The sequence below is a fragment of the Lacerta agilis genome, chromosome 8 (assembly GCF_009819535.1).
Source record: "Lacerta agilis isolate rLacAgi1 chromosome 8, rLacAgi1.pri, whole genome shotgun sequence".
Classification (NCBI taxonomy): domain Eukaryota; kingdom Metazoa; phylum Chordata; class Lepidosauria; order Squamata; family Lacertidae; genus Lacerta; species Lacerta agilis.
This window is the reverse complement of record NC_046319.1, coordinates 74,072,012-74,203,037: the sequence shown is the minus strand read 5'-3', so window position 1 is coordinate 74,203,037 and position 131,026 is coordinate 74,072,012. Positions and strand designations below refer to the sequence as shown.

The following is a 131,026-nucleotide window of genomic DNA, read 5'->3' as shown; positions in this document are numbered from 1 at the left end:
GGCAGCAAGACAAATAGATCACTGTCCAATGGGAGGAGGGGCTTGCCACAGGTTCAGAAGGCCTGATATGGGGGAGGATAAACTTTAGGCACCCCTCATCTGTGAAAAGCTTGAGGAGGCCAGGGAGAGGGGTGGATTTCTTAATCCTAGAGGGATTCTAAGATATATTAGAAGGGAATCTTCTAACATATCCAGTCTTCTCCCTATCCAGAGCATCAGTAGGATGAATTAGCTGACATTTAGTTTTTGGGGTAGGAATCAAGAAGTGTCTGGGAAGGGACACTCAGCCATTGCCTGGACCCTTGGCTAGTGTGTAAACTGTATTTGTTTTACATTTACTTTCTTACCCATAATCCCTACCTTCCCCTAATCCTCTGCTCATTCTTCATTGCCATTCTTTAGCATGTAAATTCCTAGGGGACAGTGATAAATCTTATTTGCCTTTGTTTTTTTTGCTGATTTAGCACTGTACCAGACACATTAATAGTGCTAAATAATATAATAATAATAATAATAATAATAATAATAATAATAATATACTTCTTTGTAGAAATAAATACAGTAGCTGCATTAATCAATGAAGTGATTTGGTGGTCAGTGGGGTGGAAAGGAAGAGAATATTCTCTTAGAATCATAGATTTGTAGAGTTGGATGGGACCCCGAGGGTCATCTAGTCCAAACCCCTGTAATGCAGGAATCTCAGCTTAAGCTCCGTGACAGACAAACAGCTTATAAACCTGCAAGGAGGAGAGGCCTCCATTTTCTGAAGGAGTCCGTTTCCACCGTCAAACAGCTCTTGATGTCAGAAAGTTCTTCCTGGTGTTTAGTCAGAATCTCATTTCTTGTAACTTGAAGCCATTGGTTCGGGTCCTACCCTCCTCCGGAGCAGGGAAGGAAAACAAGCTTGCACCCTCTTCCATTGAGGCAGCCCTTGAGATATCTGAAGATGGCTATGATACCTCTTCTCATTCTCCTCTTTCCAGGCTAAAAGGACCCAAGTCCCTCAACTGCCACCAAACTGCTGGGGTTTCCATAACCTTGATCGTCTTGGTCTCCCTCCTCTGCACATGTTCTAGCTTGTCAATATCCTTCTTAAATTGTGTGACCCGGAACTGGACACAGTATTCCACTATACTTCTGTTGATGCTGCCTAGAATAGCATTCGCTTTTTTTGCTGCTGCATCCCTCTGTTGACTTATGTTAAACTTGTGGTCTACTAAGACCCCCTAGATCCTTCTCACCTGTACTACTGGTAAGCCAGGTGTCCCCCATCATATATCCTGCCAAAGTTAGAACCTTGGACTTGTCCCTACTGAGATTCATTTTGTTAGTTTTGGCCCAGTTCTCCAATCTCTTAAGGTTGTGTTTAATTCTGAATCTATCTTTCTAAGCCTAAGGTATTAGCAGCCCCCTCCCAGTTTGGTACATCTGCAGATTTGATGAGGCTGTCCTCAATTCCTTTGTCCAAGTTGTTTATAAAGAACTTGAACAACAACAAATCCAGGACAGAACACCGTGGCACCCACTTGTCACTTTTCTCCAGGATGACGAGGAACCATTAGTAGCATTCTTTGGGTTCAGGGTTAGTCAACCAGCTACAAATCATCTACTTTTACATCATCCAGCCCAACTGCTATTCTTTCAGCCTCAGATCCCCACCATCAGATATGGTGCCAGAATCTGGGGGACCATCAGCGCAGGGCTGCCAATGGGGGACCTCGACACACCCCCACCACACATCCACACACACACACACCACACACACACAGGAGAGAGATAGAGATGAGAGGAGAAGAGATGAGAGAGGAGAGAGAGAGAGAGATGTACTCCTCCCTCTTTTCACTGACACTGACATAATTCAATGGAAGAGGGAGCATTATTTTGGGTTACATTAAATTTCCAAGCAGCCACATCATGCGTAGAAACCAACTTCAGCTTCTGGCCAAAGTGGTACCACCACTTGCCCAGCACTGAAATGTCTGTCAGGGGCCGGACCAAGAGGGTGGTAAGTGGCAGGACCCCAAAGGTGGTCCATTGAGGGGTCTTTCTGAGCTTCTGAAGCCCATGGCCAATGCCTAACCTAGCTGAGCACTGGCTCCAGGCCTGCAATGAAATCCTAAGGAAATTGACCTCCCTTAAAGGATTACTTGTACATAAGTGCAGTACTTTGGATACTCAAAAAGTGCCGTGGGCAATGGTGCAGCTAAGTAGTTTTAGCCCCTAGACTTTAATTGCCCCCCCTTAATTGCCCCACATGTACAACTTCAGTTGTGAAACACAACCTTGACATTTCTCTTCTCCCTCAACCAGCCATTCCACACTTTTGACAACTGTCGCAACATTCCTGATGCTTTAGCAAACAAAACAAAAAGTTTGCCAACGCTGTTCAAAAGAAAGGAAAATGCTCTGACCATGTGCAGTTTTACATTTCACAGTCACTTAAATCCTAGCACCATCATGGCCACAGAAATGAAATGACGTTTCCTCCTGCTGTTCTAATGCCAATTTGAGAATAAGCACCCTTTTGTCGCAGGAAAGGACATATTTCCCCCCTAAACTTGGTTAATAAAATGAAGTTCCATAGCCAAACATATGCCTGGCTGGCCACTCACCCTGCAACTCTAATAGGTTTTCAAAAATAAAAAGAAAAGTTGTGTGCAGGAACCAACATCATCCTCTGTGGGTCCTGGCATGCTAATCAGCAGCCCAACTTCTGATGCTGGGCCTGTCTGTTCCTATCCCAGATGCTGCTGCTCTCTGGGTTGTCATTTGTGGGGCCCTGGACTTCGACTCCCAAAATCCACTCTTAGTTTAACCACTGGCTGTGGACATTATCTAGCCAACGTTAAGCTCTTTGAAATCCCATGAGTTTCAATGGGAAAAATGTAAGCATGCCAGTAAAATCATCAGGGTTTAAAATCATCATCATCTTCTTCTTCTTCTTCTTCTTCTTCTTCTTCTTCTTCTTCTTCTTCTTCTTCATTGTTGACAGGATCTTTTGGGTGCAGTGACCTCTGTTTCCATTTGCTCCCTTGCAGATTCCAGAATAAATCCATCACGTCCGCAGACTCTTGGCAACACTCATATGCCTTTGTCACGCCAACACAATATCTTTCCAATTCAATTTCATTGACATTTGCCGCTTGCTTTCTCATGCCTTCCCCTACTCCGGGCTCCTCTGCTCTGACCACAGTTCCCAAATCATTTCATCCTTGCCCATTCTTATTATTTATTATTTATTGTATACATTTCCAAACTGTCCTTCAATAGAATGTATCTGGGCAGTTCCCCATCGTTCCTCTTCTTCTCCCTCCCCCCCCCTGCCGCCCGCCGCCCCGTTCCCTTTCAATTCTCAAAAGAAAAGTTTGCCAAGAACTTCCCATCACAACCGCCTCTTCTGGAACCTGATTGGCTGTGAGCTGTAAATGGCTGGCATTCCATCTGTGGCCAAGCCCTACGACGCAGTCCTTGTTGATGGTGCTGAAATGGACAGCTCCATTCCTGCTTGAAGTAAGCAGACTGTTCCTTCTTTCGCTTCTCTCAGAGCACACGCACGCACACAACCACTTCCCCAGAATCCTGAGAACTGTAGTTCGTTAGAGGTGCCGAAAGCTGTTGGGAGACCCTTAACACACACACAGAGTTTCTAGGATTTGTGGGGAGGGGAGCCATGTCTGTTTAAAGGGGCACAAAAGTGCTTTAAATGTACCGTGTGGGTGTGCGGATGTGCCAGGCAAACCCCACATCTTCCACATATTCATGAGCATCGTGAGGACAGGAACCACAGACTAAGCCATGCCCACTTCTTCTGGTGACGTTGGATGCTCACTTCCTGTAGGGCGAGCTGGCAGGGGGAACATTTTCAGTCCAGGGGCCACATTGCCTCTCATGGGCAGTGCCAGGTTTACATATAAACTAAAGCTATAGCTTAGGGCCCCAATCTTTTGGGGGCGCCCAAAAAATAACTACAGGAAAAAACGACTGGATGTATATTTCCAAAATATAAGATAAAAAGCATATAAAATAAAACCTACATACAGCAACAGTGTTTGTGTTGTGTAGGCTCCTATGATGTAAGTAATGGGCCCCGCCTGCTACCCTGCTCCCTAAAATATCACTGGTTTGCTCATTTCTATATATAGGGTGCCTACATTCTGCATGGACTGGTTGCATGGCAACATGTGCAAATGAGATACCTATTACAAGTCCATAAATTACCATATAGCATATATTAAACACAAAAAACAGTGATAATTTGTTGTTGACAAAGGACAGCTGGACATATAAAGGGCCCTATTACCTCCAGTAGCTTAGGGCCTCATCAAGCCTAAATGCAGCTCTGCTCATGGGAAACCTTTTGGTGAGTCACATGCCAGTGGTGGGCGGGGCCAGAAGAGAAAGTGGGTGGAGCAAAAGGCATTTCTCTTTCCCTTGAACAGCGGGCTACATTCCAGCCAGGTAAAAGGCAGAGGTTACTACCCTTACACTCAGCTCTCCATCCTCCAAGACAGAGGCATAGTTCAAGGGCACAGTCCTGCACTTGGGAAGGGCATGTCTGGTGAGGGGCGTGGCTTAGGATGGGGCGGGGCCTGAGGATAATCTTGAAAGCCAGATAAAGGAGCTTGGTGTTGACTGCTCAGGCCTGAGATTCCCAACCCTCCACTGTAGGGAAATTGGAGCCCTTGTAGTACCAGAAATAGTCTTAAGGATGGTTTCACACAAGATGAAATTTCCTGCGGGAAAGATGTGTGAGCACCGACAGGACGCTAGACAGTATGGTGCAGTGGTTAGAGAGATGGATTAAGACTTGGAAGACCAGGGTTCCAATCCTCGCTGGGCAATGAAGTTCACTGGGCGAGGGCTGCTGGGACAGCTCCGCTGGTAAGAGACTCTTAATTTCAGGGTTGTGGGTTTGGGCCCCACGTTGCACTGCAGGGGTTGGACTAGATGGCCCTCATGAACCCTTCCAATCCTATGATTCTATGCTCTTGGGTACATCACCAATTCTCAGCCTAGCCTGCCTCACAGGGTTGTTGTGAGGATAATATGGAGGGGGGGGGAGCCAAGTACATCACCTTGAACTCGTTAGAGGAAAGGTGAGGGAGGCAGGAATCCAATAATAACTAAGCAGTTTGCTTTGTGGGAAGAAGGGACACTTGTCTGTTTCGTTGGGTTGACATGGGCAGGGTGGGCCACAGCTGGTGGCATCTTTCAACTCCATTTCCCAAACAGGTAGAAACACACGAGCAGCCATCCAAAAGGAAGCATAGACCACCAAGAAGTCAGTATGTATGTGTGGAACAGCTGGTAACACGTCAAACCTTTCAAAATCTTTGTTGTTGGGATCTGTCTGTCTCGGGAGACAACGGAGGAGTATGCCCCATAACCTTTACTTCCCGATAAATTGCAATTCAAGTATTCAAAAACGGACACCTCAGTGATATAAAGCCCTGTGTACTTGTCAGCCCAGGTGTGAGGAATTACATGTGCAATTTGCACAACTTCTCCACAGGGGAATGCCTTCTGAGTAGGAAATCTGTCTCCTGTGATTCAGACTCTGAAGGTCAGGGAAAGCAGTTGCTCTCGCGACATTTGGAAATGCCTGTGGAAGCGGGGGAAGGGAGAGCTGGTGTCCCATTGTAAGAAAGCACCTGTCTCCGATTTCTGGAAGGCAAGAAGGCAAAAGAGGAGCCCTGCAACCACTGTCCAGCTAGCTGAGCACCCTGCCTCCAACAGTGGACAGCACATGCAAGAAGTCTCCCAGCAGGCCATGAAAGCCATAGCTCCCTCCCACTATTTCCCCCAGCAAGTGGCATTTAGGCTGCCCTTTTGACCTGGGGGTACCATTGAGACATTGAGATTAATGCTGTCCATAGAAGAATGCCCACAGCATCTCTATCACTTCTCCCTGTTGTAGGACACAGCGCATGATTTGCAAGCCGAAGGCCACAGGTTCGGTCCTCCTCATCTCCTAGTAAGGCTTGCGAAAATACCCTGTCTGTGACACTCTGGAGAGCTGGTATGAGTCAGTGGCACACACTTTGCAGGTTCTGAGAGCCTTCGGCAGTGCTGATGCTGCAGCTGCAGGATTTTGCAATTATGAAAGCAGGTGGTTTCGGAGGGTGCAGGGTTGGAGGTGGGCATTTTGCCTACCAACCCCAACCCCAAGGAGAAGGAGTGGGGTTTTAATTCCTCATCAAGGGATGGAGAAGGTTCGCCGATGATGAAGTGGAATAACAGTAATTTTGAAAGAACAGGCCCAGACAGAAAACCTCTGTGTATGTCTATAAGTGTGATTACTATCCATGGAGGGTTCTCTGCCATCCCCACCTCCACCTCCCCCCTATCCATGCTGCTCTTGCCATGTGCACCCGGGTTTGTGGGTCTGGCTAGTTGTTCTGCATCCTGCCTCTCAGTCTGGGTGTTCCTCTTCCTTCACCTTGATTCGTCCTTCCTCCCTCCCTGCTGCGGTTGCAAAGCAGAAACCAGGTGGCCACGCGCGGAATCCCAGCCCCTCCTGCCTGGAGAGAGTCAGAAGGGGAAGGAAGGCCAAAAAGCTCTCAAAGGCACCGATTCCCTCCCCCTGAACCTCCCCAGCACCAATCCAACAGCCACCCGGAATTGCACATTTGCAAATTGCCAGCCAAAACCACATTCCCCCTGGGGTTTTGCTTTTCAGCTCTGGAAGCAGAATGGCTGGAGCTGCTGGTGGGAGGCAGCGGGATATTACTGTGCAGAGCCTGTGACCCTCCCTGGGTTCTGGCTGCATCTCTGGGAAGGCAGCGAAAACAATGGCAGGCCATGTTCCTCAGCAGCGTTGAACACCGGCAATTGGGCTGGAAATGGGACTGGGGTGGGGCAGGGCTGAGAGCCTGGACTGCTGGGTTTGATCGCCCTTTCTGCGTTGAAATTAGGGGGTTTGTCAAATTAGAGGAGATCTGGACCAGAACCTCTAGGTCAGGGGTCAGCGAACTTTTTCAGCAGGGGGCTGATCCACTGTCCCTCAGACTTTGTGGGGGCCCAGACTATATATTTTTTTGGGGGGGGATGAACAAATTCCTGTGCCCCACAAATAACCCATAGATGCATTTTAAATAAAAGGGTACAATCTACTCGCTGATTCCTGGACCGTTCGCAGGCCGGACTTAGAAGGCGATTGGGCCGGATCCAGCCCCCGGGCCTTAGTTTGCCTACCCATGCTTTAGGTTCTAAGCAAAGGTAGATCTCTCTCTCTCTCTCTCTCTCTCTCTCTCTCTCTCTCTCTCTCTGTGTGTGTGTGTGTGTGAGAGAGAGAGAGAGAGAGAGAGAGAGAGAGAAGTCTAAACTACTTTGCAGGGGTGTTGTGAACTGGGCTGCCATTGGGGTGGGCCTCTGGGGCACAGAACTGGGGTCCTGTTCAACTAAACAAGCAGGTGGGCCTGCCAAATGCAGAAGGGGTGGCTTATCACATGCAGAACCATCAAATTGTAGAGCTGGAAGGGACCCTAAGGATCATCTAGTCCAACCCCATGCAGTGCAGCTGTCCCATGTGGGAACTGAACCTGCAGCCTTGGCATTATCAGCACCATGCTTTAACCAACTGAGCTATAAATGAAGTAATTGACATTACTATTGGAAGGAGGCGGTCATAAAGCCATTAAGTCCAGCATCTAAAATCAATTGCTTTAAGGGTTGGTTGGTTGGGGGGGGGGGTTACAATCAAGCGGCATATACGGTAAATTTTACCAAAAAATAATGAATAAAATTACCTAACTCCACCACTCGCTCTGAAGATAACAAGGGGGGGAGACCTTGGGTTGTATTCAGCTACGTTCTACTCAGAGTGGGTGCATTACAATTAATAGACCCAACTTAGTCATGCTCATTTGTTTTGATGGGTCTACTCTGAGTAAAACCAGCAGCCCTGTGTGCCTGGGAGTATGGACGGTACTTCATTTTCAAGCCTATATATAAGTCAACCTCCCGCCCCAACTTTCTCCAGTTATTCACCTTTCACTACTGCACCCATTATTTTATTTCTCTGTCCTCCGGGAAACTCACGAGGGACAAACTTGACTCTTTCCTCCCCGCCTATTTTATCCCCTACAAAGTAGGGACTGAGAGACAGTGGACATTTCAAAGTCACTCAGCTGGCTTCACGGTTGAGAGGGGAATCTGGAACTGACTTTCCTGGGTTCTCATCCGACACCCTAACCCTGGGATGGGGGAACATGTGGCCTGCAGATGTTTGGCCCATCGAGTTCGCCATCCTGTTCTCACCGTGGCCAGCCAGCAAGCATGACCTGCTCTCTCATGTGGCTTCCAGCAACTGGTGTTCGGAAGCGTTGCTGACTCATGACAGTGAAGGCAGAGCATAGAGATCACAGCTAGAAGTCACCGAGAGCCTTATCCCTCAACAGGTTAACTTCTCTGGTGGCCAGCAGTGTCTCTTGGTTCTCCAGCAGAGATATTTCACATTCTACCTGCACTGCTACCTGAGCCTTTTAAAAGCCCAAACCCAATGGAAATAGCAGGGATTGAACCTGGGATCTGCTGGAACCCGTGTGCTCTGCCACTGAGCACTGGAGGGGGGAAGAATTTCTATCTGGTGGGGAGAGACTTTCTGCAACAATTTCCCCTTGCCAAGAAGATGACACAGGGCTCAGCCAAGGAAGGCTTTCTTTGTATTTGCTAATACCCCAGGGGAATCAGTAAGGAGAATTATAAATAGGTTCCAGAAACGCAGCCATAATTTTGTCTGTTGCAGCAAAAAACAACAACGCAGAGTCTTGGGGCGCCTTAACTGGACTAACGCATCTTATTATGGCACAAACTTGTTTGTGCACCTGATGATGAAGTGGATTCTAGTCCACGGAAGCTTATGCCACAATAAATTTGCTAAGTCTTTAAGGCGCCGCAGAACTCTTTGTTGTTATAAATAGTTTTGTGATCCTATTTCTTAGCAGCTGGGAGAGGTAGCGTGGGACTGGGCTAATGCAGCTGTGTTACAGCAGCAACTCGCTGCTGACGTGAGAGGTTTGGAGGCTGAACTCTAAAATCTACAGTCAAGAAATACTTTTGTTAGGAGCAACCAAAATGTCACAAAATAGCGAGCCAGTTTTGCATTTTCTAGAACTATTCATCCTAAGAACATAAGACCAGCCTGGTTGGATGAAGCCAATGGCCCAAATACCCTGGCATCCGATTCTAACCAGGGCCAAACAGATGGCTGTGCGTAACCCACAGGCAGGACTTGAGTGCACAAGTGCTCTCCTCACTTGTGAATGATCCCAGCAACTGGTTTTCAGACGCACGCTGCTTCCTACAGTGGAGATGAAACTTCAGTCTGCACCTTAAGCAAAGCAAGGAGCGGGGAATGCGGGGGAATGAAAAATTGGCTTGGTGCTGTGCGGCCGAAAGATATGCATCCAGACTCACTCTCAAGATGGAGACTGCAGACTTGATGGAACGAGTGTCTGCTTAGTGCTGCTGCAGATCTCAGGTTACTCCTAGATCTGTTGCGTTCTGGGAGAGAGAAAGAAAGAAAAATGCACTGACCGGCTCTCATTTTTCAAAATGTATAATCCAGCAGTTGCCCAAATCTGTCTCTACACAAGGTGTAGATCTAGTCCTTTGACTGGAGGAGGGAAGATACCTCACAAGCTCCTGTGGCCTCTCAGCCACCCTCCCCGGGGAGCATAGGATCGCTCCCTAAATAAATAGAATAACTATGGTGGCCTACCTTGCAGGCATGTTGTGTTTGAGAGAACCATGTGAATACCTTAAGGGTGTTGCCTGCTCTTTTTAAGACTGGATTTAAAGAGAGAATAAGAGATCAGTCATTTTGCGGTGATAATGAATTTGAAGAGCATGGTAGGCAATTCTGAACCCCCAATTTTGAACCCCCAAAACTTAATGATGTGTCATAATAATTATAATCGTCACCAATATATCTCAAGCATGGTTGAAAATATGATGAGGGTTCTTCTGTAGGTTGTGAGTCCCGATTAGGAAGGAAAGAGAAGCAGGGCAGTCTTCATATTAGAAAAGTTGGAGATTAATTTTAGGCAGGGGTGGGGGATCCTGCGGCCGTCCAGATGTGGTGGGACTCCAAGGGCTCAGCCATAATGTCATTTAATGTGGACAGCAAGCTTCCTGGACCTGCATTAATTCTCCACTGTCCCTATGATGTTCTCCCCCAAATCACTGGCTTTTCACCTACCACAATCCAGATTTTCTTATATCACACCTTTAAAGCACATGACCGCCCCCCCCCCCAAGAATCATGGGAGCTGTGGTTTGCTAAGAGTGATGGGAAGTGAGTGGAGCTCTGTGAGGGGGAAGCCACAACTCCCAGGGTTCTTTGAAGAAGAAGAAGAAGAAGAAGAGTTTGGATTTGATATCCCGCTTTTCACTACCCGAAGGAGTCTCAAAGCGGCTAACATTCTCCTTTCCCTTCCTCCCCCACAACAAACACTCTGTGAGGTGAGTGGGGCTGAGAGACTTCAGAGAAGCGTGACTAGCCCAAGGTCACCCAGCAGCTGCATGTGGAGGAGTGGAGACACGAACCCGGTTCCCCAGATTACGAGTCTACCTCTCTTAACCACTACACCACACTGGCTCTTTGGGGGAAGTCATGTGCTTTAAATTTATGGGGTGGATCTGAAAAGGAGAGGGTATGAGAAAATGAGGGAGGGGAAAGTGCGGAAAGGCAGTGATTTAGAGGGAAACGCCATATGGACAGCAGAATTATGCTAAATTCACCTACCAATTCACCTGCCATCCACAGCAAAGGAAAGTATGGATGAGCTTCAGCTCCCATAGCAAGAGCTGACGGGAGACATATCTTTGAGTTTAGGTAATGTCCCAGGTTACAACTGACCCTTCAATCACCACTTGAGGACCTTCTTCGTGTACCCCCTCCACGAGAGGTCAGCAGGGGGGCAACATGAGAGCGGCCCTTTTCTGCAGTGGCTCCCCACTTGTGGAATGCTCTCCCCAGGGAGGTTTGGCAGGCACCTGTAGGCGCCAGGCAAAAACATTCCTCTTCTCCCAGGCCTTTGGTTGATTAAACAATCTATGGCAGTGGTCCCCTATTGGTGGTCTGCAGACTCCAGGGTTTCTGTATAACCCACCTAGTGGGTCTGTGGCACCATTCACATAAAGAAAACTACCATAGAGATCAAAAATTTCAAAAGTAGGGGCTTGACTTTTGAAAAATAGGGGGTCCGCGGTACTTAGCTAATTGGGAACCACTGATCTATGGCTGTGTGTGTGTGTTATTGTTTTTGTTCGTTACTATGTTTGTATTTTTGTGTTTTTAAAATTGTAAAGTGCCGCATGATCCTCAGATGAAGGGCGCTTTAGAAATTTAATGAATGAATGAAGTCAGTAAAGATATATTGTGTAGTATTACAAACAGATGGGGGGGGTATGTAATCGTCAAAAACCAAAGTCCCCTTCATTGGAGGTTTTTAAGAAGAGGTTGGATGGCCATCTGTCATGGATGCTTTAGTTGAAATCCCTGCATTGCCTGGGGTTGGATTAAATGACCCTCAGGGGTCCCTTCCAACTCTACAATTCTATGATTCTACGTTTGGGTAGAGTCAAAAGTCATCTTTCTCTTTTCCTCAATGGCGACATGCGGTCTATATATATATATATATATATATATATATATAAAGCTAGTCATGTAGGTCAGTAAGAAAAATTCTAAAATCCACAGCTAGACAATGCCTTCTTATGACAGGGCTGGTCATTCAGTTGTACTTAAGAGCACAGAGCTTCCATCATCCTTGGCCTTCATTGGCTGGAGCTGATGGGAATTGGAATTCACAAACATTCTGAAGGTTGCAGCTTCCCCATCCCTGCTTTCATCAGGACCACACACGAAAAGTGAGCAAGCTTTCCAGTTCTTGAAAAGTCACTGGGAACAGCATCCCCCCCCCCAAATCTCCACCATCTGGGGGAAATTCACCAGATCCTTGTGCTGATGAGTTAACACACACTTTAATCATCCCTTTGTTTACATCATCAGGAGTAGTTAAGAAGCATAAGGAAGGTGGGCTTTAAAAGGGGGGGGGAATTAAAGTCTTTATAGAGAATGTTTTGAGGGTTTTTTATTTTCAAAACTTGCATTCAGCTGTGACACACACGCTTAGTTATATCAAAGGGGAGAAAACGAAGCAGATTAATGTACAGTTGCTAAGAACACAGAGAATTAATTGTGAGGTGGGGAACCTACTGTTTTTGCACCCTTTGTGTACCGCTGCGTGGGTTCCACCCTCCAAATACTAAGGAGCAACCAGTTTGTGCTGGGACGATGAGAATAAATACTAAAGTCTGGATACAGATGGGAAGAAGTAAAGGGGAATTCCAATCTCTATAACGGGTTACAAGGACAAAGGGATACGGGCTGACTTTTATTTCAAATTACAGAGTGAGATCTCACAAATGCCTCTCTGATCCCCAAATCACAGATGGCAAGCTGTGATCTCGGACATGCTCCCCAGCACCCAACCCTCTGAATTAATCACTGTTCTTGAATAGCCATCATTCCCAAATTCTGTACTGTACTTGCCATTATTTATATGGTTCAGAATTTCTCTTCCACCCATAAATATGGGAGAGAAAGAGAATGAGACTTCTTTCTTTCTTTCTTTCTTTCTTTCTTTCTTTCTTTCTTTCTTTCTTTTTCCTGCTCTCCGGGCTCTCTGGGGTGGTTAAAGGGATTCCAGCAGTAACGAATCCCATTAAATGGTTATGTGTTTTGCAAGCGCAATTGCATAAGATCAGGCCCAGGGCCCGTCTACTCCAGCAATCCTGCTCTCACAGTGGCCAAACCAGCAAACAGGGCCTGAGCACAGCAGTCCTCTTCCTCTCCCTTCCTGTAGTTTCTAGCAACTGGCATTCAGAAGCATCACTGTATACGACCGTGGAGGCAGAGAAGAGCCATCACATCTAGTAGCCACAAACAGGCTTATCCTCGAAGAATTTGCCAAATCCTCTTTTAAAGCCATCCAAGCTCCACTGACCAAGGTCCCATGTCCAGTTCCTCCAGTGTTATGTACTGAGCTGAATCCTACAACAATAGGATCCAGAATGCAACAGTCTGATTGGTCCGCAGGAGCCACCCAATCCAGCTCCAGGTGGAAGTGAATCAGCGACCTGATTGGCCTGCAAGAGCAGCCAATCAAGCTCCTGGAGGAGCCTGGAATTAGCCAACCATTGTGTAAATAATGTATATATAGCAGACGTTTTGGGGAAAGATCCATTCATTGCTACTATGAGCTGAATAAAGAGCATGAAATTCACACTTGACTCCGAGTACTGTATATTTCATCCAGCGTTTCCAGGTAGGGGTGGAAACAATGGCGGTCTGAAGCTCCGGAGAACCATTCCTGGGTGCAGATAATGGGCCAATGATCTGATTTGGCATAAGGCTCCTAGTTCCCAGTCCCTTATCTGAAAGTTCAAAACGCAGCTGAATGGCACAGGCAATCAGGGAACAGAAGCTGATATGTGGGCTGCCTAATGCCGGTGCCAGGCTATTTTGTGTGCCAGGCAAGGCTAACTACTTAGAGTCATAGAATCGCAGAGTTGGAAGGGACCCTGAGGGTCATCTGGTCCAACCCCCTGCAATGCAGGAATATGCAGCTGTCTTGTACGGGGATCGAACCTGCAACCTCGGCATTATCAGCACCACGCTGTAACCGACTGAGCTACCCTCCCCACAAAATTGCTAACTTTAGTTTTCTTGTAGGAAAAAAAATGAAAAGCACAGAACTTGTAATGGATAGATTTGTTTTAAATTGAAAAAATAAGTAATGCAACCATCTTTGATTATCTTTCTCAAGTGCAAAAGAAAACGTTTTAGCACGCAAATCATTTTGAGTAATCTTGTGAATTGTGGTGTTAAAATTTAAGTCTCTTAAATGTTTCAGTTTCAGGCACATCAAAATGTCACTTTGCATGCTTTTTCCTTTGCAAATTTTGTCACCGGTTCTTTCAGGTCAATCTCAGTAGCATCTGTCAAAACTTGTTGAAAACCCTCATCATACCTGCAGTTGGCTTGTAGCCGAATTCAAATCACTTTCCATATTTTGTAGTAGCTTGCTTGCAAAATGGACTACCATGTAACAAGGAATGCCACAAACCTGAGTTTACAAATTGCATTCGCAAGGGCCTTGGTTTCAATTTGGGAAGTTTTTCCAGATAAACCTTTTAGGCTTGTGTCATCAAAGACATATTTTAAAGCATCACATATGCTACCAAGATGATATCTCAGTGGTTTCAAAGCATTGATCGAATTCTCCCATCTTGTTTCACTCAATGGCTTAACAGTTATGGCTAAGTTTGAAAAATGGCTAGTTAGAATTTGCCAATGCTGAATCAATGCAGAGAAATAATTCTAGATCCGTTGAACTAAACTGAACAAGCCCGTTGCTTCCAGACCCAAACACACCCATTACATAACCTCCAACCTACCCTACATGTATGAATTACTTCAAAAACAATAACATTCTTCAAAGTGTAAGATACAAGCAAAATATTACCAGGAATTTATAAGATACAACAAAAACAAATCTGTATAAAACTGTCTCTCTCAAAGGTCAGTATTGCGCCTCTCTGAGGTGTAGACTCTAAACAGCTGCCCAATTGGCCTAATGATAGCACCAAACACTCTTTTTTTTAAAAAAAAATGTATTTATTGATAGTTATTCAAAGTTATACAAAAATACATACCCATTACAAAGTTATCTTTTTATATGGTAATATACCGAGATAAAACATCTGCTTAGTCTAAAAGAGAACAAAGTCAGGAGGAAGAAACACAAGGAAATGAGAAACACGGTTTTAACAATGAGTCCGTAAGTGACTGTGGAGGCCAGTTCTGGATCCACACGTCCTTCCACAGTGGGGACATTGGTTTCCGGGCGGGAGTTGATCACGGTGTGGATTTGCCAAGCGTGCCTTCCTCTTAGCGCGTTTCTCCCTTGCATCCTGAGTTCGAGTGTCTTCAAAGCCCATGACACCTTTGGCAAAGGCTGTTCTCCAACAGGAGCGCTCGCAGGCCAGTGTTTCCCAGTTGTCAGTGTTTATACTACATTTTTTTAGATGGCACTTAGAAATAAGGTGGTGCTGAGCACACCACAAATGCAGCTTTGGGACACCACAGATCACACACTCACACTTACAGGAGAGTGTCCTCTGTGAGATGCTCTGGCTGCTACCACTTCATTCAGGTCCAGGACTGCCAATCACCCTCGGCCCACGCCAATCAATTCCTGGTAAATGTAGAAATGATTAAGGGGCAACTGTTTTTATATGCAATGATGGCTGCAAGAGTACTATTGGCACAGAAATGGAAACAAGAAGAATGACCGACGAAGGAAGAATGTTAATGGACTACGCAGAATTGGACAAGATGACAGGAAGAATTCGAAACTGGCGGGACCAGAGGTTCTTAGAAGATTGGAAGAAATTTGAGAATTATTTGAAAAACAATTGTAAACAACAAATTACACTAGTAGGTTTACAAGAAGTTTTGTAAGGAGGACTATATGAAATATTACAGAAAAAATTAGGAAGATGATAATTGGTTATAAATTATTAAAAGAAATAGTGAAACTATGAAAATACAAGATTAAGATATGAAAATTGGAAATCTTTATAGACGTGGTTGATGGAAGTCCAAAAAATATTGTATAAGATATGAAGGAATGTTAAACGATGTTTGGAAAATATATGTTAAAAAAATGATACATTGAAATAACCAGGAGATAGCTGCCTTTGAGATCTCCTAAACTGGCACCGTGCCCAGTGCTTTGTTTGGGTGGAAGACGCTGTCAAGAGTACTGGTGCTACTTCATCTTTTTTTATATATATAAAACTCTGGATTCCTTAATCTGGAATAACTGTGATAGCATCATCACAAACAAGAATGCTGCTTTTTAAGGTTAGGGGCAATAGGGTTCCCCCCCCCTCCAGAGAATTCAATAAAGCACCCCAACTCACAGATATGAAAGAGGGGTCACAGCCTACCGTGCCAATATTTATCCCACTGCTGCCTCAAGTTAAACAGGTTGGGCAGGCTCAGGGATTGCCTTGAAACCTGCCAGACCTGTTTCACCAGAAGAGGCAAGGAGACAAAAGATGGACATGTGTACAGCAGGGAGAGAGAGCCATAGGCCAGGTGGCCACAGGTTGAGTTTCTGGCACCTCCAGTTAAAAGGATGGGGGAGCAGGTGACGTGGGAGACCTCTGCTTAGATCAAAGCAAGAGATGCAGAGATAAGGGGGGGGGGCAATGGTCTGGTGTAGTACCCAGCGGCATGGGAAGCTGTGCCTCCCTGCCTCAATGCTCTTAAAAGTGATTATCTGTCTCCGGCCTCTCCAAAGACACAGGCATCAAAAGGAGGGGCAGAAGGCAGACAGAACCCACCCTCCAACTGCTCCAGTCCAGTGAAGCTAGGCTGCATCAAATGGCCCCACACTTTGAGGTCGAAATGATGCCATCAACTGGGGTTCCCCCGACTAATCCCATCGCTGTGTAGCCATTGACAGCTGAAGGTCATTTGCTCTATATCTGGTTTCCACAGCGACCATTGATTGGCAGGCAGATTTTCAGGGCATCCAGGGTTATTATATGCAACAGACTGCGCTGGTGACAGATCAGGCTTTGGGGGGAAATTTCGCTCAGTGGGCAAGTCACGGAAAGGGAAATGCCAGAATAGGCCAAGCATCAAGATAGACTCTTAGGTTCATTTACTTTTTTGTTTCCCCAGCCTGAGGACTCCTGGGCTTGTCTGTTTTTTGGAGCATGTGATGTGGGACGGAGTGAATGGGCGCATACGCAATTCCACCACCACCACCACCCCGCCATACACCCCCTCCCCCGCCATCTCCCACCCCATTTTCTTCTGCCCTAGATAGAAGGGAGGCTGGGGGATGAGGGAGGAGGGAGGAGGGGAAAGATCCCAGAGATTGGCTGCATCACTAGCCTGAGGAAGTTAATTCATCTCTCCTAGCAACAGGGAGCATGTGGGGGGGAGGGGAGGGAAGCCCCTCTTCCGGTAGGAGGGGAGGGGGAGGAGGGGGAGGAGCTGCACGGGTGGAGAAGGGGACAGGTGGCTTGGGCATTTGGCTATTTCTGGAGGGAGACAGAGGCACCATAGCAACAACACACACACACACACACACACACACACAAATTTAATGCACAAAATCCACACATGCAACCTCATATCCAGCTTTCTCATAGGACTTGGGTTATCACCCCCACCTCTTAGAATCATAGAATTGGAAGGGACCCCCAACGGTCATCTAGTCCAACCCCCTGCAATGTAGAAATCTCAACTAAAGCATCCATGACAGATGGCCACCCAAACTCTGCTGAAAAACCTCAAAGGAAGAAGAGCCACACACCTTCCAAGGGAGTCCTTAGTTGCCGCTGACAAACAGCTCTTAATGTCAGGAAGTTCTTCCTGATATTTAGTCGGAATCTCCTTTCTTGTACCTTGCCATTGGTTCAGGTCCTGCCCTCCAGAGCAGGAGGGGGGGGGAAGCTGGCTCCATCCTCCATGTGACAGCCCTTGAGACATTTGATGATATCTTTTCTCAGTCTTCTCTTATCCAGGATAAACAGAACCACTTCCCTCAACTATTCCTCCTAAGGCCTTGATCATATTGGTCTCCCTCCCCTGCGCACGTTCCAGCTTGTCAATATCCTTCTTAAATTGTGATGCCCAGAAATGGACACGGTATTCCATTTGTGGTCTGATCATAGAGTGAATAGAGTGGTGCTATTACTTCCTTTGAAGCAGATTTTTTTTGATGCACCCTAGAATAGCATTAGCCCTTTTTGCTGCTGCGTCACACTGTGGACTCATGTCAAGCTTTGTGATCTACTAAGATCCTTCTCACACATACCTTGGACTCTAAGTACGCTTCTGCCCTTAATCCAAAAGAGTTCCTGCACACCCCCTTCCACCATGACCTCCCCCCCATTGTGCTCACCTTCATTCTACCAACCATCTCTTGCTGTTTGTTTTTTAAGCAAAAAGTGGATACTAATGCTTCTTGCTCCATAAACAGCTAAGCAAAAATATTTGCCATATTGGGCATATCAGGAAGAAAACATGGACCCTGGGGTCTAAGATTGCCAACTGCTATTAGTTTATTGGTATTCTAATACTCTGAAAGTTTTTAAATTGTTGTTTGAATTTTTCTTGTTGATAACTTTATTGCTTTTTATATTTTTTTAAAAAAAATTATCTGCGTTGAGGTGTGCGTGTGTTTTGGATTTTAAATTTTTATTTTGTGAAATCGAAATAAAATGAAATTAAAGTGACCCAAAGAGGAAAAACCAGACATGCTCTTGTGCCCTTGATGATATAGAAATCAGCTGGGGAAGCTCTCTCCACCCCCGCAGCACAGGAGAGGTCAAGCATCTTCTGATGATATAGAATCATAGAGTGGAAAGGGAACTCCTGAGGGTCATCTAGTCCAACCCCCTGCAATGCAGGAATCTCAACTAAAGCTTTCCTGACAGATGACTATCGAAGGAACAGGTGCAGTGGCTGGCTGGAGGAGTTGCCAAACCCATCTAAGCGATGGGGAGACGAGGAAAAGGGAAGTCTAATTCTTAGTGCAGACTCTGCCTCCTCCTGTAAGGACACACCATTAGATGGAGATAGACCCCTTTCCCTTTCCAACGGGGAAGCTCATAACTCCCGGGGCTCAAGGTGCGGAAGGGGAATGATTCCTAGTGGTTAGAGCACACAGAATTTCTCTCTCGCGCGCGAAGGAGCCTGGGCTCTTAGACCGAGACGCCCTTTCACCTTCCTCCCCGCCGTCTTTTCTCTGTCCTTCCCTACGCCTCTCTCTCTCTCCCCTCCCGGACAGCTGTCTCATCCGTTCCCGCACGTGTCCCGTCTTGTCCAGCCCTAACAGAGAGGAGGCTCGGGTTACATAAGCCTCATATCGGACGCCTCGCTTTTTCCGTCTCATGCCAAGACCTGGGTGGTGGTGGTGGTGTGGGGGGGGGGGGAGGTGGAGGTAGGCGCAGACAGACAGGCAGCTGGTATATGGGGAAGAGGCTGGGGGGGTGGCACACAGCTCCGACCCACCTCCTGCTGCATTGTAAGATATACCATTACATCCTCTGCAATTTTAAACCATGTATTCATTGGCATGGGGGGGGGGGAGGGGGACGGAGATCACAAGCTCGGGGTGTGGTTTGCTTTGCCGGGGAGGGAGGGGGAACGCATTTGCGGTGGCTGCTGTCATCCCCGCTCTCATTGCCCCCCCACCCCACCCCCACTGTCTCCGCCACTTAACCGCTGGGGCTCTTGGGTGGTGTGACTTGTGAATACTGATAGAGATTTTTTTGGGGGGACCCCCCCCCTAAACCCTAGGAATTAATAAGGAATCCACCTGCAGCTTGGTGAAAAAATATTACACGAGGGGGGGGGGAGATTGCGGCTTTTCTTACCCCTCTGGGGACTTTATCCGGGTCTACTACAGCCCAAGTTTCTAGTCCTCTTTGTCTTCCCCTCTCTTCCCCTCCCGAGTCAGGAACTCTGCATAGGGACATTCAAATCCTGTGATTCAGCTAAAAGTAGCATAAATGCTGACTCCGACAGATAGATAAATAGACCCGCCCCTTCTTAGCAGCTCCCAAGCGATCTCCTCCCTGGACCCTCCCTCAGGATCTAACAGTACGTCTCGCGCCCGAACCCATGATCTCCACGTGTCGGAGTGTCCTCCAATACCGTTAGCAGCACTCCCCCTTTCTCTCTCCCCCCCCCTCGCCCCATATCCGCCCCATCCTTCCGCAACTCCTCCCTTTGTGTGGGGCGAGGGAAGGGGATCCTGCCGCCTCGGTTCCCGCAGCAGAACCACTTTCCTTCTGCCCCCGTTTGGTTGCATGAGATGGAAACCCCGCGATGGAAGCGCAGGGAAAAGAGGGCGCGCAATTCGACTCGAGGTTGCCCCCGTGTGTTCGCCGTGAGGATTGCTTCGGTTCCTTCAAAGAGAGCAGTAGCGGTTTCGTTCTGGGGTCGTCTCCCCTCCCACGCCTCTGAGGAATTATTAAATGCAATGTCCGGGGAAGCGCTTCTCCTTCTCCTTCTGCGCACTAGTGCCACAGGTGTACCTAGGCTCCCTTGAACCTTTGACAAGGAGCTGTATCGGCGCCTCACCCCGCCCAATCCCTTGCACCATTGGCAAGCAGTGGCAAGGAGTTCCGTCGGGGCACCCAGAGAAGCCTGCACGCCTCGCCACCCGCCCAGGGGAAAAATGGCCCGGGAATGTGCTGAAGGGAAGATTGGGCTGCTAGCCACTCCGAGTCAGGGTGGAGAGATGTGATTCAGATCGGTTCTGGCCTGGGACTGGGAGAAAGGCTGGATATTAATTAGTTTTCATAATAATATTTTCCAGAGAGGGGTACAAAACAGCAAAGCACACACCCCACATCACAGAATGTCATTTAAAAATGTCTGAACATCTGTAAATATGGAGGATTTCCCCCAAAGTTAATATGAACAACAATTTCTAACCAGAAAGCACCACAAGACAAGCATTACATCAACATTTTAACATATGCCTTTTATAAGTCTCATTTGTGTATCTATTTGGATCAGGGCCGGCCCAACTACAAGACAAGGTAAGGTGGTCACCTCAGGCAGCAGGATTCGCAGGGGCAGCAGATCCCAACAGTGGTATAGCGTGAGTTGCCAAGGTCCAGGGCAACACAACTATTGCTCTCCCTAACCTGTGACAGCACCTGCATGGCAATTGCAGCCCACCCACCTTCTTGATTGGTCCCCACCAACCATTTCCCCCTTTCCACCTTCATTCAATTCAATGCAGATCACAGCCACCGGTGGAATATAAAATAAAAACAAATGATATAAACAGCCCAACAAAATATGTGCCTTTCATCCAATGGAATAAGTGAAGGCTTTGGGAGGGGAAAGAGAGCATGGAAGCACAATTGTGGGATGGGGTGGGTGGGATTTGCCTCTTGAGAGAGGCGCTGACTGAGGAGAAGAGAGTGTTATTTTTTTTCTTTTGAAATTTTGTGCCCCTGATAATTTTGTGCCCGGGGCAACTGCTCTTGTACCCACAATACATTGCACCACTGGATCCCACTGCAAAATTTTATTCCCCGCTTCCTCCTGATAAAGATTTCCCCTCACCCCTTCTTCCCTGGTGAGGGGGGTGGGCGGTGCAGGGATGCCATTTTGTGGTTCACTGCAGGTGCCAAAATGTCTTGGGCTAGCCCTGATTTGGACAAATGAACTGCTTCTATTAATATATAAGTCAGGACCGATGGATTTTAAAAATTGCTAATGTGAGCTCGTGCTTTTCCTTTCTTTTGGTTATATTTGCATTATGAAAACAGCACTGAAAAGAAAGTGGCCTTTTGAGATAGATCCTGAAATTCCTATAGCCATCAGAACATCTGAATGACAAACTCACAAGAGGGGGGAAATACCATGGCCAATGTTTATTAGTAATTAGGGAACCAACCTCGGACTTTTCGTGGGGGATAAAATGAATGATTCTGAGACACCTTGACTTATAAGAAATATTGTTCAACATAGTGCTATTTTTCTGGGGAAAGAGATGCTGGAACCCTAGGAACCAACTCCTAGGGGTCAAGGGGTCTCCCCCCATAAAAAATTTGAGAGGGCCAGCCCCCCCAAAAAAAGTTAATGGGCATTGCCATTCAAATGGTATGTGTGCACCGTGTCATGTGATTGATTATGCAGAACGGGGCTTACCTGCCCCCTTCCCCCCGGAAATTTTTATTCAAGTTGGCATCCCTGGATGAAACTCACCATGAACACTCATTCTCTTAGAATGGCCATGGCGCCCACCTGATACGGTAGGTGCCAGAACTGAGTTCTGGAGAGTTCCAGCTGGGGAAAAAGCCCTCGTTCAGCAGAAAGTGGAGATGATGGATGTCAGCATGTTTTAAATAATCCTTTTTTTAAAAATGTAACAGGCAGATGGAAAATTAGAAGTTTTCTTTTTGTATCTTTCTCTTTTCTCTGTTCTTATTGTCCCTTTCCTTCTACCCTCTTCCTTTGGAGTCCTACGTCCAGGGCCTTTCTTAAGGTCCAGAAATTGTATACTTAATGAAGGTGGTTGATGGGTGAGAGCAAGGGGAACATCTGTCTCACAGGGCGAGAGGCTGAGAAATGAAAAGAAAGATCTCAGGCGAGAGCTGGGGAGAGCTACTGTCCTCTGTGGATGTGTTAAGGCAGGGGCCAGCAAACCTTTTCAGCAGGGGGCCGGTCCACTGTCCCTCAGACCTTGTGGGGGGGGCGGACTATATTTTGAAGAATAAAATGAACAAATTCCTATGCCCCACAAATAACCCAGAGATGCATTTTAAATAAAAGGACACATTCTACTCATGTAAAAACACGCTGATTCCTGGACCATCCACGGGCCAGATTGAGAAGGCGATTGGGCCGGATCCAGCCCCCTGGGCCTTTGTTTGCCTACCATGTGTTAAGGGCTAAGAATTACTTTTAAGAGAGGACTCCATATTCTACTAGTTCGATTTGTATTTTTCTGCAGCCGGTATTATGGGGGGGGGGGCAGAATTGATAAAAAATCTCATTAAAAAAAGGTTTGAATGATGATGTTTGCATCAGTCTGCACACATATTAACATGATGGAGAATGCATGCCAGGAAAGGCTGGTCATATCATGAGGCAGAATGAGTCAGCACCTGCTGAGGAAGCACAGAGAGGACAAGGCCGTGTTGCCTGCATGCGGTCTAGCCTACTGGCTCCTGCGTACAATTTTTAGTCAAAACTAAAATTCAGTTGACAATCTGGCATGATTTAGTACACAGACCGGGATTCAGGGAAAGGCAGCACCTACATAAGCACCATACAGTAAAAGTGCATTTAAAACCAGCGCCAGCCCAGTCATTAGGCCGGGCAAGGCCGCTGCCTTAGGTGGCAGAAGCCTCCCGGCGATACCCTCCCTGCCTGCCCCACCACCTCCTCCGTTGGTGTCGAGGTGCCACCGCTATCAGTGTACATTTCAGGCAAAATCGCACGAGATCTCGCTGCGAAATCTCAGCCAAAATTGGTGCGAGCTTGCCTGAAATTGCTGCCGCTTGTCGTACAGCGGCAGAACAAGGGGTGGGTTGTGGTGGTAGGAGCAGGAAAGTGGCAGCAGGTGTGGTGGCAGCAGCGGTAGTGGCAGGGCCACATGCCCCATTTCGCCTCAAGCAGCGGAAAAGGACACACCACCCCTGTTTGAAGCACATTGTCATCGTCCCCCAAGAATTTGGGAACTGTAGATTAGCCTCTCTTCACACACAGGGCAACCCTTTCCAGCACGCACTACAGCTCTCGGGATCAAAGTCGCGTGCTCCAAATCTGCTTTAAATGCACGGTGTGTGGACACAGCCACCATCTTGCCCACCTACAGGCAGCAAAGGTTGTGTGCACTCCCCATCCCAGAGAATCCTGGGAATTGTAGCTCTGTGAAGAGCAAACAAGAACTCCCAGGATTCGCTGCGGGTAAACATGCAATGTGTACACAGCCAAAATATCTTGAGCCAGCCCTGATTGCAGACAGCACGGCTATCTGGGAACCTATGAACCAGATCCTCTCTTCAAGAGCAATGTTACCCAACTGCAGGCAATCCTGCCACTTATAAACCAACAGAGGGCAATAGGTTTGCCCAGAGTTTCACTCCTAAGGAGGCAAGGGGGATTTTATTTTTTAATGTACATTGATGTTCCTTCTGTGTTTTGTATTTTGTATGCAATGTGTCCCTGTGCGGAGCCTGCTTCTGGCGCGACACCTGAGCACTTGCTTTTCATATGGTTTACCTGTGAGACCGCCTGACCTCATACATATGTCCAAGCAACTGCTCCAGTCTGCAGAATTGGTTATAGGGGCCATAGATTCCTCAAACCGCTTCTGGTGCAATGGGACATAGTGATGAGTGCCAGAGCGCACGGAAACGGCGTTAACCTTCCCGCCGCAGCAGTACCTATTTATCTACTTGTGCTGGTGTGATTTCGAACTGCTAGGTTGGCAGGAACTGGGACAGAGCAACGGGAGCTCACCCCGAAGCGGGGATTCAAACTGCTGATCTTACAATCAGCAAGTTCAAGAGGCTCAGTGGTTTAGACCACAGTATCAAGCCACAACTAGATTAAAGAAGGGGATGCCACCTGGTGTTTAAAAGTGGGCACTGCGAGGCATTCCTCTAATGAAGGGTAAATACATGTCTGCTTGAGAAATTCCAGTGTGCAAAACATTACAGAAATGCAAGCAATGCTTTAACTTTTTTTTTTAGTTTCCCCTTTTCTCCCCCCTTCTTTCTCTTTGCTCCTGTTTCCTTTTAAGTTAGATTTTTTTAAAAATTATTTTATTCTGGTGTATTAGAAAATAGATACTTTGTATTAGGTATACATAGTCAAAACAAAATAAAATAAAAAATTCCTTCCAGTAGCACCTTAGAGACCAACTAAGTTTGTTCTTGGTATGAGCTTTCGTGTGCGTGCACACTTCTTCAGATACACAGGTATGCATGTTTGCATAGCTTTTGAGAAGTATTGATAAAAATTCAGAATGTTAAAATAAAAATGCATTTTCCTTAAAAATAAATAAAAGTCAGCTGCTGATGTACCACCACACTCAAGCATGCCTGAGAAGACAAAATGGACTATATGCAATTTGGAACAATCTAGATTATGGAGGCGGTTGGAGGACGGATGGCGGCTAATGGATTGTGGTTGAATCCTGACAAGACAGAAGCACTGTTCTTGGGGGACAGGGGGTGGGCTGGTGTGGAGGACTCCCTTGTCCTGAATGGGGTAACTGTGCCCTTGAAGGACCAGGTGTGCAGCCTGGGAGTCATTTTGGACTCACAGCTGTCCATGGAGGCGCAGGTTTATCAGCTCCATCCAGGGCAGCTGTTTATCAGCTCCAACTGGTACGCAGGCAGACTGTCTTGCCAGAGTGGTGCATGCTCTAGTTATCTCCCACTTGGACTGATATGCTGATGACACACAGCTCTACTTTTCCTTTACATCTGCAGGCAAGGCAGTGGATGCGGTGGACCATTGTCTTGCCTCGATAATGACTGGATTACAGCCAAACAACTGAAGCTCAATCCAGATAAGACTCAGGCACTGTTAGCGGGTGGTTCCCTAGACCGGATGGCGGGAAGGTTGCCTGCTCTTGATGGGGTTACACTTCCTCTGAAGGAGCAGGTTCGTAGCTTGGGGGTACCCCTGGATCCTTTGCTCTCGCTTGAGGCTCGCGTGGCCTCAGTGGCCCAGAGTGCCTTCCATCAGCCCAGCTGCACCCCTATCCGGACAGGGACCGCCTAACTACTGTTGTCTATGCTCTGGTAACCTCGAGGTTAGATTACTGCAATGTGTTATATGTAGGGCTGCCTCTGAAAGTTGGTTCGGAAATGCCAGCAGGTGCAGAATTCGGCGTCCAGGTTGCTCACTGGGGCAAGGCGGTTTGAGCATATGACACTGATCCTGGCTCTGGAAACTAAGCCTCGTAGTATATATTTTGCTCTAGGAGGCTTAGTTTGGTGAGAATCGAGCATACGCTTCCACAGTTAACGCTACAGATTTGTGGGGAGGCAGGGGTGCCTGAGAGAAAATGATTTTCCTAAGCTTTGCTGAGATGAAACCAAGCTGAGATCTAAAGCCAGGCTCTCCCAGCTCACAGCTCAAGCACTCCACAGCTCAAGCTTTCTTACTAGCCTATGTGAATCCACAAGCCACTTCAAGTTTACCTTTAAAAAGTGAGTTAAACCCTACATTTTGGGTACAAGGGAAGAAAACGAAGGCACCACCAAATATTGGCATTCTGCATACGTTTCCTTATGGGAAGAAATCATATATTTATTTACATTCTCTCCAATGTAAGACAGGAGATTGTCTTGTGTAGAAGCCTTTTAAAACTGCAGAACAACATGGTTAATGGCTGTGCCAATCAATAATAAGTGTCAATCCATAAAAATGTCCCTCTCCATTGTCAAGAGAAGAAAGAAATGGGAGCTGGCATGCTGACTAAAATCAATGGTTTGAAATGGAGGCTTTCGTCTTGTTGATTGAAATTACCTCAGACAGGATGTTTTGTTCAAAAGCCCTCCGAAATGCCGAGGTTTCCCTGTAATCAGATTTTGGACATTCTCCCATGAAAAACAATCCTCCACCACACAGATCATTTCATGGCAGACTGCATATGTGTTGCATTGAGCCCTGGCTAGCAGCGAGGTTTTAACAAGCCGCTACTATATCGTTCTGGACTTGCAGCAGTGAAGTCTCCAGACACCGACTAGCTGAGCCCAAGCGCTGGCACTGAATATCCACAAACACTCCAGCTGCTCAAAGAACATAGCTCTAAGAATGTTTCCAGGTTCTGTGGGAGAAGGAAAAGTATGCTTGGCAAGGGGAAAGATATGCGACAGAGTGGCCAGAGGAAAGATGCTGAGTAAGTCTGAAAATTAGGATTTTGAGTGAAGGATGCCTGGAGGAGGAGGAGGAAGTGAATTGGAAGGAGGGGCAGGGATGACAAGGAATCTGAGGCAAAGAGAAAATAACAGGAAGGGAATCTGTAGAAATATTCCTGTGCCAAAGGTTGTCGGAATACGTTTCACGGATCCGCCATGGATTCATATTTATTTGGTTATTTTATGAGTTTTTCGAGGTCTACTTTTAGTATAATTGCGCGTAAAAGCGAAAGTGAAAGCATGAATGAATAGTGTGGTTCACTTACGAGATTAATCCGCCTTTATTTTATAGTTCCGGTCATGTTCAAAGTTGTTAATGAGCGTTAAACTTGCTTCCCGCCTTTTTGGAGGGCAGCAACAGTGATTTTATTGGTTAAAGCATTAATGATGATGTCACGTTTGTTCCCTAATAAAAGGCAGAGGCACCCCGCTTAGGCAGGTAGTTCGTTCATGTTCAGTTTGGGTTTTAGTTTAAGTCAAGTTTAGTTTAAGGGATTAGGAGCGGGCTGGACGGGTTGGATGGGTTTTTCCTTAGTTAGAGTTAGGTCGCGGAAGATCATTCGGTTTTAGTTTTAGATAGGTTCTTTTAGGTTAACCTAGGGTTAGGCCCGCGGAAGATATTTCGGTTTTAGTTTATTTAGTTAGCCTCGCGGAAGATTGGGCGCGCAGGGACTTTAAGCTTAGGAGAACTTAGCTTAGGGGACGAGCCTATGCGGGTTCTGCCGAAGCCACTAAAGATACAACCGGTGTCTGTCTTCCTTTGGGGCTAAAGGGGGGAGTAGAGTAAAAAATTTTAATTTCTTTAAGCTGGTCCGCCTATTCAGAGTCAGGGTATATATTTTATTTCACGAGGCAACTTTTCACTAAGAAGGCAACTAGGAACTCACAAACTTTCGGAGTCGTCAATTGGCTTACTCAACATCCTTCAGACTGTGAGGCTTGGCCGGCGACCGTGCTCAAAAGCACGCGGAACGCTGGCCGCTTTCCCCGCAACTGGTACCTCGTGCATAACCAGTCCAAGGCCGTGCACGAGGAGCTCCAGCACCCAAACCCCGACAAGTGGTGCCCCTCTCTGAGGCGAAGCGTAGTTGAAAATCGCTTCCACGAAGACTCTGGTTAAAGGCAACATATCGGAAGTGGCTCGGAAACAGATGTTGAGAGGTGAGGTATAACGGCCCGGTTTATCCAGGATTTCGCTGCAGTAGCGCGAATCCACCGCTTGCCCAAAGTAGTGTAAATAGAAATTGCGCGCGTGTATTTTGCCCCAAGGGGTCCCCGGGTAGAGCGGCAAGGAGTTTAGTGTAAGCCTACGGGCAGGGTAAGGTCTTCCCTAAAGCCTACGGGTGGGAAGGGTTCTGGCAAAAGCCTACGGGTGCCAGGGTTTTCGGTCAAAGCCTACGGGTAGGGCCGGTGTCTCCCGAAAAAGCCTACGGGTGGGAGGGAAAGGTTTTCTGGCTAAAGCCTACGGGTGCCAGGTTTTTCGGTCAAAGCCTACGGGTAGGGCCGGTAGCCCCTAGTAGAAGCCCACGGGTGGGGGCGGAGGTTTTCTGGCTAAAGCCTACGGGTGCCAGGTTTTTCGGTTAAAGCCTACGGGTAGAACCGGTGTCCCCTAGTAGAAGCCTACGGGTGGGGGAGGAAAAGTTTTTGGAAAGTGTTAAAAATGGGCTCCTCACTCTCAACTGCTCAAGTTAAATTTTGCGAAGATTTATTGTACCTTTTGAAAAGAAATGGTCACCCTGTCTCTGAATCAGAAGTAGAGCTTTTAGTTAAAACTGTTGGGGAAGTTTGCCCTTGGGTCCCTAAGGAGGGAACGAAAGATTTAGCTTCATGGGAAAGGATCGGGTTAGAATTTATGGCCAACCCGAAAATCGGAATTCCTGTACAATTAGTATGGAGCAAAGTAAGAAACTGCTTTCAACAAATCGCTCCAAGAAATGTTTTGCTTAATGGAACAGTGAATTTGGGAAATACTGCTTTTAATAGTGCCCCTATGCTGCCGCTTGCGGTTGTGCCATTTTCGGCCCCCTCGCAGCAGCCAGTTCAGGCCCCGTTGTCGTACACGCACTCGCCCTTGTCCAATTTGTCATTGCCAGATTCATTGCCGCCTGTGCCGGTGCAGCAGACGCCGTCGGCCTTTCAAGCCCCGCCGCGGACTGCCCCACCGCCAGTCGCTCAGCAGTCATCGCAGGCCTTTTACCAGCCAGCGATCTCAAGTCAGCAGCAGCCGCGGACCTCGCTCCAAGCAACGGTCCCGCTTCCTCCATCGCAAGCCGCGCTTTTGCCAGCGATCCAGCAGCAGCAGCAGCAAGCAGCCTTTTTGCCAGCAAACCCTGCTGCCCTGCAGGCCGCGCTCAAGCCAGCAGCTCCAGTTTTGCAGCAAGCTGATTTCCAATCAACAGCAATCCAAGCTTCAATGCAAGCAGCACAACAGCAATTTACCAACCCTTCAGCACCTCCAATGCCAATGCAGATTCCAAGACAAGAGCAAAGCCAAACAATGACGATCCAGATGCCAGGACTTGCAGTACAGAGCCAACAACCTTATGCTCCAACTTCAAGTCAGCCATCTTGTCTTCATCCAACTTCAAGTCAGCCATCTTGTCTTCATCCAACTTCAAGTCAGCCATCTTGTCTTCATAGTCAGCCATCTTCAAGGCATCCAGATGTCAAAGACTCTTTAGCACCATCTAGTGGCTCATCATTTGGAAAGCATCAAGAAGATTTAAACTCACTGATGCCACCTACAGATCCAACAGCAATGCAACCCATCTGCAGAACCCAAGCTTTGGAAGCAGCTTTGGGACAAATAGACTTTAGTGCTGATCCAATGCACATCTTTCCAGTGATTCGTGCCAATGGAGGACAACCTGCAAGATATCAAGCTATTCCTTTTGAAACACTACGCGAACTACGAAAAGCCATACGCGAAAATGGACTTCAAGCTCCTTACACTAGAAGTTTACTTGAAGGACTGTCCACTAGTAGACTTCTGCCATCTGATTGGAAGTTGATTCTTCGCACCTTCCTGTCGCCTACAGATGCTCTTCTGTGCCTGCAAGAGTGGAAAGAAGTAGCAGCCAGACGTGCAACGCCACTCGCCACAGAAGATATGCTCACAGGATCAGGACATTACTCCAATCTCAATCAACAGCTAGCCATACCTGATGCTGCACTCGTCACCATAGCAGACATCGTAGTCAAAGCTTGGCGCAGATTACCCAATCGCACAGATGCTAGCTCAGTATCAGGGTTCGCTGCAGTTAGGCAAGGTCCAAAGGAGCCTTATGGGGACTTCGTGGATCGCCTGATTGTTGCAGTGGAACGCCAGATAGAAGATCGTCATGCCAGAAACATGCTGACAAAACAACTTGCCTTTGAAAATGCCAATGATGACTGCAAGAATGCCCTAACAGCTGTTGCAGCTCGTCCAGACGCCACATTGACTGAGATGCTACGCGTCTGCCAGAATGTTGGTACCCACTCCTACAAAGCACAACTCTTGGCAGCTGCGGTACAGATGCCACGTCAAGACAGCTGTACGCCAGTCAAGAAGTGCTATGGGTGTGGAGGCGATGGGCATTTCAGGTCGCAGTGCCCGGCAACACCAAGGCCTTCTGCCAAGCCGCCAGAGAGATGTCCCATCTGTCAGAAAGGATTTCATTGGGCGAATGATTGTCGTTTGAATCCACAAAATACATCACCTACCTCATCTCCAGTTCAGGGAAACGGTTCTGCGGGCCGCGCCCCGGCCCCGGTAAAACAATAGGGTGCAAGTTCAAGAACATCATGAAGGTTAACCATCCCAGAAAGGTGAACAACGCTACTCCTTATCCAGGTCATCAGGAAAAAAGAGTGATCCAGAGAGATATCTACTCTTCAGATGTCCAAAGAAAAAATGTGACCTCATCAAACATTCAGGTTCCAGAGGTTTCATCATCTGCCTTACCTATTCAAAGGGTTCCAGTAGAGAATACAGCATTCAGTTCACCTTCTGCTGACCGCCCTTCAGTTCCTGCTGATGTCACCCCCGCTTCACAGCAAGCAATCACAGTCAAGTCTCTGATCGCAGAATTGCCTTCAACGTTGAGAAGACATCCTACTGAGGTCAACCTTGCAGCACCTGAGCTTTACTCACCTTCGAGTCAAGGTCAATCTGTCATTGAAGGACATTTGCCCTTGATGAAACAGCAATATCCAGGTAACAACCCAGCTGATGATCACTTTCCATGTGGCCAAAGAATACAAGTGAGTGAACCAGCTCCCTCTTGTGGAAGTTTAAACATCACTCCAGTTAACAATGTCCACACCTTTGTGTCACCTCCAGCTTTTAAGCTCAGCCCGCCACAATCAAACAACTATCAGGAGCAACAACTTCGACTGCCTTGTGTCAAAGAAGAAGTTCCATCCTGTCACTTTGATACACGACTGACTGAATGCCAGCAGGTTCAACAGCATCAGCAACTCTTGCCAACGGAAGAACCTCAAGTTTGCCAACTCAATGCCAAGCAGCTTCAGAGTTGCCAACTTCAGCAGTGCAAAAAACCCGAAGCCAAAAAGATGTCTTCAGACACTGCCAACGAAGAACAAGAAGAATCTTCTGTCCCAGGTATACCACTCTTCTTAACAGAGGACTGTTACTTTTCAAATCCATGGTTTGCTCAGCAATTGCCAACATCCATTCGTGGTCCATTCCCAGACACCTCGATTTGCCTTATCCTGCCTAGGATGGATCGCCTCCCTGCCACAGTCACACTGACTGCAGGCCTAGTTCGAATCACAGATTCATCGCAGTTGCTGATTCCAGGATTTTCAACTGTTCCTTGTGTCCTAACAAAAGGCTTGGAAATTGCCAGACTCTATTTGCTTACTTCTACGCCTACAGCTCCTGTAGACTCTTTGCCTCCTCAGGCAGCAATGGCGCTAATCAAGATTACAGAAGAACGCCCTCATCTCGTCTTAGAAATGGGTGGACGAAAGATCAAGGGTCTTCTTGATACAGGCGCAGATGTCACAGTGATTGCCAGAAAGGATTGGCCTGACCAGTGGGCAACGACTGTCACCCAGGAAGTCTTCGGAGTCGGAGGTTTCGAACCCGCCCACCAGAGCGTGCATCCGATTACCTTCCAGTCAGACTCAGGCTCCATGGTGCAGCTCCGTCCACTCGTTATGGATGTGCCTATCACCCTTTGGGGTAGAGACTTATTGTCTAAAGCAAGAACTGTTGTCCATACACATTTTTGATGTGGGCCTTTGCATCAGCGCCAGTACATGCTCTTCCACTCACATGGAAGGAAGGACCCCCTGTATGGGTCGACCAATGGGCGCTGACGTCAGAAAAGCTCGCTGCAGCAGAGGCCCTAATCAAAGAGCTACTACACCAGGATCACATGCAACCCTTTACTCTCCATCAGTACCTCATGGATAAAGCTCCACAGTCATTGACCTTGGAACGCTCCCTTAATAGTCTTAAAACTGCCCTTTGCAATAAGCCTATTGCAAAGTTCCCCTGGAAAGTTTCACTGCTTGGTAAGGTGAATTCTCCTGTCTACAAGTTCTGTTCAGCAGCATCTTCAAGCGCTCTCACGCCGTTGAAACTCTCCTTTGTCTCAGTGATCCAATCGTCATCCATGGGATGCTCCTTGCTATGTTCCGTGCTGTCTTTTGCATGGGCATTCTGTTGGCTGGTTTTGAATGGTACTCACCGTGTCTACAGATTGCTGCCATCACTTCTTGCAGCATACCTGTTTCCAACCAAAACCGCAAACCCTTTTCACCTGCTTTCTGTTGCTCTCTACCTGATTGCAAATATGCTCCGCATCTCCCCAGGTATTCTTCTGGAGTATCTTTTCCTGCATCGACCAAGAACTCTACTACAGGCTCCTCAGGCAGTTCCTCCTTGTGCTCAGAAGTACTGTCTTCCGCAAGGAACTCTTCACCTGAAGATCAAGTCATGTAACCCTGCGTGGTACTTGCCAGCCTGCATCTTCAACGACAGCCCTTGTTGCTTAATCCTTCTCAGCGGAGGACTGTCCGTACTTCTGCGGAAAAAACTCCTACTTCCCACACCCTGTTTGTGTGTTCAACCCCATTCTTCACTCAAGAAACACGCTGGACAAACTTTGCGTGAAATTCGATACTCCCTTTTCATCGCAAGCCGTGATGTCTAACTCTGGTTGTTAGCTATTCGCTAACTTCTCAACTTCCTGTCAAATGCAGCAACTCTTCAAAAGTGCTCAACTAACAGCACCAGTTGAGTTCTGGGCAGTTTGCCTTACCCTCCTACTGCCTAGGCCTTTTGTTTGCCTCTGGGCAGCCCCTTGGTTCCTGGCTGCCTGGATTTGTTCCAGTTACTCCCATACCTGCATTCACTAGCAGATCACCCTGATTTGCTTGCTTAACCTCCTTTCTTCTACAGGTATCGTTGTTTCTTCAGAACTCGATGTTTCAGAACTTTCCTGAGCCCCATGAACTTTTCCTGAGTTCCAGGACTATTTCTTCTACATGGTCGTGTGTAGTCGGAGAAGAAGACGACCGGCAACTCATTCATCGTCTTCATCCTCCTCTCCAACACCATTTTGCAGTTCTAAACCTGTCTTGTACTTTATATTGTACTTGTAAAAATTGCATATTTGCCTTTGTATGCTTCTTGAAATATCCGCCTCGCATATTACATGTGTTTTCCATATAGCTTGGTAATTAATGATATGGATGCTTATATACATGAAAACTTTTCTGAAATGGTTTCCATTTAGAGCGTCACAAATTTTGATGATATGGAAATGTTTACGTAAGGTCAAAACATTGTCTTTGTGCAGTTCTAGTCATAGACATATTCCTGCATTTATGTTTTATTTCAGTAATCCTAAATCTCCTCGTTGTGCTTACAAAAGTTGTAGTTCAAAATGTGGTAACATTTATTTACCTTATTTGAAATATTTTCCTTGGTCAAAAAATTGGTCATTCTCGGATTTGTTCAAGATATATATGTCAAGTCTGGTGGCGTCCTACCCTTTTGGTACCCCTATTTTCTTTTAAAGAATCCCCCTCTATATGCTACCTTTTGGCAGTAAACCAGGTTCCCAGCTTTTCCCTTCACTCTGTTTCCTGCTGTTGATGGGAGACCCTTATGTAGCTGGTTTAAATCCCATCTCGTTTCGCTGGAAACCCTTGCGTAGATGGTTTAAATCCTCATCCTGGCTGGGACACCTTTATGTAGGTAGCTTAAATCCCCTCTTGTGGCGAAAAAACATTTGTACTTAGGTGGCTTAAATCCCCTCTCTGGAATCGGACCCTAGTTCCCCGTTACCTGTGGTCGCTGTGGTAAGTCCAGAATCTAAAGTTCCCTCGATTCTGTAGCCTCAGAGCCACAACCCTTTTCTGTTACCTTATCCATTTTTCTTCAGTTTTCCAAATAAAAAATTAAAAAAAATGGGGGAGGGGTCTGGGTAGGCTATGTAGCCCCAGCTCTAGTTATACTTTAATTTTGGGTCCCGGATCGGGACCTCTCTTATGTTTGGGCAGTCGTTATCCGTTATTTTTAATTTTGGACCTGTATCAGGTCCTCTCTTGTGTTCGGGGAGTAATTTGTTGTTTTACGCTGCACGCGAAAGTATACACGCTTATGAGGTGATTTGCTGTGTTACACTACATGTTGAAGTATTTATATATGCCTAGAAGGTTTACAGTGTATCGGATCGATCACTTTTTATGTTCGGCTAGTGGTTTGTTATTTTCATGACTTTATTGCTACATTATTGTACAAGTATTTTCTCCTATGAAAGGGGTGGATGTTGATGGTTTTGCTGGTATTTATATCACAGTTTTGATGTAGACTTTGGTATGGACACTGTCGACATTGTCGACGTTCGCCTTTTCGTGTCGAGGTCTATATCGAAACAAATGGTAATGTTTGTGTCTGATAAATGCTTATGATATCTTTAACCTTCTTTTTATATAACTAAATCAAAAATAATTTAATTTAAAACAAAAAAAGAAAGATGATATGTCGGAATACGTTTCACGGATCCGCCATGGATTCATATTTATTTGGTTATTTTATGAGTTTTTCGAGGTCTATTTTTGGTATAACTGCGCGTAAAAGCGAAAGTGAAAGCATGAATGAATAGTGTGGTTCACTTACGAGATTAATCCGCCTTTATTTTATAGTTCCGGTCATGTTCAAAGTTGTTAATGAGCGTTAAACTTGCTTCCCGCCTTTTTGGAGGGCAGCAACAGTGATTTTATTGGTTAAAGCATTAATGATGATGTCACGTTTGTTCCCTAATAAAAGGCAGAGGCACCCCGCTTAGGCAGGTAGTTCGTTCATGTTCAGTTTGGGTTTTAGTTTAAGTCAAGTTTAGTTTAAGGGATTAGGAGCGGGCTGGACGGGTTGGATGGGTTTTTCCTTAGTTAGAGTTAGGTCGCGGAAGATCATTCGGTTTTAGTTTTAGATAGGTTCTTTTAGGTTAACCTAGGGTTAGGCCCGCGGAAGATATTTCGGTTTTAGTTTATTTAGTTAGCCTCGCGGAAGATTGGGCGCGCAGGGACTTTAAGCTTAGGAGAACTTAGCTTAGGGGACGAGCCTATGCGGGTTCTGCCGAAGCCACTAAAGATACAACCGGTGTCTGTCTTCCTTTGGGGCTAAAGGGGGGAGTAGAGTAAAAAATTTTAATTTCTTTAAGCTGGTCCGCCTATTCAGAGTCAGGGTATATATTTTATTTCACGAGGCAACTTTTCACTAAGAAGGCAACTAGGAACTCACAAACTTTCGGAGTCGTCAATTGGCTTACTCAACATCCTTCAGACTGTGAGGCTTGGCCGGCGACCGTGCTCAAAAGCACGCGGAACGCTGGCCGCTTTCCCCGCAACTGGTACCTCGTGCATAACCAGTCCAAGGCCGTGCACGAGGAGCTCCAGCACCCAAACCCCGACAAAAGGTCGAGAGGCTTATGTCACAGGGTCAAGGGGGGAAACAGGAGTGTGAAGGAACTGGGCAAATGGGTTCAAGAACAAGTGCTGGTGAACAGAGTGCTGAAGAAAAGACTGTACCGGCTGGTTTGGCCAATGGTCAGGGATGATGGGAGTTGAAGTCCAAAATGTCTGGGAGTCACCATGCAGGGAAATGCTGGTATATTTTATGTTGGGCATGTTCTCCAGCCGCCACCTTTGCACACAGAAGCTTTAAAACCACCACTATATTTGAATCTTTTTTGCCTTCATCAGAAAAAAACAAAACACCATCAATTTATCTCAATACACTTTGTATGAGAACTTTCATGTTGTTGTTGTTTTTTATATAAATAAATAAAGAACTTATAGGTTTCCTGCACAGGGATGTAATTAGTCTCTTTTTGATTAGCATTGCAACCCTGTACATGCCAATTCAAAAGTAATTCTCCACTGAGGATCAATCAGATAATCGCCAGAGGTATAACTCAAAGCTCAACCTTCTCATTTCTGGAATCTAATGTACGAATGGGGGTAAAAAAATACCCAGTAATGCATTACAATTGAACATTTGCTGTCCTTTAGCGGTACCTTGAAATCAGCTGCCCGAGGTGGCATCCTTTCTCCTGCCTGCCTAAGAGCAGGGCCGGCTCCATCTGAAATGCCTGTAATGTGTTTGTATCGATTTCCTCTCCCCTTCTTCTTTTTAAACACATTTTGTTACAATTGTTCTATGGATCAAAGAAAAGGGGTATACTCTGCAGTTAATTACTGTGAGTATGATTAAACTATTTGGATTTTGAATGATTGTGCATTATTCAATCTGCTCCTACGAAGATGTTCGAAACACGTTAAAATTTTGTCAATAAAGTTTCGTGCATCCATTGCCTTTTCAAGGCTGAAATGGGGGGTTGGAACAAGGGTAAAGGTAAAGGTAAAGGTCCCCCTGACAGTTAAGTCCAGTCGCAGACGACTCTGGGGTTGAGGCGCTCATCTCGCTTTACTGGCTGAGGGAGCCGGCGTTTGTCCGCAGACAGTTTTTCCAGGTCATGTGGCCAGCATGACTAAGCCGCTTCTGGCGAAACCAGAGCAGCGTACAAAAACGCCGTTTACCTTCCCACTGGAGCGGTACCTATTTACCTACTTGCACTGGCATGCTTTTGAACTGCTAGGTTGGCAGGAGCTGGGACCGAGCAATGGGAGCTCACCCCGTCATGGGGATTTGAACCGCCAACCTTCTGATCAGCAAACCCAAGAGGCTCAGTGGTTTACACCACAGCACCACCCGTGTCCCAAGCAGGGCTTAGGGAAGGAAAAATGATTATGTGTGCTGATGTTTGCAGGTGTCCACACATGGGGTCCCCCCACGGATGTGTACCAGGGTGCCCCCGCCATTAGCACAAAGCAATAATTCTCTCCCATCACTCACATAAAAGAATCAAGTATTTTCACGTTTATTTGTCTTTTGGGGTTGCCACTAAAGTCTCCAGTTTTTGGCTTCTATAGAAATTTCTCCAAAAAGAAAAAGAAAAAAAAATCTCTTTTTTAAAGAATGAAACAAAAATTAAAAAAAGACAGACAAGACGTCATGGGGAGGGGCCCCCACAGACCAAATCCTCGCTCCCCACTCTCTTCTGCTTCCAGGGTCCTGTGCGGTTCGCTTCCCCCCCACCCCCACCCCAAAAGCTGGGTTGGTTCGTTACCTCTGTCGGGGTCTTTATCTTCCCACTTGCCCCCCCTTTTTTTTAGTTCTTGGTCCTGTATTACTTCAGGTTGGTTTGTTAAAAGTGTGGAACCCGGCAGGCCCTACGACTCCTCAGAAGGCGGCTTAGTTGACCCTGAGTTCAGTCTCCATCGCCAGTGTATGGTTTGCTTGCACGCAACCCACCTCCTTGCCGTCTTCCAGTAGGGGCCCCGACCTCCCCCCCCCGCCCCCGCCCCAGAAAAAAGGCGAACTGTCCCGTTGCCCCGCAAATAGCTGGAGGTATTCATTTCCCAGCAGGCACGTGGCGGGGGCGGTGTGGGATCCTGAACCCCTTTTGGCACCTCTGTTTAAGCAAACTCCCTCCATGGGGCAAAGGCATGGGGGAAACAGCACAAAAAGGGGGGGGGCTGTGGTTGCAGCTGCACTGTGGAAGGGGTAGGAGGAGCTGGAGGGGGGCAAGGCCGAAAGGGGTGGGGTGGGTTGGGGGTCTGTGTCTGCGGATATTGGTTTTCATATCCCTTTCCCTCATAGTAAGAGGCTTTGGAAACTGTCTTTCTGCAGCGTCAGAAACAAGCTGCCACAGATCTAATCACCACAACGGCGAGGTTCAACTGGGGCGGGGTGGGGGGGATTTGTGTCTCTTTCCCACGAGAAGTTGGGATTAGAAAAGGACTCTCTCTCTCTCTCTCCCCCTTGGATTTCGAGAAGAGCTGTGGCCTTCTTTTTTGGCGGGGAGGCAGGAGGGCCGCAAAGATATCCACACACTACCCCTAGGGCAAGGGATTATGCGCCAGGGTGTGTGCGGGGAAGTCCCCTCAGGCCTGGGTCCCCCCAAATCAGGGCATACGCATAGCGTACATGTCTTAACAGCAGTCACCTCCGCACGAGAGCGAAGGCAGGGCCAAGGTGGGGAAGGGGGCCAATAAGCACGTGGGGTGGGCATCACTCCTGCCCGCTGTGTTCGCGGGGGGCTCTCCGGCGCGGAGTGCCCTCCTCAGAAGGCGGGGGCCCCCGAGGCGGCGGGGGGGCTCCCCGAAGAGTCTGGATGCGCCGGCACTCGTGGCAGATGCGGACGTGGGTACAAGGCCGGGGAGTCTCCTCCAGGAGGCGCTGTGGCCCCGGCTCAGACACCAGAGTCCCCGAGTAGAGCTTGCCGTTGCTGAGGCGCATCTCTCGGACGGAGCGCAGCGACAGGGCGCCTCGGGTGGCGTAGTGGCGCCGGCGCCGGCGGGAGCGGGTCGGCTTGCGGCAAGAAACGGCGTGGCGCAGCTCCCGTAGCATCTCCTGGCACACCGAGATCTGTCGCGAAGGAAGGAGCAAGCAGTGAGAGGAGGTGGGCGCCACCCTAAGCATACCCTCCAACATTCCTCGGGTGAAAATAGGGACCCCCCATTTTTCTGCATGCCCCTGTTTCCCCGGCCATATGTACTTGCGTGGTGGCAGTGGCCAAGACTGAGACGCCGACAGCCGTGTTAAACTTTGCACAATGCCACGGAGAGAGTTACATGGAAAAAATACGAGAGAGACATTGCACTACCTTTGTAAATCAAGAAAACCTTTAATAAAAGATACTTTTAAAAAAAAAACCACAGAGAGAGCGCCCAGTGTAATGTCGCTACATTAGGCGGCTTGGGGCATTGTGGGTAATTTAACACAGCGGGCAGCATTTCAGGACCAGCTACTGCCAACTTGTGGGGCACCAATGGAGGAAGGCACACTTCTTTGGCCCTTCTGGCGTCTCATTTCACAGCTACCCTGCCCCTCTACTTTCACCCTGACCAGGGTTTCCAAGCAGAAAGTATTTTACCAACCCAGCCCATCAGTAAACGGGGCCTAAAAAGTTGATAAACTTTGTATTTTGCCCTATGAGATTCAACCTCAACCCTATTCCTCGGTTTTCAGGTGCTTGCAGGTTCCGCTGCGACTTGATCATCCTACACTTACCCAGAAAAACGGTATTTTTGAAATGAAAGTGTTGCTGGCAAACTCAGCCTCCATATCACTGAGGTATAATCCGCTTGGATTCTCACGACACAAACAAGAATACGAACACAGACTACCTTCATATCACAATAGGTTTTTTTTTTAAAATTTAAAAGTCAATGCTGAGAGAGAGAACAAAGATCCACCTCTGCATGTAGAATGCCCCAGAGAAACTTACAGGGCAAGGTAGCATCTAGCAACCATAGATAGACTGCCTCTGAACACGGGGGCTTTTCTTTGAACTATCATGACTAGAGATGTGGGAAAATTTCAGCGGGAACAGAAATGGCCGAAGTTCATTTATTTGTCTTGTGTCCAGAACGGAACTCAACCCATCAAATACTGTATATTCTGGCGTATAAGACTACTTTTTAATCCAGGAAAATCTTCTCAAAAGTCGGGGGGTGGTCTTATATGCCGAGTGGAGAATCTGCAGTCGAGTATATCTCAAACTCTATATTTTAACTGGAAAAGTTGGGGGTCGTCTTATACTCCCAGTCGTCTTATACGCCGGAAAATACGGTAGATCACTTGTTGCTGCTGCTTTCAGTCTTAAAATTATACCTAATTCATTGTCCACTGCCACTTCCTTGGCACTGAAATGAATGGGATGGAAAAATGACGCAACAACATAATTTACGTAATTAATTACCAAAGTTACGTAATTTCATCACAGCAGACAGAGACAAATAACATAGTTTTCAAGGCGAACTGCGGTGGAATGGAAGCAGTGTTCATGTGAGGAACAGAGGGCAATACAGAAAATTATGCCTTCTTATTAATAATGTTTGATAGACCTAGTCTGGGTTCATTTAATCCTTAAAAAATATAATTTTTTCAGAAACTGGGTAGTGTTTTCCCTAAGTACTACTGCTTAAATAAATCCAACCTGTCCTGCTGGAATAAATTCTTCTGAGCCTACTGCCAGTTGGTTTCAATGAAACGTAATCACTTAGTGCCATTCCAGACATAGCAGCCATCTTGTGATGTTACAACATGGCAGCCATTTTGGAGATGGTCCTTACTTGGGCAAAATGTGGGGGGAATTCTCAAAAGGTGGAGCAACAGAGAAATCTTTAAAACGAAATAGAAAATGGAGGCTAGCATACGAAATACTTCTGAAGGGTCTTCCCCTTCCCCTGTTGCTGACCCAGAGGGAAAAGAGGGATTCAGAGGGAGGGAGTTTCTGTAAAAAAAGGCCTTGGTAGCTGAGGTTGAGGGGAGTTGGGTATGTTTAGCCTGGATAAGAGGAGACTGAGAGGAGATATGATAACCATCTTAAAGTATCTGTCACACGGAAGATGGAGTAAGCTTGCTTTCTCCTGCTCTGGAGGGTAGGACTCGAACAAATGGCTTCAAGTTTCAAGAAAGGAGATTCTGACTAAACATCAGGAAGAACTTTCTGACATTAAGAGCTGTTCGGAAAAGACACTCCCAGAAGGTGGCAGACTCTCTCCTTCACTGGGAGTTTTTAGGCAGAGGTTGGGTGGCCATCTGCCATGGCTGCTTTAGCTGAGATTCCTGCATTGCAGGAGGTTGGACTAGATGACCCTCGGGGTCCCTTCCGACTCTACAATTCTAGGAGTCAAGGACACCAGAGGGCCTTGTTCCAGTCAGTCACACACACACACTCTCTGGGCCAAAACTACCCCAATGCCCTGAGCGTCTTAGAGGATGGGATACCATGTTTCCCCGAAAACAAGACACTGTCTTATATTTTTTCCTTCAAGAAAACACACTATGGCTTATTTTGGGGGGATGTCTTATTTTAACCGCTCCGTATCAGTACGCTGCATAGCCACACCTATCCAGGCCGTCTTAAGGGAGACGCCGTGTCAATATGTCTTATTTTCGGGTTATGGCTTATATTGCGCAAATGCATAGAAATCCAGCTACAGCTTATTTTATGGGTATGTCTTACTTTCGGGGAAACACGGTATGTTGTTGTTCAGTCGTGTCCGACTCTTCGTGACCCCATGGACCAGAGCACGCCAGGCACGCCTATCCTTCACTGCCTCTCGCAGTTTCGCCAAACTCATGTTAGTAGCTTCGAGAACACTGTCCAACCATCTCATCCTCTGTCGTCCCCTTCTCCTTGTGCCCTCCATCTTTCCCAACACCAGGGTCTTTACTAGGGAGTCTTCTCTTCTCATGAGGTGGCCAAAGTAGGCCCTACTGGAGCCTCAACTTCAGGATCTGTCCTTCTAGTGAGCACTCAGGGCTGATTTCTTTAAGAATGGATAGGTTTGATCTTCTTGCAGTCCATGGGACTCTCAAGAGTCTCCTCCAGCACCATAATTCAAAAGCATCAATTCTTCGGCGATCAGCCTTCTTCTTCTTAAACACGGTATAAACAGCATTTAATAGAATTGATAATGATAACTGAATGATTATTGATGTATTTAAAGCAGAGTGGATTTGTGACCTTCCAGAAGTTCCTGGGCTGAAGCTCCCATCATTCCTGGTCATGCTGGCTGGAGCTGATGGGAACTGCACACTGACAATATCAAGAAGGCCACAGGTTTTCCCTCCCTAATTTAAGAAGTATTAGTCAAGGGCATGCAAGGTGAGAATAACCCTTCAGCTCTTGTTAGAAACAAGAGGGTTCCCCCCCCATGTATGCAAAACAGAAACAAAAAAAGAACAACTTCAACAGCGGATGAACAAAATAATGAAACAATTCATTTTGAACAACAAGGCAGCATCCTCTGTGATCTTCAATGTTTATGTGACTACAAAGCTTCCTGCGGCTGTTAGGGCGGTTGTTTTGTTCTGTTTTATGGCAGAATATATTTAAATTTATGTTCTAAATACGTTGCAAGTTGCTTGGAGACCTTTGGGTAGCAAGCAACAAACAAGTCAAAACAAACAAGCAAGCAAATAAATAATATGTGCTCGCAACCGATAAATTACCGCAAAATGAAGCCAATGTCAGCTCGTGAACGATAGGGAAATTATGCTTTTCTCTTACAGGGCAACCTCAAACATCAAGCCCCCAGAAAAGGATGTAGCGCAGCGGTAAGACATCTGCTTTGCATGCAGAAAGCCCCAGGTTCAATCCCCGGCGTCCTCAGGTAGAGAAAGACCACCACCCCCCTTCCTGAAATCCAGGAGAACTGTTGCCAATCAGTGCAGGCAATACTAAGTGCCAGGGCAGTTTGGTAGGCAATACAGGCAGATGGCTGCCAACATGGCTGGGCAGCATTAATACTGAAGAAGAAGTAGCTAAGGCCCAGCCACCAGCCACAAACAAGCAAGGCAATATCATTGCTCCTGCTCTGAAAGCAACGGCAGATTTCTGTCCGCTCTCTGCGCACATGCACACCATACTCGTAATGCAGTGTCACGCCACTTTGAATAATTGTGGTTTCACCCAAAGAATTCTGGAAGCTGTAGTTCGATTCGGACGCTGAGAGTTGCCAGGAGACCCCTCACATAGCTACAATTCCCAGAGGTCCCTGTGAAGAGGGATTGGTTGTTAAATCACTCTGAGAACTGCGTCTCTGTGAGGGAAATAGGGGCGTCCTAACACTCTTAACAGACTATAGTTCCCAGAATTCTTTGGGGAAGCCAAGACTGCCTAAAGTGGCATGGTACTTTAAAATGTATGGTGTGAATGTGAACTTCTCCTCTTCTCGACCCTCCCAGTGTCCCTATTTTCCAGGGGCAGTCCTGGATTTACTGAAGCTATCCAGGTATCTGATTTGATCCCAGAATGTCCCACTTTTCCTTAGGATGTCCCTGCTTTCTTCCGAGAGATGTTGAAGTGTATGGAGTTATCCGACTCCCTGAGCCATCTAAATGCAGCCCTGTATGGGAAAGCTTTTTTAAAATGTTTAATGTTGTATTATGCTTTTATATACAGTGGTACCTAGGGTTACAGACACTTCAGGTTACAGAAGCTTCAGGTTACAGAAGCTGCTAACCCAGAAATAGTATCTCGGGTTAAGAACTTTGCTTCAGGATGGCGGCGCGGCAGCAGCGGGAGGCCGCATTAGCTAAAGTGGTACCTCAGGTTAAGAACAGTTTCAGGTTAAGAACGGACCTCCAGAATGAACTAAGTTCTTAACCTGAGGTACCACTGTATGTTGGAAGCTGCCCAGAGTGATACATAATAAAATGGGTGGGGTATAACTAATAAAATCAGTTGGGTGGTGTATAACAACAACAACAACAACAACAACAACGGAATAGGACGATCCTGTCTTTATTGGAGAAATGTTGGAGGGTCTGCACTGTCTCTGTCTCTCTCACAAACACACACACACCTGCAAGTCTGCCTCCAGTCTGTACATGAGACCCTCTGATTCACTTCTCAATCGCCTTGTGGCTCCTTCACCAGTTTAATGCCCTTCTTAAAACCACCCACTCATACTTCCTCAGGGGCTGGTGGCAATAGTCTTCCCTTTAGACCCAGCCACTGTCCCTTGTTCCTTCCTCCATGCAACCAGAGAACGAGCCGCACCCCACCTCACCTCTTCATGTTCAGCCGAGCGACGCGTGGCCCATACAAATTCCATGACAGCGACGAAGACTGCAATGATGAGCCCGCAGATGAGCACCACAAAGATGCCTCCAATGTTCTCCATGCCCAGCCCTGTTGGGGGGGGGGAGAGAGAGAGAGACGAAGAGAAAATAATAATGGGAGCCAGCAAGGACAGGACGGACACAGCTCTAAGCTGCCCCACTCTGGCCACTTTCAAGAAGTCAGAAAGCATTCCTAACACCTGGGATTTCACACAATCTCTCTCTCTCGCACACATCTATAAAGTTGTCTCCTTGCCCAGTGTGCCCAGAGCAGCTCTGAATGTTCGCTTCCAAATATTTTCAGTGCAATTTTCAGCGCTTTAGAGGATCCCCAAATCCCTCCCAAGAAAAACTTAAATGTATGCTTTTGAAAGTTAGGATGTTTGCAGACACCGTGTTTCCCTCTCCCTGCTGTTCCCTGGCTACTGTTTTTCAGCTTTTCCTTCCCCAGAATCCAGCCAATCCGGTATTCCTTTGTAAATGGGCCGACACATTTCGACGATTTTTCAATAAGTGAGATCTTTAAAAATCAATAGGACACAGGCTGAAAACAAACTCTTTGTGTCCAAACCGACAGAAGCTACTGACTTGCTCAACCATTAGTCGGACACATTATTGGATCTGTTTCTGCTATGGTGAGGCGTGTATTACTGTGTCTACAGCTGCAGCTCATCTGATTTTCCTCCACCAACCCATCTTTTTCGACTGGCAGTCTTCTCTCTTGCCGCCAGAGGTTGCTCTACACAGCCTATTAGCAATCTCCACAAAACTTACACTTGATTTCAGCAGGTGGGCATGCCTGTGAGCCACACATGAAATCTAAGTTCAAAAAACTGAGGCTAAAACAGCCCCAAAGACAGGGCCTCACAACCATATACTGTTGGCCTTCATTTAGGCTGAGGACCATGCTCAATGCCAAGGTTTCACCTGCTGGTTTCTTCCTCCAGCTTGCCAGATTTATTTTTTTGTATGGAAGAGAGGTCCGTGCCATATGTTCAAATCACATTTAGATCACGTGCCTCCATCCCCAATTAATCCCAAGAGCTGCAGTTTGTTGGGAATTGGGAATCTGTGAAGGGTAAACGGCAGTTCCCAGAATCCTTCGGGGGAAGAAGTTGTGTATTTTAAGTGCCTGGTGTGGTTTTAACCCATAGCCACATATTTATCAAAAACCTTGGGCTGCAATTCCAGTTGGGTCCTACTCAGTGTTAACCCAACCCATGGCGTCCATTGGCAACCTCAGGTTGGCAGCACCCATCATATGCTCCCCTCTAACCCTCAGCACCTCACCTTTGGCCCGGTGGTCCTCTTCTTTTGGACACTTGCTTCCCTCCCACCATTTCCGTTTCAAGATCTCCAAGCGGTTGTTCTCCTGAAGCTGCAGGATGGCGAGGGTGATCTCATCCCGGAACGGGGAGCCTGCAGATATGACACAGGGCTGTCAATGATGATTAATCCACCCCTTCTCAGGCCATCACTCAATCGAGCTTCAGAGCAGGGGCCGGCATGTCGACTCCAGCATTATGAAAGGCGTCTAATATAGCTCCCTGCTGACTTTGAATCTCATTTACCAGTTGGCTTATTGGTCACACAAGGCTTGTCAGCATTTAAGGTAAGTGAGGGGAAGGCGAAGGGGGACTCAGCTGCTGCAGCAGTCAGCTGGGGCTCCTTGCAAGAGCAAGCCTATAACACTTTTTGAAAATCTCCCTCAGTATTGATCTCTGGGTGATTGGCCGACCTTACTGCCGAAGTTCATCCAAAGTGAAAGGGGAATCTAAAAGATCCATGTTGATGAAACCACTGTTTCGAACATTCCCAAAGACAGGCTATACCTGCCTATGTAGGGATGTGTGTGTGTGTGAGAGAGAGAGAGAGAGAGAAGGAAAAAGAGAAGGAAAAAGAGAAGGAGCTGGTATAAGCACGTCTGCATGAGAAATCAATGTGGTTGTTTTGCAATATTCATGCAAGGTGTTTTGTTGTTGTTGTAGCGTTCACCAGTGCTTTTTTTTCTTTTAAAAAAATGCTTAGGGGTACTCTCATTTTGACTCAAGGAAATCACCATTTTATAGTTCAAAACGGGGGAAATAAATACAGTAAATGGACAGAAGTACAAAGATTCACAAAATGTTTAGGGGTATGCGTACCCCTGCGTCCCCCCAGAAACAAAAGCACTGGCGTTCACACAATGTCATTGACAGCAGAACACTAACCTGTATCCCCCCCCCCACCCTCAATTTATTCTGGATTTACCCTTTCCAAGGGACATTTTATGTTAAAAAAAAAAATTGATTGTCGACAACCCATTTGCAACATCTCAAATTAAGCCCTCTCCACAAAGCACACCTTCTACCTTTCTGGTAGAAAAAAAAAATTAAACGGTCAATTTTAGCCTTCAAAAAGAATTCCTCCTGATTAGTTCAGAGTGTCCTGAACTCCAAATGCATTTGACAACCTGCCACCTGGCGGAACCCCCAGTTATTTGCATTTATATGTTTCCAGTACCCATTCCAATCCCAGGCTGAGCCAATTAACAGGGCACCTGGCTCAACCTCACAAAGGTTTTTTGTGGTGGTACTTCTCCAAGAACCACCACTGCACCCCCATGCTGACTACTTTCAGATTATAAATCTACAAAATAGTCTTGATATTTTTGGACAATAAAGAGGCTCATGTACATATAAACAGTATCTAAATGTAAAGGTAAAGGTACTCCTGACCGTTGGGTCCAGTCGCAGATGACTCTGGGGTTGTGGCACTCATCTCGCTTTACTGGCCAAGGGAGTCAGCGTACAGCTTCCAGGTCATGTGGCCAGCATGACTAAGCCGCTTCTGGCAAACCAAAGCAGCGCACGGAAACGCCGTTTGCCTTCCCACCGGAATGGTACCTATTTATCTACTTGCACTTCGTGCTTTCAAACTGCTAGGTTGGCAGGAGCTGGGACCGAGCAACGGGAGCTCACCCCGCCGTGGGGATTAAACCGCCGACCTTCTGATCGGCAAGCCCTAGGCTCTGTGGTTTAACTCACAGCGCCACCCGCGTCCCTTAAACAGTATACATTTCATATCAATACAGAAGATCAACAATACTGACGTCACACAAACACATACAGAATCCTGAAGGCAGCCCTGTATAGGTGAGTTTTTAACGTTTGAAGTTTTATAATGTTTTTCTATTTTGCTGGAAGCCGCTCAGAGTGGCTGGGGCAACCCAGTCAGATGGGCGGCATCTAAATAAAAATTTATTTATTTATTTAAACAGTGAAGGCGATGAACTACTAACTACGGATTGCTGGTAAAGCGTTGGCAATTCATAGCATTCATTGTTATTTGGGATTTTTTTTCATGTGCTTGTAAAATGTTTGTGCTGTTGATCTTTCGTGTTAGTATAATATAGACCCAATTTGTATCTTCTTCTTCTTCTTTGTTTTTGTGCAACATCTAGCACAAAATTCCTAGGTGCTAGGTGCAGTACAGAAGAACCAAGGTAGGAGTCTTACAGCAACCTCCACAATAAGTAGAAGTGACTCAGGTATATATAAATAGCTTCTATTATTATCAACATTGTAATTATTATTAGGCCCACGCTTCTATGTCCCCGTGCCTTTGACATTTTCCATTGTTCTGCTCTTGGCACCGAAGCCAGCTGATGATTGGCTCCCGCTACTGCCACTCACCCAGTGGCATGCCAATGCCATAGCCCTTGGTATCCAACAGCCCCCCAATTTGCGTGAGGTTGCAGTTGAGCCTCCGGTGATACTCGTTCATCGTGCTCTCGAGCAAGAAGGCGTACTTCGAATTCAGCACCCGGGCGATGCCCTCCTCTGTGCTCTTTACAAAGACACTAGGTTGCTTTGAATGCATGTAATTCCACATCCGCTGGTACGTCTGGTACCGAGAATTCTGGTCGGAGAGAAAGATAGGTAGAGAATGAATGAGGGAGAGGATGCCGAGACTTCGCAAGGCGACCATATACTCGCGGCTTGCTTTGAGAAGTTAAGTTTCTTCCACAAATGAAATTTTATCGTGATAAGCATTGTCGCAATGCGAAGGAAGGACCTGTACATTTGTTTATTACATTTTTATCCAAAAGATATCAGGACAGCGTGGAAGTTTCTCCCACCCACCCCATTTTATCTTCCCAACAACCCTGTTGGGTAAGCTAGGCTGAAAGGTAGCAACTGACCCAAGGTCACTCAGAAAGCTTTGTGGCTGTGTGGGAATTTAAATTTAGGCCTCACTTGTATTAAGCTCAACATTCTAACCACACAGTTCACTGACATGCTGCTGAGCTTGTCTGAGGCCCAGGGTGGAAGTCTTGCTAGAATAAAATCATAAGCTCAAACAAAACTATATCGAGTTACTGCTTTCAGCAACAAGTAGTGGAACTGGGTTTGCTGCATCCTTTCCCTGTGGCTGGTGGAAATAAAAAGGCTAGGTTGTTCTCAGACGACAAGCAGACAGAAGCATGGGGTGTGGCGAGAGATGGCAGCGCACGTTAAAAAATAAATAAATCAGAAACTGCCCAGGCAATGCACTTGAGCAACTCACAATTTTATGTTGATTTTTTTTAGATGCTTTGCTTCCAAACTGATAACGCAGTGGGCTGCCCAAGTTTAGCACTAGAGAGGGAATTATCAGGGTAACCTGTCATCATAGCTGTCAACTTTCCCTTTTTTGTGGGAAATTCCCTTATTCCAGTGCCGTTTCCCACTGCAAAAAAAGGGAAGGTTGAGAGCTATGTGTCATTTTGTGTATGTCGGGGGGGGGGTATTTTATTATTATTATTATTATTATTATTATTATTATTATTATTATTATTATTATTGATACAGCCCTTGCACACCTAGCAGATTATTGTGGTCAGGTTTGTCCTGCAAGTTGCAAAGATCTCAGAAGCCTCTTCTGCAGTAAATTGGAGGAGGGCTGTCCCTGTTCTGCGGAACAGCATTCCTGCCAAGATGATAGGCGGTTACTTATCTGCACTTTCCGGAAACAGTCGAAGACATTTTTGTTCCTGATAGGTTTTCTCAGGTGAATCAATGGGTCTTTGCCACGAGTGTGCACTCGTTAGGGTTTTAGTCTTGCTTTAAATGGGTCACTCTTTGTCGTCAACTGTCGCCAGTGCAAATCGTCACGAGAGACGGTGTTTTTAGAAGGCGATTAGTGAATCAACTTCAACCATAAGAAAAACCTGAGGTCTTAGAAACATATGAAGGCGGAACTGGACTCAAACTGAAAACTATTTTGCCGTGTGATTGTGAAGTGGCTGTTGCTCAGACCTGACAAGGGCAAAACATAAGGAGGAGACAGCTTTGGGAATCAGGATGGAAAGGAATTTTGCAGGGCCCTGGCTGAAAGGCAAGACTGTAGGTTTTCCTTTCCGCCATCCGGCCTGCCACCTTGTTTGTTGATTGATTCCCCTTCATTAATGTCTCCCGGAGCAGAGACTGCTGTTACTGTGGAGACAGGTTGCCAGAGCAACCAAGAGAAGGATAGAATTAGGACCCCCCCTCCCCAAAATGACAATAGACTGGTCACTGCCGCCTTGGCTACTGTTGCCATGGGAACCTCCAGCCTTGACCTTCTCTCTCTCCCCGCCCCCAATACCCCAATACTATGATTAGTAGTAAGGGGGGCATTCGGACTGATATGTCAGATCCCGTCCCCCGGCCCTGAGGGACATCAGCTTTGAATATATTTTCAGAGGGAACAGTTCTTCAGCTGGGGCACAGTATCAGAGAAAAAGCTAACCAGAGCTAGGATACTGCCCAAATCTCAAGAGACAGAAGTCTGGGCTTGATGTTGGGCGTTTATATGTATGAGAACATTTGGGATAGTTAAAGAGACAGCTGAAGGTCACCTCAGCTATCCACCCAGTAATTAAAGTGGTTTTGTGGATATCGTTTCCTCCCCACCACTCGGAGAATTTCAAGAAGGTGTATTAAAAGGTACTCGGGAAGTCGGGAGAATGAAAAGAAACGAAGGCCGCTCTTCGCATAATGTTTTTCAGGTGTGAGAGAGAACAGGGCCCTATATTGGTTCAGAAAGGAGTATTTTGAAAAGGGAACAGCTTGCGTTGCATGGCAAGGGGAAGATGCACTAGTAAACAAAAACAAAAAAACATTTTACACAAATTTATTATTATTATTATTACTCCTGTTACTATTAATTACCCGCCCTTCACCAGAAGGTTTCAGGCTTGCAACGATTTGAAATTCAGAACTAAAAACAGTTTGCAGCCGCAGGCATAGGGGAGACGTGAAAGCACCTGCTCTCCTTTGCCCCATGTTATATTTGCAAAACAAACTGTGCAAGGGCTCAAATGTGCTTCTGCCCTGGAAGCCCAACCCACAGAGGTTGTGCAGAGGTTGGAGCAGTTTCCAGAACTGCACTCTTTTTGAGTACTGGTTCAGATTTACAGTGCAATCTTAATGCGTGTCTTTGTTTAACTGCCGAGTTAAATGGGAACTATTGTCCATGGGAATTCTCTTTCCTCCCCTTTTCCTTTCGGACTGATTCCTATTAAGCGGCATCCTTGGAGAATGTCGTGTTAGGCCCGGATGCCCACATAAGCCGAAGGGAAAGCCAGCAGGATTCTATTACCCTGCTTCTAAGGATGCACAGATTGTCTCTCTCCGATTCACAGAAAAGGAGCACGTAATCCAACCAGGGCCAAGCAGGTGACCCCGAAAAGTTCACAGAGAGGTCATAGTGGAGAATGCCACCCCTGGAAACGGGCATTTAGGAGTTTTCCCGTCTCTGAATAAAGAGGTTCTGTGCTTTAGCTATCAAGACGAACAAGAGCAAAAATTGGGAGAGAGTAGCTAAGCGGACTTGATCAGCATAAAACACAGCTACATGGTTCTTTCCTCCAAATTCAAATCAAAGATCCGTATTTGCCCACTTCAGGGCTGGGTGCCAGTGCCCTTTGCAGCTAAAACAGCACCACCCACCCGTGAGAGGAAGGCAGCAGCAGGCTCCTGAAAACCCTGCGGTTTACAGAAGCGCCTAAACATTGTTAGAAGGGGGGGGGGGACACACTTAAAAACAGCCATGCTTGGTGACCGTGGACGGATGAATGAGCGAATGACAGCTGCGGGAGGGAACTGGGTGTCAGCCCAGCCATATAGCTGACGAGCGCTTCTCTCTCACTTGGAAGAAGGTCATTGTGGAGCCCGCGTGGATGGTGCCATATTCAATGTTGGTCTGGTCAGCCAGGTCGTCCGCCGACTCAATGGGCACCTCCATCCTCTGCACGGTGAGGAAGGCAGCAAGGTTGGCCGTGTAAGAGGAGATGATGATCAAGGTGAATGCCCACCTGCAGCGACAAGAGCAAAATTCACACACAATTTTCCGTACCAAAACAAACAAACATTTAGGAGGGGCAATATATGCATTTCTATGCATTTGATTTATAGCCCATTTCCACCCCCACCCCACCCCCCAAGAAACAGCTTCCATTTTATACCCACAACAGCCCTGTGGAGTAGGTTGGACTAAGAGAAAGTGAGAGGCCCAAGGTCACCCAGTGAGCTTGGTGGCTGAGTGTGGATTTGAACCCTGCTCTCCCAGGTCATAGTGCTCCCATCTAACCACTATGCCACCCTGGCTCTCGGGGGAAGGGCATTCCGGGCATGCATAAAAGTGCCTCTCCGCATATCCTGCAGAAGCAGAGGAAAACTTCCTAGCTAATGAGATCCCTTCGGGTTTCAAGATCTAATGCTGCGACGCTTCCAGGCTGCAGCTATTTTCGGATGGCATCTAATCACAGGCAAACTCAGGTTGCATATTTATGCAGCAGATTGGGAGGGCTTCCCCGAAAGATTGGACTTCTTTGCAATAATTTCTCAGTCGGAAGCTTACAGGGCCCAAATCCTTCTGAGGAGAGGGTGGTAGCAACTGAAGACCTTCGTGCTAGCAGTTAACTTTACAAATATCCAGGTTGAGAACAAAGGAGTAAGCAAACTCCCAAATGGGTAAAGCTACCCTTTAAAGGAGAAAACCCCCTTCTTGCCTGCCAGACAGGTTTATTTTGTCTTTCTCCTTCTGTGGCTGCATGCCAACTGCTAAAATCTTTCTCCCCAGCCCTCAGCAAAGCAGATGGGAATATCTCTAGTAGCTAGCAGATACCAGCCATTAAAATTCATCAACACACACCTAAGCATTGATGCTTATTTATCTCCTCAACAATACCCATTTAAGATACCGGGTATGCTGTTAGCCTTTAGCCTAGAGAGAAGATCGTGTCCTCATTTGACACAAACCAACATTATCCTTGTTAATTTAACACGTCCTAGTCACATGAAAAGGTCTGTTCCATTACATTGCTCAAATCCACGCTGCCAATTGGCTAAAGAATTTCTAGAATTCTAGAATCTGCTTTTTAAAGAATTTGTCAATGGATCAATTAACATGGCAGCCTACAGTTTGGTAAACACAAATGGCAGTTTCCCTTTTAGAAGAAATTGCCTCCTTAATTTTTTTTTCATTCTCTGTTGCAGTAACATGCAAAAACCAAATCAGCCTTCACAGATAAACAGATGTGCCCTTCAAATGTTGTGGTCACCAAAAATGTCCTCCCTGATTAATCAACTAAAACTTTAGTAGATTAATAAAGACTTAACCACTATCCCATTTTTTAAAAATCCAAATTCCTAGGAGCCACCACCAAATGTTTAAGAAGCACCTGGAAAAAAATATATTTAATATCTTTCAGTTGTTTAAATGGCAGCATAATGCTACTAGGCAGCTGGGAGGTAGGGTGGTGTCTGGAATTTTCCAGATTTGAATATACCCCCTCAGCTAGTCACCCCTCCTGCTACAGACCCCAACTCCACAGAGGCCCCTTTCTCCAAACCTGTCAGGGACATGCCCCACAGATGCTCACCAGACCCCACTGACACAGCGGGTAGAGAGGGCTCGAGGCATGATCTCTGACCCCTGTTGCATGAAGCCGCCAACTGGGAACCAGAGGCTGTTGCCAAGCGTGTACTGGTTTTCCAATATGTTGTGCCGCTCACGCAGGCAAGGATGGGGGTTGTACCATTCATACGGGCTCAGCCTGTGAAAAGGAAAGGAAAGGGAAGGGAAGAGAAGAGAAGAGAAAGAGAGGAGCTGGCTTACTTCTATGTAAACATATTTAGGCTCAGGATCTTAGGGGGTAGTCTCCGCACCTTCACTAAACTACCAATTTAATTACAGGAAGGCATGAAAGATGAACCCGTTTCAAAGTGACATTTCAGATCTCGCCCTGAATGGCTGCAGCCACGAACATCCATCATAGGATTTGAGCAGTGACATTTCCCACAATCTGATGCAGCAAAGAACACAAGAGCTGCCTTAAAGACGGCACACGACTTTTAGTCCGTTTAGCCCAGTGCAACCCGCTCTGGCTTGCAGCAGGCCTCTGTGCTAGACATCTTTGACATCGTCCTGATTCCTTTTTTTTTACCTGAAGATCTGGAAGATGCATGAAACCTAGCCTGCTCCATAATACAGGGGTGGCTAACAGGCAGCCACTGAATCAGATGCAGCACTCAAAGAAATTTTATCCGGTCCCTGGCAGCCCTACCCAATTTTATTTGGAATATGGGGGAGGGAATGTTGTAAGGAACTGAAATATTACAGACTTTAATGTGACTCCTCTGCCTTGCTCTTTCTGTGCAATGTGTATGTGTGAATGTACATATCTGCACATACCATTATGTCCGAGTACCTACTGACAGGTGGTCGTGACTTTATGCGGAGCTCAATGTGTGTGACTAAATCTACCTACCCCGAGAAAGAATACAGACGCTTGACCACCTCTGCTTCAGGGTGCATTGCAACACACAATGCAACAAGGATGTTTGGTTAGGTTCTTAAAAGATCTGGGGCACAAGGACCATAAGCAAAAATTGGCAGACGCTAATTTATATGTGCGGGTGCAGTTTCAGCATTTAAATGCAACAGAATGCAAGCCAACTAATTTCCCAACCAAATCCAACCCCCCCCCCCCAAAAAATACTCAGTTAATTTGTACCACCATCCCAGATCACCCCAAACTTCTTTCGCTCAGTTATCCCCCGTGAATCCCCTGCTCCAACCCAATTCACTTTCCCTTCAGTAACCCAATTCACTACCCCCAAATAGACTCTTTAGAAAGTAATTTCAAGTTATTCTCTCAAATTAATATCCCAGTAACACGGAGAACACACAGAAGCACACACTTCTGCTGGATTCATTACCCACCTAGAAACACTAGGGGCACTTAGAAATTTTTTGTGGGGGAGGCCACAGCAGCGGAGCTGGGGGCAGGGGGGGCACACTTGGCACCACTCACCCAGGGGGTGGCACTTACCACAGGGCCTGCAACATGCCCGAGCCACGCATCTCTCCTGGGAGTGATGCTGTGGCTCAGACACCTGCAGCCACCGTGCTGCCTTTTCGGGTGGAGTGAGGTTCGTGTCTGCCAGGCGCCTCCACCACAGTTGCCCTGCACCCATGGGTGGCTCGGCCCGGGCACCCAAGCAGCCAGCTACACCGCTGGGAGGCCATGTTCCATAGGCCCATCCCTAGTAGTGCCTCAGTATGGCTCCAGGATAGGGGGCACTAACCTGGCAGCTAGGAAGAGGACGCAGCTGACAGCGAGATAAGCCAGGAGCATGAAAAGCCAAACAGCCGGGGAGAAAGGATCCAGGAAGGAGAAATACCCTGGTTTGCGTCCCTGTAAAAAAAAAAAAGGAAAAAAGCACCAGAGTAGTAGGACCACTGAATCAGCATTAATATTAATAATTTATTTTATTTGTACCCCACCCATCTGACTGGATTGCCTTAGCCCATGGGTAGGCAAACTAAGGACTGGGGGCCGGATCCGGCCCAATCGCCTTCTAAATCTGGCCCTCGGACGGTCTGGGAATCAGCGTGTTTTTACATGAGTAGAATGTGTCCTTTTATTTAAAATGCATCTCCGGGTTATTTGTGGGGCATAGGAATTCGTTCACCCCCCCAAAAAAAGTCCCCCCCCCAAGGTCTGAGGGACAGTGGACCGGCTCCCTGCTGAAAAAAGTTTGCTGACCCCTGGGGCCTAGCCACTCTGGGTGGCTTCCAACAAATATTCCCTATACAGTGGACGCTCGGGTTGCAAACGTAATCTGTGGGGGAGGCACGTTCGCAACCTGAAGCGTTCACAACCCGCAGCGCCACATCTGCGCAAGCACGGGTAGTGATTCGTCGCTTCTGCGTATGTGCAAAGCGCGATTTAGCACTTCTGCTCATGCGCAAGCGCCGAAACCCGGAAGTAACCCGTTCCGGTACTTCCGGTTCGGCGTGGAGCGTAACCCGGAAAAACGTAACTCACAGCGTTCGCAACCCGAGGTATGACTGTATCACTCTTCATTCAGCCCATCCCTTGCCTATCCCCAGTGGTGGCTGGTGTGCATTGCGACTGGTAGGGCAGAACACAGTGAGACCAACAGCAGGTGGCGCCAGAGCCAATGACAGAGCCATTTCTAGTTTTGTCCCCATCTTCCTTCCTCCCTGCTGCTGTGTTCTACAGGGGCAACACTGAGACGAAGGGGCAGGAAGCCGACTAGTGCCAGAAAGAAGGCAGGTAGGTCACGGCTAGCTGGAGGCAGACGTGCCCCAATGGAACAGCCTAAACATTGCCTATCCCTAAGGTAGGAAGACGGGGCTGTTTCATGTGGGCCAGCAAACTGCCGGGGTGCATTCCAATTAAAAGCTGCCTTCACGGAAGCAGAGCCAGCATTGCTTGCAGTGCTCCTGAAAGCAGATTTAACGGGTCAACTCTGCTAACTGCAGAGATAATAGAGCTACACAATTAGCTTTAATGCCGTTCTCTTCGCTCTAATGTGCCTTGAAGGAAACCGGCTTGTTGTTGCCATTATATCGGGGATTCTGGAGGCTGTTTCGGAGGTTGTTGACTCAGGGTTGATACCGGTACCTTGGTTTCTGCTGATTCGTGATAAGCCCGGGGCATTGCAGCTACGCTCCCTTGCTCCGTTTAAAGGTCTTTTTGCAAATAACAGGGTATTTGTTAGGATAATGTTCCTCCAATGAGCTCAAGGCAGAGGATGTGGCTCCGTTCCTCACTCCCCATTTTATTCTGACAATGGCCTTGTGAGGCCAAGAGATACTGACCAGCCCAAAGTCACTCAATGAATATCAAAGGCTGAAATGGGGGGTTGGAACAAGGGTAAAGGTAAAGGTACCCCTGACCATTAGGTCCAGTTGCAGACGACTCTGGGGTTGCGGCGCTCATCTCTCTCTATAGGCCGAGGGAGCCGGCGTTTGTCCGCAGACAGCGTCTGGGTCATGTGGCCAGCATGACTAAGCTGCTTCTGGCAAACCAAAGCAACGCACGGAAACGCTGTTTACCTTCCCGCCGGATTGGTACCTATTTATCTGCTTGCACTTTGACGTGCTTTCGAACTGCTAGGTGGGCAGGAGCAGGGACTGAACAATGGGAGCTCACCCCATCGCAGGGATTCAAACCACCAACCTTCTGATCGGCAAGCCCTAGGCCCAGTGGTTTAGACCACAGCGCCATTCGCGTCCCTACTGGAACAAGGGTATATTTGGTGAAATTCCAGCACTGTTGCTTATATTAGCCCAGCCGCACACTTTGCGATCCATCAAGCTGAATGCAGCCAAGGAGACCTTGTTTTGACAACCTTGCAATGTGATAAAAGTTGTCGTTTTTGCTGCCTTCCCAAACTGAAGACAGGAGAGAAGAGGCGTGGGATGGTGTGAAACCACAGCACAACTTTGCACCGTTATCAGAATGGAGGAGACGATGAAGGAGCGTTCCTTTAACCAGAGTTTCCCATGTTAAAGAATTGCTTTAAGAAGGCTGCAGCGCATCACCCACAGGGGTCAAAACTCCCACCTATAATTGTGAGGGTTTCTAAAGTCTCAGAATAGGTACAGTGGTGCCTTGGTTCTCAAACTTAATCCGTTCTGGAAGTCTGTTCCAAAACCAAAGCGTTCCAAAACCAAGGCGCGCTTTCCCACAGAAAGTAATGCAAAATGGATTAATCTGTTACAGACTTTTAAACACAACCCCTAAAACAGCAATTTAACATGAATTTTACTATCTAACAAGACCGATTTTACTATCTAACGAGACCAATAAACAATGTACTGCAGTCACACAATCAATCAATCAGTAGCTGAACTGGGTTTCACGCAGTCACAAAAACAGAAAACTAAGAGCTGCAAAAACAAAAACACAAAATAAATAGCAAAAACAGACAGACCTCCTCAGTATAACACTCAAAACAGAAGCGTGGCACTCAAAACAGAAGCGTAACACTCAAAACAGAGCACATCCGGCTTCCAGAAAAAGTTTGCAAACCGGAACGCTTACTTCTGGGTTTGCAGTATATGGGTTCCAAGTTGTTTGAGTACCAAGGCATTTGAGAACCAAGGTACCGCTGTACTGGGTTGTGTGCAAAATGAGACTCAACAGCCACACTGTTCTGCCCTTAGGTTCACCGGCCCATTTGCTCAACCTCTCAGCCGTGCCCCGCCCCGCCCCCCCAAGACAAAAGTGCACGTACCATGTGAACCCGGTACAAGATGCTGATCCCCAGGGTCATAAAAGGCTTGGAGAAGTCGATGACCTTCTCCCGCTCAGCCGTGATGGTGAACGCAGCCACGGCCAGGTCAGCTTTCTGCGGGGCAAAGCACAGTGACCCCTGCCTGTCACTTGGAGAATCGCATGGAGAAACCACTATGCGCCCTCTTCTGGGTGGGAGCAGGTGCAAAGGAGTGGTGCCTTTCTCTTCCTCTTCCCCCTCCACCCGCCAGCCATTCTGACTGCTCAGAGCGGGGGGGGGGGGATATCACTTTGGCAGCAACACCTTGCAAGCAGGAAAGGAGGAGGCAGGGAACAGTGTGTCAGAGATCCAGAAAAGCCAAGCTGGTGGTCAGGGAGGCAGAGAGAGGCACTGAATTTCACAGAATGATTTGTGGCAGCAAGCTTCCAGCAATTTTAGAGTTGCTTGCTCATGCAGCGAAAAATCAGGGTGATTTTGCACATTTATTTCATACCGAGGCTTCCAACCACGTGGTGAGAAAAAAAAAATTCCCGCGCCAAATGTATATTTAATGTATAAATATGTCCCCCAGTACAGGGTTTCTCCAACTTGGGTCTCCAGCTGTTTTTGAATACAGTTCCCATCATCCCTGACCACTGGTCCTGCTAGCTAGGGATGATGGGAGTCGTGGTCCAAAAACAGCTACAGACCCAGGTTTGGAGAAACCCTGCCCGCGTATGTGGGTGGCCAATATGATGCTCTCTAAATGTTGCCAGACTACAACTCCCATCAGCCCTGACCTTCGACCATGCTGGCTGAAGCTGATGGGCCCTGGTGTCTAACAACATCTGGGAGGCACCGCATTAGCTACCCCTGCCCTTGTGGGTTGGGGGTAGCAAACACTCAACTGGCAGCCAGAGGTCTCAGTATCTTGTTGGAGACTCCAGAACCACAGCTGATAGCAGCTCTTTCCATAGTGCTTTATTGTCCATTTTAATTGCACTATCTTTTGTAGCCCTGGAAAAAGAACCCGCTGCTCATTCATTATCTCCACAAAAAAGACCGGGCCTGTGGCTGGGGGCTTGTAAACACTTCTGCTTGTCACGTGCCTTGACAGCACTGGGAGCTGTGTCCCCCCCCCCTCACTCCTTTCCCAGGGATAAACCCGCTCTTTAGCTGTAAATTGGAACAAATGGCTATCCCCAGAAAACCCGATTGCAGTTTGCTCCAATTGAGCGCTGAAGAGTGGTTTTCCCTGGAGGAAAGCTGTGGGGAAAGCCCTCGGTCAACCCATGCACCAAAGTGAGGTGACAGAGTGGGTTTTACAACTTCAGACTTCAGTTGCAGGGATGCCATTCCTGAGTACCCTTTCACATGAAGAAACAGAACAAAGCCCTCCCTGCAAGGAAAATGGCTGGGAAAATATTTTAGTCGAGCCCAGCCCCTGCGGTGCTAGCTTTCTACCTGCAGAGAGCAAGTACAGGAATGCAGGTGCGTTAAAAAAAAAATCTGATCCCCTGGCACCTATCACATTTTGCTCTGTGTCTAGACAGGCCCTTCATCTGAGGGCAAAGAATCAAAGAAGCAGCGCTGGGGCCTGAGCTTTTGGAGGAACCGAAAAGACAGTGAGCACATAGGGCAGTCATGGTGCCTTGCAGAAGAAGGGCATGCTGCACATGCTCGCGTGCACTTGTCCTCTTTCACCAGGCCACACTTTTGTGATTTTGGTTCTGACAGAAGATTCCCAGTCAGATTATATACTACTGAAAGATAAGGGGGTTGTGGGTCTTCAGGAAAAGGTCTGAGAGAAGGAGACCCCATTGGGTTCAACCCCGAGGAACCGTACCCTATTAATGAGCTCTCCCACCATGCCAGTCCAAGATCCATTTGGCTCGGGAGCCCCATAGAGCCCGTCCTCCACCAGCTTAATCTGGAAGCGAAATTTAAGGATGTCGGCGAGTTCGTGGAGCATATCTACACAGAAGCCCTCGTACTGCTCTGTGCCGGACAGCTCCTGGAAGTTTGCACGGCGCATCACGTAGGGGTTTTCCTGTAAGAGGGGACAGGGAGACAGTGAGTAAGTGCCCCTTGCGTGAGGGGATAAGTCCTAGCAGAAAGGTTGCAAGGAAGTTTCACCAAGGCCTTGTTCCGTTACAAACCCTCCAACATTCCTCAGATGAAAATAAGGACATTTCTCACTCCTTGCAACTGGCTCAACTGATGGCTGGCTGTGTCACCCATCGGACAGGTTGTAAAAACACAGGGAGGTGGGGGGCTGGCTGAGGGCAGACCGAGGTTGCTGGGGCAATGGCCCTTTTTGCCCTCCACTGCGGGCCACCAGCACATCTTGTGGCAGTGAATTCCTCAGGTTAATATGTGCAGAAGCACTTTTGTCATTCCGCATCTACAGCTAAGTCAGAACAGCCCTCTGCAGAGGAGAGAAATGTTGGCTTATTTCTTTTCTGGAGGAGGAGAGGGGGAACTGCCCTGGTCGCTTTTTCCTGCCTTCTTCAACTGAAACAAAACAAAGCCCCCTCTCACACTCTCCACAAGGCACTTTATTCTCCTCCCAAAAGGCACTGGGGCTGCGCTACCATGTTGACCGCAGCCATAGCTCTGTCTCAGCGCCTTCTGTGAGGAGGAGAATGGCAGCCAGACACCCTGAGGAGCTCTACACAGCAAGGAAGCGCTTGTTAAAAAACGAAAAGGAAGAAAGACAGAAGATAATAAAAGGGAGGCATTCACCTCCCCCCCCAAAAAAAACTTCTACTCAGCGCCAAACTGCACTAGTTCAGATGACACCTATCCTGAACCAATCGGCTTACACTGAATTATTATGAGTTCCAGTGTAATAATGTTTTGATCATGTCTTCTCCTTAGACCAAGGGCAGCCAATGCTGTGGGCTCCATCAGCCCTGACCACAGGCCATGCTGGCTGGGGCTGATGGGAGTTGGAGTCCAATGGCATCTGGAAGGTGCCCCATGGGGTCCTCTTGCCACAGACCAGGTGAACAAGAGAACAGGTCTATTAGACCTTTAATCCCCAACCCCACAAGAATTGGGATCAATCAAGCCAAAATAGTGCTCACCAGAGCTGGCCAATGCACAGTGCCTTCCAGGTCTTGTTGGACTACAACTCCCATCAGTCCCTGCTAGCATGCGGAATAGTCGTGGATGATGGGAGCTGGAGTCCAGCGTAGGACCACACTGGCAATGCACCATGAGCTGTGTACGGCAGCCCACAAGGGGCTCCATACTCCTCCTGTTTTGCTTCCGGCTTGAGACTGCTGCACCAAAGGGGTGTATTGTGTGTGTGACTACAATATATGGCATGCAGGGTTGCCGGGATGAATGCTGGAGCAGACCGACAGATCATTAGGCTCCCTGCCATGGGGCTGCCCTATGCCTTCTGATCAGTGAGCTGTGCCAAGGCAGCTTTGATAGCCGTGCCCAAGTGGAGGAATCTCAGCAGGGGTTGCGCTCCTCCCTCTGGCGTGACAAACCGAGTTTGCGAAAAAATTCACTCCCCTACACAAGTTGAGGAGCTCAGCGCTTTGGATCTGGTCGCCTGCGGCCCACGTACAAACTCGCCGTCTGTCAAGCCTAGAAGACTCTCAACCTGAATTTGATATTAAAGGCCAAGGGAATATGCCCTGGACTCACGCTCCCCTCCCTTAACAAAGCCTGGCAAAGGCGGGCAGCGAGCTTACTAAGATGGTGGTGACTGTCAGATTCTTGTTGGCAAGGCTCTCTGAGATGTTGATGTCCAGCGTTGTGGCGTTCATGGCAAGAGTCCTGTTGGAGTACCACACCCCGATCTGCAAATAAGGGAAAGCGTTGTTAGAGGGTCTCGCTAGAAGAGGGCCGTTGGCATGCATGTGCAGAAGACATTTGTTTATTGATCTGCAGAAGCTGCTTCCTAAGATAGAATTATGGATTTCCCCCCGCTACGCCTGCCCACAGGACCCCTCCTCTGCCACCACGAGTTTGACTGGGACCTGAGACACGCACTCAGAGGGCAACGCTGCTCCTGGGGATACGGATGGGACTAGAGCTTTCTGGATGGCCCACCCTGCTTCTTTTGCCCATTTGTCTTAGAAGTCACATGCTGAACTGAATCGCCAGGTGCCAAATGGAAACATGCCATAGTGGAGCTGGAAGGGGACAGGTTGTCCAAGGATCGCAGAAAGGAAGCCATGCCCTTTGTCTGTAGCAGTTTGCAGGGCAAGGGTGGGGAACCTGTGGCCCTCGAGATGTTGCTGAACTACAGTTCCCAGAATCCCTGACCGCTGGCCTCTCTCGCTGCATGATTCTTCATTTGGCACTGGAGCAGAAACCAGCATTTGTGAAGCAATCTTTCCATAAGGAGAAAAAAAGCACCCAAGCTTGTAGGATTGGCACACCAGTCAGGAGGCCTGTCAAATATTCCAAGAAGTCTCCAGCTCAGGGCTGCATTCCCTTCTGGGAAACTTCCCAGAGATGCCAGGGTGGGTGGGGCTAGAAGGACAGGTGGGCGGAGCAATGAATGCTCAGCCATACTTCCCTTGTCCTCAGTTCAGGTGAGTAAGAAGCATTATCGGAGTTCAAGCACACATTCCAGCCAGGCAAAAATAAATAAATCAAGGAGGGTGTGGTCTGGTGAAAGGGGGCGTGGCGCGAGGAGAATCCAAAGGGTCAGACCGAGTGAACTGGAAGGCTGCATTCGGCCCCCAGGCCTGAGGCTCCCCAACCCTGAGTTGGACTGTTTTATCAGCAGTTTTTGAAATTAGCTAGGTGCCAGGCGCGTTTTGTGACTGGCACAAGTTTGATCGCAACCGTGTGGAGATCTCTGGGTGCCAGGCTGGCGGCTGGGAAAAGCAAAACGTCACTTAGAGAAGGATCTGGAATATCTCCCTTGAAGCTTGAATTAGTTTTATTCCAGGTTGTTCCATTTGATGTTTTAATGTGTTGTGAACCGCTTTGAGATTTGTTCTTTAAAGTATAGAGCAGTATAGAAACGGTGTCAGGGTCTGGCTGGACACTGAGGAGTGGGTACCAAGGAGTCGTCAGCAGGAGAAGAAGCAGGGTTGGAGACAGACTTGGTAGAAGGGAAACAGTGACCTGGAGGAGTCTGTGACAGCCAGGAGACAAGAGTCAGAGGCACGAGAAGCTGCAGGACTGGAGAGTGAAGAACAGTTGCAGGAGGAGGAAGAGAAGAGGCCTTAGAATTCTGCACGTAGAAACTTCAGACCTTGGGGAAAAACTGGGCTCGTATCTGGAAACTTGGCCTGATTCATTTCGCTTCAACCTGCAGCCCCTCAAGGCTACAGGAAACGACCCAACAGGAGTGGATGATTTGTAGTTAAGGAGCTATAAATGCATGTTCTGAACTGCGTGATTTGGGTTGCCTTAGCTCAGGACCTGGACTCTGAAGGGAAGGCCAGGCTAAGGATAACTCCCCACTTACCTCTCGGTGCCCATGGCGGGCTTTTTCCAGGATGCGCAAGGTATAATTGGTTCTCTGGCCCTTGCTGTTGAACTCTACGCGCCCTGTCAGCCCGTCATACTCTACCTGGCCAGGGATGGAGAGACAGAAATGGGGGTTGGGAGGGAGAAAAGACAGAGAGGGGAACAGGGAAAGAAGGGAAGACAGTGAGATGTGACCAGCCTGCGGTGAAGGTCACAACCAGCTTTAGGTAGCCAGCGCTGGATTTTTACATCCCCCTAGATTCATCAATATATGTGAACTAAAATGACTCTGCGCATCATTTTAAGACAGCGTGTGCACATACGAAGGTTATCAAAGATGCAACGTGCAGATTTACTTTTTAAAATTAAATTACTTTCCCTCCTCCCCCTCCCCCCAGTGTAACTGAGCCTGCTCCAGATTGGCTGAGCGGGTGTGATGTGGGGAAGTCTGGAGAATGAAGTTGCCAGAGCTCTGGTTTTCAATCAACTGAAATGTGCCCTTCCTCCCCATTCATTGGCCGGGGCTGCAGTGACATCATGGAATGTTTGTGAACATGGGGAGGATTTTGCAAAACAAAGGGCCTACTTACAGAATGAGCTGTTTAATGTTAGCAGGAATAGTTACAGGGAGGCAAGGCCTCAGAGACCTGACTGCTACGCATAGGCAGCAGAAAAGGAAGGAGGGCACAGAGTGATGGGAGGAGGAGATAAAAGTGTTTGGTAAGCCATTTTGAGAGACCAGGCTATTAAATATCAGCTACACACTGAGGAGCAGTTTGGGAAGTTGAGCAGTATGTATCATTATCTCTGCAGCTGCATTGTAATACCCAAGCATGCTCATCCAAGAATATTTTTAAAAGGATGAATCCGACCCACCCCACTAAAGGGCCAGAAAACTCACTACCCTCCCAATTAACCATCCAACGCCTGGTTAAACAGAAATGTTATACCCAGGGAATTAGAAGTAAACCATGTCAGCACCAGGCATACTTCCCTGGGGAGAACATTTCGCAAACAAGGAGCCACCACCGAGAAGGCCCACACCCTCGCACTGCCCTCTTTTGCACCCCCTCAGAGGAAGCAGACAGAGAAGCATCTCTGATGGCAAGCACAGTGTCAAAAGAAAAAGAAAAGGCTAAAGACAAGAAAAGAGGAGAAATCCACCACAGGGTCACAATTTATGCCCTGTGGCCCTGTTCTTATTTTGAGCCCATTCTTATTTTTGGCTCAAACCTAGGCAAACGTTTGTGCGATGTGTCTGGGCAAATATAATCGTCACAAGGCCTTAATCACAGTCAAGACCCTCTTCATACTGCATATATGCCTCAATATTATAGCAAACACAGCCTGCCCACTGTGAGCACAGCCACATCTCACCATGCGCAAGTAGTTCATGAGGCTGGTCCCATGCTGCCAGATGTTAGACGAGGTGCAGGCCAGGGGTTTGACCCCAATCTCCTGGCTGCGGTTCAGCTCTCGCACAGCACTCACCACCACATGCACCGCATCGAACATCAGTGCCGCCGACAGCTGAAGGGGAGCAAACAGTTCAGTCAGCGTTTAATTATCAAGCAGCTCGGAGAGTGAGGGCACCTGTGATTATTATTAGTTTATTATTTAAAGCATTCCCCCCACACACACACGCTCTTCAGGCAAAAAAACTTAAGATAATCGCCGCCCTCTAAAAGACATGGCACAAAAGGAAAAGGGGCTGATGAGGATGAGGGGGGAAAGCAAACCTAGGTGCCAGTTCTCAGTTATGAAGTTCTTCTATGTGTTCTTCCAAGCATGCCAGGGCAATGAAATCTCCTGCAATCGTTTCTTCCCCGGCTGACAGATGGAGCCAGGTGGCACTTCCAGCTGTCAAAACGTTCTTTCTGGGCCTCTAGCCTATCGTCTCCGTTATACTCTTACTTCTGCAACTAGGCTTAAACATCTCTGCCTCTGCAAAGCTGGAGGTGGATGAAATGAGTCATAGTTACTGAGCAAGGCTGGAATTAATGTGTTTCTCAAACCGACAGCCACGTATCTTAACATCAGAATTTAACATTCTGCATTAAGGACGGGCAAAACCCCCACCGAGAAACATAATTAACCTTAATTGAAATTATTTTGGCTTTCCTAGAAATCACTCAGAAGTTTCGTCAGAGGAGGCATACCCAATCTCTTCTCGGAGTTCACCTTAGGGAGGAAAGCCTGTGAAAATGCAAACTAAATCTAATTTCATGGGGGAGAAATTCGACTCAGTTCACATTTAAAGCTGAACCTTTCAAATCTGAAACAACAGGAGAACCGAAACACAGCCATCCTTTGAAATTAGCACTGATCTGAATTTTGTGATGAGTCCTCCAACAAACAGACACTTATAAAAAAAAATGCATAGGTTAGGTAAAAGTGAGCATTAAAAAAATGAACATATCCATGAAAACAACACAGAGAAAAGCATTATATCAGGAGAAATTGCTTGCAAAAAAATGTGTACAGGAGTCAAAACTGCATACACAAATGTGTATTGCAGTAGGAGAAATTTGCACCCACATTCTGAAGAATTTTCGTGAGGATTTAAATAAATAAATGTGTCTCAAATTAGCTGCAGAAACACGGAGAACCCAATTTGAGTTTGGTAAAATGAGAAACCAGAAGAAGAAATGAAAATGACATGTTCTTCCTTCTAGTGGCCGGTCATTCTAGTAGAGTCACTTCACAGAATTTGGTAGTATTTCTCCTATGCAGCAGCACAACATGACCCTTGTACTCTGAGCTGCCACACTTACCGCAGGCCCCGGGTAAGGGCTGAGCTCACAGTTCTCCCGCCACGACATGTTGAGGCTGCGGACAAACTCCATGTAGAAAGGATGGCTGGTGTTAAACATGGAGAAGCCCAGGACGTTGGAGTGCTCATCCACAATCTCATCCAGGTGCAAGATTGGGAAATCCTGTAAGGAACAAGTCAGGAGGCAAAGAGAAGCAGAAAGAGGGGAGATGGTGAGCAGCAGAGTTCCACAAATTATCGTATTTTTCCGTGTATAAGACTCCGCCTATTTTGGGGGACTCCAAATTAGGAAAATGGGGGGGGGGAGATTGCCCAGAGTTGTTGAGCTTTTTTGGGGGAGGGTGGCCCACACTTTTCCAGCATTTTTTAGGGGGGATTGCCGGAAATCGTTTAACCGCCTGACCTACGCTGCCACTTGCATGTGTCCCTAAAGAAGAAGAAAAAGAGTTTGGATTTGATATCCCACTTTATCACTACCCTTAAGGAGTCTCAAAGCAGCTAACAATCTCCTTTCCCTTCTTCCCCCACAACAAACACTCTGTGAGGTGCGTGAGGCTGAGAGACTTCAGAGAAGTGTGACTAGCCCAAGGTCACCCAGCAGCTGCATGTGGAGGAGCGGGGAAGCGAACCCAGTTCACCAGATTACGAGTCCACTGCTCGCTCTTAACCACTACACCACACTGGCTCTCTCTCGTCTGTCCTCTCACCGGCAGAAGCCACCAGTTGCCACCCAATTACCACAGCGACAGCAAATCAACACCAGCCATTGCCACAGCCACCAATAACACACCAAATAGCCGCTGACAATCTCTGGGTCATGGCAGCAACAAATCCTACGTCCCCCCCTATGCACTATTCGTGTGTAAGATGACCCCCAATTTCTAACATTTTTTAAAAAATAAATTAAAAAAAACCTTGTCTTATGCACAGGAAAGAACGGCATGCAGTCAAGTGTCCTGTGTTTGGGAAAATGGGGGTGGGGTTCAGCACATCTGGAGTGCAATGGACTAGCCTCACCTTGGAGAAACCTCGATCAAGAGACAGGGCAAGCAACAATGGTCTTCCTCATGCCATTTTTATTGGGTTTTTAAATTATTTTAATCAGGTTACAATATTCTGAATTACTATATTTGCAGACAATGCTCTTTTGTGATTTGCTCATCTAACCTCTCGTTTATAATCTACTGAGTTGTTAATAATAATAATAATAATAATAATAATAATAATAATAATACTGCTGCCAAGTAGCTTTCACGAGACCACCGAGAGAAATCAAGAGCCGAAATGCTTCAGGGTTTGGTTGCACCTTGCTATTTTAACGGCTCGGTTTTACTGATGTTTTTTGTGTGCTCTGTGACACTTTATGAGCCATATGCATTCGGTTTTTAAACATCAGGTTTATTTATACTATTCCTGTTTGGAAATTATTATTATTATTAATGTCATTTTGCTCTGGATACAAATAGAAATTCATATTGTTCATTTTAATTGGTGCTATATTTCATGAAAACATTGCTTTGCAGTTTATGCATTACATTAGTGTGTGTGTGTGTGTGTGTGTGTGTGTGTCCCAATTATTTTCCATCTCTCCCTCATGCCAGTTCAGCTAGGTCTAATTCTTCAACCTGAGAGTATATTTCTGTATATCCCCATCATACTTCTTTATATTTCCAACCCATTCATATCCCATCCTTAAAGAAGCTCACATCACTGGGTCTTTGCCATTTTAGCTTCACAACCACCCTGTGAGGTAGGATAAGCTGAGAGAGAGTGGGTCAGCTAATACCCAGTGAGCCCCATGGCAGAGAAAGGACTGAACCAAGGTCTTATTGGTTCAAACGCAACATGCTATCCATTAAGCTCCCTAGATATCCAAGATCTTATGCAGGGGTCAGCAATCTTTTTCAGCTGTGGGCCGGTCCATTGTCCCTCAGACCACGTGGTGGGCTGGACTATATTTTTTGGGGGGGGGGGGAATGAACGAATTCCTATGCCCCATAAATAACCCCGAGATGCATTTTAAATAAAAGTGGACATTCTACTCATGTAAAAACACCAGACAGGCCCCACAAATAACCCAGAGATGCATTTTAAATAAAAGGACACATTCTACTCATGTAAAAACACACTGATTCCTGGACCATCCGCGGGCCGGATTTAGAAGGCAATTGGGCCGCATCCGGCCCACGGGCCTTATGTTGCCTACCTCTGATCTTATGCACACAAAGTGGGCACTCTCTTGCAGCCTCGGCTAAAGGAAAACATGCACCTTACCTGAGCTGATTTGGCAACGGAAAGGGGAACCGGGGTATTTGCCCAATACCAAGTCACACTACTGGGTTCATCTAGCTCAAAACTTCCTGCACCTGTCTTCCCCAACCTGGCATCCTTGTTTGTTTGTTTGTTTGTCTGTTTGTTTCATTTCATAACCCACTTGATTGTAAAAAAGCAAAACCCTCAAAGCGGTTTACGAAAGAATAAAACAATGGAATTATCAGTTAAGGGGGAAAAAACCCACTTAAAAATAATTAAAAACCCTTAATCTAAAATAATTCATAGAATTATAGAATTGTAGAGTTGGAAGGGAACCCGAGGGTAACCTAGTCCAACCCCCTGCAACGCAAGAATCTTTTTGCCCACCGTGGGGCTCGAACCCACAACCCTGAGATCAAGAGTCTCATGCTCTAGAGACAGAGCTACCCCGTTGATTAAAATCAACAATAAGTCCAGAACCAGATCAAAACATGTTTTTAGTAGGTGCTGGAAGGAGTACAATGAAGGCAGCTGCCTGAAGCCAAGTGGCAGGGAGTTCCACAGTGGTATACCAAAACACTGATTTCTTAGAAATGCAAAATGAATACTATGCGGTCCTTGCAATGGTGCAAGTTCCACAGATGGAAGCAGTCAAGTGGGTATATTTTGGGGTGTTAAGCAATGTCTCATGCAAACTGGCCTTGAGCTGTTCAGGGTTTTATATACGAATAGTAACGCCCTGAAGTCATGCCGACAGCAAATGGACTACTACTACTACTACTACTACTAATAATAATAATAATAATAACAACAACAACAACAACAACAACAATAAATTTTTATTTATACCCCGCCCTTCCCGGTTTAAAAACCGGGCTCAGGGCGGCTAACAGCAAATATAAAACATTGATTAAAATGTGACTTAAAACAGCATAAAATACAACATAAAATGCAGCATCAATATCAATAAAATTCAAAAATTCAGGTGTCATGGGGGGGGACCCAGTCAGGAGACATCAGATGATCACCAGGGCTAGCTGACCAAGTTGGTCCTACTAGCACCAGCAAGAAGACCAGGGAAGAATTTAATTGTGGGGTCCCAGAAAGGGTTTCTTCATAGAAAAGGGAATAGAGGATCAGACTAATTCAAATTGAAGGCCAGGCAGAATAGCTCTGTCTCACAGGCCCTGCGGAAGGAGATCAAGTCCTGCAGGTCTTGACTGCTTGCAGGACTAGCAGTGCAGATCTCTGAGCAGAGGTGCTAAATGCTTGGACTATGTTTTGGACTCCCGCTTCCTTCCGCTCTGAGCATTGGTCACTCTGGCTTGGGGCCGAGGGACGGGCATGAAGAGTGCCAATTGGGGAAAGGTGGGCTACAGTCACCGGCAGTGACTCTTGAATTGCAGGTGGGGGTCTCTCCTACCCTCACTCAGTGACATCAGGATTTAACCTGGCACCTTCTGCATGAGAAGCATGTGCTCAGAGCCACAGTCCTAGCTGCTCTGGCACCAGGAGTGGCGCATATGCTGTGCACCCAGGGGTGGGGCTAGCCACCCGCGGGGGCGGGGCGAGTGTTCCAGGGGAGCGCCACCCGCAGCAAGCGGCGCGCGTCCCAGGGGACACCACCCATGGTGATCTCACCCCCCCTTAGGGATGACCCCTGGGGTGTGCCGCACCCACCATACCCCCCTTCCTCCATCAGTGGGGAGTGCGTGGAACATGGTTGCAATAAAAAATATGATCTAGTTGAGATTTTTGCAATAAAGGGGGTTGGACTAGATGACTCTTGGGGGTCCCTTCAAACTCTACGGTTCTATGACTCAATAAAACACTTTCAAACAAACAAAAATACACCCATGTTACGTCACACACACACACACACGCCCAATAAAACTCAATTGGTTTACGGCCGATCACTAATCAATGTTACCAGTGCAGGCAAAACTGCACGGTGTCTATTTGCATATGTTCTGGGAATGTGTGAGAAAATTAAAATCTATTGATGCTCTCCGTGTTATTGTAGTTTGAACAAGCCACGGGGTATGAATTCACAGATGGCGCTTTGAGGATTCCGTTAAAGGATTTGAAATGATCTTGATGTGCAGATAATGAGGTAGAAATGGTCATTAATCTGCTTACAGCTGCTAAAATACATTTACAGGGTGGGGAGGGACTCTCTCTCTCTCTCTCTCTCCCTCCCTCCTTCTCTGGTTTTATTTATTTATTTACTTTTCGAATCTGGGATGCAGCCACAGCAGTGAAACGTGCTTATCACATAGATGCCGCAGAAAATGAAATGTGTAATGCTAACAACTTTTTAAAGACAATGGATGGTATTCATAATGTCCTGGAATGCTACGCTTCCTGATTTTGTGCAACCACATTTGTTGTTTGCTTTGCTCGAAAGATTAATTTGTATGGAGGCATTTTCCCCTCTCCTTTTTTTTTCCTTTGCAATGCTGCTGTTCCTCCAAATAACACGAACTTGATCTTCAATTACAATCCTATATCCACTCTGCTGGGAGGAAGCCCCACATAATTCGATGGGACTTACTTATGAGACAGAGCTATGCTGCTATATGTTCAAATAATTCTTATTTTCTTTTCCTTTTGTCACTGTTCTAGTGTTTGTGAGCTGTCGGCGGGCTTGTTAACCCGCTAGTGTGTGTCTATGACTCTGGATAAATACGCCTGGGATATTTTTAATGTTCTGATATAAATATTACTAATGCTACGGATGTTTTTTAATGAATCAGTTTAATGACTATTAGAGGGAAAGAGATTGATAGTTATCCCATGAGTGTCTGCTCAGCTTAATGCATCATTGCACTTAGTTTAAAATTAACTTTGCAAATTCTTGCTGCCCAGTAAAGCTGGATAATGTTGCCTATGATCTCATAGAAATATTGAAAAAACGAATGAAACATGACATATTCACACTCCTGTTTAGCTAGATATAGCTAACCTCTCAGCTTGCCCTTTTCACCCTGCGCTCTTCACCTAGCTGTTTTCCTCTTAGCTCTGTGTTTTCTAACCAGTTTTTGCCAAACAAGATCGGATATTTCATATGCTTTGCTCCTATTTCCAGAAGGACAAAGAAAGACTTTTAAGAGGAAGCAATTTGGTTATAAGTATGCACTGCTAATATTTCCTGCTAGCGTGACAAGATGAACACAGAATGAAAATAGTTTTGGAACTTCAACGGTTAAGGCCGTCAGGGTGACCTAAAACCATGTCTTGTTGTGAACCTTAGTAGAAATTCATTGTTTAAGAAATTCTGGGATCGGTAGGTGAAACATCTATGCGCATTTTTCTCCCGTGCCTCGCACTGTTTGCAAATGTGATAATAAGCCTGCAAAAAAAGGTACAGTGGAGTTTTGGGGAGTGTACATACAGTATCAAGTTCCTGGAAAAAATCCCTTTACACATCCCCCCCCCCCCAAAAAAATTCACAGCCGAATATTCAGCGCAGAAAAAGGAAAAGTGTATGGAGTACCTCTAAAGGCAAAGGTACCCCTGACCATTAGGTCCAGTCGTGAATGACTCTGGGGTTGCAGCACTCATCTCACTCTATAGGCCAAGGGAGCTGGCGTTTGTCCGCAGACAGCTTCCAGGTCATGTGGCCAGCATGACTAAGCCGCTTCTGGCGAACCAGAGCAGCGCACGGAAACGCCGTTTACCTTCCCGCTGGAATGGTACCTATTTATCTACTTGCACTTTGACGTGCTTTCGAACTGCTAGGTGGGCAGCAGCAGGGACCGAGCAATGGGAGCTCACCCCGTCGCGGGGATTCAAACCGCCGACCTTCTGATCAGTAAGCCCTAGGCTCAGTGGTTTAGACCACAGCGCCACCCGCGTCCCTCCTACAGAGTGCCTCTACTGCTTACATTTTCCCCCTTCCCTTCGAGAGAAACTGGAATACACGTTTTTTGAATTAAAAAAAGTGGTGGCGTTACTGTGCTGGGAGAGAGGGATCTGACTTTGGGGCCATTAATGCATTATCCCTGGCTTGGGCAGAATTGCTCATTTCCTAAAATCTGCTGGCAGATTGCTGTCGATTCAGGGCAACGGGAGCTGGTGAAGGTGCATCGCTCAGGATTCTCAGCAAACGTTCCAGCGATGCTCCTTCAGCAGAGCTCATCACAGCCAAGATCCGTAATGGCAGCGCTGTCTGCAGGGGAGCAGCAGACTCAGCCAGTTGCTGACACCGAGCACGGCTGAGTTACGTTGGGAACATCTGGCGAGCCGTATGCCTCCGGCTGGGATCCCGTCAAGTCTGATACAGCAAAAGCAGGGTCAGGCCCGGTCAGGACTGGAATGGGTGAACGAGTTAATCAGCATTCTTCCCGGCAGCGGCTCTGAGCCACCACTAGGTGGGGCGATTCCAGCTAAACCATCATTGCAAACACCACCACAACAGCTGGCAAAAGAACAGCTGTCCATCATACCACGGGCAGGAAGAAGTAGGCACAGCCTTAAATGAGCTAGGTTCAGTTCCCCATAAGTTAGGAGTCAGTCCTGAGAAAGCAATACGAAGAACTGTATTGCATTTCTATGATTTGCCCCCAAAGCAGGAGAACTTCCCAGCTCTTAACTTGCAATTCCATGCATTCCTGCTCTGCAAAGGTAGGTGGTTTATCCAACCCATAGGAGGGGTAAATTACTGTTCCATATTCCTGATCAGGTCCAATAGGTTGGCCCTACAGATGGGAATTAATTTTATTAAGCTTTTATTTATTTCATAAAATGTAGCCAAGGTTGCATGTAGCCCAAGTCTAGACCTTCCAGGTTCAGGATCAGAATTGTGCGCCATGAGTAGCTCAGCTTTCATTTTCTGTTTGTTTGTTTGTTTGTTTGTTTGTTTTAAAAAAAGCAGGTTTCTAGTCCTCAACGCTGTAAAGATAGTCGAAACAAAATAGAAAATACGTTCCAGTAGCACCTTAGAGACCAACTGAATTTGTTCTTGGTATGAGCTTTCGATGTATCTGAAGAAGTGTGCATGCACACAAAAGCTCATACCAAGAACAAACTCAGTTGGTCTCTAAGGTGCTACTGGAAAGTATTTTCTATTTTGTTTCGACTATGGCAGACCAACACGGCTACCCACCTGTAGCTGTAAAGATAGGTTTGAAAGAATGAGGGCGAGCACTACCAAAATCTCAGCAGCTGAGAAGAAGAGAGCCGCTGGGCAAGAATTTTAAGCAGTCATGGATTGTGGGGCTCAGTGCTCTACACACCTGTTTGCATCTCCCCTTTAAGAGCACAATGATGGCATCTCAGCCAAGAGGTGCACTTTTGCAGAAGTTGTGCATTTTGCAAAATTCAAGTGGGTTAGGCTGGGCGCTGTGGCAAAGTACATTATGAAGAGAGGCTTTGTCTGTGTGGGCAACCCTGTGTGGAGGACCTGTGCCACTATTTCTTGCAGTGCCCGTTATATACAGACCCAAGAGACCGATTCATAAAACCCCTGTTTCCGAACGGAACTCACTTGAATAGGGTGGAAAGGGCAAAATGGCTGCTGAGCGACACTGATGACTTTGTAACTTATAAAGTAGCACTCTATGCGTCAGCAGCTAGGAAGATCAGGAGGAAAGAACTAGATAAAATAGCCAAAACAAAATTTAAAATTTAAAAAATTCCTTCCAGTAGCACCTTAGAGACCAACTAAGTTTGTTCTTGGTATGAGCTTTCGTGTGCATGCACACTTCTTCAGATAGATAAAATAGCGGTCAACTGCAAAGGGGATATTTAATTAGGCACATTTTACTAGAGAATCTTCTGCTATTCTATTTTATGCAACAAACAATCTTAGTAGCTGTGACCACAGTTTATATTGTATGTGTGGTGCCTGATGATTTTTATGGTTATTGCCGTTTTTCCTTTTGTTATTTTTCTGAATGATGCCACAGCCTATGGCTAGTGCAATAAAAGTCGATGATGATGATGATGAAGTGGGTTAGGCAGATAATTGGCATTACAACGGTGAAAAATCTTGACCTTTCCCTCCTCTTCCTTCTTGTAGTACAAGCAACCCTAAGCACATATGTGCCCCTATCTTTGAAGGTCAGATGGATGGCAGGAGGGGACAAGACCCCACCCACCTCTCAGAAATGCAGGGGTGACTCCTGCTTTCGAACACGCCACGTGGTTTTGTTTTCCAAGAGATAGCAGGAATGATCGTCATTATTTTTTTTACTGCTTCTGGCCGTAGCTGTTTCATTTCTGTTGTTTTCAGGTTAAATGGCACTTTATGTTTCATGCTGATTCTTATTGTCATAATGCATTTAACACAGCAGCACGGCTGGATCTCTACAAAGCACGAAGGGGTAGGTCCCTGCCCCGAGGAGCTTGCAGCCTACATTCCAACACAAGAGGGGCAAGACAGCTGGACTCGTTGAGAGTGCAGGACTCCCCGCAAAGAATATTGGGAACTGCAGTTCCTCCCCTACAGAGCTACCACTTCCAGCGCCCTTAACGAACGACACTCCCCAAGATTCTTTAGGAGGTGAAGTCATGTGGTTTAAGTGTGTGGTTCTTACCCAGCCCATAGATTTACATTTGGCAAAGGGGTTGACACAAGCTGGCTTGCAAAATGATTCCGGTTGCACTGCCCCGCTCTAAATCTCCGGGCGTTTTCACCTCCCAACAAAACGGGGACAAAAACCCAAAAAAACTGAGCACTGAACCGAGCAGCCATTCACTGTGAGAAGCAGCATATATATTTAAAAAACAAAACAAAAAACCAACATACCCTCCAGCTGAATTTCTATGGCAGGGTCACCCTTCATCACTGCTAAAACAATTGCTGAACCAGATCCAATGTTTCGCTACAGCAAGGGACAAGGACTCTCTTTTCTGAAGCAGGGGTCAGTTGAGGGAGGAACGAGATGCAAGCTGCAGCCCCAACACAGGTTTGCAGCTGGGGAAAAAGCTGCCCTCAGATCCAATTACCCCCTTCTCTTCCCCAACACCCACAAAAAAAAATGTTCATTTTTTTAAATGAAGAGAGGAAACTGGGCACAGGAGGATGTACACACTCTAGGTGGGAGATAGAGGTAACTTGATAGATTCCCCCCCCCCCCTGTTTCTTACAGGAGGGTTAATAGGAGCGTTCCTAATGCATAGCTACTGTGATTTATAGGTACGTTGTAATTTCGCTATTTTATCTTGCTTTGATTGATTCATTGCACTGTGATCGTAGATTTACTTTGCATTTTATTTTATAGTTGCTACTTGGGGAGCCTTTGAGCCAAAAGACAATAATTAAAATAAACCACAGCATTACGTTTTTTGGCAGCATCGCATCTAGTTCTGCCCCTGCTCTCCTGTATTTTATATCAGACAGGTCTGGGTTTTATGGGGAGGGGAGAGGGGCTCTCTGCACATACTGACTGGACAAGAGGGTGCCTGAAAGCATGTGCAGAGTGCCTCTTCTGAAACAGGAAAGGTGGCCGAGAGGGTTGGGGGCACGGCGATGGCAAGCACTCTTGGATGAAACAAATGATCTTAAACCATTTCAACCTGGGTATAGACCTGTTTATCGGAACAAACCAGCTTTGGTCTCCCTGATGGATGACGACTTTTATTGGGAGAAGGACACAGGAAATGTGAACCTATTGTTTCTATTCGATCTCTCAATGGCTTTTGATCCCATTGGCCAGTTTCCTTCTGGAAAACATGGGTCTGAGCGGTTTGCAGTTTGCCCCGGAAAACCTGCTCTTTAGCACTGAACACGAGCAAATGTCCATCTGCACAAAAACCTGACTCACAGTTGCTTCGATTCAGCGGTAAAAAACGGGGTGGGGGGGGGGGAGAGAGAACAGGCAGGACAAGCAGAAGACCGCCGAGACGCTATAACACCGGTCCTGAAAGACCTACATTAGCTCCCAGTACGTTTCCGAGCACAATTCAAAGTGTTGGTGTTGACCTTTAAAGCCCTAAACGGCCTCCGCCCAGTATACCTGAAGGATTGTCTCCACCCCCATCGTTCTGCCCGGACACCGAGATCCAGCTCCGAGGGCCTTCTGGCGGTTCCCTCACTGCGAGAAGTGAAGTTACAGGGAACCAGGTAGAGGGCCTTCTCGGTAGTGGCGCCCGCCCTGTGGAACGCCCTCCCATTAGATGTCAAAGAGATAAACAACTACCTGACATTTAGAAGACATCTGAAGGCAGCCCTGTTTAGGGAAGTTTTTAATGTGTGACATTTTAATGTATTTTTAATCTTTGTTGGAAGCCGCCCAGAGTGGCTGGGGAATCCCAACCAGATGGGCGGGGTACAAATAAATTATTATTATTATTATTATTATTATTATTATTATTATTATTATTATTATTATTAAGTCTGAATGAGCTATATGTGGAATGGGTATTGGAAGCACAGTTCTACCATATTCCTTGAACTGATTTCTGTTCCGGACATGGAATGGGCGAGAGAATATTGGCAATTTCCACCCCATTATCTTTTCCAGCAGAACTCTCTGACATCCCTACAAACCACCCAGGCTGAACATATAGAATCGTAGAATTCTAGAGTTGGAAGGGACCCCCAAGGTTCATCTAGCCCAACCCCACGCAATGCAGGAATCTCAACTGATGTGACACTGGTTTATGCTATCGTTCCTCTGTCCTGTGCAGCTCTGCCTTTTCTAAACTAGCAGGAAGGAGCTCTTCCAGGGTGTCGGAGCTCCTTTGCAGCTCTGCAGATGGAGAGAGATCTGCGCCACAACACATGTTTAACTGCGGCTGAAATATGGCTCCTCTCCAGTGTACCAACCAGGGTGGGATTCGAACATGTGCAAACACACACAGAGGCACACACATGAGAGGCTCCTTTGCCTGCATAGCACGGTCTCAGTACTAACCATAGTGGTCAGGATATACTTGTAGAACGCAGTCGTCATCCCAAGCTCTGAAGCCTGGAAAAGGAGAAGAAGGAGAATCAGTTTCCAGGAAGGACCCTCAGGTCTGTGAGCAAAACCCACTAATAGCAAAGCCTCAATATTCACCAGCTCTGGTTTCGCTGCAGCGCTGGAACTTCCAACAGAAACTGGGTGAGGAAGGCAAGAAGAGTCTGCTGGATGAGGCCAATGGCTCCTCTAGTCCAGCATCCTGCTCTCCCAGTGGCCAACCAGGTGCTTTTGAGAAACCTATGAGCAGGATCCAAGCACAAGAGCAACTGTCCCCTCCTGTTGTTTCCAGCAACTGGAATTCAGAAGCATTGCTACCTCTGACCATGAAGTCAAATCTCAGCCATCATGGCTAGTAGCTTCTCAGAGCCTAACCCCCCATGAATTTTTCTAACTCCCTCTTTTTTATCAATGTAATTATTAGAAAATGCGAACCGGTTTACACAAACCATAAAACAGACACGGAGATTTCTTCAATAGGAGTCAAAAAACAAGTTGCCCTTAAAAACAACAACAACTCAAGTATAAAATCAGTTCAAAATATACATTTGTGTTTAAAAGGAAAATTGCCTCTTAAAATGCATGTGCATCTTATTTTTAAAAATCTGTTGGGTTTTAAAAAAATTGTATACTGCTTCTTCTGTTTTCGTCAAAACCTTTAAGCAGTTCTTATGGGTCCTAATAAAATCACAAACATTTGTCATGCTATGTAGTGAAATCTCGTTTTGCCATGCTATATAGCGGAATCTCGTTTTGCAGCAAAATCTCGTATATAGCAAAATCTCGTTCCGACCCCCTTTTAAAGACATCCGGGTTGGCGGACATGCCTGACTCCTCTGGGAGAAGCGCTTCCTTTTATCAGTCCTGAATCTTCCAACTAAAAGAACTACCCCCTTTTCTCCAATGCTGAACTACAACTCCCATCAACCCCAGCAAGCATAGATGGTGGCCAGGGATGGTGAGAGTTGTAGTCCAGCAACCTCTGAAGAGCCAAACATTCCCTGCGCTTGCTGTAACCAGCGCTGCATCGTTTTCCTACAAGAAATGGGCTCTGTTGTGTTTAAACCTTCCTGTCATTAAACACTCCACCCCTGTCAATGTAACTGGAGTTTTTTTATGATCCCAGCAGTAGTTGTGTTTTCACTTCTGCCGTTTTAATTTGGCTGTGGCTGCCTTGCATTCTTATTTCAAAATCTGGTGTTGGTTAAATCCTAACTAAGATGGCTGAACATCCCGCCGCCCCATCCCACCTTACAAACTACAGGCCTTTACTTTATTTTTTTTTGCAAGCATTTTCACAAACCCTCACGGGCTTTTGCAAACCGCTTTAAAGGAATATTTTAAAAACTCGATCGTTTCCACCGCCACCATCCACACTTCGAGGCAAAAAGCCACCCTGCTACAGGGGGCTTCGTCTTACCTCAAGGGTCTCCTGTTTGCGGCAGGCTTTTGCCCACAGCAACCGTTTTCCCACGAGCAGCTCTTCAAAGCGGGGCGGGAAAAGGGGGGAGCGCTGATCAGGACGGGGGCGTTTCGAGGATTCTTTTCAAGTATCTGCAAAAGCCCTCAAGCTACTCGGAGGCAACGCTTGCAAAAACCCCGACAGAAGCCGAGGTGATCCGTGGGATGCTGAGTGGAGGCCGGCCGCTTGCCTTCCGGTTTCGTGGCAGCCGCCCGAACCAGAGGGCCCACACCGCTAACTGCAGTCAGTGTGGCGCTTTCTTCCCCAGGACAGAATCAAGTTTCTAGGCCTGGCAGCACAAGGACCAAGAGCCCCAGCCCCCGGCCCCCATGGCAGAATTAGGGTTACCATATTTCAAACAGTAAAAACCAGGACCCCAAAGTGTTTGAGCTTTTTTTTTTTTTTTTTTCAAAAACGCCAAAACAACATAATTTTCTGATTGACTTCTCTAAGATCCAGGACAGGGGTCCCCAAACTAAGGCCCGGGGGCTGGATGCTGTCCAATCGCCTTCTAAATCCGGCCTGCAAACGGTCCGGGAATCAGTGTGTTTTTACATGAGTAGAATGTGTCCTTTTATTTAAAATGCATCTCTGAGTTATTTGTGGGGCCTGCCTGGTGTTTTTACATGAGTAGAATGTGTCCTTTTATTCAAAATGCATCTCTGGGTTATTTGTGGGGCCTGCCTGGTGTTTTTACATGAGTAGAATGTGTCCTTTTATTTAAAATGCATCTCTGGGTTATTTGTGGGGCATAGGAATTCGTTCATACTTTTTTTTTTTTTTCAAAATATAGTCCAGCTCCCCACAAGGCCTGAGGGACAGTGGATCGGCTCCCTGCTGAAAAAGTTTGCTGACCCCTGATCCAGGACAAAGCACCGCTCTTCGGAAATTCCCCCCAGACTTCAATTCCACCTTTGAAATCCCGGGGAAATGGCAGCAGAATGGCCAGACGCAGTTAAAGGTCTCTCTGTGCCAGGGGACCAAGGCTCTTTGGGCCCCCTCAACCATTTTTCTTGAGGGGGGCAGCCCCCCCCCCATTGTTAAGGTCGAACAGGGGCCGGGCATGGAACAATGTCAGGCCCCCTCAATACTTTTTGGAACATTGCACCTCTGCTCTGCACACCATAACCAAGTTAGGACCGAAAATGGCATGAGCTTCCTCACAGTTGCTGGAGGCTGGGTCCCTGCCCCATAGACCTCAGCCAGCCCCCCACCTACTTGCCTTCTTGCCAAGGGGTGACACTGGCTGCCACATCCCTCCTCCTTCATCTCGGTTTTGCCTCTTGTAGAACTCAACAGGGAGAAGGAGGAGGAGAGAGAGACAAAACTACTGTCCTCGGCTCTGCCTACCCTTGGCCCCCCTGCTTTCCGCCTTGCCAGTCCTAGGGGGCACCAGCCACCTCTGCCCACGGCACAGCCTCACCCGTTCCCAAAGGGCGGATTTAGGGCTCTGCAAGCAGGGCACACACAGTGGGTGCTGAGCCGAGGGGCGCCATCTCAAAGCCCTGTAAACGGGGCTCTGGGCTTTGGGAAGGAGGCGTGAGGCTCCGGTAGGGTCCAAGAGTCCCCCTTCCTCCTTCCCAAAGTCTAGTTAGCGCTTTCCCAGCTTTGGGAAGGAAGTGGGAGGGCTCTAGGACCCTGCCAGTGCCTCGCACGCTGGGGAAACCTAGCCAGATGGGTGGGGTATAAATAATAAAATTTATTATTATTATTATTATTATTATTATTATTATTATTATTATTATTCCAAAGCCAGGCGCCTCCATACCCACCTCTGGGAAGCGAGCATGAGGGCTGAGGAGGGTCATCAAATGTTGACCTCTCACAGGGCACCCTAAAACCCATGCCTGCCACTGCCTCTCCTCACCTTCTTGAGGATGAGATAAGAGATGGAAGCATTGGCGTCGATGATGATGGTGGAGATTTTGTCGTCCCGGATCTCCTTGAGCAGCGGCGTCGGGTCGTTGGTGTCATCGAGCATCCGGATCGACAGCGTCTCCTTGGAGATGAGGAACTGACGCACGAGCTCCTCCAATCGCAGCAGGCCTGGCGGATGCGAAAGGAACAAGGGGTTGCGCCAACATTTCGCTCAAGCCAGAGCCCAGCCCAACCCGCCTGGCTTCAGAGCTTAGGACTTGGCCCAGGTACCATCCGATCAGGACATAAAGGCATTTGAACACCTCTGCTTATATATATATATATATATTCTTGTGCCCAGAACAGTAGTATAGGAAGCCCTGCTTTGCATACTAATTTTGCATGAGGCTACGGCTTCAAGTAGTCCAAGCAGGGTCTTCTCTGTGGTGGTGCTGACACTATGCAGTGGGATCCCTGACCAAGTCTGCCAGCATTCAGCTTTTAAGGAAGTGAAGGGGCTCCAATTTCTTCACATCTAGTCACTGGGGCCAAACTAGGCATTTTAATTTTAAAAACACATATTTTTTAAAAGATCCCCAATGAAGCCAGAGGTATGGCGTTTGAGAACCGGTTCCATCCCCATGGCTCACATCTCTGTGAAATCTGATTGGCTACCCTCTGGCCCCGCCCCCACGAGCGCGGCATTCGCCCCCTCCCACTTTCCCCTCTCCGTTCCCCGCCAAAGAGCTCGGCCACATTTTCTCACACTCGGCCTTGGCGCAGATGAGGCTAGCTGAGGGGTAGTTGAAGGACTTGAGGATACGGGATACGGCCAGGCTGACGTCCTCGTTGCTGGGGTAGAGGCTGACGGAGGCGAAGCGCAAGTACTGCAGCTTGGGGGTCTCCTCAGGACCCACCTTCACGTGGGGGATCTAGAGCAGGGAAAGAAGCCGTTTGTTTACAGTGCTGACACACCCCATGTCCTCCTCTGCAGCCGAGAAGTCGGCACACAGGCCGTCTTCGTTTAGATCAGGTCCTGCAGAACAGAAAACTCTTGTGACAAGTGTTAAATGCAGCAAATTAATTACAGTTCCATAGACTGCTTAAAGCAATCAGAGCCTTTTGGGAAGTCTATATTATATACTGGGTGGGCTACCGAACCAGATTTCCTCCCCTTTCTGTCACCGACTGCAGAAAGAGGTTGAGAAATAATTTAAAAAGCAGCCGGAGCTTCAAGCAGGAGATAGGACAGAGATGAAGAGAAGGGTGGGGGTCTGTAATAAGAACCACCAGCAGCTCCTAAAGTTTTAAACAGGCTTTCCTAGGCAACCCGTTAATTCAGAATGGTTGAATTAATTTGAATTAATTAATTTGCTGTAACCTGCCTTGGGATCCGTTGGTGAAGAGCAGGTAACGATTTTAACAGTAATAATAATGTCATTATACGTGATTAGTAGCCAAGCTGTAGACCAGGAAAATTTCTCTGGCATAAGTTTACTAGGTGGCTGTAGGTAGGTTTCAGCCTCCGAAGCTGCGATATAATAGTGACCAACCTTACAGGGTTGTTTTATGGCTCATGAAGGTGATGAAGATGATGGAGGTGTCATTACCTCTTTCTCCCCACAGATGTGGCTAACAATGGAAGCAGAGGCCGGACTGGAGGCTGGGCCCAGGACAGAAACTACGCCTTTGGGCAGGATCTGACACACTGTGGTGCGGGGGAAAAGAGAACAGGAGAAAGAGGTTATGCAGATTTATTATTATTGTACTCTTCAGCTTGTTCTCAGACCTGTGCCCAGACCAGCTGAGCAAAGCCACATGGCCTTGCACACTTAACCTCATGGAAATTGCGTTTTCACTTCCTCCTGGTCACCCTATGACATGCACAGAAATATCCCCATCCGCTGGCTCTCACAGCTGGCCATGAGGGTTGCTTTGGCTATAATTCTGTCCACCTACCCTGCTGCCCCAGACCTCTGACCAAACTGTCTGCACCACCTTTCAAAATCTTCAGCTCTTACCACCTGGTCAGGGAATGGAAGAAGGTGCTGTCCCGTCCCCCCCACTCTGCCCTGTATCCACAACCTACATACAGCGCTGTTTCTGTTGGGCTGCAGTTCATCTTCTACCAAAAGCTATCCTCCCCTATAGTGAAATGTGGCAGTATCTGGGATTTTCTAGTTTGGGGGAAAAGGTGACATAGAGCAAGTGTATAAAATGATCCAGGGTGTAGAAGATGTGACTTGGAAAAAGCTATCCCCCCTTTCTCCTAACACCAGAACTCATGGATCTCCAGTGAAGCTGAATGGGCCAGATTGAAGAGCGTATTTCTTCACACAGCACATAGTTAAACTATAGAACTTTCTCCCAGAGAAGGAAGTGACGGCCACTGACTTAGATTTGCTTTTAAAAACAAGTTCATGGAGCAGAAAGCTATTGATGGCTACTAAACACGATGGCTATGCTCTTCCAGGCAGAGGGCCTTCTCGGTAGTGGCACCCTCCCATCAGATGTCAAGGAAATAAACAACTATCTGACTTTTAGGAGACATCTGAAGGCAGCCCTGTTTAGGGAAGTTTTTTTAATGTTTGTTTTTTTAAAGTTTTATCGTGTTTTTAATATTCTGTTGGGAGCCGCCCAGAGTGGCTGGGGAAACCCAGCCAGATGGGCAGGGAATAATTAATAAATTATAATATTGTTATTTTTCCTCCACAATTGGAGGCAGTAATGCTTCCGAATACTGGAAACCACAGAAGGGGAGAGTTATAACACTTTTCTCTATCCACTTACCCCATGCCATACATAACTGGACAAACTTCTATCACGTCCCCTCTTAATTTACCTTTCCTCTAAACTAAAAAGTCCCAAACGCTGCAAACATTCCTCATGGGAGAGTCTCTCCATCGTGTTGATCATCTTGGTTGCAATTTTTTGAACCCTCTCCCAACTCTACAAAATTCTTTGTGAGGTAAGCCCCTCCCCTGCCCCCCCGGAGCTTTGTAGATCCTTTCACACTCCAGTGTCGCACACGGGGACACACACACGCACGCACACACACACACACACAAAACCTACTGGTGTCGGTGGTCTCGTACTGGCTGTCCCGCTGCAGTTCGAAGATCTCCACCTCTACTCGGGCTTTGGCAGGCACCTCGATGATGCTGTTGATGTGCTCGCGTGCTAAGGCTAAGGCCAGTCGCTCCCCCCGGCCACACACTGTCTGGTCGTCCAAAATGGCGGCTGGTCATGGGGGACAGCAAAGCAGGGGGAAAGAAAAGCAAGAAGTCAGTCACTGCGGCCCGGCCCGCTCACAGCGGAAAATCTTTCCTCTGCAAACAACACTCATGAGCACCTAAGGGTCCCTAAACAGGGGTGGTTTCTGCCCATTGGGACCGGGAGTATGTGCTCTACCAACTGGCCATGTGGCCCTCTGAGGGTTTGCCAGCATGCACACTGCCACTGATACCTTTTTAGTGGCAGATTTGGAGGCGCCATTAAATTGGTTTGGTGGAAACCTGCCATGGGGGCCTCGCATGTCCTGCCCATTCTTCATTTGTCCATTTGTTTCATTTGTTCTAGGTGCTTTTAGCTGAGGTTCCTTGCATTGGAGCGGGTTGGGTGAGATGACCCCCAGGGTCCCTTCTGGCTCTGCAATCCTGCAATTCTATTCCCTCTGCGGAGCTCAAGGCAGCGTGCATGAGGTCCTCAGATCTCCCACTGACGCGCTGACTAGACCCAGACCAACCTAGCTTTCAGAGCATGCCACCCGCACCCTGTGCCAACCTTCCCATGGCATCTCAGCCCTGCCTCCACCATAGCAGAGTTGCCAGCTGACCAGAAAATAACAGCCACCTGGCTATCATGCAGCAGCAGCAGCAGCAACAAAAAGCAAGTGGCATATGGCTCTTTGATGGTGCAGACTTAAGCACTGTCGCCTCCTAACATCTGCACATGATGCTCTTCAGGAGTGCCTGAAGCCAGTAGAAGTGGCTGCTGCTACACAGAAACCAGCCCCACCAGATGTGCTCGGGTTGGAGAAGGCAGCTGATGACAGGGAACCAGGGGCTGTAACTGACAAGCGGCGGAAAAGCGGAGGGCCATGGGCTGCTACTCAGAGGAACATCGGAAGCTGCCCGGTGCCATTAAAAGACTATTCGGTCCATCTAGCTCAGGACTGTCTACACTGGCCGGCAGTGGCTTGGCATCGTTTCAGGCAAGAGTCTCTTCCAGCCGTAGCAGGAGATGCCCAGGATTGAACCCAGGGCTTTCTGCTTGAAAGGTGGACTGAGCCATGGCCCTTAGCCTCCCTTCAGGCAGTGGCATCTGGTGCCTACTGGAATTGGCCGGGCGCAAGGCAGAGAGGAGGACCACAGCCGCCGGAGCCACAGCCAACAGATTTTGTGTTTGTCTCCCACCTTCCTCCCTGTTTAGTTCTGCACGGGAAACACAGAGTGAGGAGGAGGAAGGTGGCAGGCAGGACCGTCCCCTGGGTGCTCTAGGTAGGAAAGCAGGCATTCCCAGAGCCCACTGCTCCTTTCTCAGATCATGGAGGCACCCCCCTCCCCACTTTTCTAGCAGAGGATGAAAAATCCAACCATTTCCTTCCAGCTTCGGAAGACTTGAACGCACAGCATTCAGCAGCCACGCAGCAGCCGGCAACCCGAGCTGAGGTTTGTCCATGATGGATGGATCCTGGCCCCTCTAATCCTGCCCTAAGGTGCCTTTACCCTTTCAACTCTCACCGGAGCAGAACTGCTGGGGAACAGTGATAGGGTGGGTCTTGCTGCCAATTTGTTGGGCATAGATACATCACTGCCTCTGTTGTTTCATGTTTGGAGGGGGTGTTGGGTGGTGGTGCAGTGTGGGGTCTCGAGGGAGAGGGTCTGGTGTTTATCTCAATCCCTCAGCGAGAGCTAGAGTTGGGGGTGCAGCAGTCTGAGACAGGGTGGGGCTTTTGCCCATGGGACACACATTTATATGTTGGTTATGGGTTGTATCCTGCAGAATGCTAAGTATGTAAGCATCTGACCAGCACAAGAATTTCTGCTTCTGCAATAGGCTCCCCCTCCACACGCACTGCCTTCCCTCACATCCTTCCCCAAATCTGCTCCGTAGGGTTAGGGGGAACCATTGGTGAATCACTCCCCTTTAAAGATCTCGAAGCAATTTCACTACAGAATAATCAGCAACTGGGGGGGGGACCTCTACACAACTTCATACGCAAAAACTATTGTGATGAAGAATCAAACAACGCTTTTGTATGAAAAAACAATTTCGAATCCAATACATGAGCAAATCAGGATGGTGATCCCTACTAAAAAGGATTGTTGAAAAGGGAAGAACTTCAATAAATGCCCAAAAGAAAATAGAGGTGGCACCCATCTGGTGTGTAGTGGGAGGGAGTTCCAAAGGGTAGGAGCCACTACACTAAAGGCCCAGTTCCTGTATCATATGGAAGGGACCTCCTGATGAGATGGTATCTGCAGGAGGTTCTCACCTGCAGAGCACATTGATCAATCCTATTGCACCCTTGGAGCATGAGGGACAGGGTGCTTGTTACAGTGTGGTTCAGCTGTGGGTGTTTTGTCCTCTTGTATACTAGGTGGGTTAAACCACAGAGCCTAGGGCTTGCTGATCAGAAGGACGGCGGTTTGAATCCCCGCGACGGGTTGAGCTCCCATTGCTCAGTCCCAGCTCCTGCCCACCTAGCAGTTCAAAAGCACGTCAAAGTGCAAGTAGATAAATAGGTACCGCTTTGGCGGGAAGGTAAACGGTGTTTCCGTGCGCTGCTCTGGTTCACCAGAAGCAGCTTTGTCATGCTGGCCACATGACCCGGAAACTGTACACCAGCTCCCTCGTCCAGTAACGCAAGATGAGTGCCGCAACCCCAGAGTCGGACACAACTGGACCTAATGGTCAGGGGTGTCGGGGTTTGGGTGCTGGAGCTCCTCGTGCACAAACTTGGACTGCTCATGCACGAGGTACCAGTAGCGGGGAAAGCGGCCAGCGTTCCACGTGCTTGTGAGCACGGGCGCCGGCCAAGTCTCACAATCCGAAGGAAACTGAGTAAGCCGGGTGATGACTCCGAAGGTGCATGAGTTCTTAATTGCCTTCTTAATAAAATATTGCCTCGAGAAATAGAAGATACCCTGACTCTGAATAGGTAGATCAACTCAAGGAAAATAAAAAATTTACTTTAAACCTTTTACTCCCCCTTTGCCCCAAAGAAAGACAGACACCGGTTATATCTTTAGTGGCTTTGGCAGAACCCGCGTAGGCTCGTCCCCTAAGCTAAGTTCTCCTAAGCTCAAAGTCCCTGCGCGCCCAATCTTCCGCGAGGCTAACTAAATAATACTAAAACCGAAATATCTTCCGCAAGCCTAGCCCTAGGCTAAATCTAAAAGAAGCCTAAACTAAAGCTAAACCGAATGATCTTCCGCGATCTAACTCTAACTAAAGGGAAAACCCATCCAACCCATCCAGCCCGCTCCTAATACCCTTAAACTAAACTTGACTTCAACTAAAACCCAACTAAAGCAAAACGTGAATGAACGTCGTCGACTAACCCAAACTGAACGTGCCTAAGCGGGGAGCCTCAGCCTTTTATTTAGGAACAAACGTGACATCATGATCAATGCCTCATCCAATAAAATCACTGTTGCTGCCCTCCATAAAGGCGGGAAGCAAGTTTAACGCTCATTAATAACTTTGAACATGACCGGAACTACAAAATAAAGGCGGATTAATCTCATTAGTGAACCCAACTATTCATTCTTACTTTCGCTTTCGCGCATAGTAATACCAAAAGTAGTTCCCGAAAACTTCATTAAACAATTAAATAAATGTGGATCCTATGGCGGATCCGTGCAACGTATTCCGACACAGGGGTCCCTTTACCTTTTTATACTGGGTGTGTATTTATGAAGGACTGTCACATGGAGGGTGGAGCAAGCTTGTTTTCTCCTGCTCCAGAGGGTAGGAACTGAACCAATGGATTCAGGTTACAAGGAAGGAGATTCCAACTAAATATTCAGAAGAACTTTCTGACAGTAAGAGCTGTTCAGCAGTGGTACAGACTCCATCGGAAGGTGGTTGACTCTCCTTCCTTGGAGATTTTAAAGCAGAGATCTGTTGGCCATCTGTTATGCATGCTCTGCTTGGGATTCCTGCATTGCAAGGGGTTGGACTGGATGACCCTTGAGGTCCCTTCCACCTCTACAATTCTATGATTCTGTGATTTAATGGATTCTGTAGAGTGAAAGACGATTGAGCTGGGGGTGGTAGCAGTGGCAGCGGTTCTGAATGTAATGGTCTTTAGCGTACTTGTTACAGTTTTGTTGTGTAATTGTTTTTATTGATTATCTGCTAATTATATTTTCTGAGTTGTGCTGTAACTATATAATGTTCTGTCGGTGCTGCTTCTGTTTATTGCTTGTAAGCCACTTTGGGGTTCATTTGAATGGAAAGCGGAGCAGAAAGGCAATCAAATCGGATCAATAGCGGCTTTCACGCGACCCCACGAAATGTCTTTCCATTCCCCACATTTTCACTGTTCTGATTTATTCCCCCTGCAGCCACCTGGACGCAAGGGTGGAGAATGGAGCCGTCAAACAGCTGTCGGATACTTAAAGTGCACTCAAACCAACAAGTGATGTTTTGCTAGAAAGGCACGTGACAGGAAAAAAATGCAAAAAATTGCGGGTCGTCTTATACACGGATAGTGGAGAGGTAGGGCGGGCAATTGGTGGCTGCCGTGAGCAGGAGATTGTCAGCGGTGTTTTCGTTGGTGATTGGTGGGTGCTGCAAGGTCCGCTGGCTACTGACTGCTGCAGCAGTTGGGTGGGCGATTGGCTTTGTTGGTCCTGCGATTTTTGGCAATCTCCCCCCCCCCAAAAAAAAGTTCAACAACTCTGGGCAATCTTGGTATGTCTTTGTAGCTGATTATCATTTTAAGCCTGCCTGAACAAAGCTGCTGTATCTGTTACTCTTCAAAAAAGAATTAAGAGCAAGTAAATATTATTTTTACCTTTTACAAGACTGATTATTGTTTTAAGGCGGAAAGGCAAGGAAAACCCAGTCTTCCTTAAAGAATCCTGAGTTACTTAAACCAAAAGGCTAAAACTGGTGAAACCAAAAGCTGGTGAAACCAAAAGCTGAACTCACAAACGCGAGAAAAGGTAATACCTAACAAATACAGTATATCCTTTCCAAACATCTATCAACATCCCAGCACCAACCTGACCTGGTCACCCCTGCACCACCCATCACTTCCAGGGTCAGGTGGTCCTCTAGCCCTGTTGCCTCACCCCTAGGATCCAGCCACCCACAGCAGCACCCCATGGGTGACCCCACTTACCCATGCGCAGAGACGACAGCACCTCTAGGCTCTTGTGGGCGAAGCCGAGAATCAGCAGCAGCAGCAGCACGGGCAAAGCCGGCATCTTCTACCCCTCCTCATGGAGAAAGTTCGGCCGTGGCCTCCGCGCTGCCACCTGTAGGAGGGGCAGGAGAAACGCACCCCGTGAGACACACGGAGTGGGCACACCGAGTTTGGCACAGCGACCCCTTCTGGACACACCCATAATGATCCCTTGCAATATAGCCTGGGGCAGAGGGGACTCGCCAACCTGGGGAGGTAGCCCATCTGGGAGAAAGAAAACTGTGGTCCTTGCGAAATATCTTCAGGAGAAGAAAATTCTAAGTAAGCGCTACACAAATCTGGAGTGGAGTCCCTAAGGCGGTTCGATGGCACTTTGTACACCTCCCTACAGCAACTCCTGCAGCCAAGCTAGTACCAAACGTCTTGCTCTGGACCATATCAGCAAGGCCAAGAGGGGGTCGTTTTGTCTGGGCAGCCCCAGAACTCCATACACACTGCCCAGGCTTGCACCCCAGGGTGGTGACTTCAGTGCTCCTAACATAGCAGCTTGACTTCGCCCCCAGAGGTGCACCCCACTGTCTCCCGAGACACACAGATGCCAAAAACAGCAGCATAACACCTGCTGTTGAAGAGGCCTTGGAGGGTCCAGAGGCACCACATCCTCCCAGTTAAAAGGAGGACCCTAAAATACCCTGGTGCTGAGGCTCTTGCCCTGTTCCTCCACCGATCCCCCATCCTCTTCCGCCCACTGCCTTCTGGAGCCAGCAAAACTCCTTTTGCTCCAGAATGGGGAAGGAGAAGGGTGGACCAAAGGTACAGTGGAGGATCGGGGCGGCTGCACGTCTGTGCCTTGGTGCATTTTAAAAGGTGAAGGCAGAAGACCTGCAGACGGTGCCAGCATGCAGCAAACTCCACCAGCTACCTGGGGCCTGGGGGTGTTGTTGAAGGTCTCACACTGAGCTGCTGAAGCAATGCCATCCCTAATCCACTGTCCCAGCTACTTTTACAGAGCTCAGGAGACCAACAAGGAGGGCAACTAAAAAGAGGTTCCAGAAGCGAGGGAACCAGGAAGTTGGCATATACCACGTCAGACCATTGGTCCATCCAGCTTGGAACTGTCTACACCAGCCTTCTCCAACTTGGTGCCCTCTGGAAGTTTCCGACTACAACTCCAGAGGATACCAGATTGGAGAAGGCTGGTCTACAAGCACTGGCAGAAGTTCTCACTGTTTCCATTGGGAGATTCCCAAACCTACTTGGAGATGAAAATAAAGATGTCCCCTCCAACATCTCTCCGATGAAAATAGGGACGTCCCATTCCATACCCTCCAACATCTCTCCGATGAAAACAGGGACGTCCCATTCCATACCCTCCAATGTTTCTCCAATGAAAATAGGGACGTCCCATTCCATACCCTCCAATGTTTCTCCAATGAAAACAGGGACGGCCCATTCCATACCCTCCAACGTTTCTCCAATGAAAACAGGGACGCCCCATTCCATACCCTCCAACGTTTCTCCAATGAAAACAGGGACGGCCCATTCCATACCCTCCAACGTTTCTCCAATGAAAATAGGGACGTCTTAAGGGAAAGCGAGACATTCCGGGATCAAATCAAAAACTGCTGGGACTGCTTCTGTAAACCCAGGACTATCCTTGGAAAAGAGGGACACTTTGAGAGTATTTTGGCCCCTCCGAGACCCCGCCGACTGCTAAATCTCCTCTCTGCAGCCCACCGCCCCATTGTGGCCACCAAGTCCAAACTCTGGGCATCCACCCAAGGCCTGGTGCTGCAGAGGGACCAGAACACCCTCCTCCCCCCCCTTTGCACTTGACGCTGGTCCTGCTATGAGCTGAGTCAGCAACACTCCCCACCGACGTCCTCGCACTGCGTTCACCTTGAGCATTAATATTTATTTTCGCTCAGCCTCGGCCGGGCAAACGGCACAGCTGAGGTTCGCCGAAGGGGAGACGTGTCAGACTCCGCTGCGCCCTCTCCTTTTTTCCAGGGTGGGGCAGGGAGAGTGCCATATGTGGGGGGGGGGCTGGGGCGAGAAGGGCGGGGGAGAAGGGTCAGTAGCTGGCAAAGGGGTCCTGCACTTCGCAAGCTCATTTTGACGGCAGGGAGGAAGATTCCTGTAGATAAGAGCCAGGAGGAGAGGGGAAAATACACCTCCAGCTGAAACAGCACAGATTATTTCTAAAATGAGAGGCACGCGTGATCAGTGCTCAGAGGCACTGTTTCTCTCAGTACCAGTTGCTGGAGGGCAAACAACAGAAATGAGGGCTCTGGCCTTCAGGCCTCCTTCTGGGCTTCCCGGAGGCAACTGGCCGATTGATTGCTGGAAGCAAAGCTCTCGTTGCATTCACATGGAAGCGCCCGAGCCCTTGTCGCTGGCTAGCAGAAGAGGGAACATCCCTCACTGCAACAGGACTCAGGTGCCATTTCCCCAGTCGCTGCATACCCTCCAACATTTCTCCGATGAAAATAGGGACACCCTATTCCATCTTAATTTTTATTATTTATACGCCTCCCATCTGACCAGGTTGCCCCAGCCACTCGGGGCGGCTTCCAACATATATAAAAACATATAATCAAGCATTAAACATTAAACATTAAAAAAGAACCACTTCCCTATACAGGACTGCCTTCAGATGTCTTCTAAAGGTTGTATAGTTACTTATCTCCTTGGCTCAGGCCAACATTTCTCCGATGAAAATAGAAACGTCCTAAGGGACAGCTTCTGTAAATCCGGGACTGTCCCTAGAAAAGAGGGATACTTGGGAGGGTCTGCCACAGTGGTGCCAGGGCAGAAAAAGCAGGGTCCAATGGAATTCTCCCTCCTCTGCACCCCTCCAAGGTGCAGTTAGCTCTGCAGCAAAACTGGCCAGTAGCAAAGGTGGATTTGGGTGTCTCGGCATCATAGCCTAAGGTTAAACTTTGTAAAGATGCCATTCAGGGGTGGGGAACCTCCAACACGCAGGTCACTCTCCAGTGTGCCAGGGTGTCCGATTTGGCCCACAATGCCACTTGCCCCAAAGCACAGCCACCTGTCAATCAGCTGGCGTTACTGGGTGTCATCAGCTGACGGGCAGCTGCTGCTTTGCCAGCACGTTCCTTGAAGCAGAAAGGACAAGATGGTTTGCATGCATGCTTCTTCATCCCTTAACTCAGGGCTGGAGTTTGGGTTTTGTTTTGTTTTTTTGTTTGTTTGTTTAACGGCAAACAGAAATGGAAGAGGGAAGCAAGGAAATGGCAGCCCTTCCGGGAACGTGTTGCTCAAAGCTCGAGTGTCATCTTGCCCCCGGCAAACTCCAACTCAAATGAAGGCTTGAGCATTACGCTAGGCCTTTTACACTGCAAGGGAAGATACTATCTTTTCCTTACTCCAAATTAATTAGGGATTAATTTTAGCAAAGGGCTCCGAGCTGAGCCCTAGGACCAACTTTCAGCTGCAGGGTCTTTCTGCATTCAATTTTGTTTTGGTTTTTTTAATGCCCTACATATTTATTGGCATTCTGGAGCCCGTTGGAGAGAAGGGTGCCTGCTTCTAAGGCAAGCCCACATAGCCAGAGGGGTGAGGAGGCTTAGCAGGGATGTGGGTAGCTGGAAGGGCACCTCAGAGATCATCCAGTTCAGCCCACTGCTGATGCAGGAAATTAACAATTACAGCACCCTCAAGAGGTGCCCAGTCCAGGCTCCATTTAGGAATCTTCAATGATGGAGAGCCTGCTACCTGCTGAGGTGGCCTTTTTCACTGCTGAACTTTCTGCCAGGAAGTTCTTCCTCATTTTTAGTTTTAAAAAATCTGCATTCTTATCATCTGAACACACTGGTTTCAGGTTGTACCCTCCGAACCAACAGAAAACAAAATTGCTCCATTACCTCTGTGGCAGGACTTCAAATAGTTGAAGATGGGGATCATCTCGGAAGAGCCGGAGTGTAAATTTAAGTAGCCTAATATGTTTAAAGTTATTGAATTTTATTATTTCTCAGTGAGCTATTGAGTGGTTTGGTTGTTGTTGTTTTTAAAGGCTGCATATAAACTTTCTACTCGCTCTTCAAAACTGAAAGGTCTAGATTAGAGCAAAAGGGGAAGTAAACATGGTGTCTTCCAGGTGCTGCTGCACTACAACTCCCATCACCCTTAACCAGGGGCAATTCTGGCTGAGGCTGATGGGAGTTGTAGTCCAACAACACCTTGGCTTTTTTTTAATGAGATTGATTTATTCTTCTTTTTTAAACTGAAAGACAGGCATTCAGGGGATCCCTGTGGAGGAAGTGGAACCCCAGCAGCCAAGGGTGCGAAGGCACCAGAAGGGCACGGCAGCAAGCGGGCAGATGGGTCGCATTAACGTGACCAGGAATCAGCAGCAGGGACACCCCTAGATATCACAGCACCCTGCTAGGAAGCGCTGTGGGGGTACTGGCAGCCGCTGCTGAGTTTGGCTAACGAGGGCTCTCTCTCGTGCACCACGTGGCAACCGTTGCCAGGAAACAGGAAGCTGCTAAAAAGGATGTTGTGGTTGCTAGGCAGAGCCATCTGCAGTTTGCCTGCCCTCTCTCACCTCCTTGCCCCTCCAAGCAAAGGAGGGAAGTGTGTGCCCACACAAAGGTGGCCTGGGGGCATGGCAGCGCTTCTCCTACAAGGCGTGCCCTGTGCTTTCTTCCCAATCTGGTGCACCACATATTGACGCTTTCTAAGGGATGAAAGTCAGCAACGGGCCAGGAGGTGGGGAGTGGGGATTTGTTGTGCAATAAATTCTCCTCATTTGTCACGCCCGGCCCTTACATTGGTGCAGCTAGGGAGGAGGAGTTATTCTGCTAATGCAAAGGGGAACTCTGTGGTCCCGAGAGGGTTGGACAAATTCAGGGAACTATTGATGACTGCAAGCCATGATGGCTGTGCTCTGCCACAACGGCCAGAGGCAGCAACGCTTCTGAATGCCAGTTGCGGGAAACCACAGAGTGCTCTTGAACCCGGCTCCCGCTTGAGGGTTCCCACAAGCATCCACTGTAATAATAGGCTGCCGGACTAAGATGAGCCGTTGGCCTGATCCTTCTGCCCTAGACGTGCCCATTTTACATCACCAGGCCCTCTTCTGTGGACAATGCCAAGGGACTTCCTTCAAATAAGAAAGAAAACAGGCAGAGATCCGTAAAGCACTAACAGATTTGCTACAGAAAAGGGCTGTCTTTCACGTTGGATGTAACAGACTGACATGGCTACACAGCCCTCTGGAATAATACACAGAAGTCTCCCTCCCTGAGTAGCAACAGCCAGCCACTTCCCACACGCTAAGAATTAAGGGCCAACGGCAGATGCAGGGGACCTTTGACCCGCCAGAGGCTGCTGAACTACAACTCCCATCAGCCCCAGCAAGCATGGCCAATGGTCAGGGATGGTGGGAGTTATGGCTCACCAATCTCTAGAGATAGCTTTTTCTCAACCTGGGGTCCCCAGGTGTTGTTGGACTACAACTCCCATCATCCCTAGCTAGCAGGATCAGTGGCCAGGCAACCCAAGGTTTGTATAAACCAGCGCATTATTATTATTATTATTATTATTATTATTATTAACACTTGTATACCAACCTATACCTGTAGGGTGCTTCACAACACAAAGTTACAGTATACAAAGCACAAACAAAGCACAAAATACTTAATAAAAAAATCAAAACATAAAGTCAGCAAAATGTGGCTTTTCACTCAATGAGCTAACTCCTTCTCCCAAGCCAATTGCAAGCCATCCCCCAGAGAACTCCCTATGCCTTTTCGCTGCTGATTCTTGCACTGCTGACATCAATTGTCCGTTCTGTGAAAGGATCTCGTCTCACGACTGGGCTGTTTTTCTCTAAGTCGGTGACCCAGATGCTTCAAACATCCAGCACAGGACCTTTATGCCCCTTCCTCTTATTCTTCACTCTCTGCTTTTCAACATAGTCTTCCAGAGCAGGGAGGTTCCCAAAATGTAGGCTGAGCGCCTCTGCCTTTCCTAGATCTTTGGTTAGGTATAGAGCGCAGATCAGCCTATTGTACAGAGGTAACATCCGTATTCATTGCCCTGCCTGCCGCTGGCATGCAGCCCCTGGTAGGCTGGCCAGAAGGGAATGCGGCCCTGTGGCTGTATAGTAGTTGTGGAAAGGGGACTTTCCAACAGGTGTAGTTTGTCATGCAAGCTAAAGGTAAAGGTACCCCTGACCATTAGGTCCAGTCGCGGATGACTCTGGGGTTGCGGCGCTCATCTCGCTCTATAGGCCGAGGGAGCCGGCGTGTGTCCGCAGACAGCTTCTGGGTCATGTGGCCAGCATGACCAAGCCGCTTCTGGCGAACCAGAGCAGCGCACGGAAACGCCGTTTACCTTCCCGCCGGAGTGGTACCTATTTATCTACTTGCACTTTTGACGTGCTTTCAAACTGCTAGGTGGGCAGGAGCTGGGACCGAGCAACGGGAGCTCACCCCGTCGCGGGGATTCAAACCACCAACCTTCTGATCGGCAAGCCCTAGGCTCTGTGGTTTAGACCACCATGCCACCCGCGTCATGCAAGCTACACCTGCTGAATTAAGTCTTCTACACAACTATTATGGGTGCTGCCTGTTTTGCAGCAGCATGACCTTCAGGCTCTGTTTTTAATCATCATCATCATCATCATCAAAACAAAAAAATAAATTAAAAAACTCCTTCCAGTAGCACCTTAGAGACCAACTAAGTTTGTTCTTGGTATGAGCTTTCGTGTGAATGCACACTTCTTCAGATAATATATCATTTATACCCCCACCCATCTGGCTGGGTTTCCTTCTGGGCGGCTCCCAACAGAATATTAAAAACATGATAAAACATCAAATATTAAAAACTTCCCAATACAGGGCTGCCTTCAGTTGTCTTCTTAAAGTCAGATAGTTGATTATTTCCTTGACATCTGACGGGAGAGTGTTCCACAGGGCAGGCGCCACCACCAAGAAGGCCCTCTGCCTGGTTCCCTGTAACCTCACAGGGAGGGAACCACCAGAAGGCCCTCGGAGCTGGACCTCAGTGTCCGGACTGAACAATGGGAGTGGAGACGCTCCTTCAGGTATACTGGGCCGAGGCCATTTAGGGCTTTGAAGGTCAGCACCAACACTTTGAACTGTGCTTGGAAACGTACTGGGAGCCAATGTAGGTCCTTCAGGACTTGTGTTATATAGTCTCGGCAGCCACTTTCAGTCACTCCCAGTTAGGGCCAAGGTATTTCCCTGCCCTGCTTAATCCACATTTCATGAACACCATCCCCATTTTTATTTATTTAAACTTTTAAAGCTTATTGCTTCCAGTAGTATTCCTGCACCACAGCTAAACCTCCGCCCCAGACGGGAGTCACTCACTCCCAACTCAACTTTAAAAAGGGACAGGAATGCCAGCCTGTCCTCTGTATATTGCCTCTGGGCAACCCTTCTATGCAGACCCAAATTCTTGGATTCTGCACTCAGGTGCTGCTTAAGAGAATATTTAATGCCGAGTTCCTCCTCATTGACTTGCATGAGTGTCGTTCATATTCACAGCACATTTGGAAAAGAAATATTTGCATCAAAGTTCAAACGGAAACAGAAACACTCTTTTCTCCACCCCACGATACACACAGGCGCTTGGCAGTCGGGAAAATGGAGAGTCTTCACTCAGTGTGTAAAAGCGGTGGCTCCCAATAAGATTATGGGTCAAATAGGAAACACCCTGTTTCTGAATTCTGACGCCCCTGGACCTTCCTCGGCCAGCCAGATCGTAAAGATGGAACCTGCGCTTGTCTCCCAGGTCAGAATCTCAGGTCCAGTCCCTACTCTAAAAACCTAAACATGACCCATACCCTCCAATAGCATTCACAATGTGGTGTAGGAACTCTGGGGTTCCTCAATAAGAAATTCAGTAACAGCAGGATAAATTCTCCAGAAGTCAGCTTGCCGGCCATGGTGTATCTTCTTGCAAAACTGCAGACACAGGGGAGTGTTGCCCTTATTCTAGAGGACACTTTCAGTGCCTGTGGGGCAACCCAAGAGAGGCACCCATTGCCTCATGGGAACTGAGAACGCTCCCAGAATTCTCTGCAACACCAAACATCAAATTCTTGGCAACATCAACCATGACAGACACACAGGGGCTCCTGGAAGCCGCCCAGAGTGGCTGGGGCAACCAAGGCAGATGGGCAGGGGTACAAATAAATTATTATTATTATTATTATTATTAGGTAGGTAGGTAGGTAAAACATATCTAGGAGGAGTTTCTTGAGGGTAAGAGTTTTGACAACGAATGACGCCACCCCAATTTAGGGCCAGAAGTGCCAGGTTGCGAAGTTGATGGTGGGGGACATGGCATTGTGACATCCTGATGTCACATGCGTGAGCATCACACCTCCCTCTCGAAGCTAGACAGAAGCTTCCTGGGCTTTAGGAAGGAGGTGCCAAGGCTCTGACAGGATGCTGGAGCCCTCTTGCCTCTTTCCCAAAGCTGGACAGACTTTGGGAAGGTGGGAGGATTCTTGGACCCTTCGGAGCATCGTGCTTCCCTCCCTAAGCCAGGAAGAAGCTTCCAAGGCTTTGAGAAGGAGACACAAGGGGAACATTTAGGGGACTAGATGCCATCACTATGGGTTGCCTCCAACTAAGTCCTACTCAGAGTAAGCCGATTGAAACGAATGTTTCCAAGTGACATCCTGCCAGCCAGATCTGATATCCCCACGTAAATTCAGTGGGCAACGCTTTCTTCATGCAGGGGAAGCATGCTAACATCACTGAAAGAAAATGGAGGCCCAATCCACCAGCTCCGCTCCCCAGCACTTAATCTTTTGCTCATCACACGCTAAATGAGGACTTCTCTAAAATCAGGACAAATATTTACACGGAATATATACAACAAATGTACTTGGGCCACCTCGTGAGAAAAGAAGACTCCTTAGAAAAGACCCTGATGTTGGGAAAGATGGAGGGCACAAGGAGAAGGGGACGACAAGAGGATGAGATGGTTGGACAGTGTTCTCAAAGCGACTAGCATCAGTTTGGCCAAACTGCGGGAGGCAGTGAAAGATAGGCGTGCCTGGCGTGCTCTGGTCCATGGGGTCACGAAGAGTCGGGCACAGCTGAACGACTGAACAATAACAATGTGCAACAAGGAACAAGTAATCGGAGCGAAACCTGAGAGAGTATTTTGAGCCAAAAGTCCTGTCAGATAGCAAAGAAGAAGGCCCGCTATGGTGGCCAAGGAGCTGAAACTGACAAAGAAGGACTTCTTCCTGTCAGAAATATCAGCTCAGCTTGACAGACTGAACTAATCTAACCACTGGTTGGAAAGATGTTTTAAAGCCTCTGGAAGATCAAGTTACTATAGTCAAAGGCAACCTTACCAAGGTAGTTCAGAAAGCCATTGAAGCTGTGAATCTAGCTGTCAAACAGGTGGGGAAACTGAAATTGCTGGCGCATAATACTCTCAGCCCGCAATTACACTTAGAGGAGGTGGGAAATGACCGCCACTGCTTGAACCTAAAAGTGAGCAGATTAGCCAAGGGTTCTGGGCGTGAAGCTGAAATACCCTTCATGGCGAAATGGCTGGCTAAAGTGCTATGTTCAGAGGGAATCACAGAATTCAACACTGATGCGTTGTTTTGAATTGGTCCAAAAGAACCGTTGGCCTAGAGACCTAGTGATCCACTTCAAGAGTCTTGCAACTACAAGAAATCTCCATTTGCAAGCGAGTAGACAGCCTGGGAAAAAGTTATACGGCAAGGCAAACCGCTGTTATTTCTTTACGACTTAAGTCCCGATACGTTAAGGCAGTGTTTTTCAACCTTTTTTGGGCAAAGGCACACTTGTTTCATGAAAAAAATCACAAGGCACACCACCATTAGAAAATGTTAAAAAATTTAACTCTGTGCCTATATTGACTATATATAAAGTAATTCTCTTGAATTTTTCCATTTTCCCCACGGCATACCAGGCAACATCTTGCGGCACACTAGTGTGCCGCGGAACAGTGGTTGAAAAACACTGCGTTAAGGCACATTGGTGAATTTCACCCCTACACAGAAAAAATGCAAAAGGCAGGCATGAGATATTGGTGGGGTGATCACCACTACAGATAGGGTCATGCATTGGGCAATCCACTCATAAGGAAATGAGGAACTTATTCTATTTACTTAACACGGACTCCTCATCCCCTCTCCTTCAACAATGCAGCCCCCATGATGAAGAATCAGACATGGAAGAAGACTTCAGGAGCAGGGCAGGGGGAAAATTAGGCACCAGAAAAACCTAGGGAATGTTTACTGAATGTAAGAGATTTCCCCTCCAATATATTTCACCAGCTACATTCAAAGCATAAGGGGTAGCAATACTGTTATGTATTGAAGTTCTCGCCCTAGGCCACTAGGGGTGTTGTGTATATAGTTTCACTCTGCCCACCGTGACTGCAGTTCTCACTCAGGTCCACATGCAAATGAAGGATTGAGAGTGCCATTCACGGATTGGGTAGCTAGAGAGAGTTGTTACTGTTGCATGTTACTGAGTACTATATAAGCAGGCTGGCTCAGCCCTTCAGTTAGTTCAGTTATAGCCTGAGAATAAAGAGAGCTGCTTGGAGAATCACTGTGTCGTCTGCTATGTCCACCCACTACTTAATAAATACTATTTGCTAATTTAACTTTTCTCCTTTAGCATAGCTTGAAACGGAGGGATGTTATATTTTTGTTGCTGGCTATCAAGGCGGTAAAGATACAATTCAAAGTGTTGGTGTTGACCTTTAAAGCCCTAAACGGCCTCAGTCCAGTATACCTGAAGGAGCGTCTCCACCCCCATCATTCTGCCCGGACACTGAGATCCAGTGCTGAGGGCCTTCTGGCGGTTCCCTCGCTGAGAGAAGCCAAGTTACAGGCAGAGGGCCTTCTCGGTGGTGGCACCCACCCTGTGGAGCACCCTCCCACCAGATGTCAAAGAGAAAACCAACTACCAGACTTTTAGGAGACGTCTGAAAGCAGCCCTGTTTAGGGAAACTTTTACTATTTAATAGATTATCGAATTTTAGCATTCTGTTGGAAGCCACCCAGAGTGGCTGGGGATACCCAGCCAGATGGGCGGGGTATAAATAATAAATTATTGTTGTTATTATTGTCCCAGCTCCCCTTCTTGGATAAAACTTTTAAAGCGTTGGAAACATTCCAGGGGAGCTGCTTCCTGGAGGTGATTTGAATCCAGCGAGGCATTTACAGCACAATAAAAAGGGAAGACTGATCCAAACGAATGGGAATGCTCAGCAAACACTAGAGGAACTTTGAAAGACTTCATCCTAATTTGTAAAATTGCACCTGGTTTTTTTTTACCCCTAAAGCTAAAATGTATACACACTGAACAGCTTACATCCTATCATCCCCTGGATGGGTTGAAAAATTAGGCAGAAACTGTCTGCCTGGAAGTGTCAGATTGCATCCCTGTATGGGTTACTGTCAAACGCCAATCCTGCTCTGCTTGCCTGCTGTTCTGGAGCTTCCTTTCACTACTCCTGCAAAATCAGTTGGTGGTGGGATGACTGGGTTCATCAATCACAGGGTATTTTGTAGTGAACTCCTGCTGCGACCTTTCATTGGCGACCACTTGGGATGCCATGAAATTGGTCATCAGAGGAGTCTGTGTTAGCGGAACCTCAGCCATCAAAATAATCCACAGAAGCGGAACAAGAATATCTGGTGAAGGAAACTGGAGAACTGGAACTTAAACATGAAAAAGGACACTTCTTTTTAAAACAGTCAGAATTAAGACTGCAAAAATTCCCACACAACTAATGTATGTCAATCACAAATATGAACTTGGCGGTTAATTTCTAAATGACTTGTAAACCAAATTGCAAAGAAACCAAGCTCTTCTCATACCAACTGCTCAATATTCTCAATAGAGAGGTTACATTAAGTAATATGTTTGAATGTTGAATGTATATGTCTAGAGACAATGGATAAAACAAACACAATTAGCTGTACTGCTGCATAACTGTTGAATGGTTATTTGATATTAGTATTTGTTTAAAAACCAATAAAAATTGTGGGTTTTTTTTAAAAAAATAAAAAACGAAACAGTAGAAAAATTGGTTCTGTACAGAACCAGAAGAGGAAGCTTTGCTTTGCCCTTAGTGAAATGAGCAACATTTTTGCAGACCTCTGTACAACTCTATGTTCACCCAAAGAACAAATGGTGGAGCTATAAAGATATTTTACTACAAACAACTGGTATGCCACCATTGACTGAAAAGCATAAAGTATATCTAAACCAAAATATCTCAAGCAAAGAAGTGATTGAAGCCATCAAGCAATTAAAGAAGCATAAATCCCCAGGCACTGGTGGCTTTAGAGATAACTTTTATAAAATAAATGGGGGGGGGGGGAAACCAACCCCTCATCTTGCCAACTTATTTACTGACCTCATGTAACAAGGTTCTATACCTCCTTCATGGTTCTATTCTAAGATTGTGGTACTCCCCAAACCAAGGAAGAAAGCCAAATTGGTGTAGTGGTTAAGAGTGGTGGACTCGTAATCTGGTGAACCAGGTTCGATTCCCCGCTCCTCCACATGCAGCTGCTAGTCACACTTCTCTGAAGTCTCTCAGCCTTACTCACCTCACAGAGTGTTTGTTGTGGGGGAGGAAGGGAAAGGAGATTGTTAGCCGCTTTGAGACTCCTTAGGGTAGTGATAAAGCGGGATATCAAATCCAAACTCTTCTTCTAACTCTTCTACACGGAATCATATCAGTCCATCCAGTAGCAGCCAATGAGGCAGCCAATTCAACACTCCCATCGTCACACCCTCACCAGGACAATCTCCTCGAGCCTCACTCCTTGCCCTCTTTGTAAGCTCCAACTGTCCACACTGGAAATAGTTAATTCCATTACGAAACGTATTCTACTGGACCAAGTAGGCTTTATGCGAGGGTGGCAAATACCTCACAGTATTCGAAGGCTCCTTAAATGCACTTTAGCAAGCAGTCACAAAACTCCTGGCTAGTCTTTCTTTAGACTCCTGTAAAGGCTTTGACAAGACCAGCTGCGATTTCCTGAAGACACTAATGACCAAAATAAACATGGGCGATTCCTTCATAAGGGCTGCAATGCTCATCCTGTGGCTAGGATCAAAGTAAATTCTTTTGTTCTTAATCAAGTTTCATCACTGGACCACCGAAGTGTGGGCGCTTGCTGACCTCAGCATCTTAGCATTCGTCGTGGAATCCCAAGACCACATGGGATCCACGCCACTGCAAATTTAGGACTATTTGGAGACCAGCTTGTTACTCTATCATGTCTCAGAGAGACTGGGAGCATGGGCTGCCTTTGCACTCCGGATAAATTGCAAGGGATTGGCTGGTGATGCATCCTTCTGGGATCCCAGGATCTACTTGATAATTGGACAGCCCCAAATCCTTCCTTCCTTGTCTGGGGGAAAGAGGCCGGGTTCTCACAAGGTGGTGGCAGCAGTAGCTGGCTCCCTACAGTGGTGTTGGACAGCTGGACACAAGGAAGAGGTGCAAGGGGTTTTTCCCGAGTCACCCTTCTCTACAAAAATGTCTTAATATTTGGCAAAACATGCTTCTTCCCTTTATACATGGGATCTGCGGAAATTAGGATTAGAAACAAGATCCAGTATGTGGAGGTCTGGAAACCCCTCACCTACAATTTATTTTGGAGCATTTCAACTTAAGCACCTTTACTCTTTAATCCACAACAGAAAGGATAAGCTGGGATGGTGCAGCTACTTCCCTCCCATTCTTCCTGAAAGACACACGTCTCTAACCCTTAACTCAAGATTGGGGAAGTCCCGGTTTTAAAAACCATCACACCTCCATCTCCATTGCTACTGCTTGCTTATCAAAAAAAGGTAAAAGGTAAAGGACCCCTGGACAGTTAAGTCCAGTCAAAGGCAACTATGGGGTGCGGCACTCATCTCGCTTCAGGTCGAGGGGGCCGGCGTTTGTCCACAGACAGCTTTCTGGGTCATGTGGCCAGCATGACTAAGCCGCTTCTGGCGCAACAAGACACCATGATGAGTGCCAGAGCACATGGAAACGGCATTTACCTTCCTGCCGCAGTAGTACCTATTTATCTAATCGCACTGGTGTGCTTTCGAACTGCTAGGTTGGCAGAAGCTGGGACAGAGCAGTGGAAGCTCACCCCATCACACAGATTCGAACTGCCGACCTTCTGATCAGTAAGCCCAAGAGGCTCAGTGGTTATCATCCAGGTTTAAAATTTAAGGGCTGGGAAGCAAGCTTCTACTTTGAGGCAATTAAATAAGTGAACGGGCACCAAGTGTGACTTTAAATTATTTGCACTGTGCTGCACAAGTGACCCAAAATTTTACTGCTTTTGAGACAAACGCTAAATGCTGTCAATGACATCCTCCGCCAAAAAAATGGTTTCTAAAACATTCAAGTTTGCACTTGTATAACGTTTGGGTTTGTTAACAAGGCACCAAAATAATGTGGAACCATGAATTAATTATTGTCAACACTGATGAGAAATGGGCTGCCACAGGAATGAAAAGGTCACAATGTTCTAGCTCAGCACAGATTATTCGTTGAGAATATTGAAGAAAGAATACCTTACAGTACTCCTATCAAATGTCATCTAGAATCTCCATGTTGGAGACTGGATAGAGAAATTGGCACCTACCTTCACATGAGGGGCCACTGCCCAATAGTACAGGTATTCTAGGTAATTGTATTTGATGAAATAATGTGGTAACTGGTCGGTCCCTCACTATGCCACCAGCACTGGAATTATTAAACTTATTGGAGAACATAAGCCATAACATTTTGTTTGAAGACCTAATATTACTTCTCTAAGCAGTTTGTTGATTGCAAATAGCACATAAGTGGCAGGTCCTAGAAAGACTTTCAATGAATTATCGGTACAGCGGGGTTAGGGCATACCAAAAAATGATGTATTTTCTATAACTTGGTACACTTTAGTTACAGGTGGGTAGCCGTGCTGGTCTGCCATAGTCGAAACAAAATAGAAAATTCTTTCCAGTAGCACCTTAGAGACCAACTGAGTTTGTTCTTGGTATGAGCTTTCGTGTGCATGCACACTTCTTCAGATACACTTTGGTACACTTTAGCTAGTTATATCAGCACACATGGATTGGAAAGACACACCAAACAATTTACTGTTTATACAGTGAGTTATACCTGTACTGGACCCATACCATCCTTTGTACCACATTTGTACTTGTGCGCATGATTGCCCTGATTGCATTATTCTGTTTTTTTATTATTATTTTCAAAAAACCTTAGCACCATGCTGGTTGGGAAAAGCTTATCTTATTAATATTTCTGTTTATTATGATCATTAAATTCATTACCCGTCCATCACCAGCAAGTTCCGGGTCAGATTACAATTTAAAATTCAGAATTAAAAACAGTTAAATCAGATGACAGTCACGGAAACAGGGTGAAAACACACACCTCAGGCGTCAAAAACCCTGGGTCAAAAGCGGTGCGTCTTCCACATTCCCCAAAAACTGTAGGAAGCCAAATGCACCTCTGAGTTTCACAGCTTAAGAGGCTGCCACAAAGAATGCCTTCTCATCCACCGCCTATAAACTTCTGAGGAAGGTAGAACAACCAAGAGGATGCCCTCTGCTGATTTTGGCACTGGGCATGGTCTGGAGAAAAGGAAACAGTCCTTTTCAGGCTCCTGTTAAAAAGGCACAGGAGCAGAGAGCTTGGTACAAATGATGGCGACCTAACGGATCTGGAGTACAGGCATCCAAATTTGCAATCTGGGGACTGTTTCTCTCTTTAGAACTGCCAACACAAATGGTGAGGCTTGGGCCTGAGGCGTCCTCAGCCGCCACCACCACTGAGCAGCAATGAGGGGGAGAGTTGGAGAAGCACGTCCTTGCCTGAGGGAGATGTGAAGCAGCCGCCAAGGAAGGAGGCAGTTCTGTCAGTGCTGTCGTATGGATGCATAGCTGCCCACTGCTCAGCTTTGCCCTATGCTGCCCGGTGGTATCCGTGACCCCTGCGTTTGGCAGTGAAGGGCACAGCTCACCAACCGGACCAGCAGCTACCCATCTCCACAGCGCAGGCAGAACCTGGCCTGTTCGTGTCCACCTTGTGCCTAGGAGAAATTAAGTTCAGTTCACATTGAAAAGGCGAGACTTCCTCGTTCACCTTTCCCAAAATGGCTTCCCCCAGAAAATTCTGGGATCTGTGGTTTGCTGAGAGCTGTTAGGAGATCCCGGTTCTGCTCCTAGAGTCGGAATTTCCAGAGTTCCTTGTGAAGAGCGATTGATTGCTAAACCACTCTAGGAACTGTAGCTCTCCGAGGTCTCCTAACAACTCTCAGCACCCTTAACAAACTACAGCTCCCAGAATTATTTGGGGGAAGCCATGCCTGTTTAAGGTGCTCTAATGTATGGTGCTCAACATAAAAAAACCTAAGATCATGGCCACTGGTCCCATCACCTCCTGGCAAATAGAAGGGGAAGAAATGGAGGCAGTGAGAGAGTTTATTTTCTTGGGCTCCATGATCACTTGGGCTCCGTGACAGCAGTCATGAAATTAAAAGACTCCTGCTTCTTGGGAGAAAAGCAATGACAAACCTAGACAGCATTTTAAAAAGCAAAGACATCACCTTGCCGACAAAGGTCCGTATAGTTAAAGCTATGGTTTTCCCAGTAGTAATGTATGGAATTGAGAGCTGGACCATAAAGAAGACTGATCACCGAAGAATTGATGTTTTTGAATTATGGTGCTGGAGGAGACTCTTGAGAGTCCCATGGACTGCAAAAAGATCAAACTTATCCGTCCTTAAAGAAATCAGCCCCGAGTGCTCCCTGGAAGGACAGATCCTGAAGTTGAGGCTCCAGCATTTTGGCGACCTCATGAGAAGAGAAGACTCCCTGGAAAAGACCCTGATGTTGGGAAAGATGGAGGGCACAAGGAGAAGGGGACGACAGAGGATGAGATGGTTGGACAGTGTTCTCAAAGCGACTGGCATGAGTTTGGCCAAACTGCGGGAGGCAGTGGAAGACAGGAGTGCCTGGCATGCTCTGGTCCATGGGGTCACAAAGAGTCGGACACGACTGAACGACTGAACAACAACTATGTATGATGTGAATTTAGCCTTAGTTAGACGGTGCCGCTACAGGCGGGTTGCTTGGCTGATAAACGGATAACCCCAGCGGAGCCAGTAAAAAGATTAATATGGGATGGCGGTGGAGGCAGAATCAGGTCTGCTGTTGTTGTATTAATCATATCACTGCCTTTGTGTTCCTTCACAGCAGGGTTGGCCTACTGGGAAAGGCTAGATTTTTTTGTTTTCTTGACCTAGGCAACTTTCATTGTGATGTAAATTGATACTCCAGCCTTAAAGGGCTTTCAATTACAGCATTTCATCCCTTTTTATTTAAAAAACAAAACAAAACAGACAAGCTACAGTTTAAAGCGCTGTTAGAAAACCTAGCAAGAAGGCTCCCCAGGAGACATCCAAGCCGAGGCTGTGAAGACGGACGAGGACTATAGGTTTGCTGGGTTCATTGCAGGACACCAGGACGGCACTGAAGGAATAGCAGGTGGGCATGCAAGGTTGCCAACTTCTCTTCTGGCAGGGCTCCTGCGACTTTGGCAGCTGTGGGACGAACAAAACATTCAACAAGCGAAGCTTCGACTGGCAGGAAAATGCCGCGGCGAGAAAAGCCTTCACGCTTAACTCTTTGCCGGTTATACAGGTGTTGAAATGCACAAGAGCTCTGCCAGAATGTCGTCCACAGGAAGAAAATAGTCCAGACTCGGGGCAAGACCCAGGACATTTCGCCGCCTGATGCAAAGGGCAAGATGGCTTCCTTCCCCATTCTATGTACAGAAGTCAAATCTTATTCACGACTAGTGATGGGATAGCATCCTTTGCCACACCTGAGGCAGCTGGCTAGTTTCGTGCCTCAGGGCAGCTGTAAGACAGGCATAGGCAAACTCGGCCCTCCAGATGTTTTGGGACTACAACTCCCATCATCCCTGACCACTGGTCCTGTTAGCTAGGGATGGTGGGAGTTGTAGTCCCAAAGCATCTGGAGGGCCGAGTTTGCCCATGCCTGCTGTAAGACATATATTTATTACTATTTCTTTACTCAATTTATATCCCGCCTTTCCTCCTGAAAGAACCCAGGGCAGCCAAAATATCAATAATAATATTAAAACTAAATAAAAATAAAAACCTGTTAAAAACATTCTAAAGACAGCTAAAAACATTACAGTGGTACCTCAGGTTACAGACGCTTCAGGTTACATACTCCACTAACCCAGAAATAATAGCACGGGTTAAGAACTTTACCTCAGGATGAGAACAGAAACCTCATGGCGACAGCAGGAGGCCCCATTAGCTAAAGTGGTACCTCAGGTTAAGAACAGTTTCAGGTTAAGAACGGACCTCCAGAACGAATTAAGTTCTTAACCCAAGGTACCACTGCCAGGAACAGGGTCTTTTGGCCACCGAATACCTAGGTAAACAATGTTATTAGGTTTCTACTGAAAGTCAATAGAGAGGAGACAGAAGCACATCGCCAGGCAGGCCATTCCATGAATGGGGAAGTGCCATTGAAAAAGTCCTGGTACATATCCTCCAACAGTTCTCTGAGGAAAATACGACTGTCGTAACACAACCGTTCTGCCCAGCCTGTTGTCTTCCGGAAAAGGTGGGAGACAGAGGGGGATAAGCTGGGTTTGTGCCCACTGAGCATCCACCCCCCCAAAAAAAAAATACACCAAAAAAGATTACGCTGTTCCTCCCCCTGGCTTTCCCCCAAGGCAACCAGCACAACTTTCGGCATCTCGTTGATTAAAGTTTTACACAGCACTTTTAACGCACAAATCGCTTTCCGCAATATTTAATTCGTCCTCCCAGAACCCCGTGAATTTTCTATATTTGTTCCCACTTAAGCAGGTAACTGAGGTTGAAGAACTCCATGCCTAGATATAGGGATTTAGTCATGTAGGGACTGAGCATTCGATTGCTCAGGTTCAGGGTGTAAATTCAGAAAGCACCAAGTGGTCCAATTTATCCCAGGACAAGCGGCAGGTAAGGGATATTACAATGCTCCGTTCCTCCCTTCAGGAAAATAAAAAACAAAAGTCTCTGCGTATGTGCAAAACGAGCATGTTAGGCAGAGAGGTTAGATTTAGCTTCTCCGTAACGTGCCAGGGAGGATTCTTCCCGCCCATGGGGGATTATTTAAAAATGGACCCCCACCCCAAACATAACAGCACACTTGCAGCCCAAAATAGTACAGTCCAAAGGAAGCTTTACCTCTTGATTATATTAAATGGCCCTCAGGAGGGCAGAGCAGATATACACACAAAATACACAGAGAGATAAATTTGTTGTGCATAAAGATTTTGTTGCCCACAAGGAGGTTTTTGTAGGAGACAAGATAACAGACCTTCAGCTTACGAGAGAGAGATAAAGGAGGGGAGATAGAGCAATAAATAAAGCAAGGAGCTGCTACTGTTTAATGTGAGTAGGTGGGAATGAATTAGGGTTCTCTGACATTTTTTTTCTATTTATAATACACGGCTTAAATTCTCCTTCTATTGTTCACCCACCTTCCTCTCTGCGCCCCAACCCCAACCCCCAATCAACTCTTTCCATGTCTTTCTGAAGGCAGCCCTGTTTAGGCAAGCTTTTAATCATAGAGTTGGAAGAGACCACAAGGGCCATCCAGTCCAACCCCCTGCCAAGCAGGAAACACCATCAAAGCATTCCTGACAGATGGCTGTAAAGCCTCCGCTTCAAGACCTCCAAAGAAGGAGACTCCACCACACTCCTTGGCAGCAAATTCCACTGTCGGACAGCTCTTACTGTCAGGAAGTTCTTCCTAATGTTTAGGTGGAATCTTCTTTCTTGTAGTTTGAATCCATTGCCCCGTGTCCGCTTCTCTGGAGCAGCAGAAAACAACCTTTCACCCTCCTCTATATGACATCCTTTGATATATTTGAACATGGCTATCATATCACCCCTTAACCTTCTCTTCTCCAGGCTAAACATACCCAGCTCCCTAAGCCGTTCCTCATAAGGCATCGTTTCCAGGCCTTTGACCATTTTGGTTGCCCTCCTCTGGATACGTTCCAGCTTGTCAGTATCCTTCTTGAACTGTGGTACCCAGAACTGGACACAGTATTCCAGGTGAGGTCTGACCAGAGCGGAATACAGTGGTACTATTACTTCCCTTGATCAAATGCTATACTCCTATTGATGCAGCCCAGAATTGCATTGGCTTTTTTAGCTGCTGCATCACACTGTTGACTCATGTCAAGTTTATGGTCTACCAAGACTCCTAGATCCTTTTCACATGTACTGCTCTCAAGCCAGGTGTCACCCATCCTGTATTTGTGCCTTTCATTTTTTTTGCCCAAGTGTAGTACTTTACATTTATCCCTGTTAAAATTCATCTTGTTTGCTTTGGCCCAGTTCTCTAAATGTTAAGGTCATTTTGAATTGTGATCCTGTCCTCGGGGGTATTAGCCACCCCTCCCAATTTGGTGTCATCTGCAAACTTGATGGATTATTGTATTTTAATATTTTATTGGAAGCCGCCCAGAGTGGCTGGGGAAGCCCAGCCAGATGGGCGGGGCACAAATAAATAAATAAATAAATATTATTATTCTATCTATTTCTGCTTTGGGTGCCCAGGTCTTCCCAAGGCGGTCATGAAAAGAGGGGGAAACAATACAAGACGTCCCTGCATAATTAACAAACGGGAAAATAAAGCAACAACAAAGAAATGACAAAAAAAACAAAAACAAACCCACAGTTGACAGAGAACTTCTAAAGCTGCTTAAAAAGGTTAACAAACAAAAAAAAAAAAACAGAGAGCCTGGAAGAATTTGAAAGCACTCAGCCTAGCAACAAAATAATTTCAGCATAAACAACAGGCTAGCAAAACTCCAGGAACAGAGTGTTCCAAAGAAGGTGTAAAAATACGATTTTACTCCACAGATTCTTTGGATAAAGGCCGTATATTAACAATTTATAATATTTTGGTCCAGAACCTTTCCACATTCAGCTTCACCTGGATGTCCATGAGTTCTAGAGCTATAAGAGAATTCCCTCCCTCTATTTTTCGACTTCCCCTATTTCACGAATAATTTTTATAAACTTTCTGTCATGTGTCTATTATTGCACCCAGGTCGTAAAACCCAAACTTAATGGAAACTTGGTTTCTCTGCAATTATTGGACTGGGTGCTCATGAAAAAATTAACCCACAAATCACAATAACAAATAAGTAAGTCCGACAAGTTTTGTGCTGTTTGGCTCAGATTTATTAGATATGCCGCGACAAAAAGACATGCCGGCATCTCACAGCTATCTATGGAAAGACGCTTAAATGTGATGGACATTTTGATTGGAATTGCTTTCAATACAGGCATGATATGTTGCACTGATCTGCAGGGGTGGGAGTTGTTTATGTTGCTTATACTTGAAATTTAATAATAAAAAAGCTTTTCTTTTCTTTTTAACCATCCTGAAGAGGCACCCCAACCAAAAAGACATTGTCCACAATTTGACAGAGCCTTCGGAGACTTAGGCTGCGCACACACATTACCTTTGAAGTACATTCAAAGCACATTATTTCCCTCACAGATTTCTGAAAATTATGGTTTGCTAAGGGTTGCTGGGAATTCTAACTCTGTGAGGGGCAAAACTACATTGCCCAGAATTCTTTGAGGGGAAAGAACGTCCTTTGAATGTGCTTTTAATGCACAGTGTGTACACAGCCTGGAATATGCCTCTCTCCTTTGGTAGAACACGGTACTGGTTTTTCAGACTATCCACTTTCATGGAAGTTTTTCCACACTGGTCTGTCTGCTGAGGAAACTTTGCACTATTGAGGATTCCGCAAAGCATTCTGAGGCCTAAGACATTTTGCTGCCTGAGACAAAATATAAAATGGTGCATCCCCTCGTTCCCCCATACAACTCTTAAAAGTGCAGGAGCCCCATCATTTTCTTCCTTTCTTTCTTTCTTTCTTTTTAACATCTGTCTACTCTAACAACCACCCAGCAAAGTAGGTCAAACTGAAAGAAAGCCACTGGCCCTGCCCAGTTGCCCAAGGAGCTTCATGGCAAAGTATAGATTTGAACTCAGGTCCCAATCTGACAGGAATCAACTGCATGTGGAAGGAGACCCTATGAGAAAGGGAAATGGTGCTGAGGAAACCGGGGAAGACCTTGTAGGGGACCAAAAAAAGGGGGGGTTCTGGGATATGTTTTAAAAAAGAAAAAGAATAATTGTTTAAAAAAAAAATTAAGTTATTAAGTGTATCCACACCCACATAAACACACATTTATATCCCACGTTTTCTCCAAAGAGATCACGGTGGCTTACACACTTCTCCCCCAGTTCATTTTTGTGCTCGCAACAACCCTGTGAGGTAGATCAGGCTGGGAGACGACGACTGGCTCAAAGTCACTCAGTGGGATTCAGGGCTGGGTGGGGATTTGAACCTTGGTCTCCCAGGTCCGAGTTCAGTAGTCCTGCACTCAAACCTCTACTCCACACTGATTAACATATATTTCATACTCTCACACATATTTAAATTAATCTAACCAATTAGTCAGCCTGCTTTCCCACGTTGAACTGGCACCACACAGAGAAGGCATGCATGTAGGGCTGCCGAAAGTCCAGGTTTTCCCAGACACATCCGGAAATCAGGCCGCAAAATGGCGCCCGGGCGGATTTTTGATGAATCAGCAAAATGTCCAGGAAAACCCGGGTGTATGGCAAGTAGGGTGACTTTTCTTTATGGCAACCCTTCATGCGCGAGGGGGGGAGAGATTAATTAATGGGGGACAGTAAAACTTGTCTGCCATTACTGATATTGTCCCTGAGGAACCCCCAGTATGAACCCAGGGTTCTCCCCGAACACCATTTGAGAGAACCACCGGGGTGGAGCATCTTGTTACCTAAGCTGTGCCCACGAAACAAGACAAGGCATAAATCTGGGAGTCTGCTCTTTATGGGTGCCCACAGAGCACATAATTCAGACACAAGCTAGAGGGCATCTTATTTGTGGCTATAGCTGTGCTGTTGGGTCTTCAGCACTCGTCATGTTTGTGAGATAATCCTCATGTGTGCCCAGAACCGTTTTTCAGAGACATAGAGGCAGCGTGATAGAAGTATTGCTGCCTCCGGATGCACAAATTCATTTTCCTGCCGGTCCCACTGCGATCCCCGGTCAAAGGAGCTTTGAATATCTTCCCTTACTTTCTATAATTCATTCTGCTTCTAGACACAGCACAGCAAGGCACGGAAGCTCTGCTCAAGTCCTTCTACCTACTGGGTTCCTTTTTGGCTTTACAAATGCCACGCGATATATCGCTCACAAGCTTTCGAAGCAACTTTCATAACCATAAGGCAGGTGTGGGGAGCCTGTGGGGAACTTCCCAAAGTTGCTGGACTACAATTCCCATCAGCTCCGGCAAGCATGGTCAGGGATGATGGGCGTTGTAGTCCAACAGCGTCCAAAGGACTTAGGTTCTCCATCTGTGGGCTAGAGACTAGGACTGAGCAATATAGTGATGTATCATCCAAAACCAGTTTTAAGTCCATATCGTGATATCGGTTTCATAATATTTGACCTGGCAATATATTGCAAATCATGATGTTTGTGTGCGTGCTATGCAAAAATCACGATGCGAGAAAAACCATGAAGCTTGCCAATGCCTCTATGTAGCTCCATCCTTATTTCAGGCATTGTGATAGATCGGAATACAATGGAACCTCAGTTTTCGAATGCTTCGGAAGTCTAACATTTCGGCTTTCGAAGCCAACAACCCAGAAGTGGATGCTTCTGTTATCAAATGTGCCTCGGAAGTCGAACGGCCAGGGGTGTAGCAAGGTAAATTGGTACCCGGGGGCAATTTTTTTTTGTCAACCTCCCCCCAGAGGCGTAGGAAGGTCAGGTGGTACCCGGTGCAGAAAATTTCTTGTCACCACCCCCTCCATTGATTCCCCCCCCCCCCCGCCAAAATGGTTTTACATTATTTCATTTTTTCTTACAAAGGAATAATAACAAGTAATAATTAAAAAAAACTTTTATTTATATCCTGCCCTCCCCGGCCAAAGTCGGGCTCAGAGTGGCTAACATCAGATACATAACATTGGTATAAAATCAAACAATAATTAAATTACCTCCTAAAAACATCTCAAAATCAAATTAAAGTCTAATTAGTTGGCTTTTCACAGGGTTAAGGTTGGGAACAGTAAGTGCTCCACTGAACTGAAATTTCAGCCTTCACGACATAGGAAAACAGCCAAGTAAACAGCTATTTTGGTGGAGGAGGGTCAAGATATTAACCAATATGCATGACATTTCATATATAGCTATATAATCCCTAGTGTAGTAAAATAAGACCTTTGAAGCAGGCATTTTTTAAAAAAAAAAGTTTTTATGAACCACCCTAGTAGGGCAGTACAGTCGTACCTCGACTTACGAATTACTTGACATACGAATTTTTCGACTTACGAATGAAAAAACTGCCCGCATGCCTATGGATTTTTCGACATCCGAAGGACATCCGCTGGCGGTTTTAGATGGGGTTTACTCGACTTATGAATTTTAGATGCGGTTTACTCGACTTACGAATTTTTCCGAATTTTTCGTTTCCAATGCATTCCTATGGGGAAATCGCTTTTTTCGACTTACGAATTTTTCGACCTACGAATGTGCATTCGGAACGGATTAAATTCGTAAGTCGAGGTAACACTGTAATTGTTCCTTGATCATTTCTCACCCCCTCCATTATGGAACATGGGGTGGCCCGCCCCCTACGCCCCCCCCTTGCTACGCCCCTGCGAACAGCTTCCAAGGCACACTTCTCCATTTTCTCAATTGCAATTGCCAACTGGCAATTGCGCCTCGGTTGTCGAACGTTTCGGAAGTTGAACGGTCCTGTGGAACGGATTACATTCGACAACCAAGGTTCCACCGTATCGTGATGTTTAGCCGGTGATATTATCACGATGTTGAAAAACACATAATCTTTTTAAAAGAAAAAACCCCAAAGTAAAAATATCTAAACACTTATTTATGAAACTGCAACTTTTGTACAGTCATAGCCACCCTGACTGGTCTATTTACACTGGAGGGGCAGGCTATGAATGCTCCAGTTAATCAATACGTTACCCTGAATAAAAAGAAGTGGTTGCTACTTATCACTCCAGGGAAGGGGGCAGCTCAGTGACACAGCATCACCATGCAGGAGGTCAAGGTTCATTCCAGGTAGCGCTGAGAGAGACACCCCCCCCCACACACAAAAATTAGAACCGTAAAGAGCAACAGCTAGCCAAGCATAGACAATACATTGTATCAGTGGTCCGTTGCAAGTCCCTATGCTCTCCTGCAATAAGTGAGCTCAGCCTGTTGCTCCTCACACCAAGGCATGGGCATAGCCAAGATTTATGTTGGGGGGAGGGAGGACACCCACCTGTCATCACCCTCTCTCTGGCTCTGTCTGTCGCTTAGTCGGGTTGGCAGTTGCATCGCTAGAATGCAGCACAACACCATCCAAGAGACCACAGCGAGCATTTCAATTTCAATTTTTCTGATCATTTGTACTTTTAGTGAAGTCTTTGTATTTATTTACTTGGTTTACCGGGGCGGGGGCAGCTGCCCAACTATGCCCAGGCACCAAGGAGAAGGTTCAAGTAACCTTTAGCCATATAAGTAAGTGAGGTGCATAAAAAGCATGGGTGGGGTTATACCGATACGGGGAAGTGGACAGAGCCCCTGGATCATTGCCAATTCCCTATGCTACCCAGCCGAGGGGCCGTTTCACCACATTGGCGCATGGCAGCTGCAGAGAGAGAGAGAGGGTGTGTGTGTGCAAAACATAACCACATCAGGTTCAGCCCCTGGCAAGCCACAGCTATGGGTCATGAGCTAGATTCCTTTTTTCAGCAAACTAGAAGGCTTTCCTCACAGCCCTGCCCAGCCCATACTGAACTGGTGGCGAGAAAAAGAGACCCTAAACCTGGCGCGTTTCCTCCATCAAATGTTAGGAGGTAAGTTGTATTACAGCGGTTCTTAGCAGGAAGTCCCCGATTAGCTGTGGGCAAAGCCCTGGTAAGAGTTTAATGGGATCAAAGGCCTCCTGCGCTCCCAGCTGCAATCCTAGCAAGGAGAAGGCTGCGGAGATAATCAGCTTACGGAGATGCTGGTAGTGGCTTCGTCCCCCTGCGCGGACTCATTTCCTAGACCTGCGGCCTTTACCCTTCCCAGACCCAACAAGCATCTTTAACCTTCACCCTGCAACGCAGGGGCTTTACTTATGTACAGGCTCAACAGACAGATCATCAAACTCGGCATGTGTATATATACATATCATTGTTTATAAAGATCTCCCGGTCCTAGGAGTTCAGTTATCAAGCGACAGCCGAGACCACTTTGTCCGTGCCGCTCTCCTCAGCTCCTGCGCTTACAGAAGGGCTGAAGTCTTGCAAATGATCAAAGCAGACTCATATCCCAACTCCTGTAAAACATGCTTTCCTTGAAGACATCCCCCCCCCCGTTTACCACTTCAGTTTGGAAGTGGGGTTCACAAGCTACAGAAGCTGCCTTATATTAAGTCAGAGCATCCTGATCAAGTTTGCAGATGACACCAAAATGGGAGGGGTGGCTAATACCCCTGAGGACAGGATCACAATTCAAAATGACCTTAACAGATTAGACAACTGGGCCAAAGCAAACAAGATGAATTTTAACAGGGATAAATGTAAAGTACTACACTTGGGCAAAAAAATTGAAAGGCACAAATACAGGATGGGTGACACCTGGCTTGAGAGCAGTACATGTGAAAAGGATCTAGGAGTCTTGGTAGACCATAAACGTGACATGAGTCAACAGTGTGATGCAGCAGCTAAAAAAGCCAATGCAATTCTGGGCTGCATCAATAGGAGTATAGCATCTAGATCAAGGGAAGTAATAGTACCACTATATTCTGCTCTGGTCAGACCTCACCTGGAATACTGTGTCCAGTTCTGGGCACCACAGTTCAAGAAGGATACTGACAAGCTGGAACGTGTCCAGAGGAGGGCAACCAAAATGGTCAAAGGCCTGGAAACGATGCCTTATGAGGAACGGCTTAGGGAGCTGGGTATGTTTAGCCTGGAGAAGAGAAGGTTAAGGGGTGATATGATAGCCATGTTCAAATATATCAAAGGATGTCATATAGAGGAGGGTGAAAGGTTGTTTTCTGCTGCTTCAGAGAAGCAGACACGGGGCAATGGATTCAAACTACAAGAAAGAAGATTCCACCTAAACATTAGGAAGAACTTCCTGACAGGAAGAGCTGTTCGGCAGTGAAATTTGCTACCAAGGAGTGTGGTGGAGTCTCCTTCTTTGGAGGTCTTGAAGCGGAGGCTTGACAGCCATCTGTCAGGAATGCTTTGATGGTGTTTCCTGCTTGGCAGGGGGTTGGACTGGATGGCCCTTGTGGTCTCTTCCAACTCTATGATTCTATGATTCTAAGATAAAGTGTTGGCAGCCATCTGTCTTGAGAGACAATGGAGTGCGCCTCCGGGGGTGAAATTGAACCTCTGCGTCAGCATTGCCAAAGTGACTCGGGGTGCAAGCTTGGGCAGTGTGCATGGAGGTCCTGGGCTGCCCAGGTGACAAGACCCCCCTCTCAGCCTCACTGACGTGGGTCCAAAGGAAAGCAGAGCAATACACTTAGCCCCAGCTTGGCTGCAGGAGTTGCCGGAAGGAGGAATACAAGGTGACATCCAAATGTCTTAGGGGACTAAGCTCCAGATTTGTGCGGGGTTTATTCCTTAGGCATTTATTCTCCCGAAGATATCCTGCAAGGCAGCAGAGGTTTAGGACCAGTTTTCCTTCTCCTGGCATGAACAGGGCCTGGAAAGAACAGGGCAAGAGGCAAGCATGGGTGAGCCCTTGGCCCTCCCTTCCATTCTGAAGTGGTACAGCCGAGACACAGGTATGCCACCTCAATGGCAATGAAACTCCTGTTGTAAACAGTAGCAGTTTCTACCCAGTCACTGGGTCAGGGAGCCTGAAAGCCAAATCCTTGAGGTCAGTTCTGCATATACGGCTTGGGCCCAGGCTAGCTGAAAGATTGTATCTCCTTATATGAATCTGCCCTAGTGCTAAGATGCCCAAGTGAGAACCTCCTCTCAGTCCCATCAACTTCAGAAGCCCGGCTGGTGATGACATGAGAATGAGGCTTTTTGGTGGCCGTTCCCATACTGCAGCATTCGCTCCCAAGAGAGGTTGGACTGGCTCCCTCTTTGTTATCCTTCCTGTTCAGACAGACCTTTGGAAACTAAGGATCAGGGCTGCTGGGTTTCAGTTTCTGATTCTAAATGTGTTCTGATGTGTTTTAAGTTTTGTTTCTAACCAGTTTGCATTTTTATAATTTATATATACGTTTTTAAATGTTGTAAGCCGCCAGGAATCCCAGTTCGGAGGAAAGGCAAGACATAAATATATTACACAAACAAACGAATGAATGAATGAAGCACTCTAGCCTAGTAGCCACAGGCAACAAGGAATTGCATTAGAGCTGGCAGAGGAGGGACAGAGCATTCTTGTCAACTGATATGTTGGGCACAGAGGACAAAGTGGCCAAAGGAGGGAAAATTTGAAAGTTCAGGTATGCTTCAACTGTGGCCAGTTTGCAATGAGAGGCCATTCTGCACATGCGCTGAAGCTCTCTCTTTAAACAAATATTCCAGTCCAAGCACGGATGCCTGGTATTAAAAAAAACTAGCCCTGTTGCAAGTCAAGTTGGCACCCTAAAAATGCCAGTACTGGAAAAATGCAATCTGATTTCCTCTGCCACAGATACAGTATTTTAAAAGGAAGCCCAGAGCTCTCTATGACAACTCCCTTCTCCGGAAGCTTCGCAGCATCAAGGCGGCAGCACCCATCAATTCCACTACATCCAGCCACTGCCCCCGAGGGGAAAATAAATGTTAGAAACCAAGAAATCACACGCAAGTCTTCAAGCAAGCATCAACGCATGATCTGCTCCAGTCTGCATGCCCGGCTCAATATGCCATCTGAGCACAATCCTGTTCTACAGGCTGCATCTTGGCAAATCAGGCAGTAAGAACTACCATATCCCAAAATGACCAGCCGGCCCTCTCGTTTTCCATGGTATACTGCAAAACCACCACTGCAGGAAGTAAACATGTACCTTAAACCCTCCACTATTTCCAATCCACCGTCTCATAGCTTGGGGGGGGGGCACATGAAGTTTGACAGGGATTTCACCTCCCTAGTGATAAAGAACTTTCTTTCTTTCCCTTCCTCCCTCCCTCCCTTCCTCCCTTTATATTTGATTAATTTTCAGTATTTTTAGCATATACAGCCAAAACACAATTTCAACTTTTCTCTTATTTTTGTCGACTTCCAACCCCTTTTCCCCATGGCGTTGTTGTTTCTCCCCTTCTGCTTCACCCCGTCTATCAAATCATAACCACGATATTATAGACAGAAAATACTTTCTGTGCCCTTCCGTTCTGCACTTCCTGTGCTGGAGTTCAGCAGCATAGAGTTTATTATATTACTTGCTTATTTACTTATTCCATTTCTATCTCACCTTTTTCTTCAAGGAAGCTCAAAGTGACATACATGGTTCTCCCCTTCAGTCAATTAATTTATTGCTTAATCAATCAATGGATGGATGGATGGATGGATTGGCCTTTTGCTGACCAAACTACCAGGAAGGTCAGTTCAATTGTATGTTAAATATCTAATGGAGGATAAAATCCCAACAGTATCACTGGCAGAGGTGTTGCTTACTATCTGTAGCAGTGAGAAGAAGTGAGCAAATTCACGCCTGAACCTGGAAGAACAATCTTCAGGGCCTCACTCAGCATTATCGAAGCTTTATACAACCGTTCTCAACCTGTGTTGCTGTGAGATTTCCCTGCACAGCATGCTTTTTAAAGTGTTTGATGTACTGCCTGCAATAAATTGATGGATTGTTCTGTTCAGTATCAGAGGTCTTCCACCAGTAGTTCAGGACCCACAGGGAGGAAGTGTGGCCATCCCAGATGGGTCAAGGCAATGGCTGATGCTGCCATGTTGGACTCCAAGCTAAGGCTGACCAAACCAAAGGAGCATTTCATGCAGTTTCTGGGCTAGAGCATCTTCTTCAGACAAGACACTCAGTTTCGCAATGGGTCAAGAGATAGTCAAGATCCTTTCCCCCCCAATAAAAACAGCATTTCTGGCCAACAACTTGCCCCACCTTCCTAGAGCTACGTCTTTATTGCGGGAGCTTTTCTATGGAGCAAGGGACATTCTGCTTGCTTTCCAGTCTGTCTCGACGGCTTTCTAGACTTCTCCCAGAATGGAAGTGCTTTGGGGGTTGGAATGCCGAAGTGTCTCCTTCTGCAGGTAGCTTGGTTGCCCAGCAGTTGACATCATGGCAGCAACAGGGGGACCCAGGAGGTGACCACAGAAGTCTAGCTGCAGGATATGAGAATTTACAGACCCTCCAAGTGTCCCTATTTTCCAGGGACAGACCAGGATTTACAGAATCCATCCGGTTTTCCGATTTGATCCCGGAACGTCCCGCTTTTCTTTAGGACACCCCTATTTTCATCGGAGAAACGTTGGAGGGTATGGAGTTATGCAACCTCCAAGCCAAGGAGATATCCCTGTAGAAGACATCTGAAGGCAGCCCAACAACAACAACAACAACTGAATAGGATGTCCCTATTTTCATCAAAGAAATGTTTGAGGGTAGAAGAAGCAGAGATAAAAACATCAGCCTCACTCCACTTCCTGCAATAGGGTTGGAATCAGGGGGAAGTTAATTTCTTGCTGGTTTTCATTTAGTAGTAATGCTAAGATGCCACTGTGTCCATTGCTCTGTGAATTCCCATTTTAAGATTCAATACTATGCCTCATTAGCATATTATAGTAAGTATAAATCAAAAGAGAATGTGGGAAAGCGGGTGGGCTTCGAGTCTGGAGAAGCTGAAGACCACCACTCTAGATTTTCCACTTGTTAAGTCTGAATTTTCTTTATCAGTGCATAGAAATGTTACATTTCTGAACTCCTACTTAGCCTTCCCCAACTTCTGGGAGTTTTGGACTACAACTCTCAGCTACGCTGGCAGGGGATGGTTGGAGGAAATCAGGTTGGGGAAAACTTACCTCACATCTTTTAAACTGCACACTTCTTCATGTATCTGAAGAAGTGTGCATGCACACGAAAGCTCATACCAAGAACAAACTTAGTTGGTCTCTAAGGTGCTACTGGAAGGATTTTTTTATTTTTTATTTTGTTTTGACTATGGCAGACCAACATGGCTACCTACCTGTAACTGAATCATTTAAACTGTTAAGGCTTATTAAATTGAGCAATCTGGTGTTTTGCTTTAGGGTTTTGGGGATTTTTTGGTAGGGAATTTCCCCACCATTTAGGGAAGCAATTGCTACCTGCAGCCTGAAGTGGTAAAGTCCTCTCCCATTCAAGGACTCTACCACCTCATTCCCAACACATTTTACTGCATGTGTAAGAAGAAAAGGAGTTAGGCTTATTCTCAGCAGGACAGAAACAGAGTACAACTGCATGCCTCAAACGCTTTCAAATTAAGAGGAATAACTGGGGATGTCGTGCCCAAAGACACCCCCCCCCCAAGCTTATGGTGCCAACACAGGGATAAAGCAATGGCAGAATTAAACAAAAACAGAACAGGCCTACACCCAATGAATTTGCCAAAGGCAGGGAACCAATGAAAAGCAGTCCCCATGCACCCAAATTGTAATGGTATTCTTTATTGTTGTTGTTGTTGTTGTTGTTGTTGTTGTTGTTGTTGTTGTTATTATTATTATTATTATTATTATTATTATTATTATTATTATTATTCCTCTCTAGAACCATCAATGTACTTGAGGGCAGCAGGCAGATCAGTCTGTGCCCCAAGCAGCTTACAGTCTAAATGTTGGCTGTGGGAGACAAAACAAAAAGAGAGGGACAAGAATAACAAGGGATAAACAGTGCCCCATGCAGATGTCAGTGCTTAGACTTTGGTATTTTTGCGACGGGGGCTGAGGGGTTAAGCCAAAAACTTCTCGGATACAAACATGCGGTCTGGGAATAGGGATTCAGAAGGAGGTGGAAGTGGACCCCACGTAGCATTCCAGGGAGATGTTCTGGATCATTTTCACAGCACAGCGCACATGTTGATCTCCTATTGTGGCGGGTCCTAAAATCGCCACCAGTGTCCAACGTCATGCGCATCCCTGTGCCCACCAGCTGTGCCTTCCTAACATGACCCACCAAGCTGAATTGCAGCCCCCACCCCCTGATTTGTTGCTGCTCAACAACACTGCCCCACCTGTGCAATCTTGGGCAGAAAGCAAAGCAGAGTTGTTTCTCCGCTGCTAGTGAACTGTAGAGTCACAAATCCCGCAGGCCCAGCCTAGACCCACGGAGAAGAGTGGGGAATGCTGTGGCCTCACAGGTGGCATTGGCCACAGCGGCTGGGGATGATGGGAGTTGTAGTCCAGCAGCATCTCTGGAGGGCCAGAGTTTCCACACTCCAGTCCTACACTGGGGGAAAGACTTATCTCCATTAAGGATTCCAACTCTTGAACCATGGTCACACCAAACATTTTTACCACTGTGGTATTACTTTAAACAGTTGTGGCTCCCCCTCCCAATGAATTCTGGGAGCTGTAGTTTGTTAAGGGTGCTAAGAGTTGTCGGGAGACTGCCCTACAGAGCTACAACCCCCAGAGTTCCCTGTGAAGAGGGAATGATCATTATTCCACTCTGGGACCTGAAGCTCCCATAATTCTTTGGGGGAAGCCATGACAGTTTATGGTCCTTCAAACGGAGCATGTGAATGCAGTCATGGAGACAGCCAGGCCACGAAACGTGCACATTTCCTAAGCAGGTGCCACAACAGACTGCAAACAAACAGCCAAGTTGTTGCCGAGGACCCAGAGCTCAACGCTGGCACCCTCCGGCCTCAGACGCTTGCATTTCCCTTACTACTTCTCATCCCTTCTTCCCCAGGGAAACTCCCCCTGAATAAAACAGCTCCCAGCAAACAGAGCAACGAAAGCTTGGATGAGGAAATGAGACCTTTGTGAGCTCCCTGGCACCCAGAAATGCCACTATCCTTTCTCTTTCGCTTCCTGAGCCACACAGAGAGACGTTAAACACACAGAGAGACACAAACCCATGCACCTCCTTTGCCCCCCCACCCCATTCCCCCCCCCCCCCGCACTCCACCGAAGCCCCAGGAGGGCTGCGACACCCAGGCCTCGGCAAATCTGCTGTGGCTGTCACAGCAATTGGGTCCCTGTCTCGGATCCGTTTCCGTCTCTTGCCACGGAGCTTGGTGAAGCTGCCAGCGGGGTGGGGAGATGCTAACTGGGGCTGGCAGGGGCAGAGCGCTACCGCTCTCCTCACCAACCGCCACCCGCGGCCTCAACAGCTGCTCGGCAAGGCTGCTGCGCACCCAAGACAGAAAGGGGCAGGGGCTCGGAGGCTCCGACGGGGAGGAAACCGGGTGGAAATAGGGCACAAGGGTTCCAAGATTCCCAGCTGGTCAGGAGAGGAGGAGGAGGCGGGCATTGGAGAGAAGGAAAAGAGGGAAGTAAGCAGGGCACAGGGCACCGTGTGGAAGCCGGATGAGATCCGAATAAGGAAGCCTCATCGGTTGACTTTTAGGGCCCACTATGGTGGGCACCAACTTAGTCGTTAACAATTTGCTGCTCTTCCCACCAACCTCCACCAAATAAATTTGCTACCTGAGTTGGGCCAATTCACCCTGCTAAGCAATGGTAGAGCCGGCTCTTAATGGAAAGCAAAGGGTGTTCGGTGTGAGATTCAAAGGAAGGGAGGGAATTAGGTGTGAGAGAGAGAGAGAGAGGTCACATCATCACACACAGTGAAAGAGGCAAGGGTTACATCCAAGGAGCAAACAAGGAGGATGGAAGTATGAAGGGGGAAGAGCAAAGGGCACCACAGGAGGAGAAGATAGTGGCTTGCATAGGGGCAGGGGCAGATTGGAGATGGGAGAATGGAGGCAGGCTGAGATGACAACAAAGAACCAACCAAGCAGGTTGGGTTAGGAGCAAGGAGGTGCATCCTGGATAAAGGAAACATGGCCATGGCTGGAGGAGGAAGCAGGGAGCTTATGCAGGAGTTTCCAATAGTGAGATACAAGGCAGGTATGCAAGCTAACTGATGACATGAGAGAGGTCACTGGGGGTGCTTCCTAATGGTTTGGTTTGGGGAGAGGTGTAGATGGGAGATTGGGAAGAAAGGGGGCCCCTATTAGGATGGACAGAGGAGGAGAAGGTTCCCAACTGTACCTACAGCAGTTGTGCGAGAGAGAGAATTTCAACAAGCGGGTCAGAAAAGTTGCTGAATTTCCCTCTTCCACACATTTGTTAATGATACTCCATCCATGGTCATTGCTGCTTCCAGACATGTAGGTGGGTTTGTAAGGAACAATGCAAGAAGATCCCTGCAGGATCAGGCACCCTGTCCCCACAGCGGCCAACCAGGTGTCCCAGTGGGAAGCCTGCAAGGAGGGACCCAAGCACAACAGGGAGATCAATGTTGGATGGGAGCTTGAGGGTGGGACCATAACTCAGTGCTCTACAGAAACAAGGTCCAGGGGTTCAATCCCCTATATCTCCAGTTAGAAAGGGATCGGGCAGCCCACGGTGGGAAAGACCTCTGCCTGAGACACGAGAGTGCGACTGCCAGTCAGAGCAGACAGCACTGGGTTAGGTGGACAAATAGCCTGGCCTGATGGCGGGCCACTTCGTACGTCTCAAAAGCCTTCCGCCTGTTTTGCATGGGGGAGATTTGGAGAGGAAGGTGGGGTTGTGGGAGCCTGGGGAGGGGGAGCTGAAGATACCAGGGAGAATATCCGGTGTTGTGGAATGAGGGGGGGTGAACCCGAGAGTTGCCTAAGCAGGTGTCCCAGGCAGAAGGATTGGGACTGTGACAAAGAGGCTTGAGAGGATGCAAAAGAAGACGTCAGAAGATGGAGAGTCCTCAGGAGAACTCCCTAGGGATGAAGGAAACAAGGAGTGAATGGCATTGTGGGGGGAAGGAGCTGGAAACAGAGCAGGGAATGTATGTGGACCTGAGGTCTAACTTGAGAACAATGGACCTAGAAATCATGGCAACAGAGGCCTACCTTTCAGGGCTGTTGTAAGGATTGCAAGAGCGATGCATGGTGGGCAAAGCTGGGAAGCTTCTGATGGTTTTGTGCTGACACACAAAGAGAGGTTTGCAGAAGAGCCAGGAAAAGTGCCAGAATGAGAGATGTGTTTCTTAAAAATTCTACAGGGAGTGAAGGAAACTTGTGCAGGCAGACTTTGTGCAGTCCGTGACAAGTAAGAATGGCCTAGCCCTAGACCTAGAGGCAACTGGGCCTTTGTATCCTGAATCAGAGTTGGCCCTTCCTTCCCCCCCCCCCACTTAGACCACCAATATGCCACAAAAGATGAACACATACACAATGTGGGCTAGAAACGTGCGCAGGCTTAAACCCATCTCCAACACATGTGTTCCTTGGCTATCTATCCCCAGATCTCTGCTCTCCAACCGAGAGTCTGTCGGCCTTGCCTACAGGGCTGGAAAAGCCCCTGGATTGGTCTGATGCCACCACCACCCATCTCAGTTGCACCCACCTGCGCCATCCCATCCATTAAAGGAGAAGGGAGGGCTGTGGACTCGGCTGATGGGCCTGGCTAACAGAAACAACCTAGGCCAACTGGGGGACCGAAAGAGCTCTCTGGCCTAGATTGAGGGAGCCAGAAAGCCTAGGAAGACGAGGGAGAGGCAGTGGGGAGGGGGAAGCCCTGGGGTATTCGGCTGCTGTAAATAAGTCTTTTTCTGAAGCAACTGTGAGCGTGAGGCTCAAATATAATAATTCATTGGGGGGGGGTTGTGGGGAGATGGGATGTGAGGTGAGATGAGGGGGGGGGGAGACATGATCTATGGCAAGCGGTGGATGGTGCAGGAGGGTGGGCAGATGGGAAGATAAACTGCATCTCCGTGTGGCATCTCCCCAGCCTGCTCCACGAAACCCACCCACTCACCCCAAAAACCCATTTCACCCAGTTCCGCCACCTTCTACGTCGTAAGTCTCCGTCGAGCCACCCAACCACTCAGCCCAAACACAGCAACTGAAAGGCAACCCACCGCCCCACCAGCCTCAAATCCAAACACCCTCTTCTGATCCCTGCCCCCCCCCAAGACCCACCAATTTCCCCCCATCACCCTCACATATGCCTGTAGGGCCCTTGGACGGAGGCCACATCCAAGCGAGGAAAGGGGGACAACAAACACAGAGGCACCCTCTTTCACCCACCCCACATCCCCCCCAAGAAATGTAAGAACGAAGTGCTCCCCACTTACGGAATCCGTGAACTGCGCCCCCCGGCCTCTGTCTCCTTGCAGCTCCCCCCTCTTCGAGAGCGGGGAGGCCCACTTTTCTCTGTAGTCTTCCTTGGGGAGAGGCAACCGCGGTGCCGTTCTCCCCCACCCCTTTCTTTAATATATATATATAAATATATATTTCTCTGGAAAATAAAAGCGTACTCTCTCCTCTCGGCTCCCTCAGAATCTCCCTTCCACGGAGTATCCTTGGAGAACTCTCGGATCACCTCTCCATCCAGCAAGCAGCCCCAGTACCGCAAGGCTCAAGAGAAGAAAATGGGTGGGTTGTGGGGAGGGGGAGAGAGAGTGAGACAAGAGGGGTCCTTTGCTCCCAGGGGGCCTGCCCCCCCCCAGCCCCTTGCAGCCAAACCGCGGTGCACAGCAAGTTCAGGGTCGTGTGGGGTTGTTGGAGGAAGGGGGGGGCTAATCAGATGTCTCAGGAGTCAAAGCCTCGCAGGCCCCCTCCTGTCCAGGGGGGGAGAACTGCCCATAAAATAGGAAACTCCCCATGTCCGTCTCTCCAGGATGCAGCACCCCCCTTTTCGGGGGGTGGGGGGGTAGGACCCCCTTCCCGGACCCCCTCCTCTGTAATCGAACGCTGTCTTCTGGCTCAACCCCCCCCCCCCAACTCCGGATTCTGGGAGCAAACGTCGAGCCTCCTTCTGCAAATTGGGTGGGAGAGACGCAGCGCCCCCCCCCCCTTCTCTCTCTCTCTCTCTACGATTCTTCAATCATTCGGCGGCGGCGGCGGAGGCAAGAGAAGTGGAGGGGCGAAGATCCGCGGTCCACGTCTGGATGATCCTCCTGGGGGGTGGTGATGGGGAGGAACGAGATCTCTCCGGCTGGCAACCTCCTCCCCCCCCCCGTTACAACCCACCCCCCAAAGCCAGGCGGGGGAGGCCAGAGGCTGCGATCTGTTGGCTGCCAAAGCCGCAGCAGCCAAAACGCTCTTTCCTTCTCCCTTCTTCTTCCGCCCTCCCGTTATCCAGCTACACCCCCGTGGAGAGAGGGGGTGGGCGATGCGCGGAAGCGGAGGTGGCTAAGCTGGGGGGGGGTGTCCCTTTGGGGGTGTCGAGGCTGGGAGGGGCGTTGGCCGGCGGCAGCACTGCCTTTCTCTCTCTCCCTCTCATCAGGCTCCCACTGCTGGGAGGGGGTGGTTGACTTGGGGAGGGGAGCGCGGCGTCGGCGTCGGAGGAGGGAGAGGAGAGAGGCGCATTGGCATGCGCTGCAGCGCTTCGCCGGCGCGCACAGAATCTTGATGAGGCTCGCTGCAATCCGGACTCACTCCGGCGGCCTGCGAGGAGCGGGATTGCGCGCGCGCATCTGTGAACCTAAGCTTCGATGTGTACCCAGACACCTGTTTCCCCCCCACACACACACACACCGACGCTCAGCTTTAGGGCGGGGAGGATTGCACATAGCAAGAGTGCCTCTGAGCATGTGCAAATTGCCTCTCCTTTTACCACCGCCTTGCATCATCAACATCTTTTTTTTTTTTTTAACTAGGTTGGGAGTTACCGGCACTAAACAATTATGTTTAGAAACCAAAGAAGGTTGAGGGGTTGTTGTTTTTTTAATGGATAGCGTTTTTTGTTTTAGTTTGGACCCCTTGCGCCAAAGATTGTGTAAAGTCACACCAAAGTCACATTCTGGTCCGCCATCTTGGTTCAAAATGGCAGCTGGCATCCAACGTTGATGAGTTCCACTGTTCCCACCTCAGGAACCCTGGTGCCATGTTTGGCAGTGATATCTCCAGAAGCAGCTGGAACCTATCGGGAACAAATGGACAGACTCTTTTCCAAACTAGATACTGTAGTAGGTTTTTATTTTTCATTAGATTTCTTCAACAGACCATTGCCAAGAGAGTCACATTTGACTTCAAAAAGAGGAGTCAAGAGGATCAAATCTCTCCAGAATGCTTGACATGATGATTCAAAACCACAACAGTAAGAGAAGCTCTGCTAGAAGGTACCAAAAAGGGCCAAGAGGATGCCAGTGTGGTTAACCAGTGGAGTCAAGGAAGCTACTAGAGGCAAGTTTTCTTACTTCAGAAAACAGAAGTCTTATCCAAATGAGGAGACAGAAAAGAAAACACAACTTGGTAAAAGGAATGCATGCAGACACTGGTTGGCACATCATGCTCTCCCCCCCCCCGCAAAAAACTGTCATAGCATGGTGAGGAATCTTTGTCAGCTTGAGGGCCACATTCCCTTATGGGCAACTTTCCAGGGGCCACGTGCCAGTGGTGGGCAAGGGGCCAGAGGCAACGGGGGGTTAAAACTATGAATGCAAATATTGCCTTTGTACAGTAAGCTGCTTTCTTTGCATTCTTGCACCTATATTCTCCATCCTAGGTCACACCCGCCCCATACATTTAAAGCTTACCATTCCTGCCCACTGGCTGTTCCGGCTGGGATTTGTTGGGAACTGGGATGCCAACAGGACTGAGAGGCTCACAGCTCCCCCATCCTTGGCAATAAAGCCTTTCTCCCATTGTGTACTGCCATGAACTTAAGAGTTTCCATTTAGCCATTATGCCTTCCGGCCACTGAATGGCAAAAGGATCGTTCGCCATGAATCTGTGCAAATGAAAGGCATTTACCATTACAGTACCTTGTGGCAGAGCGGTCCATAAATCCAACAGGTCTCTCCAGGGTCTAGCTATGATGCTTCTGGCTGCTGAGAGTAGGTGGGTTATAAGCTCTTTATAGTGTGAGTGAGCATTCCTGTATTGGAAAATATTCAGTAGGGCCGGTTCATTTGTCATGTTCACATTTTACAAATATTTTAAGCAAAAATCCCAACAAAGTTAGTCTACATTTCTTTCAACTTCCCTCCCCTCCTTTCTCCATTTACTTAGTTTATATATATTTTTTACTACAGCATATCCAATTCAAACCTATTTATGAATTTTCTCTTATGTTCTCGTTTTATTATTTCTTACTGCATGAGTTCTTACTGCATGAGTCTGGGTTTTCCTGGACACATCCAGGAATCAGACTGCAAAATAGTGTCTGGGTAGCTGAAGAAACTGGGAAAACCCAAACATACGTAGAGTGATTTATTTTTTTAAGGGTTAAAAAAAATCAAGAAAAGCCCAAAAACATATTTTGGGAGGGAGATGTTCTCAAAAAAAGCTCAACACCTTTGTCTGGATTTTCACTTTTAAGAATATGGCAACCTTAATGTCAGTCCTGCTAATATTTTAAGTTGTTTACATTGTATTTTCAATTAATCAATAAATTTTCCCATTCTGTTTTTAAAAGTCTATCTTCTTGGTTTCTTATTCTTCCCATAAGCTTAGCCATCTCTGTGTATTCCATCAATTTTGTTTGCCAGTCCTCCTTTGTCGGAAATGTTTCTTCTTTCCATCTCTGGGCATAATAAATCATTTGGGCATCTGTAGTAGCATACATAAATAATTTTTTCCCCTATTCTTTAGATACTTCTCCACCAAGTATTCCTAAAAGAAATGCTTCTGGGGTTTTTAAAAACAAATGTTATCTTCAACATTCCCCCCCAATTCATTATAAATCATTTTCCAGAAAGATTTTGCTACCTTACATGACCACCACATATGGAATAAAAATTACACACCTTCTCTTTACATTTCCAACAGGTATCCTGTTCCGACTTACCGGTATATATTTTTGCTAATTTACTAGGAGTCAGATACCATCTATACATCATTTTCATATAATTTTCTTTTATCACATAGCACGCTGTAAATTTCAAATCAACATCCCATAACCTTTCCCATGCTGCCGATTCAATGTTATGCCCTATATCCAGTGCCCAGTGTTATCATCGATTATTTCACCTGTTGGTTCTGGGGTGGCTTCTAATACCTGTGTAGTTATTTTGCATATTTCTTGTAGGGCTGCCATCCAAAAGGGTTGGAGTTTTGTAGGTCCTCCCTGCCCCTGCCCCCTCCCCGGAATTCCTAGGAGACACCTGTAAATTTAAACAGGCAAGTAGGGGGGCTTGCGAAGCCATCAGTTCAGTTAGGAGAAAGTGGAGGGCGGAATGTGAGATAAATGGGAGGAAGAAAGAGGGAAAGAAAGGGGTCGTGCCCACAGTTGGCATGTAGCCTCCAACAGATTGTCCCCATGGAGAAGCAGTCCTCAACAGGGGGAAAAGGTTCCCCACTCCCACTGTAGGGTAAATAAGAATGGAATACGACGAATCAAAATTGCAAAAACATCAGTGGCAGCAAGAGAGAATTTCTGTAACTGGCAGACTCTTACATATCTGAAGATGCTTATCCCACCGTCTTAATCTCCCCCCACCCCCCCTAAATGTACCACTCTCTTTTTACCTTCACTCTCTTCCAGCCCGTTCTGCATTCCAAACCCTTTATCCTCATTTCTTCTACTGGTCTCTCCCCATTTCCTTCTACATACATGCGTCACTTTCACAAGGGACCAGAAATGAAATCGGCGGTTCCTCAATGGAGCTTCCGCCTCCTTCGATAAATTCTGTACTGAAATGTTCAACCAGAATTGCTTGCAGCTCGAAAGCTTGATTCTGGTCTGGTGGCCTCGTGTGTGTGTGTGTGTGTGTGTGTGTGTGTGTGTGAGAGAGAGAGAGAGAGAGAGAGAGTTGCTTTAATTTATTTATTTTGTGCTGCCTTTCTACAAATTGCACTCAAGGTGGCTTGACAAACAGTAGCACATCATAAAAATATAATGTGATATGAAAATGCAAGTGACAAAACAGATAGCGGCAGCCAAACTCAGGCTAGCAGAATGAAAGAACAAGAGCCGTAAAAGCTGTAATTCAGATATTGCAGGGCTAGATCTGAAACATAAAATACAAAAGGAAATTAACGAACTGGTAAACGTGACCAAGTTAAAGCACAAATGCCAACTGAAACAGGGTAGACCTTGCCTGGCTCCCCAAATGCCTAGTGGATCAGACCAAAGGCCCAGATATTTGAGTATCCTGTTCTTACAGTGGGCAAGTAGATGTCTATGGGAGGCCTGCAAGCAGGACATGAGTGCAGGACCAGCAGTTCCCAGAAACTGGTATTCAGAGGCACATTGGCTCCGACAGTGGAAGGTAAACCATAGCTGCAATGGAGAGTATCATAGCTATCATTAATTTGTCCAATCTCCTCTTAAAGCCATGCAAGTTGGTAGCCAGCGCTCTATTGTGTGGGAGCAAATCCCCCAGTTTTTAACTATGTGCTGTACGAGTAATTCATTTCCCTTGTGTAAGCCGAATTTCCCAACATTCGGCTTCATGAGATGGCCCTCAGTTATTATAAGAGACTTCTCTCAACACATTCTCTCTGCACCTTCCCCATCTTACTTGCTTTTTTTTCCTCAATCAAAATAATAAAAATAATAAAAATAATCCCCAGTATTATAAGGGAGTTGATCCACGTCCGTGATCGTTCCGGTTACCGCTTTCCGAGCCAATGTAGTTTTTGAGGCATGGCAACCAAAACCGTTCACGGGATTCCAAGTGCAGCTGCACCACAGATTTTGTATAATATAGGCAATTTTATTTTCAATCCCTTTCCTAACAAGCCCTACAATAGAATTTACTCTTCGCAGCTGCTGCACGCTGGGTCGACACCTTCAACATGCTGCCACTGCAACCCTGAGATCTCTCCGCCAATTGCTCACCACCAGTTCAGACCCTACGAGCAAATCGGCAAAGTTGGGTTTCTTATTGCCCTAATGTGCATCGTTTACATTTACTTACCCCCAGCTGCATCTTGGATTTTAATGCCCGTTACTGAGTTTGGAGAGATTCTTTTGGGGTTCTTCCCCAACCTCATTTTGTTTTAGCCATACAGCTCACTCCAGAACCCTCTTGACTTTCCCTTCCAGTTTCCTTATTACCTGTCCTCTTATTTATTGGTTGTTTTTTGTTCAAAAGAAGAAAGATTTTTTTAAAAAAGTCAAATGTGACTGGTTTGGACTTTCTTACATAACTGCAGTTCTACGCCACCTTTCCTCCAAAATGCCCTGGATGGTACAAACGATATTTTCCCCTGTACCCTCACAACAACAACCCTATGAGATAGACTGGGGATTGCTCAATGCCTGCGTGGAGATGACTGGGGATTGCTCAATGCCTGTATAGAGATTTTTAGGTAAGTCTCTCTCCCTGCCCCACAACCTGGTCTCCGTCTGATGCTCTAATTCAGAGCTTTCCTGTGTGTCGTGACACATCACTGTGTCGGCTGCAGTGTGTGTGTCGCTCAAACGCTCCCCATGCTCCTCCCGAGCTGGAAAGGGGTTAGTTTAAGCTCCGATTTGCTAGTACTGTAAAACTGAATTACTGC

The 131,026-nt window shown here is 47.2% G+C and overlaps 1 protein-coding gene across 2 annotated transcripts; it reads right to left on the bottom strand.

Annotated features, from left to right (window-relative positions):
• Nucleotides 1-37,884: 37,884 nt before the first annotated feature.
• Nucleotides 37,885-124,804, bottom strand: GRIK5 (glutamate ionotropic receptor kainate type subunit 5). 2 transcript variants are annotated; one of them, XM_033158320.1, is made up of 20 exons: nt 124,708-124,804; nt 88,257-88,392; nt 82,976-83,140; nt 81,511-81,608; nt 80,667-80,832; nt 79,911-80,089; nt 76,537-76,590; nt 65,424-65,585; nt 64,027-64,179; nt 62,648-62,752; nt 60,912-61,019; nt 59,048-59,251; nt 57,223-57,336; nt 54,259-54,368; nt 52,551-52,724; nt 50,816-50,981; nt 47,338-47,563; nt 44,954-45,082; nt 43,612-43,733; nt 37,885-38,452 (listed from the first exon to the last, which is right to left on the bottom strand). In XM_033158320.1, exons 2-20 carry the CDS (start codon nt 88,339-88,341, stop codon nt 38,096-38,098), a joined length of 2,877 nt encoding a protein of 958 aa, XP_033014211.1. In that variant the 5' UTR covers nt 88,342-88,392; nt 124,708-124,804; the 3' UTR covers nt 37,885-38,095. The 2 variants fall into 2 exon arrangements, with proteins under 2 accessions (XP_033014211.1, XP_033014212.1); XM_033158321.1 differs by lacking the exon at nt 62,648-62,752.
• Nucleotides 124,805-131,026: the final 6,222 nt, after the last annotated feature.

Coding starts and splice junctions, on each gene's coding strand:
- GRIK5 (XM_033158320.1), bottom strand. CDS start 88,341: ATGCCGGCTTTGCCCGTGCTGCTGCTGCTGCTGATTCTCGGCTTCGCC. Junction 54,369..57,222: donor TCTTGTACCGGGTTCACATG/GTACGTGCACTT, acceptor TTTTTTTTACAG/GGACGCAAACCAGGGTATTT. Junction 38,453..43,611: donor GCTCGGCTGAACATGAAGAG/GTGAGGTGGGGT, acceptor CCTTCGCGACAG/ATCTCGGTGTGCCAGGAGAT.